Source organism: Centroberyx affinis, unplaced genomic scaffold (assembly GCF_046629955.1).
Source record: "Centroberyx affinis isolate AG114_WGS23_722 - 3 ecotype Tasmania unplaced genomic scaffold, CSIRO-AGI_Caff_v1 ptg009474l_1, whole genome shotgun sequence".
NCBI classification, from domain to species: Eukaryota; Metazoa; Chordata; class Actinopteri; order Beryciformes; family Berycidae; genus Centroberyx; species Centroberyx affinis.
Window position 1 is genome coordinate 135,876 of NW_027284543.1, and position 144,179 is coordinate 280,054.

General features: G+C 42.7%; 5 protein-coding genes and 2 long non-coding RNA genes across 12 annotated transcripts; 4 read left to right on the top strand and 3 right to left on the bottom strand.

Moving 5' to 3' along the window:
* Positions 1–2,992: 2,992 nt before the first annotated feature.
* ago3a (argonaute RISC catalytic component 3a) lies at positions 2,993–41,728 on the bottom strand. Of its 2 annotated transcripts, none has more exons than XM_071514655.1 (19): positions 41,002–41,728; positions 26,389–26,560; positions 24,738–24,858; positions 24,096–24,304; positions 21,272–21,408; positions 18,538–18,672; positions 18,295–18,382; positions 16,810–16,957; positions 16,402–16,521; positions 14,330–14,452; positions 12,942–13,075; positions 11,766–11,950; positions 11,098–11,257; positions 10,688–10,778; positions 10,360–10,554; positions 9,555–9,689; positions 8,787–8,888; positions 8,196–8,395; positions 2,993–7,958 (listed from the first exon to the last, which is right to left on the bottom strand). In XM_071514655.1, the coding sequence occupies exons 1-19, from the start codon at positions 41,018–41,020 to the stop codon at positions 7,850–7,852; spliced, it is 2,583 nt and encodes an 860-aa protein (XP_071370756.1). In that variant the 5' UTR covers positions 41,021–41,728; the 3' UTR covers positions 2,993–7,849. The 2 variants fall into 2 exon arrangements, with proteins under 2 accessions (XP_071370756.1, XP_071370755.1); XM_071514654.1 differs by having other exon boundaries at positions 14,309–14,452.
* A 436-nt stretch (positions 41,729–42,164) lies between these two features.
* ago1 (argonaute RISC component 1) lies at positions 42,165–62,811 on the bottom strand. The gene is made up of 19 exons (XM_071514639.1): positions 62,681–62,811; positions 58,358–58,544; positions 56,011–56,131; positions 55,582–55,763; positions 54,451–54,587; positions 53,905–54,039; positions 53,405–53,492; positions 52,547–52,694; positions 52,119–52,238; positions 51,879–52,001; positions 51,331–51,464; positions 50,707–50,891; positions 50,278–50,437; positions 49,442–49,532; positions 46,446–46,640; positions 46,048–46,182; positions 45,544–45,645; positions 45,125–45,324; positions 42,165–44,949 (listed from the first exon to the last, which is right to left on the bottom strand). The coding sequence occupies exons 1-19, from the start codon at positions 62,703–62,705 to the stop codon at positions 44,841–44,843; spliced, it is 2,577 nt and encodes an 858-aa protein (XP_071370740.1). The 5' UTR covers positions 62,706–62,811; the 3' UTR covers positions 42,165–44,840.
* Positions 62,812–64,390: 1,579 nt separating this feature from the next.
* On the top strand, positions 64,391–69,672 carry dhdds (dehydrodolichyl diphosphate synthase). 3 transcript variants are annotated; one of them, XM_071514645.1, is made up of 9 exons: positions 64,391–64,425; positions 64,819–64,899; positions 65,430–65,546; positions 65,637–65,779; positions 66,754–66,870; positions 66,984–67,085; positions 67,212–67,326; positions 68,442–68,549; positions 68,909–69,672. In XM_071514645.1, exons 2-9 carry the CDS (start codon positions 64,837–64,839, stop codon positions 69,149–69,151), a joined length of 1,008 nt encoding a protein of 335 aa, XP_071370746.1. In that variant the 5' UTR covers positions 64,391–64,425; positions 64,819–64,836; the 3' UTR covers positions 69,152–69,672. The 3 variants fall into 3 exon arrangements, with proteins under 3 accessions (XP_071370746.1, XP_071370747.1, XP_071370748.1); XM_071514646.1 differs by having other exon boundaries at positions 64,392–64,413; XM_071514647.1 differs by lacking the exon at positions 64,391–64,425 and adding an exon at positions 64,451–64,592.
* A 785-nt stretch (positions 69,673–70,457) lies between these two features.
* Positions 70,458–74,753, top strand: LOC139640449 (uncharacterized). The gene is made up of 6 exons (XR_011694917.1): positions 70,458–70,631; positions 72,143–72,169; positions 72,363–72,392; positions 72,944–72,994; positions 73,271–73,327; positions 74,055–74,753. It is a non-coding gene; the product is annotated as an uncharacterized lncRNA (long non-coding RNA).
* Positions 74,754–79,680: 4,927 nt separating this feature from the next.
* Positions 79,681–91,726, top strand: LOC139640446 (uncharacterized). Of its 3 annotated transcripts, none has more exons than XR_011694916.1 (3): positions 79,681–79,757; positions 85,485–85,600; positions 88,221–91,726. It is a non-coding gene; the product is annotated as an uncharacterized lncRNA (long non-coding RNA). The 3 variants fall into 3 exon arrangements; XR_011694914.1 differs by lacking the exon at positions 79,681–79,757 and adding an exon at positions 84,200–84,291; XR_011694915.1 differs by lacking the exon at positions 79,681–79,757 and adding an exon at positions 84,207–84,413.
* A 17,127-nt stretch (positions 91,727–108,853) lies between these two features.
* On the top strand, positions 108,854–113,032 carry LOC139640450 (uncharacterized protein C1orf232). Its single transcript, XM_071514648.1, has 4 exons — positions 108,854–109,205; positions 110,494–110,571; positions 110,663–110,769; positions 111,384–113,032. The coding sequence occupies exons 1-4, from the start codon at positions 109,125–109,127 to the stop codon at positions 111,745–111,747; spliced, it is 630 nt and encodes a 209-aa protein (XP_071370749.1). The 5' UTR covers positions 108,854–109,124; the 3' UTR covers positions 111,748–113,032.
* Positions 113,033–133,049: 20,017 nt separating this feature from the next.
* Positions 133,050–134,461, bottom strand: fam110d (family with sequence similarity 110 member D). Its single transcript, XM_071514653.1, has one exon. It carries the CDS (start codon positions 134,388–134,390, stop codon positions 133,050–133,052), a length of 1,341 nt encoding a protein of 446 aa, XP_071370754.1. The 5' UTR covers positions 134,391–134,461.
* Between the last annotated feature and the right edge of the window lie 9,718 nt (positions 134,462–144,179).

Genomic DNA, 144,179 nt, shown 5'->3' on the forward strand with positions numbered 1-144,179 from the left:
CTCACTCAATGGTATCAGAGCCCAAGATCTTTAGTTTGAATTAAGACTGACATAAAACTGATGCTACATTGCAAACTCATGACAACCTGGACAATCAGCATACATACAACATGGTCACGTTTCGCATCCTTGGCCACTGTCAAATATCAGTCTTCAAAACCACTGTGTACACAAGGGAAAATGGCATCAGGCAGCCTAATCTCTTTTGCAATATTTGGTTCATAGTCATTACTGGAATGCTAATGTACTGAAAGTAGGTTAACATCTGATAGCTATGGGAGTAAACATTAGAGTAAACATTTGTTAAACCAAAAATTGTTTGGCTTAATGGATGGAGGGCCTATTTGCTTTGGAACAGGATCGACAACCCTCAAAAGCTCCATGTCTCTGATCCTCAGATGGGGTGAGGGACAACCAACAGACATAAAGAGAAAGGAACAGCAATTCATCACAACACCTTGGTTCATGATACAGGCACAGGTCTCTGTAATCCAGCACTGTGAGGAACCTTCCGGCTCCTGTCGGGCCTGGGTCCAACAGTATCGGCAAACTCTGTTCTTTTCGTGGTTTGTTGTGGTCTACTTCGGTGCCAGATGGGCAGGGTTTTTCATATAAAGACAATGCAATGATAGCCAGGAAGTTTCTACAATCACAGGAAAGTATATAAAAGTCAAATTCGCATATGCTTCTGTCATTCAGAATTTATGACGATATCTGATGCAGCAAACGCTGCTCATCTGGTACAGGCGGGTTAAAACAAACGCCAAGAACTGTTTCCAATCCGCCATTCGACCCAGGCCCGTTTTTCCTGTTCTTACATCCATAGAAATGGGATAGACGAAACAATTTTCAAAAGCTTACACTTTTTCGTACATCAGAGTTCACTACGTACTGTAGCACTGTTAGTGGTTTAAGTGAGAGACGAGAAGAGATGAGGACGCCTGTTGGGGAATGAGGGGAGATCAAGTAGGTACGCTTGTTTTCTCGGTAGGCTACCCAACACAGGCATCGCAAAGTCACATACAAATTCTGATAATGATGTAAGAACCCACTTAAGGCTGAGGCATGTCTTTTCTTGTGGAATGAGACCTATTCCTGCTGTAAAAAGTTCTGGCACAAGAAAAAAACTTGACAAGAGACAATTTAAGAGGACAGAAGCAATGCCTACACTAAACTTTTTTTTTTTTTTTTACCATAATCCATATATTTCTGCCTCACATCCTTCCTTCCTTCCTTCCTTCCTTCCTTCCCCGCTATTCTCTCTCTACGCTCCTCCCATTCTCTCCCACCTGCCCTTTACTGGCTCGGGGAATTTACATGGCTAATGTACAAACTAGCAGCTTGGGATGAGAAAGTCAGCTTTTTTTTTTTTTTTTTCCGACACTCAAAGTCAGTGTGGTTCAGAAATGGTTCCCTTCGTCAACAGAGATGAGCTGCAACATGTGGGGGTTGGCATTTGGCCTTCTCAGATGGCAAAAGAAGAGTGGAGGGTAAAGAATATGAAGAAAGGGAGGATGAAGAATTGACCCGTTATCTTTGAATACCGACCCAAACCGTCACGTACAGGTGTATTTACCTCCGAACAGGTCAGCTCCCCCTCCTCCGTCTCCTCCACCTCGCACCCCCTCCATATTGTTGTGCTTGCGTGTCTAGGGAGAATAAGGCGTCAACATGGAAGGGGAGGGGCTAAGGCCTCATCCTCCTGGCTCCACCCCCACCATGCTGCAATGTGATGCGGAGACTCCAGCCGCTTAATACGCACTCTCAATAAATACACCATAAAATATTTCGCATATATATTTCATATATATATTTTAAAGAACAACACATTTAAATAGGACAACAAAATAAAGTCGGCTCAAGAACAACTTTTCGAATTTCGGATAAGTGTTAAGACAAAACAAAGAGAATATTTTACAGTTATACTTATTTTGTCTCTAAAATAGTTACCGTATAAGAATATCGCAATCAGGCATTACTCAAGCATTATATGTCATAATAAAAGCAATATTTGCAGTTTTCTCTCATGTAGTATAACATATGCAGCATACCAAGGTAAGTGAGGTGCAGTGTTTTTGAGATCTCTTGTAATAGAAAGATTTCACCCCCCTGGACTGGACAGGTACCCATAGAACTACAGACCACCCCAAGTTTTCAGTCGACACCCTACCGCCCCGAGACAGGGATACCACTGGGCACACATTCCCTCCATTAGGGACAAGACACATGGCAGGGCATTGCACTAGGATGAAAGCATACCACGGGCTGCTTCCTAGGGCTGGGCATCGCAGGAGGATTTTCAATACTGATACCGCTTCTATTCATTCAAAGTCTACACCGGCTGTAAAATGACACGTTTTTCGCTACCTTTCTTTGTTGTAGGAAGGCATATTTCACTGTGCAACAGACTAAATTGTACATGGTATCTGCCTTTTCAAACAGAATTAGATCCTGCTCAGGTGATTTCTTCAGTAAAAATGCCCATCAACAAGAAGAAAACCTTGCAAGAATCTGCTATTATGAAACTTTTTTTTGAAACTTTTGGATGCCTACAAATGTTGATACCAAAAATCGTCACGGTACTGATAGGTATCACTTTTCGACGCCCAGCCCCAGCTGTAACAAAGTGTCAAAGTGGTGGTTTCAGAGGGAAAACAACTACCGTAAGAGCAAGGCTGACTCAACCGAGCCATCAGCGAAGTCACAAGAGCATGAGGCACACTTTTAATGACCGACTGCTTTGTTTGGTTACACTATCCCTTCGGCTCCTCGTTCAGACCGAGGTTTTGATCCTCTCTTGCTCTGCGCAGGAGGAAGGGACTGGAGGGACAGAGACTGAAACCTCTTGGCTATGTGTCCGAGTGAGAGTGGCAGTCTATAAAGTGCTGTGCTATGTTTGTCATTCGTGGGCCGGGCTGCGTCACACCACACCAGTGTCAACTATGCCCCCATCCACCCCCCCACCCCCACCCCCCGACGCACATTCCACTGTACCAACGACACCATTGGTCCAAGACTCTAAATGCACTAGTAAGCGAAAGCTCAACCACAACCATATACTTGGCATATGTTCTATTTCTATGTAGGCTTAATATACAGGAACGCAAGTTTGCATCTCTGTCTCTAAAAAATAAACATGTACTGTGAGTGTGTGTAAAATGCAGCCACTCCTGCATTGCAATGTGTTCTTGAAAAGGAGATTCTATTTCTTTGATTTTACATTTTGTCTTTCATTTTACAGCACCATCAAGAGGAAAGGCACTTTCTGTGGACTTTTTCTCACTCCATTGCTACCTTCCACCGCAAATAGAGAACAACCAAAATCAGGGATATTTATTGATTACTTGAAATGGAATACACCTTTACTTCAGTTTAAAAAGGGAGACATTGACCTTTTTTTAAGTTTATTTGGCTATTTTTCTTCATCAGCCAGTTGTCGCATGGTGGAGAAACGTTTAGATGTTTGTCCTTCAGTTTCCATAAAAAAGCTTGTCAGCATTGTTAGCATTCCTCATTGAGCTTGGAGCTCAGTGTACCTTTTTCCCCTCAATGCAGGGAGCTTACAAAACTAACAAGCACTTTAGTGAAAATGAAGGACACGACTCTTCACTGCAATGTAACAAGTGTCTGCTGAAGAAAAATTGCCAAACTAAAATTCAAAACGTCGTAGCATCCCTTTGTACACTTCAACAGGCCCCAGATGGTCTTGCTCATGTTAGGTCTCTTCTCCACTAGCTAACATTTGCAAAGCAGAACTGATGATGTTTCAGTTGTAAGCTAGGCAAACACATCTGCTATGTAAACATGTGTTCAATTGCCCTCGAGAGTTTAGTTTATACACAACTGCTTTGACATCCATCAGAAACAGCAGATAGTCAGTTATAAATGCATCCCGACTCGCACACACACCATCGACCCTCAGCGGCACTCGGCCCGACTTCTCCGACACACAGCATAACCAGCCACATACACACAAAGCTATCTATCATTAGCCTTGATTCCTACCAGATCACGCACCATGCTTGGATGAACCACAGAATCCACTACATCACACGCGTACTGACCAAACCTCACTTTTGTCCTTCAGTCCTAATCTTTCTTAGACCTCCCAGGGGGATCGGATGGGTTTCTACTGGCCGTGGAATGTAGTCCTCTGGCACAGGGAGTAAACGGTCAGGAGCAAAGGGGAAAGGGAGCGACAATGAGATTATAGGCTTTGTCACACCGCAGATTTACCGGGAGGCCAACTCTTTGTATTTGTGAGCACATGAAGTGGCTCGGGTAAGGAGAGGGGAGGAAAGCAACAGAGGTTGCAAGCCAACGTAATCCCCCCAGGCTTTAACACAAAAGCATGGAGAACTAACCTTGTTACATTATTCTTTGATCAAACATGTCCTTGAAATAGATCAACAACACTTTCAAAAACCACTTGCCCGTTCCTTTTCACTCTCGCTCTCGGTAAGGAGCAGGCATCAGCACCAGTTGAAAAAAAACAAAAAAAACAAAAAACCCAGAGAACATTCAAGAGTAGAAATTCTGCTCAATGTCAAATGACTCCACTTCTATTCTACTGTATGTCGTCACAATAGGCAGGTTCGCAACGAAGCCTTTCAGAATTCAACGGTTTCAAGATTCGCTCCTATAGCACAAACCTCCGACTGTATGAACATCTACGAAAAGGGAGAGAAATAAGCTTTTAACATCTTTCTGCTTTTTTTTTTTTTTCCCAAAATCAAAGCAAGAGGTGGTTTAGTCCACATCCCTATCAATAACAGTATAACAGTCCAGACACACGTCACTAATTTGAATAACCCCACCACTGTACAGAGATACACTATACGTTATACAGTGACACAGGAACAAGTCAACAGTCTATTGCAATAATAAAATTGTTATTATACCTTTTTAACCATTACTTATCGTGATACAATTATTACTAAGATTAATAACTAGACTACATTTTTTAGAACTTTTCTGTTAGCAAAAATAAGTGGTGTGCATTACATAATTTAAAATACAAATACAAATATACTTTCGATCTGGCTTTTTAAAAAGGCTTTCAGACACTAGTGAAAATCATGAAGGCTCAAACCCATTGGCTTCCACACCGGGAGGCTAGCCTAGGAAAGGCAGTCAAATGCAACAGCTTGGGGATGCAGGACGCTACCGTTATATACCTCGCTGTCCACGGGGCGGTCCCTGCCTCGAGAACATTTAGCCATGTACCGTATACAGGTTCTCGTTGCTGACCTTAACCACTGAGCAAAATCCTAAATCCAGAGTTTGCCCCCGCCCCCCCCCAGCACTAACAACACCAGCAGGACCCTCTCATGTACCTCAGTGAGCGAGGTTTACTATATTAGCCTTTATTTTTCTAACCTCCCCACTATACCCATGCAGAAACCCAGAGAGGTTCAGATTCAAATTCAGACAGAATAGCACCACGCCTGTGTTCAGTCCCGACACACGCTTCTTTTAGTGCAGATTATCGTCTCAACACCCCCGGACGAGCTTCAGGTCATTAAGGGCACACAGGAGCTCAGTGGTGACCATACTCCACACAGACTCCCTGCCATTTCATAGTAGCATCAACAAGTCGGCTCTCCTTCTGGTGAAAATGCCAGTCACCCACTTGGCTCCTCGGCTTGGTTCTGAAGTCTCAACCTCACTTTGGGCTGGTTGCACGGACATGGATTAAGCCCAGTCCAGGACTAACAAATTCCTTCCAATGGAAATGTCTACTGAAAGATCTAGTTTACGATGAGGCTTAATCTACGTCCATGAACCTGGCCCTCTAAGTACAAACAGAATGTAGCAGCTGGATCCATGTTTGATGAAGATTAAGCAAAAGACAGCTCAGCCTGCTCTGCTAGAATACTGCTGCTAAGCAAAGCCAACAGCTAAAACTGCTGTATAGGCAAACACAATATATATATGTTCATCTTGGGATGATTTGAATGAGATGTATAGAAAAGTCAGTAGACAGAAGTAACCTCCAATTCCAAGCTCTTGAGAAGAAAGAGAGGCATTAGGTGAAGCTTTCGTGCTTCAAACTATCTCACACTGTCCATTTGTCTGAATATTACTTTTGATCATTTGTCCCCTGTTGAAATGGGATCTCCATAAATTAGTTATGCAACTTCTGACCATTGAACCCTTCACTTCCACCAGGCACTTGAATACTACCCCGTTATGGCCTTTATACTCTACATTGCTGCTGTCAGGTGAAAACCTTTGATCTCCAAAATGGGAAATTCTGAGGAATTAAGAAAACAGCTTCATGTTTAAACTGACGACCAGGAATTTTGAAATTACACAACGGGCTTTGCAAGGGTTTCACATGCCCAAGGGCGATAAAGTATTCTCAACCCACAAAGGCTCATAAAATTCAGTTCAAGTAAAAACATGAAAATCACCAAAACTGGAGTTACAAGATTTTTGCCTGACAACGACAAAACCAAACTGATCCATCTCCTCTCAGAGGACCAATGCATGAAACTTCTCTTTTCCTTCGAGAACACTCATTTTTATCAAATGAGATGTGCTACTGTTCTTTTGAGTTTCCACTGCTAAAGTCCCGAAAAATCCTCTTCCCTTCGTTAAACTGATTATTGCACTACAGGAAACTATCAACATGATCTGTCATTTAACTTAGAATTTACCCTCCATCTCAAACTCAAGAGAGGGGAGTGCAAGATAAAGAAAGCGCTGAGTGGGAATGAAAGCATGGTGAATACTAATATTAAAAACAAAAGCTCGCCAGCTTGAGCAAATTAATAAATACTTGAAAGAATGATTAAAAAGTTAGATTCATAAAATGTTCCACGTGAGATGGAAGTAAAATTACAAGCAAAATCACATAACAGTGTTATACTTTATAAAAACCTATAGATGGCTGTTATTGAGCAATTGATATTATAGTATCAGCCAATATAATCTGTGCCACTGTTTACATATGTCAGTTGACTGCTCAACTGATCTGAAATCATATGATAAGAATACAACCCCTTGTTTTGACTTAAAGGGGGTATTTATACCTTGTAGCCTACAGGTGGCGCTGTGCTCAAAATAACAGGTTGTTCCATACATGTAGTTGTTGGTGGATTGACACACTAGTGAAAAGTGACCACTGGGGAAAACAGATTGGACACAGGAAAAGGGGAAAAAAAGCAGTGGCAACTGGGAGAACCTGTGGTGCGCTGAACAACCTATATACAAAAACAAATCATAATCACTAGTTTACAACCCCAGAATCTGACCCTTTCTTCTCTGCTTCTTGTCTTCGAACATTGGGGGGAGAAAAAACAACAAAATACAGTAAAACTGACAAAATGCAAAAGTGCTGCTGCTCAAACTGACTTGAGGTACTGTAAAGGATGTGATGGCAAAGGGGCAGATTTGCAGATTGCAAACCGCAGGACAGACATTAGGAAGGGGGGGAGGTAAAAACAAACAAACAAGACAAACAACCACTGAACCAGAAGTAAAGGAGTCAGACTGGGAAAGGGGGAGAAGGAGGGGCGATGGATAGGGGGGCCCGATAAGGGTGAAAATAAAATAGTTGGCTGGTTTAATATTGCATAATAGTGCTGAGTTTCTCTCTTGTTTTTAAAGCAGCGTTTGCATCCTCAGTCCAGTGTGGGGGGGCCTCCTCCCCCTCCCTCCTCCCTGCCTTCCTCTGCACAGTGTCAGGTCCGGATTGACTGGGTGTGTGGGTGGGCGGGACTCGCACCTATGAGGACTCCTTGACTGGCAGGCCAGGCGTGCATGGTTGTGTCTGTGTGTTTGTGAGAGGTGTGTTTATGTATGTGTGTTACGGGTGGCAATGGTTGGAGAGGGTTGGTGTAGCTCAGGCGAAGTACATGGTCCTCAGGGTGTCGTGGTGAATCTGAACGGCTTTGGCCAGCGCCTGGGGGTCCCGACCGTTACTCTGACCAGACACATGGCTGCCTTCGGCGCTGCGGGGTGGAGAGGAGAGGATCGGTAATGATGAGATCCTCAAAATAGAGTGGTTGACGAATATTAAAGCCATGCAGATAATGGTTACACACTGCAAGGTAATAAGTGAAAACTACTACCCAAACACTTCCCAATAAACAGAATGTGCCAACAGAGGAACTTTAAACCCAGACTGGAAGAAGAATTAATAATTGTTAGCTGCAGTTAACCTCCCCCTCGCACTCTCCCTTCCTCACCTGTCATGTTCTTTGTCCACCAGATGGTAGCGGGCACGGAAGGCCACCAGGTGGGCGTAGTAGGCTGGCGCAGGGATGGAGACCGAGCGGGTACAGCGCACGTACGTGTGGCACAACTGGTAGGTGAGCAGCTGGAACTCATCAGCAGTGAAGCAGTTGTCATCCCACAGGACGTGGTAGTGGGAGGGCCGGCTGGTGCCCTGGGAGAGGGGAGTTAAATGACACATTTGGTTTCTATGTGTACCTAAAAACCAGAAACTACCGGACTTGGTTCCCAGACACAACTAATCAATTTTTCCCAAAGGAGAATCAATTAATCTTCAATTAACTAAGGGAAAAGGCAAAAAACACTTAAAAAAGAAACAAAACATAAAAACACCAAGCAGGATTTCCGTTTTCTGTGTTCCTTCCTGGCACTTTCTTCATGTCTTTAAGTCAAATTTTGCACTACTTATCAGTAACAATGCGTAGCTCTACAAAAGCACACAGCCTGCAGTCTTCTAGAGGCTTTAAATTAGATTTAAGTGGGGGAGAGTGTATTGTACAACTGCCTAAGTGGCAGCAGGCAGAGTAGACGGCGGATGGTCCAACCTGTATTCCAGCGTGACTGCAGAGGTAAAAGTCGAACTCGTAGGGGTGCGTGATGTCCGTGTCTACGGTCGTACCAGCAGGAATGTTTCCGCTACGTCCAACCTGACATGGAGTGAAGAGGATTCAAAGTTAAGGCCAGTTTTTTTCCCTTCTAATGCGTTTTTTTACCGACTTTTCCACTTTTCACCATCAGAAAAAAAAAAAAAAAAATACCTGGAAGAGAAAATTGAAGCTGCAGGAACAGAGCAGCAGGAACAAAAATCACCCTTTTACCTCAGTCGGGTCACTTAATGACGTCAGGGAGTGAACAAATTGTCGGAAAGCCCCAATAATTCTGTCCGCTTCATAAAAGGAAATAGTTGATGGACAGGTCCAGGCAATGGCGTACCGAGAGCTTCCCAATCAACCAGTTAAAAGCCTAATGCCCTAGAGAGCTACTTTGCCCTCTGTATATAAGTGCCTGCACTGCAAATAAGGTTGTTACTACCCAAGTCTTACTCTGGGGGCCTTGAGTGCCACTCCAGAGCGCTCAGTTTGCATTGGGCCCTAATGCTTTAATCGAATATAATTACAGGGGTTAGGAGGGCGAACAGTCCAATTGACAACAAAGGTAATTAAGGAGGCCCATTTCGAGTACTTAACGTGCTAGAAGGGAGTGTAAAAAAACGAATATGGACTAACACATAACACACTGTTCTGACTTTAATGGGTACTATCGCCGTGTCATACTCTGGAGAGAGAGTGTATGTGTGTGTAGTGGGGACTCACTCTCTCGTTGCGGTCGGCACAGAAGAGGCGTGTATGGTGGCGTTTTTGCACAACAATGTAGGTGATGCCTGGCTGGTATTCCTTCTCCAGGCTGATACAGGCCTCGCGGATGGCCAGCAGCTCATAATACAGCACCTAGGGAAGAGGACAAGAATGTTTTGCTTCAAATATTTATAAAATCTACCCTTGGAGAAAATTCTGGCAATAATATGCCCCATGTCTCTCACAACACTGCAAGTTTTTCCTATCCTTTTTTCCTCTGTATCATGTCCTCGCCATCAAAGTGGTCATATTGTACGGTCTAGGGATGAGTGAATGGATTCTTTACCATGTTTCTCTATGGACCTACCTACTACAAATTCACTTTCAATTAAATTAATGTGGGAATAGGATTTGCATCAATATTCAAATACTGAAAAAACTTGGTATAAGAAGGTTGTCCTACCTTTCCTATTAAAAATATTTGAGAATGAATAATTTATCATTAGCAAATAACTATTTCTTACATTTTGATTTGACTAAATTGAAAGTGAGTTGACCCCAAGCAGGTCAGGAAACCAACTTCCCCCACTGTATGAGCCACAGTGTCAAAAATGTCTTCCTGCCACTTTCAATATTTTACCAACCAGATAGAATTTCTAAAATGGAAAATAACCTGTAGCTGATGGCCAGTTAGTTGCTAAAGTAGCTTGCACAGTAAAAAAAACAAAAAAACAAAAACCCACCAAAACCAGCGTGTTCATTTCGCACACTGACACCAACCCTGATCTAGTTTGTGCAGAGGGAGACAAAATTGAGAGCTGACCTGTCTGAACTGGCCTTCCGACACTCCGTCCCTGTAGAAGATGATCCTGGTGGGCTTGTAGCGGGTTGACTTGTAGAACTGGATGAGCAACTCCCGCACCATGGAGGCCAGGTCTTGGATGACCTCCTGCCTGGGCCTCTGGACCCGCACAGTGGCACAGTACCTGCTGGGGTGGGCGTCCATACTGCCCACCACCTGGAAGAGAGGGAGACGGAGCAGAGTGAGTGGGAGCGGGTGAGAGTGAGGGACAGAGACAGATCACAAGGGGAGAGAGAGTTCATAAATGCATGCGATTGCGGATAAGGTGGAAAATTAAGAAGGAACTCACTGCTGCGATAGAGGGCTTCTTCCCGTCTCCAGCAGGTGGATGAGTGACATCTGCTCCCAGGAAGATAACTGGCTGCTGGAACACTGACGGTCTGCCGGACAGGAGTCAGAACAAACATTATACTGGTTGTTGTGTTACAAGAATTTACAGTGTCTCCTTGCACTGTATGTCGGGTTCTGACATCCTTGTACCATGTGTGTGTCAGTATACATTGTCTCTCTTATCTATATGTGTTGTCTCCGCACCAGTATCATCAAGAAAACTCCTGTATATGTGGTAAATAAAATTATTCTGGAGCGCAATGATAACATTTGTAGAAATATTAATGCCATGAGGACCATTTTAAACCAGTAAAAGCATTCCTAGAACATTGCTAAGCATGAGGAGAGGGACAGTGTGGTTGCACTGACCGTTGGTGAGGCACCAGGATGTTGTTGATGCCTCCAAGCTTGACGTTGATCTTGAGGCAGAGGTTGGAGAGGGTCTGAGGCGACGTCTTCACCACGTTCTTCACCTGGACACACTGGGTGGCCATGCCTAGGAGGGTGTCTCCCACACGCTTCACCTCCGCTATGGGTGGTAAAAATGAGAAAAGAGATCACAGGTGAACATCAAAAAAAGGAAAGAATAATTTCTTAATCTCTTTGTATTTGTTCTCAACACCTGACGGCATGCAAATATTTGGAATCACTGGAAAAGCAGCAAGGAAATCATAATATTGGATGTCACAGGACGCCAAAACTAGTCCTCTACTAGGAGATTCAGTTAAGCAATAGAATAATAATCCACTCATGTACAATATTTCAGCAACATTCAGCAACAACATAATTCTAAGGTTTAGGAGCTACTGTCAAAGGAATTTAAACATAGTACAGTAAAGTATAATAGACAAAAGAGAAATTACACTCCCTTTCGTATGTTTTCCTTATTGAGACATTAGGAAACCTGAGGAGACAATATTGTGTGGCAGACACAGGATCAATCCCAGAATAGCATCAGTGATTGCACAGCTGGGAGTCTTAACCACTAGACCATCTCTGGGCTCTAATATAATATTGTTTTTAAGTAGTTTTCTAACCGTAGACAGGAGTCTTTCCTGGCAGGATGACGATGATGAGCTGCAGTCCAGAGTAGGTGTTCTTCAGGTGTCTGAACATGGGCTCCACGCTGTCGGCTCCCTGGGCGTATTTACAGAAACACGGCTGGCCCTGGATGGGCATCCCAGCATCCTTAGAGATCTTACGCAGCTGGTCTGTGAAACCCCTACACAAAGAGAAAGACAGAGGGAAGGAGAGACGGTGAGGAGGATAGGGGTCTAACTTATGCTGCATTTCATTCAAAGGATGGAAGTCAGAAATTCCCAGCTGGTGGGTCGTAATTAAAACCTCTGTGCCCTCCAGTGGTCCAGCTCGGAAAAAACAGGGAATAAACATGGACAGCGACAACATTTTCTTTGCCCAACAATGTTCCCCATGTAACAGTCAATGTTATGTCAATGATATTTGACAATGTTGGCTAGCTAGTTAGCTAAGAACTTGCAAAAGCAAGTGCAACTTTACATTTCAAATTCATCTGTTTAACAATTTACCACAGTTTGGATTAAGTCAAGGTAATGCAATGCTGAAAATCAGTATATCAACTTAAACATGTTTAAAGTACTGCTGTGTAGTGTTTACGGTGTATGCTGTCATGTTATCTAACGTAATGTCAGATAACTGCATCTTGGAAACCTCAGGGTTGAGAAATCATGCCTGAGTTTCCATTTTGGAATTCTGCCTTGAAGGGCCGTTCCACTGCATTTTTCCTAGTAGCTGTTGAAATTTCCGACTTTTTGACATTTCTGGCAGTCAGCATAAGGCAATGTGCAGTAAGATTATTAGGCTGGCCGTAGATACACCCTGGCCATCCGCAAACTTGTGAGGTATCTCACAAGTGATGCTACTCTTGTCTCAATACTTCTTAGCAAGACAAATTATTAATTCATACCAGTTTACAATTAACGGAGACAAAAATATGTAAATGGTACCTCATGCCAGGCTAACAGAAAAGACAAAATTGATTGTTTACTAACCACCTCAAACTATATGGTTTGGATAGGAATCTACAAGTGTGTACCATGGTATTTTCTTTTTTAACCCCAGTATAGATATACTTGGGCATCACTGGGCATCACTACTGCATCCAGAATAACAACAGAAACCCAGGAAGGACCGTTGATAATACTACAGGACATATAATTAACACAGGGTCTCACTTGAGGATCTCTTCCCGACACTGCCTCTGTGTGGCAAAGCAGGCGATGGCCCACATCTTGATCTCCACCCCTGTGTGGAACTGCTTCCCCCTCATGTCCCAGACCCCGTGGCTGGGCGTGGCTACAGTGCGGTTCTGCAACAACATCGCAATCTCACCACATGTACTCATTATGTGCACAAACACTCACATTCATACTGTTCACACACACAAACTCATGCATGTACAGTCAAAAACACACACGCATGTGCACACACACACACACACACACACACACACACGCACACACACACACGCACACTTCCAGAGAAACCACAGAACCCACTTGCACACATTCTACATCCACATCAAAACATATTAACACTCATTTTTGTACACACACACACACACACACACACACACACACACTGAAATAATGGACACAAATGACTCTACAAACATGCATGCACAAAAAGCCAAATAGGCCTGAGCTGAGAACAGCATGTGAAATGCTGATGAAAACATCAAAACTTAATGGATACACCAACTCTATTCTCACCAGAGAAATATCTTGTCTTTCTATGAGAAGAAACAAATATCATCAAGTGGTTTGGATGTGAACCTAATATTCTATTGCAAAGCTAGTGCAGTGTACGCTTTAAAAAAAATCAGTGTAAAATGCAATTTGGTGTGTGTAGCATGCACAGAGCAGCGTGCTCAATAGTGTCATAATAGTTATCAGTAATGCACACACCCAAATGTACAACAGTAAAGGTGTGTCTGCCTGTTGTTTACCCAGACTAGAAGAGAAAGGAGATGGATAATGTTAATCCACACAGTGGTTCAGTCTCAATAAGTTGCCTCTTTAACCAATTACTTGATTCCACTTCAATCTTCTTGACTTCAGGAAGGGAAATTAACACTAAACAAATGCTGACAAATTTTTTGTCTCTATCTGCTAAATTTGTCTACTCTGGCAACCAATTGTCATTTGGGTATTCCTTTTTATTCTATTATATATATATATTCTATCCTATTTTAATTGGTAAAAGAGTGAAATTGACTGCTGATCTTTGGAAACATTTCAACCTCTGTGGCTGATGGACAAAAAGTTCCCTGCCCTGTTTGCCTCTCAGAAAAAAACACATTAAAAAGGGATAGAGAAATTATTTGTTGTGCCAAATAACGTGGGCACAAGGAATCAAAGGCTGCACTTTCGAGACTCAACCACAGACAATAAAACAAACAAACAGACTGAGACCATCAAGTCCAAACAGAAGCCAGTGAGTTAGTTCCCCTCAGAGAGTGTGGAATAGAGGCCGAGGGGGGGACAGAAGAGAGGCGTGTCAGACAAACAGAGAGAATGGGCGTGATTTAAAGGAAGGGTACCATAAAGTGCTCTGTGCTCACCCTGCCGCCGTACTGCAGCATGGGGGCGGGCAGCACGCGCCCCGTCACGTGGGCCATCTCGTCGCGCACCTTGAACTGGAATTCCTGCACAAAGGGGTCTGCCTCGTAGTTGGCACTGCGCACCTGAAAGGGGGAGAGGAGAGAGAGGGTGAGAAAGAGCGAACATGAGGTGAGGTGAAGGGAGTTGATGGCAGGGTGATGTAGCAGTTAGAGAGGCTGTCCCTGGACCCAAAGGTCACAGGTTTGATCGCAGCAAGAGCTTAAATGTCTATCAACAGCATGGTGTCCTGTTGCAAGACACTGAAATCCTACCTGTTCACCTGCTACATACCTAAAATGTCAAATGTCAAATGTGAGGCTGGGATGAGGGGAAATCTAGGATTGGGGCTTGCTGCCAAAACAACAGGCTATGGGCGGTACAACAGGCTAAGGCAGATACAGTGTTAGCTATTGCAGAAGTCCCTCTTTATGCATTTATCCTCCTAGTAATGCAGACAATTCTTTGTTGAATGTTATACAATAGACTGAAATTAGTATATTGTAACACAGCGCTGGTGACGCTCCAACAACTAGCTACCAGATCGCTGTAGCTTCTGGCAGTAGAAAAGAGAGCAAAACTCTCTCTTTTTCCTCTTAGGGAGTGAGCCAAAGCACAGCAGTAGTTCAGCAAGCATGCAGTAAAAAGGGGGACTCTTATAATACCTCCCTCTCTGCCGTGTGCTTGTGACATCATCCTGAATATGGTTTAGGCTTATGTTTGTTACCCTCATGATACCATGAAATCGCTTATCTTTATGTCTCTACCCTATGCACTAAAAGGAGTTACTTCAGTAAAAATTATCTTTTTTATGCATTTTTGCTTTACTAGGACATCGATAAATTTGAGAGACAGGAGAGATGGAAGGGAAAGTGGATGATGTGCTACAAAGGTCTCGAGTTGCCACCTAAACGCAAAGACGTTGCAAGCACAGGACACACCGTCCAGCTCACTGAGCTGCCACGATGCCCAAGTTTGTTGTGTAGTTCTGACAGACACAGCTTATCTGCTTACTTTGTCCTCTTCCACCTCTCAACCTCTGCTAATCCACCCATAATGCCCTGTCAGTATCAAGCAGTGGTGCATCTAAATGAAAACGCCACCACAGTGATGTCTACCATGATTTCCTGTCAGCAAGACCAGTCATTTTGCTCCTGACTGAAGAGATGGAGAGAGGTGGTTTAATAAGGTAACAACAGCTAAATGAGCGTTGCTAATCTGATGGTGGCCAGAGGCAATGCACGCTCTGTCAGTGTCTCCCCAGACAACACACTGCAGAGACAGTGCAGCAGGTTCATTCACATTAAAGCCATTATGGCTCTGACATTTTGTTGACCCTAGGTAGCCCTGGTCTACAAACACCATCTGCGATGGACAAGCGCGTGGATTCACCTCTACTAACAATATATAATGAACATCTGGAAGAGGTGATTACAAAATAAGCAAAGCCTTCACAACAATTTGATAAGGACGTATCAAGATGAGCAGCACGGCAAGGAAGTGTTGACAATTCAGGCAACTATGGCATTCCATAAAAAGGGAGTGGTGTCCAAGTAGGTGGCTGTGTCCAAGTTTAACATGCTAAAATCAGCATTACCTGCTGCATGATAATAATGCTCCATATATTCAGTATACTGTTATGGACGACCTGACAATTTCATTATAAGAGATTCTTTCCGGGTAAAAGCCCAAACACAATGGCACATCTAGCATCAGTTTTAACCATACTTCTTCCTAGGTTATATTCTCCCAATGACTACTCATTAAAACACAAAATAAGTTGGTCAAGAATGCAGGTAAATAACAGGGTTCACACTCACTTGGACATCAAATTCAAAGACTTTTCAATGACTTTCAAAGTCATGTTTGGTGAAATTCAAAGACCCAAAATTGTTTTTTTTGGGGTTAGACATGACAGTGGTCAAAATTAGACATAATAGAGGCCTTATTTTTTCCTCAAGAAAGCCTACTAATCAGCAGACATTACACAATGCAGTAGTATTCAGAGTGTCCATCAGGTGTCTCCACTACTCACCAGCCTGCTGATCTCCTCCTGTCTGTCAGGTGCAGAGCGAGCCGTGGCTTTGATCATAGTGGAGGTCTGATTATCTGTCAGCTTCTTGATGCACCGTTGACCTGCTACAATGTTACACACCTGCAAGGAAACAGAGGCAAAACCTTGAACAAAGGGCAGAATATGTGTTTTTTAACAATTTTAAACAGTATTTATCCAGGGAAGAATTTTCTAGGCACGCTTGAGCTTTTTCAGGGTTGCTCTGCCTCATATTCATACAGTTTGCACACAGTCATACCTGGGAGCTGCCCAGCACAACATTCACTACAAACTTCACCATACTTGCAAACTGCTTAATTTAAGATAATTTAAGATTCCCCAAAGCAAAGAAGAATAGTGGTGTGTATCCAATAGCTAGTCTTCTCTCACCTCAAGGGGCAGGTAGGTGTGCTTCTGTTCCTGGCCCACCTGTAGACAGGGCAAGTGTGGGTACTTAAGCTGCAGGTTGTACTTCTCCCTGAAGTACTGGGCTACAGTGCGCTCTACGGTCTGACCGTTCTCCAACTGCAGAGGGAACCTGGGGGGAAGAGAGCACACCCATGTCAAAACCTAGACTGCACTACTGAGGACAACTCAATCAGCTTCATTTATTTTATGATACCAACATGTGTAATTAGTGGCACAGCAATGTGTTTTGGCTTGCTACCATATTTCTTCAGGATTTGTGAGAACAGAGCAGGAAAGTGCAAACATATCATTAGGAGGGTAAAGAAGGTTTAGGTTGGATTTCTCCATCTGTACAGTATATATAAAAAAAACACTTAAGGACAAGGTTATCTGAGTTAATCCGATCACACTGAAGCCTCCTATAGATTGTGGAGAACCTGACACACAGCTTTGGGAGATTTCATTGTTCTATTTTTAGTAAGGTATGGCTGGTAGGCAAGTTTTGGTTTCGCTTCCTATGATGGTAAGGGTTGGGGTTTATCAGTAGTTTAATTGAATTCCTAGAGTTTACTAGATTTACATGTTAGGGGAAATCCACTCTAACATAATTTGTATTGTCTCGGACTGCGCAGTCTTTATTTATGCTATTTTTATGACCATCAGCAAGTCTCTCACATAGATCTAAGAAAGCTAAAACTCATTAAGAAAAAAATCCTGTAACTGCTCAGTTGACTGAAGGGGAAACTAACTTGGTGGACAGAATGACATCACCCTGAGGCATGTTATGGGGGTATTGCATTTTCTGATTCATACTTGATGGCACTACAATGAGAAAAAGCACATTTGGAAGTAAAAGTGTAAACAGACATTCTATGAGGTCCAAAAAGTCCGGTCTCCAGTTCACCGTCAGGTGTTGCCATTCGATGACATCATACATGACAGACTTCAATCTGATTTGTAGCTTTGGGAGTAAACTGTTCATGTCCACCAATAGTAATTGACACAATAGCATGCATCAATTACATTTTAAGGTAGATATTCACTTTAAGGTTATGGACTTTTAAACCTCACAACTGCACAACCACTAATGAACATTATTTTAAAAATTGCTTTACCCATAGTATTCTCATGGCATATCAAGCATTTCCTACTAGTGTGGCACATTGCCATGAACATGGATCACCCTCTGTGATGGCTGTGTTGTGATGTAAAAGCCTGCCATGAATAAAAACACAGCATAGCACTCTTATCTAGATGATAAATACAGCAGATGAGCAGCTGCATACAACAGCTACTTCACTAACGGATGACTAATGTTGACCAATTGGTTGTCCGATGAGTCAGCCATTATGTGGTTTGGTGCTGAATCGGTGATCATATCCTCTCCTGGTCCGCATTCCCCTCCCCCAACCCATCCGCTTACTCCACCCAGAGTCTCCTCTTCCCTCGCCCCGGAGACTGACTCACGTTTGATGGCTGGCAGGCCGGCGGGTCACGTTGCAGACGCGGTACTTCCTCCGCATGGTTCCACAGTGCGTCACCTCCACCTTCAGACCTGGTGAATAACAGAAAGCGTTGGGACCTGGGAGTGGCGTAGGTGTGCGTGTGAATGGCTAGATGTGACACACACACACACACAAACACATTTTTATCAGTCTTATATAAACTGTCCTTTTCACACACAGACACAGCGAACACGTGCATTTTCACCTTTGATTTCTTTGGTGAATTTGACCCGGTGCGAGTCTGTGAGGGGGCGAGGCTGCTCGTCTATGTTGTGGATGTCCAGCACTTCACACATGAACTGGATGACTGGCTGGGCCTTGTAGAAGGCCGTGGCAGACACTGCAAGACAGATCCAAGACAAGGGTTAATCAAAAAAATCACATAGAAAAAAAAAAGATAACATGGAACATATGCTGTACTATCACCACAAGTACATTGATGAACAACAATTTGAGATAAAAGATCGTCTGATACCATGATGTGAGCCCATGAACCTACACATTAGCTTATACAGTAACTGGCTGCAGCTATCTGATAGTTATATAGATATTTAAATGAGAGGCTAATATGTTTCATAGCCAATAGCTCAAGCATAGTTCAGAAGGAAAACTCAACAGAGCCTGAAATATTATGCAGTAAAATGGCTTCTGTAGGGTCTGGCATCTTAGTCTTCTGGGTGTCTCGAGGCTTTGGCATTATGCAGGACACAGACTGTTGGGGTGAATTTAAGGGTGACCTCATGCGTTCTGTAACACTTTACATGAACACAGGTTTATAATACATTCATATGACCATATGTTCAAAATGGCAGCTGCCAGAGAACTTTTATTTTGAAATTTTCACTCAATAAAGTGACACACTGTTTTGTTGCCATGTCTCAAATTACATAATACATGAATACCTGATGAAAGTTGACATAAGGATTGTTTGTGAATGTGCGATGTAGCTGTTACGAAGTGCTTCTTCTGGCATTATGAATGTTAAGTGTCACTAATGTGCTTTTGTTTCCATCAAAGAAAAATGTACTGCATGAAGTGCAGTCTGTGTGGACATTTTCTTATTTTCAACAGTGGGCTGTCCCTTCCTGATACCAAACTTTCTCCACAAGGACAAAGACACTGAGGTAGTGAGAAATGAAAATATGACAGAGACTGTAGAGCAAGACAGAGAACATGAGAGAGAAACAGAGATGTAGAGAAAGCCAGAGCAAATAAGACAGAAAGCAATGCAAAATCCAGAGAGATCCAAAAGTGGAAACAGAGACAGAGACAGAGACAAAGAGAGAGCGAGAGCGAGAGAGAGGTGTTGAGATAAGCAACTGTTCAATCAATCTGGTTCAGCCGCTGTGACTTGAGATGCCCCTTTCTGACAGCGTGGGCGACGATAGCACTGCAAGCACACATCCCTGAGTGAGCTGGTGGGAATAATACATGACAAGAGCGCAGGTGACTGCCGTGCACACACACACTCTGACACCTCTGGACTGCCCCGTGTGACATGAGAGCGCTTCACCATCGCTAGGAAGTTACATCACTTCTAATTATTTCCTTCCCACGCTCCGTTTTGTTTTGACTTCTGTTTAGAAGTGTCTATGAGTCATAAATGTAAATGTAAAATTGAGAGGTTTCATTTCTCTGTAATCAAAACTATTCGCTATATATATACACTTTTGGTCTCCTATGAAACCAAGTGTGGGAGGGAGTGTGTGTGTGTGTGTGTGTGTCTGCATGCGCATGCGAATAAATAAATAGTTTGCTTATTGGCACCCAATTGGCGCCCTTTTCATGCTCCCACATTTTCTTTGCTTGAGTACACAATGGCAAACAGAAGAAGAAGAAAAGAATGATTTGCAGATGGTTGGACTTCTTCTAGCCTGCTGTTAGAGGGTGGAAGAGACACTTGAGGGGGCCAATTGATTTCCGAGGCTGAGAGGGCGGGAAAATGAGAGACGGACAGACAGAGATTCAAACACAGAGCCTTCAAACGGTCTGAGCTAAACAAACGCTGTCTCAAGAAAACCCTCAACATAGCTACCCTCCTGACCCCAGCACCACCCACCAGTCTCACTCACTCTCTTTCTCACACACACACACACACTCACACACACATGCTGCCCCGTCTCCACAGCAACCGACTAGTCAGTTCCCATACAGCCAAGAACCCACCTCCCTCCAAGTTCCTCTAACACACACTCACACACACTCTCTCTCTCTCTGTCTCTCTCTCTCTCACACACTCTCACTCACACACACACACACACACATACACACACACACACACACACACACACACACTCCTACCCTCCCTCTCATCAACAGGGACTTGGTCTCGGACAACCTCCTGCAGTGTGCACATGGCAAAACACATTCTCTGCCACCCATTCTCAGACATTTGGACATTTTTCACAAATAATAACACACTGCACTTGAAGAATGCTATTCCAGGTCATCAGAGCGTGCTTCAGACAGTCACCTTGTCCATCTCCAATGGGCAGCACTCTCCTGAGCGAGGCATTAGCAATTCATGCATGCAGGGTTAGATCATGTCTTCAGATATCAAATTTCCTCAAGTACAGCTTATTCTCTAAAAATGTTCTGAAGATACCAACCATTATGGGGGACCTGTGTGTCATTCTATTCTATCTGTTCAATTGTTAAAATCTAATTTCCAACATTTCCTCGGCTGTGAAAGAGGAAACAGAGAAAACAATTTCTGTGTTGCAAATAAAACATTGACAATCTTGTGAATATTTGGTTGTTTGGATATATGGACAACTGTGCTGTATTCACAAACGTAATTATTATTTTTGAGGCAGGCTGAGCAATAAGGCAACTTTGATTGCATTTACATTATTCTAGCTGTGAGAGCAATTTTCCAGCTGTGGGGGGGCCATCGCAGCTAAATGAATGTAAAGCAAACACTGCAATTTGGTTCTCACCGTCAATGTTAAGCATCATCTTCCACATGGCGGGGCGCACAGACTGGTGGAAGCCGAACCACACCTCCCTCCCACCGCCCAGGGGGTGGTCATAGCCCTCTGGAGCCGAGAAGAAGGAACGACCCACTGGAGTGTACCTGGATGGAGAGATGGATGGATGGATGGATTGAGCCAGAATCAAGAGGAAAGAAAAAAAAAACGATGTTGGGGGGTGACAGAATAAAAGAAAAGAGAAAAGAAAAGAGAATACAGGAATGAAAGGGTGATAAAAAAAAATTAGGTGTTGAAAAAGAGTGAAATTAATTAAGCCAGAATGAGAACATGGAGCAGGGGAGGGGGCAGGACTCAGGAGATGACAGGAAATGGGGAATTAGTATTAGTTGACACAACCTGGATTGATAATGTAGGTCAATGGCTGTTTATACAGTGTCACATCGAGCTGCTCTTCAATACAGGCTGAAACTACATCAATGAAATGAGAGGGTGGCGACACCGGCCGCCTGGCCTCATCGACCTCTTATCGCTCTGCACAGGAGCCACATTAATAACGGTACATGGGCTACACGCTTCTCTGTGAATCCCAGACTGACAATCTGTCACGGTGCCAAGGCAATACCGGCCCCAGGCTCCTGCAAACAGAGCCAAATGAAAGGTGTCGATAGGCCCACTTTTTAATAATGGCTTGGAAACCGATTTTCATTAAAGCACCTCTGATATTGTGTTCGACTGTGCTCTTGCCGGGGCTTAGGAAAGTGATATCGAGTGAAGATGGTATGAGGTCAAATATGGAATACTGCGAGATCACACATAAGCCATATTTGATTTCCGTTGGGATCAGAGTGTTGATATTGGTGCCGCTATGACAAAACATATATTTACTCTGAGTATCAGAGGGATCATTGCTCATGGTGTATTTGACTTATCGGCTTCCAACTTTATGTAGTTTGGTGGCTGAAGATGGAGGCGGGGAAGACAGGTGGCCTGTTTCTCCCTGACTGATGGGCAATTGCCTCTAGAATGTGACAGATGATGAAATTTGGGTCAACATGACTACGGAGCTGTTAAAGAAGTATCAAAGATTATTATTCAATTGAAGAATGAAATAAAACTTTAGCCTGTGCATAGGTTTGCAGAGTTATTAGCAGAATTGTTTAATGCTACAATCTGCAATTAATGGGTTGCCCCACTTTTGTGCTTGTTTTGCAACAGTGACGCCTCAAGGTGAGCGTATAAGTACTTCTACTGATGCTCCACCTACAACTAAGAAACAGTGTACAGAAAAGAAACTTGCATGACCGTTCCTGGCACTGGATCAATATTTGTCAAATGGAGAGGACTAAAATAAATCGAAAGGGTTTTCCAGTGAGAGCTAGCTACAGTCTTGTTACACCAGTAAATTAGCTTTTGATGTCATTGCCAACAAGGTTAGCTTTTGCTAAAAACAAACTATTTACATTCTGGGGCATGTACTTTTGTAATTCCCCCTGCAGAGCCTCAAGAGGGTGCACAGAACAAATCACAGATTTAACCAACCAATGTAAAAAACACAAATCACAATGTCTTTTCTAGGGAGTTTCTAGAGTTTTCTCCAGAGTATCACCATTTGGTCGCTTTTTTAAGTCTTTTTCCTAGTAGTGCCACTTAATTGTCACCTTGGTCACAGCGGTGCGACTGAAAAGCCTCTGAAATTTTGAAAAGGGAGGAAAAAAAATTCTAAAGCAATGTTTTGTGTTTTGTAAAGCTATTAAATAATTTAGGTGAATTCTTATAACCTCTGCCATTTTAGAATGGCAGAGGTGTTAGAGCTCACTTCAGAACTGCTGTCACTCTGCCCTCTCATAAAACCCACAGGTCTCAAGTACTTCAGAAACTGATGAATGCACTTTGGCATATTTCAATAGACAACAACGTCTGTACCGTGTGTGCAGCAGTCTCTGAACCAAAATACTGGTGTCACCAGCTAAAAATGTTGGTAAAAAGGTTAGTCTGGAGCCCTGTAGTGGCAGAGGTAGCAGTAATGGTGATAATAGTAGTAGTGATCCAAAGTTGTGAACAGTTAGTAGTGCTTATCTAGATTAAGAATCAGGAGGTCTCAGGTTCCAGGCTTGCCAACAGGGACTAGCTGGATTATATGAATTCCAATTTATTCCCAAAAATGACAGACTGTAGCTGTCATTAAAATGTATGTGAGGGTAGTGGTGCTAATCTAGGGATGTGGCAGAATAACCAAATATCATTGAAGAATCACTGAAGGGTCTTGTGGTCGACTTTCAATTGATCAGTTTGATTTGGAAAAAAAAATGCTCCTTAAAATCACCATCTACATCGGGCAGAATATAACCACAGCACAGGTGCTTTTCTAGTCCCTAGCTCCAAACAGCATGTGCGGCGTTGTGCGTGAGAGCGGCGTGCGCGAGAGCGTCGGTCATAAGGTAGAAACAAACAAACACAAGCGCAGCAGGGTGTTGATTCCAGTCTACAATGCAATCTTAAAATTGATAAAGTAGGCCAAATTAATTTTATGGTGGAAAAAAGTTTATTTTCCTGAAGAAAATTATTCCTTTTGTGTTTGTTTGCTTTTTAATATATTATTATGATTAATGGACCACAAGTTAGGCTGTATGTAGCTATGGCATGTAGCCACTGGCAATAATTTATGACAATTAGCCTCATCTTGCTGGCAAAGGTTTTGTGCTCCATTTCAAAGAGATTCTACTCCCTCGCGGTTCATCATAGCATCTTGCCAAATTGTGCCCCGGCTGAATTAGAAAGAGCACACCAAGAACACTGCACCACGGGCCAATAAGAGACATGAGTGACTCACTTCATGGAGGGCAGGTGTCGCAGCACCACGTCCACGGCGTGTACGGGGTTGGTGCTGATCGGCTTGTCCAGCTCCAGCGGCTCGGGCATGCTGCGGCCGGTCAGCACCTCGTGGAGCATGTGCCAGCTGACCAGAGACACAAACTTGATGGAGACTTTGAAGGGACGGTCCTTCCCTCCCTCGCCCGGCAGAGTGACGTCCAGGTCCACCTGAGGGAGAAGAGAGAGGGGGGAGGATGGGGGTGGCGGAGGCGCATACAGACAGGGTTAGGACACGGCTGTGTGTGGATGAGTGTATTATTTAGCTATGCAAAGATTTCAGGTGGTCGTTGTTAAAGAGTTTGTATGTGTGTTTGTGTCTGAGAATATCTGGGTATCTAGAGTTTGTCTGTGTGTGTGTGTGTGTGTGTGTGTGTGTGTGTGTGTGTGTTTGTGTGTATGGATATGCATGCTGTGTGTGAGTAACAAGTAACAAGTTATACAGCATGTTTGGGTTCAGGTGATGATAGTTTGTTGAGATTGTGTGTGTGTGTGTGTGTGTGTGTGTGTGTGTGTGTGTTTGTGTGTGTGTGTGTATCTGGCATGCTTTGGGTTCAGGTGGTGCTGGGTGGTGTGTGTGTTTCTGTGTATTTTCCTGGCTCACCCCTGCTGGCGCCACAGGCAGTGGGTTGGCTGTGTACAGACTCCTCTTCCCATCATAAACTGGCCTGCGATCCCCAAAGATCGTCACCTTGAAGTGCTGTACCATGGAGTCGACCACCTCCCTGCACAACACACACTTTGTGATTTTCAGTTCTATGCAATGCCTAAAACACGGAAGTATTTCACGATTTACGGAGAATGTTTAAGATGTCTCAAAACAAATGATTAGAGAGACCATCCTGTGATTGAAATGTCACAGATTCAATCCCCACAACACCCAGTGTGTCCATCAACAGCCATGAGACACTGAACCACTACCTGCTCACACACTGACAGTCGATCTGCATGTAAACATCACCTAAATGCCTAAATGTAAATGTAAATAAGTACCAATGAGAAAGAAGTTTTACAAAACAATTCAGTTTAGATTTAGAGCGATAGTTCACATTCTAAAAGGATCATTCTGGTTATTTTCAACCTGGGCCTAATTTTCCTAGTTTTAGCCATTGTGACGAATGGACTGCGTTCAAAATTTTGTCACTTACTTCACTGTAGAGCTTTATGTACCTCTAGTTCTCAGGGAGCGCTGCTCTCCAACACACCCAGAGGACCAACACAATCTTTGTATACACACAATTATACACACAACAGTCATAGCAAACGGCAATGAACCCAATACATTTCCTATATCAGACTATACAGATTCAGTGAAAGCAAGAAGCAACAAAATAAACAGACCTCAGAGTATACAAATTCACACTGTTATTATGACTGTTGTGTATATAGTCTGACACCCACATGCATACTCTTGTATATAATGTATATAAGTTGTTGATCTACATGAATCATTACATTCAAAGATGCATTTTTGTCTTATATGTGATAACCTTCCCTCTCTACCTTTCCCTTTTTCTGCATCAAGATTTGATAATTAGGGTTCCCGCCTTGGAGGAGGAGGAGGATCCGGGGATCAGGTGATTCCTAGAAGGTTATAGGTGTGCATGCACTTGGTCTGTTAGACCTGACGAAGACCCATTCAGATCAAAATGTTGTCCTTTTTTTGGCACAATACATTTTTTAACCTTGGACTGCTGGCATTGGTGGATTCCCTGCTGTGTTTACTGCTTGTGTTGACACACTTCAACAATTTGTGACGCCTGATGAGGTGGTATCAGAGCCTGCTAAAAATTCCCACTTATCATATTTGTAATGAATCACCTCTAGGAGGTTGACGTGAACATTTTTTCCTAGTGGGCAGTTTGTATTTATGGAAAATCTGATATGATGTGAACGTGGCATCAGGACTACTTGCCAACTAGTTCACACTAGTTAAAATTACATATCTAATATAGTATATATCAAGTTTCAGGTCATTGACAGCTGGAATTCAAAGGTCTCATTGCATTTGGTGTTACTGTGTTGAAAAAACGTGTTGTAATTGCTTTTTGGGTTCAACAGTTTGAGATCACATTGGTCCTCTGAGTGTAGATTGGAGAACAGCGCTCTAAAGCTGAAGATGAAGTGCTGAAAATTTGGAACACAATCAATTGTCATGATGGCAAAAACTAGGAAAATAAGGCCCAGGTTAAAAATAAGTGGAGTTGAAATTATCCTTTTAGGCACATCCTACAGGTACAACAGGTCCACCCTACCTGTTGACTCGTCGCGGGCACTTCTCAGGCTTGATGTCTACCTCATAGAGGTAGACATCCATCTTGGGGATCTCCACCTGGAAGCAGTTGGCCAGCAGCTTGATGGGCTTCCCCATGGTGCCATAGCCAGGCCGCCGAGGCACGGAGAACAGGGACTGGGCCCCAACGGCTCCTAGCAGGAAAACAAGGAGGGAGGACAGGGAGGGGGAATGAGAGAAAGTAAGGGGAGGGAGAGGAGACAGACAAAAAGAAAAACTTATTGTAGATCTCATCCATCTTTGTCATTAGGGTTAGAATGTAATGAATGTTCGCTCATAGAGAGTGGCTCATGGTATACCAAAGTGATTCATCACAAGTCTTAGTCTTATTTTTCTTCACCAGGCATTTGTCACATTATGAGGGCATTGTGACTATTTGTCTTGTTGAAGCCAATGGGTATAGGTAGTTACAATTTTTGTTTTTTGGTTTACTTAAATTCCACTACAGAACACCCACCCCACCCCCAACACACACACACATACATAACAGTAAAACCCCAAATGTCAAGGTAACTCCCTTTCTACTGTGGTGGAAACGATAATGATAAACACACATCGCCTGACTTCGACATTTCAATCATTACCGAACACACACACACACACACACACACACACACACCTCCACGGTTCTATGACTGTTATCACTTTAACCTTGATTTCTTTATTCTTCTCAATGCAGGTATTAAGTATATTGTGACACTTCAGTGTGAAATGCACTTTAAACTGTATTTGACCTATTGGAACATCTGAGGAAAGTACAGAGAAGATGTAGATATGTTGAGAGTAATATAACCCAAGGAAAAATACACGGCCATGAGGAAAAACAAACACAGCAATGTAAACACTCCGACATGTGCGTGAGTGGTGCATCAACTTAAAAGCAAACAACTGCACAAACACACACACATGGACTGACACACATAGGCTACATGGCCAAAGACACACACACACACACACACATGTGACAAGCACATGGAAACATATCCAAGATACAGTGACAGTATCTGTAGTATCTGGATCACAAAGTACACGTACTTGGATCGGCTAATAGAGATACTTTAATGTCATAAAATAAAATGCATTTCCGATGTGAGGAAAAATGTCTGCAATGTGGCGCTTCGTTGAGCTCAGTGAAGATGATTCTAAAATTGCAAACTGCCAGCTGTGCCGAGGCGATTCTGTCTTCAAAATAATACTATAAAATCTGTCGCTGTCACTTTTGGACAGTGAGCTAAACAATGTTGTTAAAAATATATGCTGTGAACAGGTCTTTATGGAAAAAATTACCCCCTAAAAGCTTTATTTTCAATGTGGTACTTTGTATTACTGAAAAATGTTGCAAGTTGCAGCACATGTTCATCGTTAAGGGTGTTATTTTTTAAAGTTTTTACCTTAAATCTTTTATAGGGTTAGGTCTAGCTGGCTTGACACCAGTGCGCTAACCCAACTGATGTGAAAATGCTGAAATTTGCTGCGGTGGTTTGTGAAAAAGAACTTTCCGCTCACATTTACATCCTCTAACTTATGTTATGTAGACAAGTTTCTATTTTATTATTATTATTTCATCTTCTTCTTTGAGGATTACATTACATTATTTGATTGAGGACTGTTATACAACAGTCAGTGCATGATTTGATCAAATGAATGAATAAAATTGATGCACTTGGTCCTGCAATTGTTTTTTTTTTACATAACTGTTTTGTAATAGGCCAATACTAGGTGGCATGAATGGCTTTTAACCAAGTAGTAGAACAGAACCTCGTACTGGCCGATCTACTTAAAGCATTCAGTACTTGTATTGGTTCTGAAGAATTGGTATTAGTGCACTTCTAGAGCACACACACACACAGACCACGGGATTTCTTAGACATGAGTCACTTTGATCCAGAGACACAGAGTTCTGTTAACTTCAACTTAATGCGCCGCACTCATTTCAGTGCTATTTCGGGGCTGCTGAGGCTTGCCTTTCACATCACACTTGAGAAAACAAACGGCTTTGCTGACATGCCAATACATTGCTCGGATTCAACTCGAGATACTATCAGGCGTTCTACTATTCTTATGCAACATATATCCCATACCGAAGCTCTGATGCTACTCATCCATTCGCCTGGCCTGCATTGTTTTGTTTATGCCCCCCTACGCTTTCTTTTTCTCATTTTTATTCAACCCTGTGTTTTTCTTTCTCCGTAGCCTTGGGCCTGGTGCTCTCCGGTCTCTACCAAAAACTGCCCCAAATGTGTCATTGATAAATGAGAGTCAGGGCTGAGTGTGATTCATCACCGATTTGACTCACAGGCTCACATGTGTGGGTGATGTTGAGTTTTTAGGGCCCCGGCGAGGGGAAGGCAATAAAAAACTACCCCATAACAAAACAGAAACCTTCTGTCAGGTAACGCCAGACACCATGAGCAACTATGTTTATGGTTGGTCTTCGGAAGTGTGAGCTTTTTTCCATGATCCCTTCTTCCGTTTCTCTTCTGGTGGGCTGATGGGGTTGATGCTGTTTAAGATCGCCTGCTGGGATAAAATGATGAGAGAGAGGATAGTCTGGAATTCTAGCCACGGTTGTCCCCCTCACACACACAGCCATGTGCACACACACTTTTGTAATGGTAATTCCCTTGGGGCCCGCAGTAAGACTTGTGAGTTAAGCCCAACGTCTCACACACACACAGGGACAGAAGATGGACAAATGAAGACCCAATAACATTATGTCTTAATAAGCCGTTATTATATGGGCTACAGACATAGGCTTACCTACTATGGATCACAATCTGTTTTAACTTGGGATGTATTTATATTCGAGACAGATCTCACTCTAAAAGCTGCTGCCTGACACACTGTCAGGAGTGGGTCTTCACTGACAGTCCTGCCGTTTCCTGTGCTGTGGCGGGGCTGGTAAAGCCAGCTAGGGAGGAGTAGGAGGATAGTAGGGAGTGGTGGAATTAGAGAGTGGGCAGGGTTGGTGTTTTCTTGCTTTCATCTTGCCTTTGAGCCAGGCAAGCCTCATACTGTACTGGCTTCCACTCAGCATGAGTCACAGAGCCACCGCAAGTAGAGGAACACACAGCGGAGCATCCTGCTTTTGGATCCAGCAGCGAATGAAGCGCTAACTCGCTGTAGCAACCGCAGGGCCTTACAGCAAGTAAAAACACCAACACAGTAGATTTAAATGTTGGTATTCCACACATGTATACACACACACAAGAACACACACACACACACAGTGGGTTTCAGTTTTAGTATTAAACACACACACACAGAGTGATTTTTAGCTTTGATATTACACAGGCACACTCGCACACACACAGAGAATGAGTTTGTATTTTTTTGGTATTACACAATGACAAAGTTTTGGCATTTTGCACAGGAATACACACGCACACATCCTCCCTGGTGTTCTTCAAAACACAGAAGCACGCGCTCTAGGACGCCAAGCCATTCGGTACAGAAAGTGCCTCTGAAATGCTCTCAGACTCACAAGCACGCAAACTGTTTGATAATGCAACAGGAGCGCGGCGTCATTCCCGCCACGCAGCCACGCACAGCAGAAACTCCAACGCCACGCAGAGAGAAAAGGTAAGTGCGAAATAAAACAGAGACAAAGGGAACGGCGAGAGCAGAGAAGACGGCCGGCGTCATGGCAACTGACGGAGGGAATCACGGCGGTGCTGGTCGCACATCAGTTGAATACAAGACTAAACAGAAGGAGACAATTTAGTTCAAGTGCAAGTCCCAAACTGAACTAACTGACTTGACATTTTAGGCATTTAGCAAACATTTCTATCCTTACATTTATTGTAGGCATTTAGCTTGCTATTTATCAAAAGTGACTTACAAAAGAGTACAACAGTAGAATAAGCTAATAAACCAACCAATAATAAACTTAATGAATGGTGAGTGAGCATATTAAACTACTGAGCTTTAGACTTCAGGGCTTTCATCTATGAATATTTTAATGAAGGAAACAGAACCAAACAAACAGGAAGGGCTAGTAGGATACCAAAGTTAACCAGCTACTTTTACGTCAGTCAAATTGGTTATTAGAATAGAAAATAACCTCCAAAAACGCCTGGTACAGCAGACCCACTTACCAGTCGCAGTCATGACTTGGCTGGTGGTAATCTGCCAACATGCAAACAGGCATCAAAACAAACAAGCTGTGTGGGCCTAAATCAAAACACTGGCCTCATCATCATAATATTTGGCTCGTAGCGCTCTGCTCTGCATTCTTCAGCTTCCTGTCATTACAGCAGACCTCTGGGCATTCTGCCGCTCGCAGACATGTTTTGAGACATTGTGACGTTGGAGTTATTCCCATTTGACATGGTGTGGTTACAGAAAAGCTTATTCATATTTACTCAAGAGATAATGTAGGTCTAAAAACATGTCTTTACATATGCATGAAGTGAAATGTTTGAAAACGTTTATGCATGTTAAAAAAATTGGCTAAAAAGTGAATGGTAGTTTCTCTATGAAGTGCACAAGGACGTCATTTAACATTTAATATCTCAAGTCTACTCTCAACTAAAACCTTATGACATTGCACACACAACTGGCGGCATGCTGTGATGTTGAATATCTGCCAAGCCTGTCACACAGATGTTTTTGCAGCATGTTCAGAGCAGCCACCGTGTCCCTGATAATTCAGCGGCGCGTATCAGACACCTGCCCCCTATCTCTTCTCCTTTGAAACTGTGTCCCTGTCGCCTCCACAACCAGACGTAACAAAAAAGTGCTCGTCCGTGGGAGCAGGAACAAGTCGGTCAGGGAGGGAGGTATGACTGACAAGCCATGGGAGGAGGAGGAGGAGGAGGAGGAGGGGGAGCTGGGAGAGCAGCCTACTTAAGTCTCAGCCTTCCTAGGCCTTAACCTGCTGTGTCCTCAAGTCACCCACTGCGACAGATCATGTAAGGCAAGCTCAGGATCAGCAGACAGGCAAGCATAAAATACTGGGGCTTCTCATGTTAGACTAATTACACCGGAGATCGATCATATCAATCAATAGGCATGTGGTCTAGCTTACAAGGGAAAACTATAGAATCAAAACGTGTAGGCAACGTTTATTGTGTCTGATGACTAAGGCCTTGACTTAAGAACTGTCAAAATGGGCATTCCCAGGCCCGCAGGATGTGTGGGAAGCTGTACAATCCCCAACACACAGAGGCTTACGTGAGTTTACAGGAACATGTATACAAAAGTTCAGCAAATCTAAACATTGTACACCGATCAGCGAGCAGCCGACCAGGGATACCATGACCTCAGATGACATACTAGCCCGCTGTGACAAATAGTGAAAACCCAACCGCAACTCCACGCAGACACATCAAAGGCTTGTTGTCTGTGTCACCGAGTACTGAGAGTGTAAAGGTTCAAGGAAACCTCCCCTTGTTTAGTTTACTCTAAAGCAGTGGTTCTCAAATTGGGGGTTGGGGGTTGTGAGATAATTTTGTGGGGTCGCGTGATGATTATGGGATAGGAAAAAAACATTTCTACTATACAAATGTATTATCATGTGTAATTTTTCAGACTTTTCTCTAATTTCATAATAATAATAATAATTGAATAGTTTTCAGCCTCTATGCCTCCTCTGATAATCAAATGCAATGACCTGAAAAGGGAAAATCATCTTTTAGGTGAACTGTTCACCACTCCGGCATATGAAGCCTGTGATGGGGGTCGGAAGTAGGCAGGCATCACTTAGTTTTAAGGGGTCACAAGCCAGAAAGCTTGAGAACCACTCCTCTAAAGCAGTGTGTGTGTGTGTGTGTGTGTGTTTGTGTGTATGTATGTGTGTGAGCGTGCATGTTCAGATGATTACAGGGAGGACATACTTCTACAAACAGGAGATAAGAGCTTGTCCTCCCTCTCTCTTTCAATTTGTTTCTCACTTCCTGACCCTGTGAACCGAGAGGTTGAGGGACACATATAAGACAGAGGCGGTCAAACTCTTGTTCATGAATAAAATTAATTCCTTGAGGGATTTTCAGTGAAATTGCAACAACTCCATGTGTGGAGTGTGGATGGAAATTGCCACTCAAGCCTTAGCCCTGTTGCATGTTGTTGAAAGAGTGGCTCAAGCGTCCTTGTTATCCTTCATTATGCAACTAACAAATCATTCTATAGCCTAGGTCTAATACTAGCTTATCATTAAATAAGCCGTTTTCGCTGCAGTCATATTTCTGAGCATCCTATTTGTTGATAATACAGCAGCCCATCATTCGCTCTCAATCTCAACCACCACAACATGAGGACCAGCAGCTAAGACATGTCGTTGAAAAACTAGAGTATCCTCTGAGGTACTTTCTCACAATTTAAAAACATACCGTAACCATTTCTTACTATTTTCTATCTGAAAACTGGCCTATGAGGAGCAGAGAAATATGTCAGCAGTAAAACTTGCTAGTTAGCCTAATTAAATTCTCATTACATTTACATATTAGGCATTTAGCTGACGCTCTCTTGTGTAGAATATGCTCAAACTCCTAAATCACCAACATTAGAAGCAACCATTAGTATGGAGGGCAAGGGTCAACGGCCCGGTGCTCATTAACTATGTTGTTATTGGAGCAGAGCTGGTTGTTGTGTGCAATCAATCAGTAGCTCCGCTGAGGAAACATGTCATGGTTGCCCATTGGAGTCCAATTCATTCTGCATTAGCGGTAGTAAAATTTTGCCATGTTTGTATTGTCATTACCAGAAGCAAAAAAACAAAAACAAAATATAGCTGCAAGCGGCAACGGACGGGGTCCAAGCACAATATGGTCATTTGTCCAAAAATTAGAAACTTTACATTACAAGACATTACCCTTAGTTATCACGAGCTTAGTGGTGTGAGGCCACAGTGTTACCCATGGGATTTGAACCCACAATCTTTTGCATTGCAAACCTATGGATTAACCATTAGGCTACTGAGTCCCCTGGGGGACATGGAGGGAGCACAAAAAAAGTAGGGCCAAGTTACAAGACTGTCCAACCTGTATTTCAAGCCTTAGAAAGAGTATTTTAACTGTATCAGTGCGCTAGGTACCAGGGTACGAAAGATTTATCTCACTTGGGCCGACATGTCCTGACAATTTCAGCTCTCTAGGACATACGGCTGATTATTTATGAATTTTTGAAGTTTGAACGTCTATGGAAATTTAGTTATTACGTAATAAGCCACGCCCACTTTAATCAATTGCAACCGAAATTCGTAAGTCGACTTGGACGTGATCCTAGACCATGTGTACAAAGTTTCATAAAAATCCATTCAGTCAATTATGAGATATAAACTTTTTGCTTTTGTGGGAGTACTCAAGCAACACTCCTCAACATGTGTTACAAATTTTAGCTTGATTAGAGGAAAGCAATCAATTATCCAAATAGAAGTTTGAAAGAGCATGGTCCCAAGATGCTCCACACCAAAACGGCCTAGGAGGAGTAGCGAAAAAACACTTTCAGACAAAATTCAAAATGGCGGAAAATCTAGTCAGACGGAAATGGGTGTGGCCTATGCAGATAAATGCGGAATGACCCAAGGAATCCAGTGGAAAAGGAATTTTGATTCTACAACCTACGGATCAGAAGTTATACGCCAAAACCTAAAGTTGCTTGCTATAGCGCCACCATGAGGCCAACTGACGTGGATTTCGTAACCTGAGTAGCGGCTGAGACTTTGGACCTATCTGCCAAGTTTGGTCACTGTAGCTCTTACAGTTTCTGAGATCCAGATACTTTTAGGGCAGAAGAAGAAGAAACGGCGGAATAATAATAATCCTTACAAAAGAAAACTACTCTCTCACATAAGAAAGGAATTATCCTCAATATTAGTGGTGCACAATTACAGTCAAAATAATACTGATTATTTTGCATGATATTGCGATCATGAATGTTAATCATGATAATTATTCTTGATGATTTGACAGAATAATTTTATTTTTTAACATTTGGCGACTTATGTCATTGACTATTTTCAACTACAGCAGACATTTATGAAATGAATGAATATTATGCTAGTATGCAAATATTCCCCAAATATTCATGTTGAAAAGTAAACTGATACGGATACATAAGCCATTAATAGTGTTGCCTTTAAAATATAGGCCAATATTTTGTTGAAACAACTAACAAACACCAATGTGAACTCGTTCTGCTTTTTTTTGCTTTACAACACAACACAGTCACACTGTACACAGTGGGCTGAGAGCCAGAATAACTGGATAGTGAGAAGCTAGGCCGACATCCAGTCCCTGCTAAACCCCCCCCCTCACGTACAAACGTTGAACTTGTTCAGTCTCTCCATGCTGCCAACAAGCGCACACGTCCACACACACGTACTGGCCCACACACACACACACACACATACACACACACACACAATACAGCTGTTGTATGTCTAATCCAGAGAGGCCTGGGTTGTGGGAACAGGGCGAGTGCTCAGTGGCAAGGCACAATGGCGTCAGTCACAGCAGGCAGAGCCCAGACACATACACATACACATACACACACACACACACACACAAACACACACACTGATAGCTGGCTAGCTGGGATTGATGCACGTCACACACAGCCAACCTCCTCCCTCCTGTTCCTCTCATCCACCTCAGAGTGTTCCCTCTGGCACCCATGGGAGCCACTGCCACTCTCTGCCACAGATAAACACCAGCCGGCAGCCACGTACTGAGAGGTTGAGAAGCACCCGGTCAGTCACAACAACATGAGAAAATGTCTAAATACCCCTCAGGACCAACCTGTGGCAGAGAGATGGAGTGTGTGTGTAAGGAAGAGAGAATGAGAGAGAAGTTATGTGCATGAGAGAGAGAGAAATATTTTCAATCAGGAGGGGTGAAGCTGTGGTTGAGACTGTGTAGCGGGGGAGGGGGGGTGTCCACCATAGTAAGACAGAGAGAAGCCAGTGTTGAGTCAGTAGCAGTATGGAGGGACGAACACACACACACACACACACACACACACACACACGCACAGTAAATGTGCTTGCTCTTAAGTTGGCAACAGTATGGAAAGACAGAGCCTGATGGATGGAGATGGACATGGACATGGACACACACACACACACACACACACACACACACAGAATGTGTTAGCCCTGTTAAGCTGGCCAGGGGATTCTGCTGGGGCACGTTAAATAGGCCCCTCTGTCTTAGCAGGCTTGCTGGGCCAACCTGAGTGGAACAAGGGGCGGAGAGTGTTGACTTTATGTTGACTTGGGCCGGTTGATTGGTCAGTCATTGGCCTGACTGGGCCAGCGCCCGACAGAAAGTTTCTGGTCTTATCATTTCTCTGGTAATAAGCCTCTCTGTTCTGCCATAGGCCCACTCATAGAGATAAAACAGTTTCATTTTATTTAATTTTTTTTACTGTTTCATCTCCATGGGCCCACTCTCCTCTCTGTTGTGGTTGTCCTGACCGATCATACTAGACGACACCTCAGAGATACTCACAGAGGTGTGCCACTGCCGCTTCCATGGGCTGAAAATGAAGAATAAATACTGTACTATTTGTACAGTTTGTCTGCAATTTCTGAGTAAGCTGGCTCAAGCTGGCCCTTTTTTAAAAATTTTTTTAAAGAAAGGCATCAAAAGTTATCGCAAAAACACACATTTGAGCCCACAACACCTAGCCTGTATGTTGGCTAGGTGCTGTCCTGTAAGCGGCTAACTGACAACCCCTCATCATGTCTGATTAATGTATTGGCAAGACGGATGAATGGAGAGACTCACTAGCCTCATAATTTTCCACTCTGGTTTGTGTTTTGTTTTTTCCATCCCACTGATTCATTTTACGTTGATTAGCTGCTTAAAATATGTCTAAATAGCCGTCTAGCCTAAAATTAGGCTAAATGGAGTTTTAAAATGAAAGTTCAGTAGAGATCTAAGTACAACTTAGCTTAGATTTCTCTGGTACATATTTTTGATGTTTACAGCTGTTTATGCATTATTTAAATATATAATAATGTATTTACTGCTTGGTCTAAAACTGGGCTATAAATAGCCAAGATCCTGGCTATATGAGAGCTAAAGCATAGAGACAATGTTGAATCATGTTTAGTGCTCAGTGGGAGGTGACTGCTGGTCACATATAGAGAAAAGCCTCTATCAGTTAGTTGAGGGCTTATACATGATTATGATTAAGTGCAACATGGGCCATTTTTGTATATAGGCTACATTTTATAGACATCAGTTAGCCTACTTAAATGTATGAAAGCATAATCATTATTTTCATTTTTGCCTGCTGGGCCAATGAAAATATACTCTATAACTGACCTATTAGCTCAACTAGGCATTTGGAAAAAAACATCCCAACACTGAACCTTGCCTACGACTGCGGTAAGGAGATATGGTGTTTGTGTAGGCCTATTTTTGCGTGTGTGCATGTGTGTGTGTGTGTGTGTGTGTGTCTGTGTAGGGATGGCCTTCAGAGACAGCAGTGCTCAAGGAGGAGAGAAGCAATACAATTAACAATCCTCATCTCAAGGCTATATGGAACAACGAAGAGGGCTTTTTGGGTCTTTTTCCCTGCAATTGATAAACAGGCTCACTTCTGTCTGTCTTCCTGTGTTCAACCCACCCTCCCACCTCCTCACCCCAACACACACACCACACATACACACCACTCCTCCACCCCAAGTCCCTCTCTTCCTGTCTACAACCTCCCCCTGCAATGTGCCCCTGATGGCTCCCCCCAAAAAACAGACCTCAGGAAGGGGAAAAGCAGAAGGAGGAGGTGGAAAAGAAGAGAGAAGCAGCCTGGTCTGGCCTCTAATCTCACTGACACATCACAACCCCCAGCCTTCCTCCTCCTCCTCCTCCGCCTCATACACTCCTCTCTACCCCCCCACTCTCTCCATCCCTCGTGTTTTCCCTCCCTCTGCAGAGCCCACCCACATGAGCTTTGCCATCAGCCCCACACTCCGGCAGCATGTGTCAGCCAACAAACAGAGTTGCCTCTCAATCTACCACACCAACGCTGAGCTGTTTAATTAAGACTGGTTACAGAACAAGAAAAGAGACATTCCACACAAGGCCACAGGGTTACAGATTAGATCTCGAAGTAGAAAACACAATCTCATGGTGTCTGAAACTAAGCTAAAAATCAACCTTTGTGTGAAAAGAATGGAATGGAGAATAGAATACATCAGAAAAGGTTAGAACATAACAGAATCTGTTGGAATAGAACATGTCAAAGCACATTAGAATTGAAAAGAACATGATGGAATAAGCCTACATCAGAAAAGAACATGTTAGATTACATTAGAATAGAATAGAGCAGCATGTTAGAATAGAATAAAGCAGGATAGAATACAATCTATATTGACCCCAAGAGAAAATTTAACACCAACAGAGCGACACCGTTCCCTTACTTGTCCATGATGGAATGAACACTGGCACAACAAAACAAGAAAAAAAACTCAGTGGCGGCAAATTTGAAAAATCAAAGAGGGGCAAACAGGGGGGGTTCCCGCTTTTCTTTGGCAAAATAAAGCCGCGGGCAACTCCCTCTGCCACAATGAGCCCAAACAGCGATGGCAAACTGCACTCTCCATAGAAACCAGCCACAATATGCCAATGGTTGGCCTTATGGGTGGCTGGGGAAAGGGGGGGGGTGGCTATTGTCAATGGGCTGCTTGAATGAACTGAGCATTATAGGGAGAGACTGCAAATCAAGTTCTAAGCCCTCCGTTAAGACCTACCCACTGTCTGCACAAAATCCACACAGAGCCACCCTACCAGAGGAGTGACAGGGAAGTCAAAGTTTCCCACTGAGCCACAGACAGGGAAAGGCTTTGGAGTAACCAAGGAATGGAAGGGGGGGTGGTGACTGTGTGTGAACCAAAAAAAGAGCGGGAAAAACTAGACTGTGAGAAAGGGAGAGACCGAGAGAGAGAGAGAGAGACGGAAAGACTGGCAGAATACAAGAGTAAGACATCCGAGGGATAGGAGAGCAGGAAGCAGGCTAATTTGAGAAATCATCGCAAATACTCCAAAGAAAAGTTGTCCTTCAAACTAGGACCATTCCTGTTGAAGGCTGTGTCGGACTGAAAAACCGACCTCCACCTTCGCTGCCTTTCATAGCAGGCTGAGTCATCTTCTGCCAACTCAAATCCTTCCTACCTGGTTACTAAGTGTAGTGTGACAGGCGGGGAGGGGATGGGGGGGATGTCCCCCATTATACTCCGTCTGCCATGTCTCATCGTCTTCCAGTAAACCTAATCTCTCTGTATTATGTGTGTGAGGTGCCACCACCAGACAGGGTTTCCAATGCAACAGGAAGCACCTACGCTCATTTACAGTCAAGCATCGCATCACAGGTTACCTACCCAAAGGAGAGGAACTCCTCATCTCACATCATCTGCTCTCATATGAACAGCATTATGAGTAAAGGCTGGCCTGATATAAGGCCACTAAACACCACATCAATTTAGCAGTGACTGCCTTCTGTATGGATTTCATGTTCTGCCTATGCTATAGTCAAAAATTGTTATATCTTCGAAAACATTGTTTTTTAAGTCTCCATGTAAGGTTATGGTAATCTATGAGGCCTCCTGTGGAGTTAACAAGGCTAAGTTTATAATAAAGTTTTTAAATGCAAATTCTGACAAGTTCTGGCTTTGCAGCTCAGCCACAAAGTAAAAACCCCCTCAGTATCAAGTGTTGAGCCGTTTGTCAGCACGCGTCTTCATACCACAGAGTTAGCACATCAAAATGGATTTGATTTGCTTAAGGCTTGAAAGCCTCGCACTCATTTTATCCCCAGTGCTAATCTCACCAGAGCCATGGTTTCCATGCCGTGTGCATTGCTGCTCAGACTACCACTGGTATGAAGAGTGGCTGTCGGTTAATAAGCGGGCTGTGCAATCAATTTGCATTTTCTCACGCCACTTCTCTGAGCCGCTGACTGACTGGCTGATAGAGGGCCCCCTTTCAATCATTCACCCAGGCACAGGGCTCACCGGCGGTCCTTTGGCGGTTGGTGATACGCAATTGTGCGCAAACACACACAATATCAAGACCCCACAGAGACTCACATGCACAACCCACACATTATAGTAAAACGTGATTCAAACTGCCTGTATTTACACACTAATGTCTTGCAGAGTGAAACGGTCAGCCACACATAGTCAATGTAGCTCACACACCTGTCCCCCACACAGCCACACACACCCAACTGCCATTAGGTGCTTGGCTATTGGGAAAACACCTCCTGGTCCGTTACAGACACTGGGAACTGTCCCACCTGAGAGAAGCCCAGAGGTTAGTCAGTCAGTCAGTTAGCCAGCAGAGAGGGAACTCCTCTGAGGAGGGGGGGAGTGAATAACTCTGCTGTATCATGTGTCGCTGGCTGATCAGGGATACCTGCTATTCAGTTTATGGTTGCACAAGTGGAAACCATCCGTTACAGCTGAGACAAAGCCAGGCAGCTCAGACTGTTTAACTGCCACTATGACCAGCAAAGAGACAGTTTTAGACCCGGGATTTTTATCACCAGGACTGGACAGGAATTCGCAAGGTTACTTGAGGTCACTGCAGTAGGCAAGCTGTGACACTAACAATGTTTGGCTGCCAATTTTTAAACCCAGGGTGGTCTAGTGGTCGGAGAAACCACTCTGTGACTTAAAGCTCACAGATTTGATCCCTGGCTGCAACAGCCAATTTGCATCTAAAAACAGCCATGTATCCGGTCAGTGTCCGTCAGCAAGACACTGAACCCCAACCTGCTAACTCTTTGTAAGTTGCTCCGGACAATAGCATCAGCTAAATGCCTAAAATGTAGATGTATGTCATATGCTCGTGGCATGGGCATAGCTAAATAAGATACATTTGATACTCCGACTGCAGGTCTGAGTCTGTGGCAGAAGGCTACCTCTAGCCTATATATGTTGAGTTTGGTCACTTCAGTCTGGGGTCAGTGGGTGGCAGTGACCCCCGGGGCCAGGGCCTTGTAAGGACAGAGAATTTACCCCCTCTCACAGGTTCTCAAGTACCCCACCATACTAGGTGAGGGGTGAACACATTCGACATCTCATTGTTCACTATGTGGACTTTTCAATGACTCAAACCATAAAATATTGGCGTGGGATGTGGAGGAGGAGAATATTGGTCTTAACCACAACACCTGGTAGATGGATCCCACACACCTGATGCTGGGATGAGTTAAACGACAGCGAGCCTGAACTGACTCCCAAGTGCCCTATGTTTGACTTGTAAATTAATTATAACGCCCATATATTTGACTTAAAAGTTGAAAGGAGAAACATGACGAGAGTCTCACATGACGGGAGTGAGATTCAATGAAACCGTTTCGGTTGTGACTCACACATGGGCAAAATGACAGCAGCGGGTGAAAAACTCCCTGGTTACGGTTAAACACTGAGCACCTGGTGGCGCTTCACGGCTTTTCTGGTAGCTGTCAAACACACCGGAGTCAGGAGGCATTAACCCCCTCCAGCCCGGATGATAAGGGCTGTGAACTGTATTATAATCCCTGGTATATGCAATTTATGTTGAAACTTGTAGTGTAAAACAACTTGATGGAGATCGCCTATGAACAGACTGACAGAGCCGTTTACCTGTAGTTCCGATTTCCATTCATGAGGTCCCTGCCCGGTTCCCCGGATCACAGTTGTCAAACGCTGGGGACTCTTCCTCCGTTCAGTCCGGTGTCTCCCTCGGCAGCGCAACGCCTCTGCGGCGCTGAGTGGCCGAGCGTCCTGGTCTCTCCTGGCTCCCCTCCCCACGGGCTGTCAAAAGGGGCCCTTTCTCCACTTCGGTCCGTTTGTTTGACCGGCCGGGGGGTCTTTGGTGTCCCCGTGTCTGCACACCGCCGTTCTCACACGGTCAACGTATCCAATCAGATTTCACTGCCACGGCGATAGCCGTTTGCTCAACGACGTTGGCAAACCTGCTAGAAGCTACGTTAGCTCGCTAGCAAGGCTCGGGAAAGTGGATAGAACAAACGAGACGAGCTGTCAAGATATCATAACAGCGGGTTCGTTGGGTTCAGATGAACTCCTTCCGATTTCTGAACCTGAAAAGCGAGAACACAAATTCTCCACAGCACACAGAGAGTCTGTGTAGCTGCGATAATTAGCTAGCTGGCTAGCTCGGCTGTTGGATAGTTGGAATTCTGACAGACGACGGCCACTTTATCGCGTTAAAAACAGCCGTTGACACAGGCCCGTTTCCTGAGCAGCGTATCCCAACGATATCGTCTTCTGTAGTTCGTATCACGGTGCCAAAATAAAGCTGTCAACTCCGGGTTGTATCCTCCGATAAGTGTCAAGATTTTCAGTCTGGTTGACAGATCAACTCTGCGGGGCTTCGGCAAGCCAGCTAAATATGGTGAAGTTGCCTTTCTGACACCGACAGGAAGAGGTGGGCTCTGTGTCACCGTACGTCAGGAGGATCAACTCCGCCTTTAACCAAAGGTAACGCTACGTTTGCGATCATGTGAATAAATTAGTGGATACAAAGCTTTATTTTTGTCATAGTGCATCATGCATCTGAGGCTATGAATCAACAAATTAGAAGGAATAACGTTATGGTTTTCAAATGTGAGGGAGGTCAGGAGTATCTCTCTATGTGTTGGTACTGAAGGATTCATCAGTTACTGAGGGTAAAGTGTTCATCTGAAAAAGAAAATGATTAGTGTTATATGACCAAGTTAATAAAAAACCAACAACAACCAGGAGTAATAAAAAACAATTTTATTTTCTTTAAAAAATAACCCTCCCCAACAGAGTTCCCATACTATTACATACACAGAGCCAAAATAAGTTGCTTCCATGTCCTTTCATTCAAATCTATTGGGAAGTGCTATGACAAGGACTGTTCTTGATCAGTGGCTTCATATTGCTTAGTCAGTGAGGCTGTGTGGAGAGGAGTGGACTCTCCGGTGTCCACATGATGCATTTCCAGGGTGACTGCCATTTCGTCTCCCCTCTTCGCAAGGTGCTTTGTGGCTTCAGTGAGTGAAGAACTGCATCTGGATTCAGTGGTGCTGGGAATTTCCCCAGAATGAAATATTTTAAACACAGAGTGGGGGGTGAAACACTGGCCCCAACTGCGAAAGGCCCGGCAACTGGTGAGCCAAAATACATAACAGGTTAATATATATTTATATATACAAATCACCTTGGACACAATGAAGGATCAGTAAAACGGTGTACAAAGGCATTTTGATTATGCAAGTTCATAAACATGATTTAAAAATCAAACTCATCTGATCTCTATCTTTTGATCCCTTTCAGCTCAAAGGGGCTCTAACCATCAGATAAGATTTGAGGCGCTTAAAGGGCAACTGAGGTGGAAATCTGAGACTGTCCCCACAGTGCCCTCTTGAGGATACACTCTGACACTAGTCACATTAATAATAATAATAATAATAATAATAACACAGAAAAAAAAAGAAAGAAAAAAAAAAGCAGTCTTTAACCATTACACAATCGAGGCAAAACAGGCAGCAGTGAGCTCGAGGCTCCTACCTCTAAGGAAACCAAAATAAGGTGGCTCAGAATATCCAGTCATAAAAAATAGTTACATGCATTTTTTTTTCTTTCATAAAGCCAGAAAGTGACTAGATGTGAAGGCTGGGCATATTAAGTAGTAATAATAACGGTCCACCCTATCCTATGTAGCAAGCCCCTATCTGTGTTGCCCATGCACACAGAGCACCAATGGGGATTGGCTATCACAGGCTTGGGGGACGGGGCAGGGAATGACGCAGGTATGTGATGCTGAAAGTGGGGATAGGGAGCATGGAGAGAGGGCAATTTTGGAAAGAGGGTAAGTGTCCATATGGTTTGGGTTAGGGGGGAAATAAGGGGGCAAGTGCATTTGAAGAAGATGGTCTCTACATGCCAAGAGAGGGACTGAAGGGGAAGAAATGTGAGTGTGCTTATGTTAGCTAGGCTACGCGTAGTGGTGTCTGTAAACGCCTGCATGGAGTAGGAGGGAAGAGATTCGTGTGAAACGGGGAGAGTTGTGGGATGGGGCGTGTGTGGGTATGCAAAGAGGTGTGTGGGTGGACGTCAGCAGAGCGCACTATGTGGCGTCATCTCCATTGATACATGGTGGAATGTGCAGAATGATCAGAGCAAGGTCAGTTGCTGAATGCGAGTTCAGCTTTGCAGCACTTAGTGATCACAGACTTACATTTGCCTGCATTCAAATCTACAAAGGAGAGCTGACCTTGCCTATTGCATTTGTTACTCTTTGTTCAGAAAGCTATGAGAGTGAAAAATTCAAAGTGATTTGTGTGTCAAGCCTCAGGACAGACAAGTCTCCCCATTTTGAAGTAAAATAAACTGAGTAAATAAAAAAAGTGCCTCATAATTCCTAAAAGAGCAATGCATACAGAAATAAAAGATTATCTTCCTGTTTAAGTGCCCCTTTTTCCATTGGTTGGCATCACATTTGGCTGGTTAATAATGCTGGTTTAGGTGCATGGGGTGCAAGTATATTTGATACACTCTATGCAAATGGTCCCTCTATTGTTATGCTAAGTTTGCCTCTATAGGCTAATTCTCTAAGGGACTGGCCAACCGGCACAGAGTGCGGCAGGACTTCACTCCTGTATCTACGATATGCTACACCTGCTCTTTTTCTGTCTCTGCTAATATAAAGACCAGAGGGCTAGCCTCACATTTACTAACAAACTCTTATGTGCAGGACTGGCGGCATCTACATGCTATCTCTAAGTGCTAATGTACCATACCTCAGACTCCTCAAGGCCGTTTTAAAAAATAACATTATTCAAAAACATATTTAAAACAAGAATGTAGTTCATGACAACGTTAAAATGATAAGTGTGTGTTTGTGTGTGTGTGTTTGTGTGTGTCCATTACCGCCCCTCTGGAGGATCCCCATACCAGGGGGCTTGAACACTGGCATCCGGCATTCGGATGGGTAAAGAGGCAGCATCGTGGTGGCAGTCAAAAAGTTCTCAGGATCATTTTTCTTTTTACCGCCTATTTTCCTCCCATCCGTATTGCATACTTACATACATAGGAGTGTGAAGGTAGCGTACAATACAATTACAATAATAATACCCACGTTTTAAAAATTCAACATAAAAAGAGCAATAGTCCTGGTAAAGTAAAAACAACAAAAAGACAATAATAACAATAATAATCATAACCGTTTGTGAGTGCATGAGGCTGTAGAGTCTGCCTGTGTTTTACAGGTGAAGGGCTTTATGTTCTTTTGGGTTTGGGTGGGACTGACTTGGCCTCCCACTCCTGGTCAGGAGTGGCAGATCTGTGGGAAATGTGTAGTGGGCAGTCATAGGGAATAAGGGATGGGGATGAGGTGGTGGTGGTGGTGGTGGGAGGTGGCTTACTGTGGGCTCTCTGCCCACTCAGGTAGGAATGAGGTGGGAGGGAACGATGGTGGTGAGGGTCGGTGTAGCTCAGGCGAAGTACATGGTCCTCAGGGTGTCGTGGTGAATCTGAACGGCTTTGGCCAGCGCCTGGGGGTCCCGACCGTTGCTCTGACCAGACACATGGCTGCCCTCTCCACTACACAGACAGAAGACGCAGGTCACCGACATGTTACACTATTTTCATAACTTATGAGCAGAATAAGGTCACCAATAGCTCTCAAATTGTCAGAAAAAAAAGGTGTTTTTTTTTTTAGGAAATTCTTAGAGATATTGAAAAAATAACTGTTTATGTTTTTCATAACCACACTAACCTGTCATGTTCTTTGTCCACCAGATGGTAGCGGGCGCGGAAGGCCACAAGACGGGCATAGTAGGCTGGCGCAGGGATGGAGACAGAGCGGGTACAACGCACGTAAGTGTGGCACAACTGGTAGGTTAGGATCTGCAACTCATCAGCAGTGAAACGATTGTCGTCCCACAGGACGTAGTAATGAGAGGGTCGGCTGGTACCCTGGAGACAGACAGTAGGCAGAGAAAAGCATAGCAAATGAAAAATAACCCACTTTGATTATGTAAAGCAACCAAATTATATATCCAGGATTTGGAGTCAAAAACAACATTCTACCTAATTACAGTCCATATACAGTAATTCTCAGTGGATTCAGAAACTTCATTGCCCATAGAGAGCAAACATTTTTGCCCAACAACAGTATGCTTCCAGTATTATTACCTGTATGCCAGCATGGCTGCACAGGTAGAAGTCAAACTCAAAGGGATGAGTGATGCTGGTGTCCACTGTGGTCCCTGCAGGAATATTCCCACTCTTCCCAATCTAGCAACAGACAACACAGGCTGGTAATTATTAAATATTTCATCTAAAAATAACAGAAATGTCAGATGAAAAGAGAACAAAATAAAGAAAGCATTGTGTACGAGAGGACAGAAGCTAAACAAAAAAAAAATAGTAAATTATAATGACTTTATGAAAACAGTGGACCACACCACAAAATACCTGAGGGAAATAAAACAGGACTTATGCATGTATAGACAAATATATCAAAACAAGTATTCAACCTATTTAAATGTCTCCCTTTAACTGTCAGACTACAATCATCATTATTTACCATATTTCTTGCAAAAAGCTTAGAAAACACCATGAATTTGTGTTACTGACAGCAATTGCACCAGCACATTCTGACTACCCCACAGTCAAAAAAACACAGAAAAAGCTCACTCTTTCAGACTTGTCAGCACAGAAGAGGCGTGTGTGGTGGCGTTTCTGGACCACGATGTAGGTGATGCCTGGCTGATAGTCTTTCTCCAGCTTGATGCATGCATCTCTGATGGCCAGGAGCTCGTAGTGGAGAATCTACAAAACACAAGACCATCATTCATTAGCCCTAATAAATGTGAATCTAAAAATATTGATTACATAGTTCATGTTCAAGAAAAAAGCTAAAATGCTGTCCTGCAACATCATGTCAGATATTTTTAAACACATTTTGGAGATGCTCCATCATTTGGAGAGATTCATTGGATTCTATGTGAAGCATCATACACAAATGCACTTTTATGTATTCACCAAAACATTAAATCAAAAACATTGACTTCAATTGCCTGGGCGGCACATACCTGCGGCAACTGTCCTTCAGGAACTCCATCTCTGTAGAAGATGATCCTGGTGGGCTTAAAGCGGGTCGACTTGTAGAACTGAATCAGCAGTTCACGCACCATGTAAGACAAATCTTCAATGATCTCCTGCCGGGGCCTCTGGACCCGCACTGTGGCACAATATCTGCTGGGATGGGCATCCATACTGCCTACCACCTGGAAGACAGAGGAGGAAAGGAAGGAGCTCAGTGAGCTGAACACGGCACTGTCAGGGTTAGGGGTTGATTTCCCACTGGGGCAACATATGCTAAAATGTATGCACTTGTGGTACGGTAAGGCGCTTTGGATAAAAGCATCCATCAAATGGCATATGATGAAGAAACAGATAAAGAAATTGATAGTGGACTGTATCAAATCTGTATAGTGGGTTAACATGTGAGTAATAAGATAAGATAGTACTTTATTGTCTGTTTGCACAGAAATTTGTTCTGCATTTCATGCTACAACAATCAGTTAAAAAGCAACATCATCCCACATAGACATCTGAAGTAACAGAAACAGTCCAATGCAATACAACACGATACAATAACCGTCCTTTGTCCCTCTGTCAGCATGCCCATATCCACATTCATGGTCATGCACACAAAGCATATTTCCTTATTGCATGCTCCCAGATAGCACTCATGTACAAGGTCCTTCTCAAATATCACCAGCCTTAGTCCACTGAACAAGTGAGAGAAGGAGGGGTGAGCGGACCATGAAGAAAGTCAATGCTGGTGTGTGTGTGTATGTGTGTGTGTAAGTACTGTCAAAGTGCCCTTGAGACTGAACCCCTAACTGCTCCGGTGGAGCTGCTCTCAGTGCAAGACGGAAGTGGTACTGTACAGCTCCCAGGCATCAGTATGTGAATGTGTGTAACCCTCCCTCACCCTGCTCCTCTCCCCCCCAGACAAATGCTGTAAATAGCAATGTGTTCTTAGAAAAGTTGCCTAGTTGAATAAGGTTTTAAACAAGAGGCAGTTTAGCTGCCTCTTGTTTAATAACCACCATGATATATTAAACATAGCCAGTAATGCTAATGAGCTCATTAATTAGGCTAATAAATTAGCAAATATTTCCATCTCAACGTACTTCACATAACACGTATAGGAGTAGTTTAAAAAAAATCAGTTTCCTTATTAATATGCAGATTTATGCAGCAAGGTGCTCGGAAATGTAATGAGATTATCTATTCTATAGGGGGAATCTGTTGTGTAAGTATGACGTTTCTATCATGTATTGTTCTTGAGTTATTGTTTTCACAAGAATGTATCTACTCACAGACACACAGATGCCACCATGACAACAAAATGCCCCACACACTATGTACCATGGTAGCAGGATATAAAAAAAAGAAGTATAAAAAACAACACAAAACACAGTGCAGAGAAAAATATCATGTGCGACAGATATGGTTAATCTTTCTCCAGTGTTTATATTTGCACATTAGCACCCCCTAGAGGCTGCCATTAGGAAGTGTTGGAAGCTCTCTGTCAACCCTTCTTCTTTTTTGGCCCAAACCATTATAGTACGCACTACAATCATCATTATTCACCATATTTCTCCTCAGTCAGAAAGACGGAGACAGACCCACTCTCCTCTCCCAACTTCGGTCTGTGTGACTCAGTCGTTCGTCATAATTGCTTGGCAACAACACAGCCAACCACAGCCCAGCTGAGGTTGAGGGCAGGCGAGGTTTGCAGTGACGTCATTTCCTTTTTGACCGTGAGTCAGTGCTGAGCCATTTGTTTCCCCTCCATCCCTCACAACCTCCTCCCTTACTACTCTGTTTATTTTGTTCGGCCTCATTTATCGTGAATCCAAGCTTAAAAAAGGCTATATTGACTGCAGACGGTTCCCATAAAATGGTCTTTCTAGGCAAACTCCTGTTGCCTGACCGCATTTGACTGTCTGGTCCTCCATCACTAATGGAAGCGATCAGACAAAGAACCATATACACGTAAGTGTTTTGATCAGCCAAAATACTTCAATCCAAAGTGTGAGTGTCGTACATCACCTGAAAGTACACAATAGCCTACTTATTAAAGCTATAAATATACAGAACACTCAATGTGTTAATGTACACTAAATAAAGAGAGTGGAAAACATCAGTCATCTTAAAATATATATAGATCTTTGTCTAAAAGGCTTTGATTATCTGTGAGGATATGGACGCTGATGTATGACTAGACAACCTATTGGTCAGAAAGACCCGGGTTCAACCTGACCTCTGACCTCCTGGCAAAAAAGAGAATTACTTTACGCAGATCACATTGTTATTATTATCATTATTAAAATCCTCTAAGTGTCTGATGTAGGGCTGGGCTATATATCGATATTATATCGATACCGTGATATGAGACTAGATATCGTCTTAGATTTTGGATATTGTAATATCGTGATATGGCATAAGTGTTGTCTGTTCCTGGTTTTAAAGGCTGCGTTACAGTAAAGTGATGTAATTTTCTGAACTTACCAGACTGTTCTAGCTGTTCTATTATTTGCCTTTACCTACTTAGTCATTATATCCACATTACTGATGATTATTTATCAAAAATCTCATTGTGTAAATATTTTGTGAAAGCACCAATAGTCATCCCTACAATATTGTCGCAATATCGATATCGAGGTATTTGGTTAAAAATATTGTGATATTTGATTTTGTCCATATCGCCCAGCCCTACTTACAACTGAACATTTAGCCCACTTTGTAGAAAATACAGAGATATATATTGTGTATCGCCATTCAGCCTAAAAATACCGAGATATGATTTTTGGTCCATATCGCCCAGCCCTAGTCTGATGATTGATGCAGTTCATTTTTAACAGGTCTTAAGCCTGAGAGGAGGCCCAGAGGTGAAAAGTCTTTGTGAACAGTCTTTTCCCCTGCAACTACTCCCCCTGGCTGCTGCTGTAAATAACAATGTGTTCTTGGTCAACTTGTGTTGTTAAATCCCTGCAGTTTCTCCGAGACTTACAGCAGTAATGGAGGGCTTCTTCCCATCTCCAGCGGGGGGGTGCGTGACGTCTGCTCCCAGGAAGATAACTGGCTGCTGGAACACTGCTGACCTGAGAGAGGGAATCGGGGAAGCGATAAACTTACACTCATTCATTAAGAGAGTACGAGGTTGCTTTTGAGAAGCTATCAAATTATCATGGTTTCGCACAAAGGTGTGGTGACACCGGCTGAAATGCTAAACACCACACCGGCTTATCTATCTTAAACTCCTTGGACAGATGTCCTCTACAGTCAAGGCAGTGCTGCGGTTAATAGAAAACAACTGTGACAGGCAGGACTTTGCTGTGGGCAGAGCAGGTGAATGAGACACCACAGTGCAGCTGGCAAGCTATAGACTGCCAACACATAGCCGTTAACATTAGCTGTTTGACTAACATGCCCACAGATGGGATATTAGGTAGCTGTTAATAAAGCCCTGGTAAACTGAATAGCAGACAAATTATATGAATTCATCCAAAGCAGATCAGATAGAAGTGAGTGCAAGTTATGCTGCCGCCTAACGAATGGCTAAAAAGTATTTACCGTTAACTGCCTTTGTGTCAGATTGAAGCACGTGCATCTTGATTCAGCCAAAATATGTATTTTAATAACTAAAGAACTTTGGATGTGGTAATGCTTCTTTGTGAGTACTTAGCTAGTATTAGATAGACACTTGTTAAGATTTAGATAGCAATACAACTCAACCATTTCAAATATAATGAGTTACTCCAACCAATCTGTTGTCTACTTTCAGGGCAAGGCTGCCACTATATCAGTACTCTGTAAAAAAAAAACGCAGCCCAGGCAGAAGCTGACCGTTGGTGAGGCACCAGGATGTTGTTGATGCCTCCCAGCTTCACATTGATCTTGAGGCAGAGGTTGGAGAGGGTCTGAGGCGACGTCTTCACCACGTTCTTCACCTGGACACACTGGGTGGCCATGCCCAGGAGGGTGTCTCCCACGCGCTTCACCTCCGCTGAGGGGGACAAGTTGGAATTCAGACATCAAGAACACCATGATGCTTACGTCCATCTTAGTCCTGTTCTCTGACTTTTGGTCAAACTTCTGTGTCTTGAGATGGTTTGGTGGTTTAAAGACTACTTTTTTCCTTTCTTCTTTGAGTACTTTTTACTATTTATCTGTGCAGAAAATAAACTCTAACAGATCTCCCATCATAACAAAGTCTACCATGGTTTGTATCTAGGAAAAAACAAACAAAAAAATGAAAAATTTAACATCTCGTACCATACACAGGAGTCTTTCCTGGCAGGATGACAATGATGAGCTGCAGTCCAGAGTAGGTGTTCTTCAGGTGTCTGAACATGGGCTCCACGCTGTCGGCTCCCTGGGCGTATTTACAGAAACACGGCTGGCCCTGGATGGGCATCCCAGCATCCTTAGAGATCTTACGCAGCTGGTCTGTGAAGTTCCTGAGGGGAAACCAGGATTGAGAGCCAGGCAGTTAGGAAAGAAATTCAGCAAATCAAGCTAAGTCACTGTTCACTGTACTGTATGTCTTGCACTGTAGATCCTGTTGTCCTTATACCATGTGTGTAATTATGTACTGTGAGACTATTTTTGATGTCTCTGCCCCAATGTCATTAGGACAGATTCCTACAAATTTATTGTAATTGGCATTCAAGGATTCTGATTCTTCTGTAAGGAATGAATCACTTGCTAGGAGATAGATGCTAGATGCTAGATGCTAAATGCTTGGCTTATGGACGTACATTTTTTTCTCCTGTTCCACATTGAAAAAAAACTATATTAAATGTGGATCTTTTGACTCACCAGTATCCACTTCAAGACACATCCAAAGATAATTACAGGGGAAAAAACCTCCCACTGCTATCACTCATTAGTACTTACTTGAGCACCTCCTCTCGGCACTGTTTCTGTGGGGCAAAGCAGGCAATAGCCCACACTTTGATCTCTATGCCGTTATAAAACTGCTTCCCCCTCATGTCCCACACTCCCTGGTTGGGGGTCGCTATGGCACGGTTCTGTGGAAGAGAAAAAGTCCCAGGGTAAGAAACCGTTTAAGCCAAATCGGGTCAGATCTACAGCAAATTAGATAATTTCCTTACTCTGTGGATGCATGGTTCTTTGGGTGATAAATTAAATAATTTTTTGTGTCACATTTACAGTACACATGCCATCTGTCCTTAACACAATCACACAACATGTTTGATTTTCTCAATAAAAAAAATACACATAACCTAGAAATTCTCTTGTAAAGAATCCAAAAAATGTAAAAAAAATTTTGATACCTTAAAATCAATAGCTACCAAAAATCTGTATGGTACTGATAGGTATAGTTTTTTGACACTCAGCCCTAGGTTAAGTGTCCCTTCTTCCGGACCTCTTAGCATCACGAGTAACAAGTTTTTTTTAGTGATTACTGAGCCTTTTCTTACCCGTCCTCCATACTGCAGGATAGGGGCCGGTAACACCCTCCCTGTCACCTCAGCCATATCATCCTTCACCTTGATCCCAAACTCTTGGATATACGGGTCCAGGTTGAAGTTAGCGTTCTTCATCTGTGGATAGCAAAGGGCAATCATTCATACTTTGCTGTCACCGAGTCTGACGTTCCTATACAGTACCGTTACAGTCAGTTTTGTGGCCTCCATCCACCAGGTGTCTCCACTACTCACCAGCCTGCTGATCTCCTCCTGTCTGTCGGGTGCAGAGCGAGCCGTGGCTTTGATCATGGTGGAGGTCTGATTATCTGTCAGCTTCTTGATGCACCGTTGACCTGCTACAATGTTGCACACCTGGAACGAGTAAATCCCAAGTCATTAGTGTGGAGAAATTCATGTGCATTAATCCTGGATGGTTAATCAAAGCCTTCAGACGAAGAATCATTTGGGTCTTTTAAAAGCCAATGCACTTGGAGTTGGAGTCAGTCCAAATCATTTGGCCTGTAAATTGTTATACATCATCTAATACATGAACACCCTCTACTGTCTTAACTTTTGAATAATGAACTCCATCTAAAGTCTAAGGATAATGAGATTTGAAAACATCACTCCTCTGAAAACTTAAACCACTGAACTTCAGAAGGTAATTTGTCTTTCCTCACCTCCAGCGGCAGGTAGGTGTGCTTCTGCTCCTGGCCCACCTGTAGACATGGTAGGTGGGGGTATTTTAGCTGCAGGTTGTACTTCTGCTTGAAGTACTGGGCCACTGTACATTCTACTGTCTGCCCACTCTCCAGCTGGAGGGGAAACCTGGTAGTGAAGACAAGAAACAGACCAGCTTACTCTCATGAACTGCATGAACACGGAAGTCGCTTTTTTCATTATGAATTGCAAAAGATTTAGAGTGAAAATACCCAGTCATGGTCAGTATTTCTGGACCGAAAGTCTAGAAATATTGACCATCCATGTGGTCAATTATCCATATGGTGGTGTGACGCCTGGATACATGGATTAAGGTTTTCTTGGAAGTGTTTCCTTGTGTGCTTCAAGGGTCTAAGGCTGGTGGTGCTGGGTAGGTTAGGCTGTGTAGAATAGGTAGGCTTGCTATGTCTTGCTATAATTTGCTCTTGTGTGTCTTGTGCTTGGCTCTGCTTCCTTTTGTTTGTCTTACAACATTCTGTTCTACGATTGATTGTTTTTCAGTTAGATCTAGTTAGGCTCATTCTCTGTAAAGTCCCCTTTGAGACGTGCTTGTGATAAAGGGCTATATAAATAAATGAACTTGAACTTGATAAGCTGCATCTGGAAAAAACACTGATGCCCAAGATGCACACTGATTGAAGGAGAATCTTTGTTACTTTATAAGAAGAATCTCTTTCACAAACTAGTTCATATCCATGTAGACTATTCATATCCATATAGCAATTGTGGGCATATCCATATAGATAGGGGGTATAGGGGATATTTCTAGTTCATAGTGGTCATACATGTGGCCAGCTGCTGACCACAGTTACACCTACGTCTGGTGGCTGGCAGGACGTCGGGTGACATTGCATACGCGATACTTCCTCTTCATCTGGCCACAGTGGGTCACCTCCACCTTCAGGCCTGGTAACACAGGACAGCAGGACATGCACGCATTAACACACAAACACATGCAGGACGATAGAGATGGTAATTTTAACTGGAGTAATCAAAGAGCTCCCCAATTGTTATCTATACCAGAATGTGGAAATATATACATGTAGAAATTTAAACTGACATTTTGATGTTCAAATAAGCTAGCACTACATTCACAAATTTAAAAGAAAATGTCCCCGACAAGAAATGGTGAGGTAACTTATGTACAAGGTTTGGAGAGACTCCTGAAATGCATTTGCTTGGTGGAAAATTAGCAAGGAGCATGTGAAATATATAGCGTGATGCGTTTAGACAGGGGCCCGGAGGTGTTAAGGACCTTTTAGAGGTGGAGGGGCATCATGGTGTTTGGAAAGTAGTTTCACACTGTCCAGTAGCCCACCTTTGATCTCCTTGGTGAAGCGGACCCTCTGTGAGTCAGTCAGAGTCTTGGGCTGCTCATCGATGTTGCGAATGTCCAGCACCTCACACATGAACTCAATTACAGGCTGGGCTTTGTAGAAGGCCGTGGCGGACACTAGAGGGGGATAGAAAGCAGCAATGAGTCGGTGGAGAGAAGAGAGAGATAACTAAACAAAGGTTTAGTTTTTTTTTTTTAAGTTGTACTTGCATGGATTGTCCCGAACTTTTATTGACATTTTCATCTACATTTAAAGGCGTTTAACGGACACTCTTATCCTGAGCCAACAGCACAAGCAGCCAATAGTAATGAGTGCACTGGCCTACATTTTGCTGTAATTATTGTCAATCATAAGTGATTGTTCAAATCCTCTTTGGTCCCAGAGTAGATTTTAGTTTTCTACATGAGAGGATATTCTGTGGCACTGCTTCTGCCTAGTTATACAATGTCATAAAAACACATTGAGATCATTGAACAACGAGATCAGTGACTTCATTCACTCTGGTGAGCTCGTCTCCAGTGACTCACCATCAATGTTAAGCATCATCTTCCACATGGCGGGGCGCACAGACTGGTGGAAGCCAAACCACACTTCCCTCCCCCCACCCAGTGGGTGGTAGTATCCTTCAGGTGGGGAGAAGAATGAACGGCCCACTGGAGTGTACCTAATTGGGATGTGGGAGGGTGGGTGTTTAGAAATGATGAGTGTACAGAATGACTCGACTCAAGTCACAGCATGACCTCAGCATGATTTCATGTGCAGTAAAGTTGTTGTCTCATCTGGGAGATTAAAAAAATCTAATCAAATCAAATGGTAATTGTGCTCAAGTATCACTGTATCAGCAAAGAAAGGGATACATCTTCATCATGTTAAAACAAAGCGCCATCATGTTAAAACAAAGCTCCTATTAGCTTGTAAGAATTCCTGCTATGGCTCTTGACAGATTGCAGATGTTTGCAGTTTATGGATTTACATAATAAGCCAAGTATTATTAAAAAAGGATACTCATCACTGCTGCTGAGTGAAAACCTTGTATCTCTAAAATGTCAACTTCATAGGAACTCTTAGAGGACCAAGTAACTATTCAATTCAAGAAAAAACATGAAAAAAAAACTCTGAAATTGGAGTTTTATATCTGTAAATAGCGCTCTATGTTCCAGAAAAGCCTTCTTTAGAAACAGCCAAAAACTGGGAAACCGTTTCTCAATAGTCTATGGACTTCTTATTGACCATTTTCAGGTCAAGTCCTCAAGCCAGTTATCGTTATTCCCCCGCTCAGCATTGTTCAGTGGACACTTTCACACAGGTCTCAGCTAACAAGCATCTTTTGTTTAGTGACTCTGACCCCTGGAGCTACTAAAGTCTGATGCAGGTGAATGGAACGACCCCGTTAACCTTGCTAGCCTGATACATGGTTATAATGTTGTCAACAAAAAATGAGCTTGGCAAAAACAAGTTTTCCAATCTGCTCCTGAGAAGTACATCTGTTGCTATGCATAGGCTACAGTATATCTCTCTGTAATTGTTGATTATCTTACTCAACAGATAAATTGAGAGAGGGGGGATGCTGCTTGTATGTACTCATTATGTGTATTTACATGGGGTGTGTGTGTGTGTGAGGGGGGAAGGAGGGGGGGTGCGTGTGGTACAAAGTGTACCTCATAGAGGCTAGGTGGCGCATGGCCACGTCCAGGGCTTGGACAGAGTCCAGGGGGACCTGCAGCCGGCCGCTGACCAGAGTCTCCTGGAGGAGGCGCCATGACACCTTGGCCAGCCAACGGATGGACACCTTGAAGATTCGGTCCTTACCCTCACCGGGGATAGTCACCTCAAAATCCACCTGGAGGGAAGGAGGACAGAAAGGAGGGAGAGAGACGAGGAAACAGAGAGGGGAGGTTAAGGACAACACAGTGGGACATGCTTTAATGGAGGTGCAAACAAACATAATATAACTGAAGAAAGATAGACTATGACTAAGGACTTGCATGCAGTATAAGATAAGATGAACTTTACTGATCCCTAAGGGGAAATTGGGTGGTAATGGTATGGTTATATTGGTACAACGCAAAGCCACCGCGAACATCTACCTTCTCACTCCCGATAGGAAGCGCTAGCACTGTGTAGATGTTCTTCTTGCCGTCATACACTGGCTTCCTGTCGCCGAAGAGCTGCGGCTTGAAGTGCTGCACCATGTATTCCACCACCTCCCTGCGGGAAGCGACACACACGAACACAACATATCATTAATACGTGCCGCCAATTACGCTGTGTTGGAGACAACAACAGATGCCGTTCTGCCAATTAAACCCATCACCCTATCGGGATGCTTTATTGGGACTGGGGGAGGGGGGTTTGAAGGTGATAGGATATTGATCAAGCAGGATGCAGCTGGTAGAAGCAATATCTCATGGTCGCGGGGGGGAGTGGCAAGGACAAAAGGAGTGGGAGTGCAGGGGGGCCCACCTTTCAATGGACGGTGCCTTGGCCTTCATATAAGTGTGGGGGATGAGGAGCCATTTTGAAAGGGAGAGGTCACCAGGCTTGACCCTTGCATGCCTTCTTGGACCCTTTGTCTAAAACCCTAAAACCAAACGGCTACCTCCCAGGAATAAATTTCAGCTCAAAGACCCTCACTCAATGTTGAAAAAACGTGTCCTTCCCTGGTGCTAGTAGATGCAATTTATGGGGTATTTTTTTTTTTAGAATTTAAGTTTTTTTCTGGACACACAACTCCCATTATTTACGAATTGGAGATTACAGATTCCCTGTTTTTTGTTTTTCTGTTCGCATCCCTGCTCATTAGGAGGAGAACAAAGCTCAAGGACTCTCCCAGATTGTTCTCTAGAAACCTTGTCTTTCTGCAGAGGAAAACTCCAAGGAGTTGAATGAAGGCTCATTTGTTCAATCAAGAACAGAGTGCTATATGAGGACACAAGTTCTAGGTCAGGGTTTTCTTAGTAGACAGAAATAAAACATGTTGAGTTAAATTAGTCATCAGGTAGCAACAACAGATCAATACTGGACCATTGAAGCAGCACAAGCCTTTAAAAATCTGCCAGAAATAATGGCCACACCAAAGACAGATTCTGCCTATTGACTCAGCAAACTTTACACCCTATCTTTCACCAGCTGAAATGTTTTTCAAAAGCTCCATTAACACCAGTGAGCAAATTGGGTGTTTTAATATTTGAGAGGTCCTACTGAAGGGAAATGTTAATAATAATGTAAACAGATAAAGTGTGGCTTACAATTCATGCTAGGCTACATCCGGAGGTAGTGGACCACAGCAAGATACTGCCTCTTCACACTAAATTACCACTTTTTGGGGGGAAATTGGGGCAATTAACTGATATTAAACACAGGCAGTGAATTTGATGCACCATACTTGTTTTTCATAAACTGTCAGATGCCTATTTCTGCTCCTTTGAGTCATGCTGCATCATATCACAAGGTTGACTTGAAAAGCCACTTCTGTTCATTCTATCCAATAATACCCTTCGTATCCTCACTCAATGAATTCCTAATTGTATTAGCAAATCAGTGACTGCATCTACATTTGGGCTGAGACAGTCAAGCCCATTTCGACTTTGCCTGCATTTGATGTATCAGACAGTGTAAGGTTCAAACATCAAATACAAGGGCTTCTTCAATCAAACTCTGCAGGGTAAGCAACAGCCGAGGTTAAGGGGTCAATCAAGTTAGATTCACTTTTGACTCCACCATCTGTCCAGACCAATCATCACTCAAGCACGGCTACTGCTGGCAGAGAGAGGCCTACCTACTACCCAATATGATCTGAAGCTCGTGTAGCCTTGGTGTTTAAGTTGTAGATATGGAAATACTTAACTTCCAGCTCTTAACTCTTGACACTTGCATGCAGCTTTTGCCATCTGATTACACAAGGATGCATTAGATGACAGGTGTTGAAGGACAAAAACTGGACTTTTCTCGCATTGCTATCGGATCTTCCAGGCCTGATTTGGGGTTGGTCAGGCTTGGTAGGATTTTGGAAGAGGTGCTGCCTTAAATATAAAGCATAGTAAAGAGGAAAATGTGAGACACTCTCAAGCTAAAATATATGTTTATTAGCTCAACATGGTCTGATGGAGGTCGCAAAACCAAGATGTCATTTTTTTTTTTAATTAAAATTATTTTTGTTTTTGAATGCGAGATTGACTAGGCTTTGATTATAATCAAAATTCTACATAGTCAAAATGCAGTCTGGCCACAATGTGCAAAGAGATGGGAAGAAGTAGTGGGGAAAACGAATATGGACACAGATTTAACCAAAGCCACAAGAAACACATAACATTCATTTTGAGGCCAAGTGTCCATATTCAGCAATTTTTGTCTTCTCGTTACAGATCTTTGTGATCAGATCTCAAGGGGAAAAACTTCAGCAGGTGTAACCAGGCTCTTCACATGTTACATCACCTGTTGACTCGTCGGGGGCATTTGTCAGGCTTGATGTCCACCTCGTAGTGGTAGACATCCATCTTTGGGATCTCCACCTCGAAGTAGTTGGCCAGCAGCTTGATGGGCTTGCCCACGGTGCCCATGCCCGGCCGGCGGGGGGCCTGGAACACCTGCTGCAGGGGTGGGGGGAAGGCCCCCATGGGCACTGGACAGCCAGCGGGTGGAGATAGTGGGTAGGAACATGGGCATGGGGAGTGGATGGGCACAACAGTGAGGAAATGATGTAGGAGTACATGTGGGTGGGATGTAGAGGCGGTGCAGGAGGGGAGTGGTTAGGTGCAAGTGTAGACATTTAGACAGCAGCAGAGAGAGCAGAAAAAAAAGGCAGTGTGGGCAGAGGAAAGGCAGGGGCAAAGCAGGAAAGGCAGAGGCAAAGCAGGCACCCAAGGGATAACAAGAACGGTTAAATTAAGCGTGGGAGGTGGCAGAGAGAGCAGAGGAAGTGGTTGCGAAGAGCAGAGGACAGGGCAAAGAGGGCGAGAAGTGCAGGCATGAGCCGGGAAGGAAACGTAGGCAGAGGCCAAGAGGGCATGATGGGTGGACAGAAGAACGAGTGGCAGGAACAGGAAGACAGGAAGGGTGAGAGGGAAGAGAGGAAAGGGAGAGGAGCAGTGAGAAGGGAGCAGTTGAGCAGCAAAATGAACACCGGGGGGGGGGGGGGGCAGTGAAGAGGGGAGAAGTACGTCATAGAAGGGTAAGACATGGGGGTGAGAGGATGACAGAGGAGGACATTGACAAGGCATAAAAAAGGGGAGGACGAACAAAGAGATTAGGAGGACCGGGGAGTGAACAGAGGAGAGGGACGATTCAATGTGAATCAATGGCAGGGGGAGGAAAAAGAATATATTAGAGAAATGCTTATTTACATAGCACAGACACAGAAGAATACAAACTTCATTTAACGCTCTTCAGAAAGTGGTCAACGATTTCAACCGCCCTTACATTTAATTGTTTCATCAAAGACATTGTGTAGAATAATCTGGACAATTACACTCTAGGTAGGTTGGCCTAAATCAGTCGTGATTTTTCAAGTTTTTTTGGACATATAACCACTCATTCATAAAAGGAACTTTGGTTTCTGGTGCTCCTGATCACATCCCTGCTGCATAGGTTGCCCTAACATAAAGGCATAGAGTAGTAGTACAACCAAATCCTAGGCCGATCAGGGGAGACTGCATTAGCAAATATATTGTGTGTTCGAGATCCTTTTTCAGAAATCCTGTGTTCAACATGCTCTTGGTACATTAGTGTCCCACAGGTTTAGGTTAGCCTTGGTTTGTACAGCTTAGGCCTAGAAGGGCGGGATTTCACAGGCAGAAAGACTTCCATTTGAAAACACAATTAGCCCCTAGCATGCACTTCCATTTAACTGATGGGTGACTAGCTATCACAGTTTCCAGACCAGCGTCATGTGTAAAAAAGAAAAAAAAAAGTCTGAGGCAGTCAGGAGGTCTAGGAGGCGTCCCGGACTGGGCGCTAAATGTGAGACTAGCCGTGACTCCTGCCTGAGAGGGGCCCAGTGTCTTAACCTCTGGGTCCCCAGAGAACAGCCCCCTCCACCACAACAAAGACCCCAGCTGCCCTGCTCCTCCGTCTCACACTCACACACATGGCTGTGCGGGAGAGGGAGTGCCCTTGCTACAGCGAACACACACTCATGCACACAAACACAGGGGGGCCCCCCTCTACATTCCCAGCCTCACCATGGAGACACCACGGCAACACAGCATTGTCATGGAGATCAGGGAACCTGTGTGTGTGCTTGTGTGTGTGTATGTGTGGAGCTGTTGGAGAAGATGGGGGGGCTGCCACCGTGGTCGTGCTAAAGGGACCTTGGCCTTTTTGGTCCTTTGGTGATCGTTTTCCCACATTGGGCCAGGGCTCCTGTCATCAGTGTATCCCAAAGTGGAAGATCCCTGCTTTCAAGAGCTGCTATGGAAATCCTGGGGTCAAACACACCACTCAGTCATATGTGCACTAAGCCTCCAGAAACCGCCAAACTGACAGGAAGAATAACATTACCCAGAAAATATACAGAGAGTTGCTCTGCTTAGTGTGTGTGTGTGTGTGTGTATGTGTGTGTCTATGTGTGGAGCTAAGGACTCGTACACAACAACACATTTGACAGACACGGTAAACACAGACACTAGGCATGTGTTGACGACACGTACAAACAGTATGTGCATGTACTGTATGTGTGTTTATGAGTGTGTGTGTGAGCGTGTGACGCGTACACACACACACTCATGCACAGTCACACGCACATACAATAACACACACTTCGCCCTCGTGCCAGTGAAGGCAGATGGTGAGAAGTGGAGCCAGGGCTCTCACATATCCCCAGACAATAGCAGTCTTTCCCTGTCGGTGGGACTTAAACCAGCGGGAGCCCAGTCGAATCAACTCTCTGCTTTACTGCTGCATCCCTGCATCACAACATGGACTCACTCACTAGCTACTGTCTTTACAATGACGTAACTAGCAATAATCCCAAGTCACATGCCTTTGAGGGGGGAATGACTACTTTAAAGTTATATTTGAGAGGACATGTACATTTTTAGTACACTTTCCTGTATAGCAGTTGAATGAATGGTGGTTTCAGGGACCTTTACTGAGCTTTACTGTTTAACTTTCATTCTGAAAACCTTTTCTGGCAATAGTACTTATACTACAGTTTCAAAAGGAGTACTAGACACAGGGTCAAATTATTACATTCTGTGTCCTAGATGTGGCTTTTAAGTATTTTTACCTGTTTACAATTATGAACATTGAGAGCTAGACTAAAAGATCCCGAATTTGGTGGTGATAGCGGATCCCCAAGATAGCTAACGATGGAGGATGATTGCTGCTGAACAATGAAAATGTTCGATCAATCAAAGTGAAATAACTCTTTAAACTCTCAGAAAGTGGAACAGTAGTGGCTGTTTACAGCAGGTTTCCATCCCACATCAGGGGATCACAACAGGCCAAGTGCATGAATGAGAAGAAATAGCCAATTATGCACCAATTGTTTTGGCCAAACTACTTGGCTCTCTGAATAATTGGCTGTTGACCATGAGCTAAACATGGCAATCAGCTCAATCTTGGAAAATAGCACGTTGAATCATCACACTTCAAACACAAAAGCACAGACTTTGAGATGAGGGGCCCCTGGGGCCCTTCCCCCATCCTAAAAAATAAAAACAAGCCTATTCATTGAGGAGATCTAGGTTCAGCATCCTGAATGACAGCTAATTTTAATCAAAGGCTTACTTATGCAAAAAAAAAAAAATCTTGAAGGTATGCAACTAGTTAACAGGTTCTACAACCACTTCACAGAATTACCTTTTAAAAATAAATGACTGAAACATTAAAACTCTAAACCCTTAGCCTGCCCTAGCCTGGTTCAAAACAGGTTCAAGGGTGTATTATGTATGCAAGGGTTCAAGATTTTCCATAATATGTGGACTTCAGACCTGGGCATAAAGTCAAACACGATCTAGCCGCTGTTTTTAATGGGCTGCCTCCACACCTCAGTGTCATCTAAGGAAACTGCCTAATAAAGACCATCATATCGCTGCGCAGTAGCGGCAGATATGAAACTGAAGCATGTTGAGCTACATGTTACATACACATGCCATGCATTGCACACGTGTCTCAGTCTTTCTGAATCCAACAACCAAGTTCTGCAAAACCCCAGCAGCACAGATGTGGTGATTTCACAGTTGAGGATTATTTTTTGGTTCGATGCAAATAAATAATTCATCCATCACTGCAGATGTTAGGCCTGTGCTTATGTCCCACATGTGTGCATGTAAGATATCCGTGTTTAACAGAGTCCAGACTACCTTAGGACTCGGAACAACCATAAGCTAACAGTGAAGGGGAGGCAGCTCAGTGGGGGTCTGCTGTTAGGGGTGTGCGGGCTGCAGCCAGCTGCTGCTGGGCTGCTGCTGGAAGGCGGGCTTCACCTCGTCCCTCCTCACCGAGATTCCCACGACCCCCCTGCCCCCGCCCCTGGCTGAGGACATTGTCAGTGCACCAAAAGACCCGTCTATCGCTATAAATCTGGATAAATAATTTCGTTTTTTACAAAGTGCTGTAGAGGGCAAGTGAACCCCCATATATCTATCTCTCTCCCCAACGTTGCAATGCCACCAGCCCAAATACACCTCCCTGATGCCAAGGCCAGGCCACGGTGCCCCGATTTTGAACTGCAGTCAATATCTGCAGCAATTATTCAGGTAGCCGGATTTACTGGCATATTAAACCCCCTAAACGAGCAAATAAAGGTGGACCTACCAGCGCCAGACGGTCCCGGCTCCATCCCATTCACTTAGCCGCGCGGGTACAAGCTAGCTAGTCCGGGGTGCTGTGGCCAAAACGCCGGCCCCTTCAGGCTGGAAGCGTCTCAGACTTCCAGCCCCCTCCTCTCGGCGTGTAGTCTTCTCCCTCCTCGGTGTACCCCCGCCCCCTGCCCCTGCGAGAACCCCCCAGACCCGCAGAGGAGTTCAGGCTAACGGCGATAGCTGCCAGTTGCCTGCCTGCCTGCCTGTCTGCCTGCTGACCCAGGAGCTGGTAGCAGCAGAGCTGGAGGACGGTACTTCTATTGCGATTCAGTTTTTTATTTCGTCGGGCGGAGTGATCTCCCCCGGGGCCCGGATTCAGCCGATTGTCCGAGGCGTTGTGATTTCTCGTCGGTCTGTTGTGCTCCTGCTCTCCGTTCAAGCAGGATTCTCCAGCGGAACAAAAAAGGCCAGCCCCTCACCCCCCAAAATCCGAAGCTTCTTCTTTGCCATTAAAACAAGCATGTGAACTGTTGTTGAACTTGCTGTCGCCCCCCAGAGGCGGAATGGTGGAACTGCACGGTAGATTTGCAAATGTCGGGCAGGTGTCAGTTTTCTCATTCATGAAATTAGCGGAGGGTAAACCCGTCTAAATTCATTTTACCCACCTTCTTATTTGTATATAGAATATATATGTAATATCGAATAATATAGAATATAGTTTAGTCACATTTTAAAGCTTTATAATGTAATTTATGGTATACATAGTAGCAGTGGTGGAAAGTAACTAAGTAGGATTTACTCAAGTACTGTACTTAAGTACAATTTTGAGGTACTTGTACTTTACTTGAGTATTTCCATTTTATGCTACTTTGTACTTATACTCCACTAGAGGGAAATATTGTACTTTTTACTCCATTACATTTATTTCACAGCAGCTAGTTACTAGTTACTTTTCAGATCAATATTTTATATTTAAAACATTTGATCATCTTTATAAAATAACTATAAAATAGCATTGTTATAGATTAGACTACCTAAACGTATAGCTAAATTGTTAAGATTAGCTTCACGTTGACAACTTTAAAATGCTGCTTACATGTGCATGTATGTCAATAAATCAGTATTAATATTCCAATCATTTATGAAAAATATAACTCTCTAAATGGGGACAGTTTGCATAATGAGTACGTTTACTTATACTTATGTACTTTTACATAAGTAAGATTTTGAATGCAGGACTTTTACTTGTAATGGAGTATCGTTACATTGTTGTATTGCTACTTTTACTTAAGTAAAAGATCTCAGTACTTCTTCCACCACTGGTAAGTAGTATCAAACTGATGCGTGGCGTAAGAGGATAGGGTCTTTAAAGAGAAAAAAAAGTTTAAAGTTGAGTTAATGCTTATCTCAAAATTGATTTTTGTGTGGTGGTTTGCCTTATGATAACCGGCTGGGAGTCATTGTTTACACACCTATTTATTTCCCAATAGATCACTGATAATATGCAGAGTTTTCAGATAGCAAAGCAACGAACCCGCCGAGCGTCATGTCGCTGTCCTGGCAAAAGAAAACACACAGAATGCACACAAAACAAAACAAATGCACATGCTTTTTTTATGTTTAATGCAAAAATAGACGTTTAGTCCATCCTCATACTGCAAACATCTGCTCGACTGACACAGGAAGTAGTCACCGTTCGGCTACGTCACTTACTCCAATGCGGAAGAGGACGTCATCGTAAAAGCTGTGAGTTGGAAGGTTTGTGAAATGTGATAAAATAATAGCGACATTGTGTACAAATTACCGTGCAGTTCAATAATTTGAATGAATGACGCACTTGTCGTTGTGTATAGGTGTTTGCCTGGCGATGTAGGACTGGGTTTGCGCTTTTTTAGCTCCATAGCAGTGAGTGTATTGCATATATGGTAAGCCTGCTACGGAGAAATCCACATGACTGCATGATACCAGTCAAAATCCAGTATTTTTGAAGATGATGTGTGAATGGACTATTCGTATGATTTTTCGCTTCGTTTTTGCAGATTGGTTGACGTCACCTAGTCGCGTTTCTGTTACAGTACAGTTCGGTTTGTGAGGTTTGAGATTTGAAAAATGTCTTAAAATCCTATTCATCATTTTTTTTTTTTTTTTCAGATCGCTTAAAGCTTGAAGATGTCGTGGATAAGGGAAGGCGAATTAAACCTCATTGAGAAGCTCTCCGCCAACATCCTGAAGGTAAGCCTAATATCATGCACCTCTCTGTTATGTAAAGTAGTAACGTTATACTCTGCCAGTCTAAAAAGTCTGGACACCTGACTGAATGCAATATGTTTTTCATTATCCTAAAGCCATTTTGATCTAAAGGCTTATGCTTAAATGCTTGAAATTAGTTTCTTAGACAAATATAAATAGTGGAGTTGATGCCTATGTATGAATTTCTTTCCAAAGCCTTTGGCTTTCCATCAAGGCAAAGGGCGGCTACTTTAAAGAATCTATAATATAAGATAGTTTTGATTTGTTTAACACTTTTTTGGTCACTGCATAATTCCATTTGTGTTATTACACAGACTCTGAGGTCTAATCTTATTATTCTAAAATGTGGAAACGGGTAAAAATAAAGAAAAATGCATGTGTCCAAACTTTTGACTGGTAGTGTATATTAACTAAAGCAAGCAGGTAACACTGTATTATTGCATAGCAGGATTGCTGCTTATTACTCAGTCAGTATGCCCCATTACTGCCTTGACTGGCACTGTGTCTCACAGGCAGGTCCGATGCCGAAGCATGTGGCCTTCATTATGGACGGAAACCGGCGCTTCGCCCGCAAGAGGAACGTGGAGCGACAGGAAGGACACATGCAGGGCTTCAACAAGCTGGCAGAGGTGAGGCTGTCTTTTTCAAAAGCAGACCATGAAGGCTATTAGGCCAAAATGGGTTCATGTGACTAATATATTTGTGAACCTCCCCACCAGACGCTACGCTGGTGCCTGCACCTGAACATCCAGGAGGTTACAGTTTACGCTTTCAGCATTGAGAACTTCAAGCGGGCCAAAGATGAGGTGGATGGGCTACTGGAGCTGGCCAAGCAGAAATTTCTCAGGCTGCTAGGCGAACGGTGAGTATCGGGTTGAGGGTTCTTTAAGAGATTTAAAGAAGCTGTTTTCCTTGCCGTTTGCATGTGGATGCAAGTCACATTCTCAACATCCTCTGTGATTCACAGCTTCCTTAAAATAAAGTGGAGAGGAACCAGACATTCCTGTAAAACACAAGAGAGTTTAGGAACAGTGTTATTATGCCTATGGGGCCGGCGTTTTAGTGCTATAACCTGCACTAGAACCAAAACCAAAATAATCCTGAAGCCCCCTGCCATGAAACCTTACATTGTCTGTGATGTGGAGTAGAGAAAGCAGAACGTGCCTTCAGTGCTTTAGTGTTTAAAAAGTGTTTAGTTTAAAAATTCTTTGTAAAAACAGCATTGAGCTTCAGTTGGGTTTTCAGCAGGGTTAGGAAGCACTTTTCCCAAGCATCCGTTTAGTGCTGCCAGCTAAGGTGTTTTGGTCTTTTAAGGCACGTATAGCCCTTTGAGACATGCTTGTGATAAAGGGCTATATAAATAAACATGACTAGACTTGACTGGTGTAGGCGTGCTTGCTCCATATTACCATTATTGACCTCCAAAACGATGTCATGCTAACCACTGCATTGATTTAGTAAGATGTGGACTGAAGCCAGAGTGGCCAAGAGGAAGAGAAGCTGATTTACAGCCAAAAGGCTGCTGGTCCAATCCTTGGCAACAAGAGGATGGTTTCTTTGAGTTGTGAGAGGTGACTGGAGGGTGTTTGGTGTTTACTACAGTGTCCACCATCACTGACAAAGTGCCTTCAAGCAAGGCACTGTACCCCAAACCGCTGCAGGGGCGCTGCACTCCGACCACTCTGAGACAATTCCTGTGTGTAGGCAGCTTTGTGTGTATTTAGGACACAAAGCTTTGGACATGTTTCAGCTGCCTTGTGTGAATTGTCAGTAATCTTCTCGTTCTCCCTGTTCTTCTTCGTGTTGTTCTTGTCTTTCTCCTCCTCCTCCTCCTAGGGACAATCTGGAGAAGCACGGCGTCTGTATCCGGGTGCTGGGGGACTTGACTATGCTGCCGCTGGACCTTCAGCAGCTCATCGCCAAAGCTGTGGTGACGACCAGGGCTCACAAGAAGTATGCAACCTTCACCACCATATAACATGTTACCCATGTGACAAATGTACGCAATACACATAACATCTACAAATACAAATGAGTAAAGATTCTGTTCTATTCTCGTACTGCAGATGTTTCCTGAATGTGTGCTTCGCCTACACCTCAAGACATGAAATCACCAATGCAGTCCGGGAAATGGCTTGGGGAGTGGAGCAGGGCCTGATCAAATCAAGGTGAAGATCAGATCGAGTTTACCCCTTCAGTATCCCAGTAACATATACATAATATGACATATCGTATAAAAGAAAATGTTAGGCGCCGTTGCTCTAACTGTCAGCTTGTGTTTGTGTGGCGCTCAGTGACGTGTCGGAGGCGCTGCTGAGTGAGTGTCTGTACAGCAATAACTCTCCCAACCCTGACCTGCTCATCCGCACCTCTGGAGAGGTGCGCCTCAGCGACTTCCTCCTCTGGCAGGTGAGGATGGGACTGACTTCATTTTAATTTCCTAGGAAAATTAACAGCGAGCAGATATGAGATTTTAGAGGTTTTTTTTTTCAGGATTTCAGGCCTTCTGGACTCTCAACTCCTGTTAATTTCTAATGAAAGTTTGCTATTTTCTCTCTATTTTTCCTGCTTTTGTGTGTTCCTGATCACATCCCTAAATGAGGATAAAGAGCGTTTAACATCAGGTCTGTAATGTAGCATTGCTTTAAATGTCAGTGTTAAAGTTAATACCCCCAGTTCAGTGATCTCACTAATAATTTGAAAACGATCAAATAAGCTTTGCAGATTCGAATTTGCGAGCTTGGTTGAGTGGCTGGTTTTCATTGCAAATTAGGAGTAAGAACTCATTCCTTTGAAACAGGCACTGTAGCTGTAACCATAGCAACTGCACTAGTATACACCTCAATATACACCTCAGTGAACTTGCTCAAGCTATTCATCACAAAACATTATTTTAAACAAGGTTTTCAGTCAACAGTCAATTGAAACAGAATCAGCTGCCATACCGAACTCCTCCTGCTGCAAGCCTGAACTTCACTTTGATTTGAACTGACTAATGGAGATAATTATCATCATGTAATTTTCAAGTAATTTTATCATTAGCACTTGGAAATTTCAATAGATTTCAATTTATTTTCAATGGATTTCAATGATGAGGTCACAGAAATGGGCCTTTAAATGTTCGGAGCAACCCAGAAGCTCACTGGGCTTGACTCACACCACTGGATGTCAGGCTCACATCTCAATCTGAAAATGAAAACTAAAACAACATGAAATAAACATGGAATTAAACACTTGGAAATTTCTTGCATCACATATACATGATATTGGACCCTAAACTGGTCTTGGGAAAGGCAGGGAGGCAAGGGGTTTTTCTTAGTTGCTGTTATTTCTGTAACAAAGCTACAGTACAGAACAGTGGTAAGAGAAAATACAGAGCACAGCCAGAATACAAGGTCTATGACATATTAACCGGATGGGCCGCATTATATATGATCTGAGCACTGGGAGTGTCAAATTCTGAAACATTTTACCGCTAATCCTCTGAGACGTGTATTGATTTAATTTTATCTTCCGTCCTGCAGACCTCCCACTCATGTCTAGTGTTCCAGTCCGTCCTGTGGCCCGAGTATTCATTCTGGAACCTGTGTGAAGCCATTCTCCAGTATCAATTCAATTACAGATCCATTCAGGTAAGGCTGTATTTGCATTGTTGAGACACCATTTGTTTGCAAATCTGCACTGGAAGAGAATATTATCTACCAATGCAGATTCCCATATTTGCAACAACAAACAAATATCTTTTAAAAAGAACAAGGTAAATATCTTGGCAATAGTACTTAATGAAACAGTCATGTAGCCTACTGTCTGCCTTGCACTGTCTGTTGTCCATGTAACATGTTGAGTCAGTATGTGCTGTGAAACTTGAAGATGTCAACATCCATCTGCTCCAGTGTCACCAACACCATTTACTGCACCTTTTTTGTACTTGGTGAGTAAAGTGATCCTGACTTGTGTATCTGATCTGCATTTGATCTGTGTGGCGTTTCAGAAAGCCAGAGATCTCCATCGAGAGGATCAGGCCCTGCAGCAGCTAGAGGCGGACCGCACCTGTGTAGCAGAGCTCCTGCAGCATCATGGGAACGGAAAGCCCGCCGACGCCCAGAGAAGACAGGAGACGCTGCTGCACTACACAGCCCGCCGCGAGGAGCGAGTTCAGGACTTCCTAGACGCACTTAAGCACAAGAGAGACTCTTTCATCACTGACTTGTCCAGCCAAGCCGTCCTGGCCTAGGGAGGCTCCAGAGAACAGACCCCATGTTGAAGTGGGGACAACCCCTCTGCTTTCCTCTTCCGAGAAGGGCTTCTGTGGAAAAGGGAAGAGCGAACAGGAACTGGAAACAGTTTCTTTTTGTATTACTGATTTATACAAAGACGAGAGGGTAATTTTACCCCTATGGGGCTGTAGTATAATGGGGATATTTATGTTTGTTGATAAAAAAAAAAGTCTAATAAAAGGAAATGTCTGGTCAAGATGTAGCTTAATAATTAATAAGTTGTGTAAATTTTGTGTCAAATGCATGCCATTGATTGGAAGATCAAGTTCTGTGAGCCAAGGGCCCCGTCTTTTGGATGTTTTCCAAAGCATTTAGCCGGAGAAATATAAACCAGTATTTTGCATTCTTGTTGTGGCCCAAAGAAAGCAATCTCAGTGTCATTTGTTGAGTTTAATGTTGATGACATAAAAAACTATATCTTGACCAGCTTTCTTAGTCAGAATAAAGTTGTGATTAGCTGTATGTCAATGTTATTAAAAGATGTATGATTCACTTCTTTGTACTTTTGCCACGTGTCAAAGTTATTTCCATTTTTTTATGGCTGTCGTCAGTTATGGCAGTTCTCACCACCATCTGGCCAAATGGAGTTATTTGCATACTAACTTGTGCTGCAGCAAAATATTACTTTGCAACGTGTCATGCCTCTAGCGCATAACATCTCATGGGAAGCCAAATTAGGAAAACAGGATTCAGTCATCAAAAAAAGTCAGGAATATGGTTGAATATGTTGATCTACTAGTTGTATCTTTTATTGAGTGCAAATAAAGCAAATTTGCAATACTGACTAGTAACAATTAGATTAGTAACATGTAGTGATGTAGTGGCACATAAAAAAGTGGGTAAATTATGACCTCCTGTCATTGATCATTATATACAAAAGCCAATATGAACAAAGTTAATTGAAACTTTATCACCTTATCTTCATACAACAAACATCTGTTTGATACTATGAATTTACAAGGATTAGTGAGTCTAAAAAGCTGGACAAAATGAGTTTAGGTGGGGTTACCCTCCACAGCAGTCCTGTTTACAACTAAGTGAACAAACGTAACTGAAAGTAAAAACAACTAAACTACCGGGCGCCTATTTTGAATTACTTGAACAACCCTGGGAATAAATGCGACTGCGCCGCCTTGCGACACCGATCAGTATTTTCCATTTTCACGGGACTGCCTCTTTAACAATGGGTGGCGCCTGCAAGCATGTGACACATTTGCATCCAATGACAGACTTCGAAATACAAAACTGGTTCAAACCGGTTTCGTTCTTATATTTCAGTGTATAAACTATTAAACATTCGGTTGTATTATACATTCGCCATTTTACGCACCAAACCTATACTGGTCCTCTATAACCTCTCGGGGAAAACGCGTATTTACGGTCACATTTTTCTACATTTTCTACCCACCTCCTACCATCAAGATGCCCAAAAGAAAGGTAAGGATGTTTATTTCGAGTAAATGTATATTTTTTTTGTGTTGTAACGACTGAGGTTAACGTGAGGTTGAATTTGATATGATTTCTGCATCAGAAGAACGTCATCATCGTTACCTACTGGCATGGCGGCCAAACAGTGGAGACCTATTTTGTCATGTTTTCATGCATCTTCCCATGCATTGACAAGTAAAAAAGTGGATAAAATAGTAAACGTGCCGTTGTAACAAGAGAGATGCGACCGATTTATATCGCGAATTTAATTTCAAGCCAAACTGCAACCATTTCAGATCGCTGTTTGCGCCGTGCAAAAAAAAAAATATTGGCGCTATCTGGGGTTTCTCTTTGACAGCGCCTTTTGGGCTGTCGACCGCAGGAGAAATACCGCTTGGTTCAGTGCAACAACATTATTTTTCGGAACAGGTTTTTTTATTATTTTTTAACAAGGCGAAACGATACGGCCTGAGGATTAGGGTGTGTACTTCTGTCATGTAGGAGTCAAGATAAGTTCAAGCTCAACCTCTGAAGTTGTGGAGGGAGATGGGGGAGGGGAAGAGGGAAATGTTTTTGTTTTATGTTGGTATTCCCGCTTTCGACTATCAAGTTATTCACGCGTGTAGTTTTAAAATAGTTTACATTTATTTATTTTTTTTCCCCGCCAGGTTTTAGTCACCCGAGGCAATTCCCTAAAGCACCTTGCCGTGTATCAATCAAAGCAAAACTGGAAACGCCATAACAGGGCGAAATGCTTCATAGGGTTGTAATAACAACGTTTAATAAGCTATCTTTTATTAGGATCACATGATTCTGCAGCAGCTAAAACAAACGTCGTTTACATTCAATATTTTACCCATTTAAGATTTATAAAATAGTCTTTGTGTGTAAAAAGAAAAATATATATATATATATTATTTATTTAAAAATAAAAATAGTTTATTTGTGAAATCTCGACTTTCTTGTAATTGTGATTCGTCCAGCAACCTCTGCAGGTTTGTGCCTGGTTGCATACACAGCCTATTGTGTGGAGGTACAGATTAGAAACCTGGTAATCTTATCATCTTCTTAACAGCTGTCTGTCGGCGCGCGCACTGATACAAAACAAATAAAGTGTCAGCGCGCCAAGGCGGTGTCATGGTGACAGGACAGCCCAGATTTGAATTCAAATATGAGCGGGAAGTTGCAAGCAGGAGTGCCGCTTTTTTCTGTCTTTCTGTAATTGTAACCCTTGCTATAGCATAAATATTAATAACCTCTTCCCACTGAACGACAAAAAGCCTTTTATTTCTCCTTATTTATGTCCCTCCACTTTGCTCATACATCATGGGATCACATGAATATTGTCAGTGCCCTCTCCTTTGTTTTTGTTTGCTTGTAATGTGGATGCTGTAGGAATTTAAAATCATTGTACTGTTGGACTCATTGTGTGTTGCTCTGGATGCATGCTGCTATAAATTTTCAAGATGTAATTTAACTTTTTTTTTTTTTTTTTTCCCTGTTCTGTGTATTTTTAACAGGCTCCTGCTCTTGAAGAACCTGTCAAGGTTTGTATCCATGTTTGTGAAAATCATATTTTGTTAGGATCATTTGTTGAAAAAATCAAGCAGATTGGTCTGATTATCTGCAATTATAAATAATATTAATGAATATAAATAAACACTATATTGTCTATAAACGGAGTCTATTAGATTTAATGCTTTTAGTGAAGTCCCTCTCTTCCTTCTCCTCTCTCCATAGGCAAGCAGAACCTCCCCGCGGCTGGCAGGGGTAAGCTCCATTAGAAACAAATAGATTTCCTTAAACTTAATAAGAATTTCAGCTTTGTGACTTTTGTTACTACTCCAGCACTTACACTGTGTTTTCTTCCTCTGAGCAATAACATAAACCAGTTGTAATATGCAGCAACGGCCACTAGGTCACGCTTATATTTGTACACACATTTTGGCAACACTCATCACTGGAGTCATGTTTCATTCTACAATGCTAACTGTTAAATCATCAAAATATCGTTACCCGCATTTCCTTGTCTGTGAAAAGCAGAAGTAACAAAGAAAACATTATTTCTGGTTTTGTGACTTCAATGGAAAGCAGATTGAGGGATTATTTTTCAGTAAGAGACAGTCACAAAGCCTCTGATAAACCATTGAATGTCTCCAGCTATGAGGAGTGTCTCCATTTAATATTTATATTTTTCAAAGTAACCCATGCTCATCAAGCTATTGCCTAGACTTCAACTGACAGATGTATGTTGTCACTTAAGATGAAATGCTGAAAATTATTTTTGTTTTAAAATTACTTTTTTTGTTGTTCTCTTGCAGAAACCTCCAGCTCCAAAGCCGGTACCCAAGACCAAAAAAGCTGCACCAAAAGTATGGAACAGATTGATGTCACCAGTTAATTGTAACAGCATGCCTCTGTATTATGTGTCACATGTGAAACTGATTCTTGAGCTTTATCAATTCTTGGAAGGGAAATCAGGTTTGCCCTAGTTCCAGGGCAAAATGGGGAAAAGCCTGTGAGAAACAATTTAGATGTTTTGCTACAGTTAATTCAGCGTTTTTCTGAAGCATGTGACAAAATGAGTAATAGCTTGAAGGCTGGAGAGCTGTAATGTGTCAGTAATCATGTCTCATGTTATCTTGTAGAAGGCAGCCAAAGGAAAGAAGGCCAATACAGCTGAAAATGGGGAAACCAAGGCTGAGGTTTGTTTCCCTTTGAAAAGATGCTCCCACTACAAATCTTTCACAAATATCATGTCGCTCTTTTTTTTAATCACTTGTGTGCAGAAGAAAAGCATAAATCATTGGATAATAGGCTACATCAATATCCATATATATATGAACAGGCAGTTTAGAAAATCTCCACTTTTATTTAAAAAATTGAAATCACAGGATTTCCATGGGACTTGAAAGTTCTTGGAAGTTTGTGGATTTGAGGAACAAGGCCTTAAACGTTTTTGAAAATGAGTGCATACTTTTTTTTATTTCATTTTTTGTTTTATATTAAAGTATAGCACCCAAATTTATCATTCCTCTTCATCCTAGGATTCACAGGAAAACCCTGTGATGGAGATTTGTGTTGATACAACAGCAGATTTAAAATGACGAGATCATGAATAATAAATGAGGCCTCTATGACATAATTCTCAATGATTATAATTCATAATTCTGATCAACGTCATGTCTTACCCAAAAAATGCTGGTTTTGAGCCCTTGAATTTCACCAAACAAGACCGTAAAAAGTCATTTAAGTCACATATTTTAATAAAAGTTAAAAAAAAAAAAAAAGGAATCAACATAAGGAATCAAATGCAACAGAAAAAATCCAGGCATCGCACTAAAAGTCGTGTTGGAAGTGTAACAAGCCTTGCGAGTAACATAACACACTGCTTTCTCTTTATGTTTTTTTTAATTTATTTTCTTTACCTAGGCGCCAAAGGTTGAGGCCACTGGAGACGCCAAATGAATAACGGTTGAAGATGTGCTCATTCTGTGTACTTGGTGATTGTACAGTTTTAAATAAGTATTTTTTACCAAGTTTTATATTACAAATGTCATTTATAGTTTTGTTTTGGGCTTGCACTTGATGTAACGAAGCTGTTCCAAGGGGGTTTCTCACATTCATATCCATTTTTATGCCATTTTGAAACGAATACCGTCCATATCCCGTAAACGTAGCATTTTTATCTAGTCTAATCCTGTTTTTTAACTGCTGAATAATACGGATATTTTCCTACGTTTTGGATTTTAAATCTGATTTTAAAACCCAAACATTATAAGGCAGCTAAAGTATGTTATTAAAAAAAAAAAAAGTATAGGGAGAATATGATCTTTGGTTTTTTCTCCTAATATTTTAATGTATAACTAATAATGAATTGCTTACCAAATGTTTTGAAACACTGTATATTGACATGAGATCTAGTCAATGAAAACACCACAGAAAAACATTCTGTAAGGAGAACTTGTATTAGGTCAACAGTTAAATACATCCCAATAACATGTATGATGTGAACTTTGTCATCTGATGAAACGTTCTGTTCATTAAATTATGTTCTGTAACAGTGAAAGGAAGCTTTTCTGACCGAATTAAATGTTCTAAATGTTCTTGAATAAAATGTTCCAAAATGTTTATTAGTGGTATTTGTAAATCCGTATATCTTTGTATATGTAGTTTTTATACAAAGATGTGATAGTGAGGTGTTCAGAACGAGTGTATTGCTGTTGTCAGATGGAAAACCATCTCCAACACGTCAACTTTTAAGGAAACAGGAATACATTACCTGGCATTGTTTTATATTGATAACTATTCCCATTTCCCCACAGCGATCATTAAAGTTTATCTTATGATGCTTAATTATACAATAGGTTTTTAAAGGGACTCATAACCCATCGCGTCATTAAATTCACAATCCATTAAAGTATATGTAAGCAGTGAAGTAAATAAATGAAAATTCAAATTGGAGTAGTAAGATTTCCCCTGACAATACTGACAGCAATATTCAGCAGGTTCTGTAGAGAGAAAATTACCCCCAAAACATTAGGACAAGGACCCCAGAATGGATAAACATTGTTATGGATTTCCTCAGTTGAAATGCTGCTATCATACAATTTGACTTCACACAAATTCAACCACATAACTAATCTAGTGGCAGCTGGCAAACAAACTTGAGGACACCTTGAGCCCCTCTGATCCTTCTGCTCATAGACATGTTTGGGATTAATTCCCTGTACAATCTGTAGATTATGTACTGGACACAGCGTCTGTCAAGATGAAGTATCTATCACTCCGTCTCGAGGAGAAATTCTCATTATCAAGGGGGGAAGAAACGAATAACATTTGTAATTGTTGTAATTTTTTTGTGTGCTTTTTTGAGTATTTTTTTAAAGGCAGTAATTTTACTTAGTATGTTTTTTCCTGAAATATTGTACTGAACACGTTAGATCACATCCATTACAAAATAGGCTACAAATTGTGTAGGCTCTCTATCAGCATCAGAAACTGGACACTGGTAACTTGTTCAATTGTGGAGTCATTCACAGTGAATGGTCAGTCTGTAAAGTTTTGCACTTTATTGTGTAATTTCTTTTTTTTTTTTCCAATTAGAAGAACCTAGTTTGAACTCTGTCCTCTCATCCTTTTAGAATTGCATGGAAAATATCACATCTAACAAAGTTCTCTTTTCTAAAATGTAACTCAATTTTGTTTGTGAAGTTAATGGTTTTATTTTATTTTATTGAATACTGTACAAAAAGCTGTGGCTGGCTCCAAAAATTGAATACAATGTGGTCATGAAAAATTGAAAAGGAGTCATGGAGAAGTCATGGGAAAAGGTGTAGAAACCCTGTGTGAATACATGATTTTATATGCTTGCAGCCTATGTAGATGCTGTGTGTTGAAATGAAATGACGAAATATGGGTGCATTTTCTCCTATTGGTCCAGATCAGGAATGGTCATCCACATGTCATGGAGGGCCAGGAGTCTGCAGCTTTTCATTCCAACCAAACACTACAGCAGCTGATTTCACTGATTATCACTTTCAACCAGAGAGGAAGAAGTAATCAATGAAACCCTGTATTCACCTGAGGTTTCTCCCATTCCTTAATAAGGTTTTCTTGGGAGTTCTTCCTTGTCTGCACTGGCTCTAAGGTTGGTGGTGCTGGTTAGGCTAGACTAAGTTGGTTAGTTGGGGATTATTATGGTTTTTCAACATCCTGGACTCTGATCACCATCCATTACGTTGTTCATTTGTTCTCCTGCCATCAGGACGGTGATTCAGGCCTCAATTGAAGTGCAACAGAACCAACAACTCTTATTAAGTAATGCCTACCATGCAGCCCTTTGCACATGTTTTTTATGACTATGTATTTGTATGTTGTCTGTATGTATCTATTTATGTATGTTGTCTTAAAGTTTTATGTGTGTTTGTCCTCAAACCAATTTTCCCTTTGGGGACAATAAATGCATTGAATTGAATGCTGTTTTTGTGCTTTGTTTTGTTTTGTTTTCCTTGTGTTTTATTTCATTTGCATGCTGTAGCCTATTACATACTTTTTTGTGACTGATTGTTGATTAGTTAGATCTAGGTTGGCTCATTCTGTGTAAAGTCCTTTCAGACATGCTTACTTGACTTGATGGTAACCCTTTAAATTACAGGCCATTAATTATGCAATAATGACCGGAAATAGCTAATATCCAAGTAAAATAGATGTAATAACTAGTTATAGCATTATGACTGGTAATATATAAGTAAAACAATTATACCGGTAATTATATTAGACAAGTGGCATGACCACAAACTTCTGAAAACTTAGAAAGGTGCTGGAGACGAAGGACAAACTGGTTGAAAAAGGACAAAACTCACTGTCTACACTGATTCATCTTCCACAGAGGGGAGAGACAGTCATTACAGAAAGTGACCACACCTGTGCAGAAACAATGTTTTCATTTGCTTACAAACGTAGCCAACTCCACACTAACTGTACACAAATAACAACAGAAACCCAGAACAGGCCAAGCCTGGTAAAAAGCAGCTTGATTTACTTGTATATTACTACCAGCCATTCTAATGCTAAATAAAGAGTTATTACATTTATTTTACTTGGAAATTAGTTGTTTCCAGTCATTACTATATAGTTAATGGCCTGTAATTTAAAAGGTTACCGACTTGACTTGACTGAAGTGGTTGAAGTGAAAACCTGCAGACTCTTGGGCCTCTGTGGCACATGGATGTTTTTACACCGCACCACCAGCAGAGGGCAGTGTCAGATCACAACAGACGAGTCAAACTGACGAGCACGGACTTGACAGAGATGATTTAGTACTTTCCCCCATCCAGCAGGTGTCCCAGTCTCCACTGGTTTCCACAGCGTGTGAAACTCGGTCAAAAATGACGCGGATTGTTTTGATGTGTAGAAAATCATTACCCAGAATGGATGTGTGGTTATATGACTTATATTGTTGGTTTATGTTTAACAGTGCTCTCCAGGCTCTCCACAGCGTCCTGTAGCTCCAAGGACGATGCAGCAGCAAAGGTGGGCTCCCAATGTGGGTCAAAGTTGACAGGGGAGACCCTCCCAACCCCCCTAAGCATCCCATCCCCCACCTCACCAGGGTAGCCTCCCCCACACCTCCACACTAAACACACTAAGAACACCCAAGCACTCACAAAGCAGAGACCAGACCTCCTTGTAGGAGATGATAATATCCCTGTCATTTTAAAATAGGGATTTATAGTGTGTGGTATTATTTTTTTTTTTATCTCCTGAGGGATCACTATAATATTCTTGTAGGACCTTGTAGTTCTACTGTGATAGTTATATGATGCAGTAATATAGTGGAGGACAATAAGGAACAATATGTGTCAGTAGCCTACATGAAGGGACAAGAGGGGGCATCAATAAGAAGGTGAAAGGTCATAGATTTTGGGTTGGCCTGTGTTGGGTGACCATATGGACAGGTTGCTCCTTTGGGATCTTAGAAAATGGTGTTTGTCATACATTAAATCACCTTTTCCTTACAAAAAAGAGCAACATAATAAAGCTGTAAGCTGTTAGGGTTTTGGGTGAGAAATCAGGATCACTGGTCATCTGCAAACCTAGAGAAGAGTAAACTAAATGGAAATAACTAAAACAAACAAGCCCTGTAGATGAATCCAGCACCATTCTACTTGTCAGACAAACGCCTCCTCCACCCACCCCCCTTTCCCCTGCATCTGATCATAAATCAGCCTCTGCAGAGCCGGCCGGGGTGAACGGGTTTAAACACATTCCTCAGCTGGGGGAGAAAGGACGGTGTCCCCAAGACAAAAGCTGCACTTACCCTCATGTACCCTAAAGTCATTTGAGGGTAACCATAAGCGTAATGCCACATGTGGCAGTAGGAGGGGGGGGGGAGCTGATACCGAGTCAGCATTTTTTTTTGGGGGGGGGGGGGTGCAAGCAAAATCAGAGGCAGGAAAGTGGGGGTGATGCTTAGAAATAGGTGGTGTTGACACAAGGAGTGTGAAAGAGAGAGAGACAAATTCCAGTTGTTTGGAGGCCTTTGTGTAGATTAAATCCTCTATCAGTACCAAATGCACTGTAGCCTCACAACACAGTTGGTCAATAAATGTCATTTGACAACTGCAGGGACAAATACCCAAGATTACATTACCACATTAAATCGATTTTAAGCTCAAGTTATCCAACACCATGAAGACATTAACTGGTGAATAGGGGAGACAAGTGAACAAAATGTGGTTAGGGGTAGCAATACTGAATAAAACATGTGTTTGCACATGTAAATAACATTAATTCAAATTTTGGCTGCTTGAATTTTCTTAATCTTCTGCTGTTGACAACATAGAGTGCTGTATATCTGCAAGTATAGCCAAAATACAATTATCCAGATCCAGTAGCACTCCAAACTAGATTAAAATGCCTTTAGTTTATTTGGGTATTCATTATGAAAACCCCATGGCATTCAACTTCATCATTCTTCACCCTGATGAAAGCCATGGGGCTGAAACACATTGGGCACAATTGTCATAATGAATAGCCAAATAGAATAAAGGCTTTTTTAACCTATTTTGGAGAATGTCTTTGATCTCTTTCTTCCTCGAGACTATGGACTCCTTTTTTCCCATACAGCACTCAAAAATACTATCTTTAACATCAGAAACTAAGAAGCTTTCCAACCCATGTTTTCCAAACGGTTTGCCCACTTAAAATATATTCCAAACGACTGTCATCTTCATATACAAATCCATTTTTTGTCCATTTTGCCTATATATCTCTAAGCTTTCTTGCAGCATGGGTAGTCTCTCCATGCCCTGGTAAACATGGCTACTTCATGTGACATGTGACAAAACTGACACACACAGAAAGGAGACAAAATGTTCCAGCTGATAGAAACATACAAGACCACACGGACGAGCTCATTTTCCCTCACATAGGGGTCCATGTGTTTCTCATGCTCAGTCCCTGCCTTGTGTGTGCTCCGTGCCTCGGAGTGCCCCACCCCCTCCATAGTAAATGTATAGGCCGGCCCGGCTTCCTATATAGACTTTTACTACGCGAACACCGTGCGCTTTCCCTCATCACAGGCTCGAGTCCGTCCGCTAACAACTCCAAACCCAGCCCAGCTACACCCAGGTAAGCAGAAAAAAAACTACAGCTGCTACTACTACTAGTTTTGCAGAAAAAAAAGAAGTAACAAGTGAAAGGAAGAAGAACAAATCACAAGTTTGCGCTCGTTTGAGAAAGTGTCCTTTTGTCTCAGGATGGAGGCGGGCGTGATTATGGGAACAGTGCATGGTGGCTTCCTAACATTTTTCTCTCTTTATTTCTTTTTTAAAACTAGAATCAAGCAGATTTTGCGCTTTCACAAAACTTGAAGTCAACATTTTGTCGAGTAACCTGTCACTTCTTGAAACTGTTAGAGAAGCAGTTTCTATTCATTCATCTGGTAGGCTATTGATTGGTGGTTGAGGAATTCAATCATTGCAATCATTTTAGGAGTGCAAAGGTAGAAATATAAACTTTTGAAAGTGTTGCAAGTAGCCGTTTCTTGTCCACAATTGGCTGTTGGCTCATTATTTTCTCTTAAATGACAGTGTTTAACTGACAGTGCAAGCCAAACTAAAGCTGCATGTAAAATTAATGTCATTAAGTGATTAATCATAGTCATTGTTTGCTGAGTTTATCCAAATTGAGCAGTACAGGAATGAGTTTATCTCTTTTACAGTCTATGGTTTGTCTTGGCATATCATGCACTTGACTGGGACCAGATTGAAACTATAATGATTTTACTGGAGATACTTTGACTTTACACTTCTTGAACAGAAGTGATCAGTGTTTAGAAATTACCCAGATGGCAGCAGAGGCGTTCTCCATTAACTACAGATTGCCAGTGCGGCTTTTCAGTCAGTTGGTAGAGTTGAAAGAAGAATACCATGATTAAAACAATGGTCAAGTTTTTATTTCTCATTTAAACTATTTCATAATCTGTTTAGTTGGGATTTTCTTCCTGTGTCAACTGCATGGGTGAAGTAAGAAAAAAACATCTTCTAAGGGTTGTCCCTGTTAAAAATGTTGGAACTTGACATGTTTTTCTGTATCTTAAGTTGCATTACTGTTGTATATTATGTAATTCTACAGTATATGACCTATTAGTGCTTTTTCTAGCGTCTGTGTAACTGTGCATATGTGGTGAAGTCATCTGTACATCTTGTACCCAACATAGACCTGGTGAGGAAACACAACAAAGCGCGTACCATTGCCTTTGGGATATTTTCATAGTAGTACAGTTCGCTTTTGTCTTACAGTAGGCTACACTCTAATCTAATATAGATTGATATGGATCTAGATGTTTGTCTACTTTTAAAGAAACATGACAGGGTTCAAATGGCATTGAAAGCCAATAAGCTTTAATTTCTTGCTCTTGTGCCCATGCCATTTGGTCCATTGTAGTCATCTGGTTGTCACTGGTTGCATTTTCAGAGTCGCACTTGTGTGTCACACTTTTCTTCTTTGATTAGAGTTTCTCTGACATGTCAGCTCAGCAGGCGGCTATTATCAGTAGGATGTCAAGAGTTCATTTTGGTGCTAATGGGCACGCTTCTGGCCCAGCCATGTTAATTCACATGGTTTAATAATTCAGATAATGGCCCAAATTAAACTTTTTTCTTTGTGTCGTTGAGTCAGCCATGTTAACTTCTTCACCTTCATCTACGGCTTAAAATGGAGGCCATCTCTCCTATTTCAGTGTCATGTACACCTTGAGTACAGGCGCCGCGAATGGAAAATATCATTCTATATAGTCTGCAACACTCAAACGCCACACCCCTTCAACTGCTTGACCCCTTAATACATACATTTCTCGGGAAAACTCACTGGAATGTGGTATTTTGGATGGTCAGTGTGACCTAAAGCCTTCTAGGTGATCACCTGCTTTTTTTGTGACTTGTGACCATTAATACTTAATTGTAAACCTATGGGAATGGACAGATCACTGCTCCATAGTCGCCAGTCACAGCAAACTGCTCCCCTACATCTAAACACAGCACGTACAGTACATCCTGCTCGCATGATGAAGCCATGGCAACAGTCGTGTGTACATGCTATAGTCATGTGTGAGGAGGAGCAGAGTCTTGAGGATGCCCAGGCTGGGGCAGGATTGCACAACTCAACAGTCAATCGAGTCGCTGGTGATGTAATCCGGAGCTGCTATCAGACAAATGACTCCGAAAGGAGATTTTTACCCCGGCTGTAACTCTGCCACAGCAGCTGCTGATGCCTCTGTCTTTCACACTGCCATTGTCCACTATTGAGTGTTCGCTCACAGGGGAGCCCCTAATCTGCGTGGATGGATTTGGGGGGGGGGGGCGGTGGCAGTAGAAAGTGAGGAGGCGGGGCAAAAATAGGAAGAGAGGAGTGCCGATGGGATTTCATTGGCTGTTAGCATCGGGACACTGTGTACCCAATATATTTTAACGAGCCCGATGCAGAAGTGAGTCTAATGCTGATTGACATCCTGTGTTTTTTTTTTACCATCTCTGTGGGAGAGATGCAGTGAATTTATTCCGGCCAAACCCCCTGTGTCTGTTTTCACTGGCATTCCGTTCGGCCTCTCCTGATGTCAAAGCGAGGCTTAGTGAGGCATTTCCCTGGCTTTACACGATACAGTTTTCTCTCCGAATCAGAACTTGAAAAGGGCAGACAGAATTCCTGTGTCCTGAGAGAACTGTGTGCTCTCGGGGACGAACTGTATTGGGGAAATCGAGAGCTGGTATGACGCATTTAGTCGATTTACTCCCACATGAAAATCAAAACCCTGGGATAAGACCTCCAGATTCTCCAGAAAGAAAACGTCAGTCCTTGACACTGAGCACAGATCATCATCATCATGGCCCACATCAATTCCATTCATTGTGCATGTACACAGCTGGTATTTTGAAATGTGGCCACAATTGACACACAAATGGGAAACACCCTGTTGCCTCAGGTAAACCTGAATAGTTTACAGGTGATTCACCTGGGCCCAGGCTCAAGCATGCAGGCAATCAGAATTTTGCATGTATTTGCTCTTACAACTCCTACAAAGGCAGTGACTCAACGACTACTGAATCAGCTGCCATGAAGGATTTGCTACATTAAGAAATGTCCCTCTGCCCTGCTGCCAGGAAGAGATTTGAATTGACTAAAGAAGGTGATTTTTGAATAACAGCTAAGCTCATGTTGTATCTTTGGCATGATATGCTACAAGCGTTTGAGACCACATGAGCAAGTAGAAATTCTGTAGACTGATCATCATATTGGCCTGACCAGCCGCTTTTCAACATGGAACAATTTGTTAGCTATACCCCGTTCATGAAAGCTTCTACTTTTGCTGATCTAAACACGCAGTGTCAAGTAGGTCTTTCCCAGGAATAATCCTCAGGCGCACAGGTTGAAGTGTTATGTTTTCAGCAAAAGTAAAGTAAATGGATGAAGAACTTGGTATCAGTGATAGCCACCAAGGCTGTATAGGAAAAAGAAAAGAGCGGTATCTACAGAAACTCAAACTACAACAGAAAATCCAAGGAAAATGACACAGCACACTGACCATTTACATATCACCAAAGATGTTGCCTCCATGCCTGCTGTAGACCGGCTGGGAATCATAATAAAGTTTTGATTTAATCTCCTGTCAGTGGTGTTTTTAAAAGACTTCAATGAGTTTACCTTGCTTTAAGGTTGTTTGACATGACAGAGATTAAAGAAGCCCTGGATAATGGGTTGTTGGTGTGGTTTTGGATGCATGGTAACTTAAGTTTAACTCTTTGAGCCCTTTGAATTCCTTGTAGTGTTTGGTCAAGGTGTGCCTCATACCTGCTGATGTGTGGCTTCACAGCAGACTTTGTTGTGGTTGATCCTGTACTTCTGTTAAAACTACTGTAAAAAAACAACTCCCAAAATAATTTTGGCCCAATACATGCCATGCTAATCAAAACTCTGAAAACTTCAATTGCATGAAGTAAATCCATGCAGAAAAACTGCAGCTATTTGTGTAGTGAAATGGAAAAGGATTATATAACACCAAAACAAGCCATCGAAGCGATGAAACCCAAAACACACAACTGAAACACTAATTGCTGATGAGAGACAAGCTCATTGTCCCAAGCTGCTGTAGAGGAGGTTTGCGTGGTTCAGAATGGACAATCCTCATGTCTGTGACATTTAATTTCTGCTACTGTTTGAGATTAAAGAGACATGCCAGGGCAGTTATGTAATCCAACACTTTGACATACATGTTCCCTTAAGCATGCGCAGTTGAGCTTATTGACCCGTATTTTCCCTCTTATTCTTCTTTACCTTGTGTTGGCTTGATGAGCAAATTATATTCGACAGTTCGCAAAGGGTTTTTGGTGTTGTGGAAGGAGGTGGTAGGGGCGTATTTGAGAGAGCAACCGACTGAGAGAGTAATGCATTTCGACAGCGGTGTCTATGTGTATTTGAGAGTGGGTGTGTGTGTTGGCCAAGCCTGCAAATCTGGTTGGGCGAGAGTAGGGCTGTATAAAAGGGCGGAGCGCAGCGCAGAAGCTCTCAGTAGTTCACGTTCATCACTCTGTTGGGCATCTGTCAGGGTTTTTGGCTTGGTTGGGAAGTAGAGGGTCCTGCTGTTTTACCATCAGAGGGCCTTTGGAAGGTGAGGATCCTCAAGCTGTTGCTTTTCACATACAAAACCGACTTTTTACACTGGAGCAACTTTAAAACTTGGATTACATTTTTCACTCTTTCACCTGAACAAAAGGGTCTAATTCCAACCAGGTTGGCAGATTAATCCTTCACATATGTCTTACCTTCCTCCACACTCCTCTCCCCACCATTCCCTGAATTTTGATCACAGATGCAATGTTTTCAGTGGTCAAATCCCCTCTTGGGAGCTTGCATCTTGTAATAGCAGAGCCTCTTCCTCCCCCATCTAGTCTTGATTGGATGCCTTTTGAGATGAGCCGATAGCTTGCCTTTGCCCCATCCTTGCACCAGTCAGAGTATTTAAACAATTTGTACAGTTAAGTGTTAAATGTTGGTTTCTGCCTGTTGGGCACTTTTGTTCTTAATTCATGGTTGGATGGTTAACGGTCCGTCTGGAGTTTTACATTGGCAATATTTCTCATTAAATGTTCAAAACTCTGAGCTTGGGATAATCTTGTGATTGAATGAAATTGTCATTTTCTGCACTGTGTTGTTTCATGACGCAGCATGAATAGAGGCACTGTTGCTCTTGTCCAGATCCAGTTCAGATATGATAATTTAATAAACCGGGTTATTCCGGGGCGTCAGGAGAGAAACTGTGCCAAGGAGGTCAGGTTTCAAAATGACTCCAGATGTGAAAGTTCTGATTCAGGCACTTATATGGACCGGTCCGTCTGCAAGGCGAGCACATTGGACTTAACTGGTTTTGTTCGTGCCGTGGCTTCAGGCTAGAGGTGTTCCCTTCCTCATGCAGGGATCAGATGGTTTGAGTTTATTTGCAAGCACACGGCAGCGCTTTCCTCCTCTTTCTGACAAGTCTGTCTCTTGTGTCCATCTCGAAGAACAGTTTTGAAAGTTTTTACGGGCAACGGCAAAGTTGGTTGTGTCTGGTGCTTCAGTTATTAGATTTGGCTGCTTCAGTTATTAAATTTGGCTAACGCTTGGCTTTGTCTCTCCCTCAAGACAGGACTTGAATACAAGTACTATTACAGTTTTTCAGGGTTTTTGGACGTGTCTTTCCTGAACCATAGTGTTGTTTTCTAGCTTATTTATCGTTTCAATCCTGACCACATCTTTTGATTAGTTTTCTATTTTGATTGCTAGAGAAATGCTGAATTAATTCTCCCCCCTTCCTCTCTGCAGGTCTTGAGAGCTGCACCACCAGCAGTTCCCTCTGCTTCAACCCACCACAGACCACATCAGCAGACATGATCATCAGACTGGGCAGACTGACACCTGGATACTTCCGTCTCCTCCAGGTATGAACAGCTCGCCCATTGTTTACCATTCAGCGGAAACTCTGAATGAACGCTGAACTTATCAAATGGTCTTAATTTCCATTTCAGTGGCTTCAGAGTTGCCTAGATAATGGATGAGACATAAATATTTAACGTAATTGTTTCTGGTGGTGAAAATGACTGACAGATGGTTTATATTGGCACATTTTGTGTATCTCTCACAGCCCACTGAGCCTCTTGTGGAAGTAGATAGATTTCCCTTTTAACATACACTACTCTTTACTGAATAAATGCTTCAGTCACAATATGGGCATGACCAATTTTGAATGAAGGCAGGGTGGGAAATGAACTTTCTGATACATGAGCCACTGGTAGATTCCTATATTCTGCCAGCCATTTTAAAAAAAAAAAAAAAAAAAAAAAAAAAGTCAATGTTGAAGACGAAATATGATTACAAAAAACATAAGCTGCACATATTACAGGCTATAGTTATTGTATTTATTCATGTTGACAATAATGAAACACTTAAAGCAGATAATATTGACAATATGAGAAAAAGTAGCTGCTTAAATTTTAAACTACCGAGTTCAAGAGAGCACAGAGAGCAGAATTGAACGGCTTTAAATATAATTTAAAACCTTGCCTTGCTCGTCATGTCGCCATGTTCTCATTGAAGTGGTGATTGCTTCTTTTCCTCTGGCCCCGATGTCTCCTCCTTCGCTTGCTGCAATGTTACATACTTACATACTCTTATCTGTGTCTGTTGGCCTCTTAACTCCAACAAAATGTCCCCTCATTCTGCTTCTAGTTTTGACAGTCTTATCTGGCCTCATGGTAGACGAGGGGATGAGGCGGCCATATTTAATGTTTTCCTTGAGAACAAAATTTTTTGAAACTACGGTGCTAATGGGTCTTCTAACTAGTGTTTTATTTTGTTTTGTTTGAATAAACTTTACTCACTCGCCACAGTAGCTGGCGGCCGTAACAAACTTACCAGCCACTGCTCAAAATCAGCAGCGTTTCGTGGGTGTTATTTTCCCACCCTGGTTAGGAATGCCAGATCTGATGCATCACTTTTGAGACGGTTATGATTCATCTGACTTGGAATGTCAAAGAGAAGAAGAGCATTAAAGCCCCATGGGGTGGAAGACTGGAGTGATTTGAGATGAGTTTGTCTTAGGTTAACATTATCTGAGCTTATGAAATGGGTCGAATTTTATAAGGTTTAAGGACAACTAGATTACTTATCAAGTTTTTCTTACTAGTTGTGAAAAGGACATATAACATTTACAAAATCAAGACCATTTTTTGTGTTAAATTTGCAGAGTTGCAATCTGTTCTATAGTTTTAATCATAATCTGTTCTATAATCTATGGGATCAGAACTATTGGATTTACACACGTTGCATTGCACTTGTGTAATACCACATCCCTGATTAGGCTTTGACTGGCATCTCTGATCAGTTATTGTAAAAATGAGACTGATCCATAAATTCTACTAAAATTCTCTTTTTCTGTAGCCTGCAAACTGTATTTTCTCTACCAACCTGTCTGTCAGTGTTGTCTCCGTTCTGCGCTTAGTTAGGCATTTACACTAGTTCTTATCTGAGCTGCTGTCAGCCATGGGGCCCTACTGTTCTGTGACCCACAATCCGCTTTCATCACCAAACCAGTGATATAATTAGGGTTGACACTAATCATGATATAATTTCCTCTTCAATTTCTTTTGTTCCTACTTCTGCCATCATAATCCTTTGTGTCATTAGTGACCCGCCATATGCCGTGTCCACATTGTGCTAAGTTTTTGTCCAGATATTCTTACTAATTTGAAAACAAAGGCTGTCCCCTCGTATAGCTTTCCCTTGACTCAAAAGCTTAACAGACCATAGAAAAGTGACTGGGTGTTGCGTAAGATTTAACACGTTGGCGGGACAATGCTTTGTTAATTTTGAATGTCTGCAGTGGAGATTACAGAGTTCTTTGTATGTTTGGGTAATAAATGGTTAATTTTCAGTTGATAAGTTTTAGTTGCATGTAGGCAAAGACAAGATCTTACAGCAGGTAAAGCTGTTTGGCTTGAATTAACCAGGACTCTGCTTTAGCTCTTGCTTTCAAAATAGGGGGGAAAACATTTTGGAGAGAGGGCAGCTGTTTCAGATGCCTGAGCATAAAATGGCGACATTCCTATCTCACTGGTCGGGGCCCAGAGGGATCATGGAGGGCAAAGGAGGGGGCTAAGAGTGTTTTAGAGACCACAGAGGCTATCTGCTCTGTGCAGGCAGGCAGGCAGGCATCATACCTGCCCTTTGATACCGGTTGCATGTGAGGAGTTTGGCTCCTTCCTCTCTATCTTGTACAAAGAACATTGTGCTCCCTTTTGCTTCTCCTCTAAATGTTTAATCGCTGTTCTCACCACAAGCTGGGGCACATGGCAGAGGTCTGCGGTTAAGTTCAGTTGCAGAAGTTGGGTTTTAAACAACTATTTCAGGAAGAAGAAGCATCCTGGCACGAAACGCTTACAATGTTTGATTTGTTGTACGTTTGGGCTATCAGGCTTTAGCATCTTGGTTGACAAGACAGGCTCATTGTTTCCACTGTTTCATGACCTCTAACCTTTGTCCTGTTTGCTCTTATCTCCACAGAGACAAGTAGCCGGTGAGGTGCAGACCCAGCCGCAAGACCGTGCGGTCAACCAGATAGCCATGATGCTGGCCATCATGGGCCTGAGCCTGTCCTACTACAGTGCCAAACAGATGACGGAGAAAGTCCAGGCCCGGCCAGGACCCTGAAGACACTTCCACCTTTCCAATCAGCTTTGAACTCTTTGAGGAAATGGATGAGCCGACGAGAAGTGAAGGAGGCGGAGCGAGGGAGCGGGAGCGGGAGGCATGGCGATGTCATCCAGACCGGCACTTTTCTCACCTCACAGTCATAGTCACACTCGGTCACTGAATTTCATGGGATCCCTCACTCACCATGCACAGAGAGTTCAGGGCTGCTGCTAGGGTTATCTACTTATATTTTCTATTGTTGTCGGGACCTTGAGGAGGGTCATGGTGTCATGATCGGACTGGTTTTATGGACTGGTTTGGGTGGGTGATCGAAACCAGCTGACTGTTCACGCTGGGACTGAGCTTTAGTCGTTGCCAAGGTACATGCTTGCAAGATGCCATCACTACTGTTCTGAGCTGTAAAAACAAAGGGAAAAGAACTCAGATTTCTTCTAAAGTAACTGTGAATTTTGCCAATGCTCAAAGCATGTCTATGTAGGGGTAAATGATATGAACAGTAATGCCTTGTGAAAGGGAAGGCTCTGTGCATTTGAGATGTACCTGGTAACGAAGTGAAGGCAGGCCCAGAACGTGGTCGAATGGGGGAGAAAGGTGAACTCGCCCCTTTAGGGTTTTTTTGTAATATCTTGTTTTTTTCTTTTGTTTTTTGTTTTTTTTTTCAGTGGGAAAACCCTGCAGAGCCTTGTGAACAGATATGGAGCCGTATTCGCAGACTAGGTCAATATTCATACATGTGAAATGTCAGTCACAATATTTGCACAATACTGGAGAAACATGTTTTTTTTTAGTACATTGTTCAAATAGATCTGCAAAGGGACTTAGTACTAATCACTACCTTTTTATGGTTTTCTTTTTCTTTGCTTTCACACCGTTTTACATTAATCGATGAAGTCTTGTTGATAAGATGTGTGGCTTCCCTGACAGGAGCCCTGGTTAAGAACCCTATCTGCAGTATCTACTACATGTTAATGCAAACATTTAACTTTATTGAACATTGCATGGGTGTGCAGATTTTTAATCTAAGCAAAATTCATGAAACTGTCTCGTTTTTAATGATAAATGAATGTATTACTTTGTTTTTTGTAATGATTTAATAAAGCTGTGAATATTTTGAATGAGATGAAGTACATCTATAATTTAGTAATAACTTTAATGGAGTCTCGGAAACTAATGTAAACAACTCAGTTTTAGTACATATTGATACATCCATGACTCAGTTTCTCTGCAAAGTGACGCTATCACTATCAGTCCAGTTTGATCGCGCCTCTGTTGGCAGTGGAAGCTGATGCGGCAGAGCGACTTCCTGTATCGGAGGATCTGCGGTGTCCACAGGAGCGTGTCGTCTGTGCACGACAGGAAGTGGTCAGGGTGCTGCACAGCCTCTGTCTTCCTGGAACTGGGGCATTGATTTGCCTCTGCCCTCACATGCCCAAATTTAGAGTGAACTGGCAAAAATCAAATAGGGTCTGAATGCTTTTGTTCAGATGTCAAGATGGGTCGCTCATGCAAGAAAGCATTAAGGCTAAGTGGTTCTGCCTGATGGCACTAGTCTGGTTTAGAATGAAGTCTAAGTCCAGGTGTGAGGAGGGCAGTGCTGGAAAAATCCAGTTTAAGTACGTGAAGTTTCAGTCAGACCTGGGATATCTTGAAGCCCCTCCTGTTTTTGTTCCTAGTTATCTTCTGTAGCTAGGCGGACTACAGAGTCTATATGGGCATGGGGGACAGTATAGGAACACAGAATGTGTGTTCAAAGGTTGGTTGGTTGGGAGGAAGGCTGACCACTGCTGATAGGACCAACCAGTTTTGATAAAGAAGCAGTTTTCAGGTCATTGCTGTTCCAGATGAAAGAGCACTGACAACTCTTCCAAGGAACTAAGTTTTATGGTCAATGTCTCTTTGCACAGTCGTGTGAACAGATCCACATAGGTTTAATTCATCCCATTTGCCCAATTCTATATTTTAGAAAGATGATGATGGAATGAGATGTTGAGGTCCAAAAATCTGGAGGATATGAGGATGCTTGAACAGAAGGATTGTTTGTAAGTGACGTCTGAGGATGTTGACTAATAGACCGTATGGGTAGTTTTGAAATGTTTCATGTTGTATGTGAGGAGCTTGTTTTCCCATGGCACCCAAGATATTTTCAGCACTTTAAAGATTCATACATTTAGATTTTCTTGTGTCTTCTTGACCTCCGGCAGAACTTGACATGTTGGTCAGACAAAACTGACCACATGATATTCCAGCCCAGAGGTTGATCATCAAGAGATCGTACTAGAATTGCTTAATTCAGAAGGCAGAGTGGAGCATGTTTTCCTGCATGTGTTCCCTTGCTCTAGTCAGGGCGTGGAGTGAGGAAAGTGCGCATGCTTGCTCCCTGGCAGATGTGATGTCCTGTGACAGGCGGAGACCTCGTTGGGCGCCACGTGCCCCTCGGCCCGAGCTCCGCCCCGTCCCCTCCCCCCCCCCTCGCCGCTCCGCCTCGCACATCACTGGGCAAAAATATCACTTTGGCGTCTCGGTGATGCTAGCCTAGGACACGACCCTAAACGAGGCGCGCCCATTGGCCAACCGGTGATGCGTCACCGAAATCGGCCCAGTTCTGAGCCACAGAGACAAAAGGATGGGGATCAGGTCGGCGGTGGGGAATGTGGATAGGAGGGTGAATTTTGGGAGGTGGGGGGAGGCTCCACTGCCTTCATATTTTTCCATTTATCCATTAAAAAGAAGGGGGGGAAGGGTTGCACTTCAGAGAGAGGTGGCCTAAACAGTCAAATCCAAAAGTTTTAAGGATGAGATGGCTTTGTAGATGGTCGTTAAGCCCTGATTTGCCTCTTGCAAAAGTGATTATACAGGAATGGATGGAATTTAAAGGTGCAGGAATATGCAGGTGTGAAAGAGAAAGATGTAAACGGCACCATGAAGATTATGAGTAAAGCTCATTCGCGGAAGACTGTCATCTTTAATTATCCAAAATCACTGAGTTCACAATATGCCCCAACTTGTGTGTACATAAGTCTTTGTACTGTATGACTGGGTGATTTTGTTGCTCTTCTTGTGATAGTATGTTATGTATGACCTCATTTTAGGCAGCATGAACAATAAAGGAGAAAGGTTGTTTTGGGTGACACTTGAGGTTTATTAGACCCCCCTTAAGGGGGTCTAATGCCCCTTTCAGCTTATGCCTTCTTCTCTGTTAGCCTGGCCTCTGTGGCATCTGTCAGAAAGCACATGCACCTTATTTCTCCAGTAAATCTCAGTAAACGCTAGCATGGCCTCATAAGGTGGGTCAGCCGATGTTTCCTCTCATCTGTGAAGAGATTTTGTTGTTTTGTTGTTGCTTCATGTGTATAATAAAAGCCTTTAAACCAAAGTCTTTGCCATGTGATCATTGCTCATGAACCATTGTCTCTTAATAAGCATACTGCTGAAAATGAAGTATAGTTACAATAAAAACCACATTAGTTAATTTGAATCATTACCACCAAGTACAGTAAATGTACATCAATATGTCTTAGTAGCATTGGTGCAGACATACTGACAACTCACAGAGTATCGCAGTACATAATGACACACATGGTACATGGACAACAGGATACTGCAAGACCATCATTAAACACACACATGAATAATGTAAACCTCTGCTGTCTCAGAAGTCGTCCCCAGCTTTATAAAGCACACAGAATGCCGCAGCGCTCCAGATCCATCCCCAGTTTAAAGTGCACAGACGGCGGTCACATCCGGTCACATCAGTACAGTCAAGCTGAAGAGACGGCGGGGTACATGTGCCGGGCCGGTGCGTGTGCTGGGCGGAGGTTAACTCTGGGTGAGTCTGTGCCCTGGGAGCCTCGTGTTGTGACCGGTGTCCGACGGGAACACAGCGTACCCCGCTGTGCCAGCACTGTCAGCACCATCTATCTTTTACACTGCAAAAAATCTCCATCTTAACAAGTCATTTAGTCAATTACTGAGTCCTAAAATTGTAATTTTCTTAAAACAAGTGAAAAAATATGTCAATGGGGTGAGATAATGTCACTTGTTTCCAATGCAAATCAACTTGTTCCAAGAATTTTGTAGAAAAAAGAAGTCATTTTCTTGATAGTAGTGCAGTGAGAAAACTCCTGAAACAAATGAAACTGCATTGGAAACAAGTGGAGTTATCTCATCCCACTGGGAGAATTTTTCTCTTGCTTTAAGAAAAATAAGATTTGAAAATTGAATATGAGAATAAATGGCTTGTTAAGACGGATGTTTTTTTGATGTGTACTGCTGTTAGATCAAAGCCTTGAATCTTCAAACAGTAAATTTTTCAGGAATTAAGAGGAAAGGTTTTTCCAATCGACGATCATGAAATGTTGATGCAGATTCATCGGCCATGGGGTCATGAAACTTGCTCTACCTATAAAATGGCAAGTAAAGAGTCCACGTAAAATCATGACAGTCACTGAAGTTGGAGTTAATAGGTTTGCCATAACAGTAGGGCCATGTACATCTCTGCCCTTTAGCCTGCCAGGCCAATGATGTAGGGCGCCATGTTCTGCCTCCTAATCTCACTCTGAGTGTTTTTTCTATCTCCCTATGGCTCCCTTTTCATTAGGATTTACTGAAAAGCGGCTTATCTGTGGACTCAAAGGTTGCTTGTTTCTCTATTTATGGGCTCGAAAGCTTTTTTTCCCCATGGGGTTTATGATCATTTTGCTTTATTGTAGTTGCTAGCTGATGACATCTTAGCACAAACAGAAAGGGGAAAGTCTACTCAGTTATAGAAATCCTATAAAGATGTTTTTGGTGTTGAACCAAAGGAACGTCCAGTTTGACAACCTGGCAGAATGATATCTTGCTCAGGGCAAATTCCCTTAGTTATCAAGACAGAAGCACAGCAGAGAGACACAGCAGTGTTTCAGACAGCAGGGCTAAAACTAATGATTTTGTCTTTGTTATCTTTATGATATACTACAGCAATGTCCCTCATCACAAGCCATTTAGTCTCACGTTTAGTCTTAATGTTTTGTTTTTTTTCAAAGCAAGTGAAAAATTCTTACAATGAAGTTTTATTTATTTCAGGAATTTTCTAAAACTTACACCACTAGCAGATTACACCACTAGCAAGAAAATCACACTTGATTCAAGAAAATTCTCAAAACAAGTTGATTGGCATTGATGACCAGTAAAATTATCTGACCCCATTGGCAGATTGATTTAACTTTTTTGTTTTAAGACGCAAAAGTAGATCAAATTATTTTGATGTACTTATTTTAGATAGATTTAGATATTTTTTGCTGTCTAGTGTCGGCCAGCCCTATGCCAGTTTTATATTTTCAACAGATGCAAACTACTGAAAAAGAAAAATCATGACATGAACTTAGCCTGAACATGGAGCGGAGTGTTTTTTCTCTTACAACCATTCCTGCAGTGTCACATTAGCCTTTGTTTAGCCTTCCCATACCAGAACTATAGTGTCAAATCCTCAGCTGCCTCAGACATTTCATGACTGTGGCAGAATCCTGATATGAGAGAAAACACAAGGGGGGGAAACGTTGGCAGAACCTGTTGCTAAACCCAAATGGGAATTAGGAAGAGGCAGTGACATGGCAAACCACAACAATCTGGCACTGTATCCACGATAGTATCTGTTCTCCTGCCAAAATAAGAGTGTGATGTAACTATCAAGGCTCATTTCAAATGGCAAAGCTGATGCAACTATCCTAAAAAAAAAAGCATAATACATAGAACATTTGACTGAATAAAATAAATATTTATGTTTCAGTCAAGTAATTTTCTTACAATAAATTACTTCTTGCATTAAAGTTGCTGATTGAGTGAGATAATTTAATTTGTTTCCAATTTACCTTAATCAAATGATATTATCTTGAAATATTTGCCTTATTCTAAAGCACTGGCACTTATTTCAAGAGAATTCCTCAAACGAGTGGAGATGCATTGGGAAAAGTGGAACTATTTCACTGCACTGGCAGATTATTCTACTTGTTTGACGAAAAGTGAGATTTTAAGACTGAATACAAGATTCAAAAACTTCTCAAAATACTTTCCAGTGTTTTCTCCCTGCTTCCTTTCAGACCATTCCTTTTGCTAATCAAAATCCACAGCCTCAGAATGTTGTTTTGACACCCTGCATGGTCTTAATGGACACGGTTTTTGCTGAACCGCTGTATGGGAGGAGCGACACTGAGCCACAGCTGGCGCCAGGATTTTGATTTAGACTTGGCATTTTCTCTCAGCTGGAGATCACACTTTGACTCTCTTGCCTCAGTTCTTTGTGTAATCAAAATCCACAGAAAGCAAATGTTTGTTAGGCACGCTGTGTGGATTTAATAGACACATTTTGTTTTTTTACTGGAGAAGGAGAGAGGAGCTCGAGCTTTAGTTGACTGACTCCCTGCCCAGATTGGTGGTGAATGCTGATTGTCAGAATACCAGAGGCTATGGAAACCAGAGCCAGATATAGACAGTGGTTTGGGAATTATAGACTCTTCAAAAGTCTCACTGTTCACTAAGATGAACTAAGATGCCACTGAACAGTCTCATCATTGAGGCTCTCTGAGTTATTCTAGTCATGAGAGAATTTCAGGATACTTCTGAAAGAGTTTTGGTTTACAAAGCGGTTACATACAAGCCTTTTTTTCCCCCACAGATCTCTAGCCAGAAAGCGGCACCTCTGTCAACAACGTTTGACAGGTTTTTGTGACAACATTTAATGAGTTTAGGTGTACAAACAGTGCGGGGGAGGTTTGGAGAATGTCACAACCCCAGGCAGTTTATCCACGTTAATATCCTGTAGAGTTTTCTCTTTTCTGTTCTGTCTCTCTCCCTTCCTGTGCTTTCCCTTACTCCCTGACCTTACTCTTTCATATTTCACATTATATCTCCAGTGTTCGCTCGCTACTTCATGTCTCTCTCCACAGTGGTGCAGCGCTCTGACTGAGCTTGATTAGGAGATAGTAAAAGTTTGTCATTCTCAGAGAAGGAGTGGCTTGGCTGGAACAGATCACCTGTCACTGGTACATGTCATTGTAATGCCTTGACATATTGGGCTCCAAGGTTATGCCCTTGGGCTGCGTGGCCTACTTTTCTGTAGTAAACAGGATCTTACACAAGTGGTGACATGACTTAGTTGCACCTCTCCTGATTTGCATAAAGTATTTCTATTTGGTTCGGTTTGTTTCAGCATCAGTTAGGCTATATCTACTGATCGATACCTTTCTGCAAGGATTTTCTCATGAGGGTTTGGGGTCAATTCAGTTTCAATTCATAATGTAAATTGCAATCCACATGATACCGATAAAGTGTTCATTTTCAGTTTTTTATAGAATGGAGCAAACTTTTTACTTTATTTTGAGGAAAATAGATTTTTGAAATTGATTAAACTGAAAGTGACTTGGAGCAGTTCTGTTTCTCAGGGTTCAGGAAGTAAAGTAGATCAGGACTAGCTCTTCACTCTTTTTTCTAGCACACATAGTTTGAAAGATGTGACACCTGTTTTGGGATCAGCTCTATCATTGGTTAATATGCTTGAGGGCTACTGCAAGTTGCCATATTTGCTCATTAATCAAAGCAAATTCTTTATTAGATGGCTTATTCTGGCATCTAATAAAGTGATTAATTGGTTGCCTCACGTGGCATTTGGACTGACACTGGGATACAAGTTTTTTCATATCTGATTTCATGTCTGTTTTTCTTGGAATTGCTGTTCACACACGTTATCATGTGTGACCCACATCTGATTTGTGTGTTTAGACACATGCAGGTGGCTGAGACAGATAAGTTCCACATACGAATGTAGCACAAATCAGATTTGAAAAAATCTGATATCATGCGATTTTTTGCTGTTTACACTTAAGCAATAAATCAGATACGTGTCAGATACGTAAATAAATTAGATTTGCAAAAGAAACCTGTATCATAAGCATCCAAACAACATGCAAGAAGAGGCATAACAGCAAGACTTCTTTATCCAGGGAAGGTTTGGTTTTCCCTCGGTCGAATGCTTCACAGCCACACAACAGCATGCATTCACAGTGAGGTTGTTGTGCACAACCACAGTCTTCTATTATTGGCCACAGAGATATTATTGTCTTGCTCAAGGGCTTCTCAACAGCAGTTACTGAGGAAAGGAAGAGCAACTCATACTCATTCTGATCTCCCTGTAGACTGAATAACTGATTTCCTAATAGTCAGATGGACTGACATTGCTGGGCTTCTAAGTGCTGACTCGGGGAAACAATGATTAAGAGTCTGCCAGGAATGCATGGTCTGTTGCTGTATGTGTGTTTCTGGGTGTGCATGTAGGCCTGCATACAGTTGCATCTATGAGTGTAAGAGTGTGTATTTACAGTACAAAAACAATATGCTACTTGGCTTTTATTAAACAAATTTCTTGCTTGCTTCTGCACATGTTGCTTGTGTACAAATTATCCCATCTCTGTGTTCCCTGCTATCCTGGTCCGAACCCCAATTCCGATTCTGTCAGTGCCGAATTTAAACTCATCTACCACCTGATAAAGTTCCACTGACACCAGTAGCTTTTCAACACCCAAGACTGCCATAAAGAGAATGGAGAGTTGATTGATAGCTATTACTCCGTAATCCGCTCATCTCAGCCCTCCATCCCCCCTGACTCGTTCCATCTAATCTTCCCCCTGGCAGCCCCCTCTGTGCTGGACCGATTTGAACCAGGCCAGCGCTGGTTAATTCTGGAGTGCACATGTGAAGACAGGTGTGGATGGACATCTGAGAGACACGGGTCTTGCAAGAGAAGCCGCTAAGGCATGTGGGGTTTCGTAGAGATGCTGGTCATAAAATCTGGGACCGCATCCAGTTGGAACACCTTGGACGGTCTTCCAAAATTTACAGCCCCTGCATGCTCGTAAACTTTGTTGTTGACCTGGACGGCTCTTCATTGGTCAAAGGAGGTGTCAGTTAATTGAGATCTTTCGGTCCATGCTCCAGGATTGGCTGGGATGGAAAGAGGCGGTTCTATGTGTTCCATCCTGGCAACAATAGTTGAAGATATAAAGCCGGACGGGAGGTTGTGATTGGCTGTCACTGATGTCATTTGGTTCTGTTGCATCTGTCGTGTAAAATACACATTGTCTTTGCTCTGTCACATACACACACATATGATACACACGTGTTAACATACACATGCACAAGTACATACACATTTAATTACTTGACACTTATGCTCACCTATCCATACGCACACATGCATGTAGTTAAACTAAGCGATCTCTTTCCATGATGTTCTCTGTCTCCGTGTTGTGTTGGCAGTGAGGTTTTCTCAGTGGGGTTTTCTCATGGTTGCTCTGGGGGTTTTAGAAGCTCACCAGCGAGCGAGAGGCAACAACATCGGCTCTGTGCTGAGGATACAGCAGTGAAAAGAGGAGTGGGCATAATTTCACTCCTCTGTGTGCCTGTGTGTGCACGTATGTGTTTGTCATTGTGCTGTGTTATGATAGTGTAAGATACTGTATCAACTGCACATTTTCATTGGTAAAATGAAATGACCTTGTTTGTGTGTGTTGTGACTTGTATGTACAGGAGGCTCACACATACCAGTGAGACCCTTTCAGAGAGGGTCAATCATTTGCCCTGTTACCTCACGTCACTGCTGACACAAGGGTCAAAGCTAAAGCCACTCATAGCACAGTGGTCAATGCAGGTTCTGTGCATGTCTGCATGTGTGTGTGGGGGAACATATGAAAAGTTTGATTCCAAAAAGAGATATCCGCCAACAGAAAAATGTGACACATACCCCTGCAAAATGATTGCTGGCATGAAAGCAAAACACATTGTTGATTATTATTGTGTTAAGTTATTAGTTAACCCTAAGACCTTTGCTCACGAAATAGTGGCATTGTGGATTATATGGCCAGTTGTCTTTTTGAATGCAACCTTTCATATGTGCTTGTGTTTTTGCATACTTTAGTGTGCTTTTCTGGATTTTATATAATTGTATGTAGCCTATGTCAATTTTGTGCATAAACATATTTGTACATCGGCATGTATGTGTTTGAGACTCGTGTGTGAGTATTGTGTGTGCGTCTGCATGTCTGTTTGCTTCTTGTTCAGGGACTTTACAGTTAAATTGTGCTGAGGGAAACGGCAGGCCCGCTGTGGGGAAACTGCCTCCGACCCTGCACTAAAAACAGCTTGTAACCACTCCTCAGCCGGTTTGAACAGGTTATCCTGAAAAAAAAAACCCTCACACAGGCACACAGACACACATGCAACCACACACACATACAATTGAAGGCAGGGGGTTGGGATATGAAGGGACGCCAGCATCCCAGACCTTGAACAGAACTCCTCAGTGTCCTGAGGCTGTTTCATAACTGTATAGGCAACAGTACACACTGGTGCACACACATGCAAACACACATAAGCGCACAAATACACACATAAACACGGAAACATTAGTATAAGAAACAAGTCTCTTGGATTCTCTGACAAGCTTGCAGATCAGTTCATATTTCTCCCTGGAAACATGTGTGACGCCTGATACTTTCTACCAAAATAACCCACCTGTAACATGTGGGGGAGACGCCAGAATTTGCCAACCCAGATGCCAGAACTCCCTTATGACACCAAGACTATCCTGGCACACTGATTCTGACACCATACTGATCTTTTGACTTATATTACAACTTGCACAATGTTCCTGGATAGCAGAACAGGCCTCTTTTGTTACTCAGGATGATAATTGAGAGCTTTTCCATACTAGATATGAACACACAAAGCCTTATGTGGACAGGACAAACTGGTCCTGTTGATAATGAAGCGTACTAGTGGAGCATTGTTTCACCCAAATGCTCTAAATTTCATACTACAGTTTCACTGAGAGGTAAAAAAAAAGACTTCAACAGAGCTTGTAGTTCTTGTCGCTGGTTTGTGAAGTGTCTGAGCAATGCAGCATCATGGAGATCGGGCGTTAAGTGGTGAGCCGCTGCATACCTTATGATTATGGTAACTACCTTGGACTGGAGTGTCTTCCCTCTTATGTCAACGGGTTCACATATCTGGATAGGTATGCGTCCCACACACGCTCACACACACACACGCGCACACACACACACACACACACACACACACACCTTGAGTCAAGGTGACAGAGGTGGATGTTGTGGGCCCTCTATAGAATGTTCTGACCTCAGCACTAACATCAGACCTGTGTATATTTACATCACCCTCTGGCCCAGTATACTCTTACAGAGCGAGGACACAGTCAGTTTAGCTCATGAGTGCATGAGTGCAGTATGGTTTAAATTGGGGGTTGGAAAAAAGTTGAAAGGTGTATTCTGTTTTCCCCAAACTTTGACCATGCATTTGTTACACCATAACGACAGCACATGTATCTACTCAAAGTACAGTCATTATTAGCGTTACCCCAACCCTTTATTTAACTTTTTACTATCTCAATTAATGCCATAGTCTTAAATACATCCTGACATGTTTTAATAAATACCTAAATTCTGGACACTTTGTTTTTAAAAAATAATTTTTCTCAGAGGGGGACTGCAATTTGAATGGTACAGTTGTCCAGCTGTCACCTAAGTCATCTGTCTTTGACCCTGGCCTCTCCGGCTGAGCATTGATCACTAGTCTCAGGCTTCTATTGTTTACTGGCTCAGGTTAACCTTTCAGTATGGCTTATTTTGGAAGACTGATTCATGGATGAGGAGAATTTTGCTTGTGTGTACATTTGTACGTGTGCGTGTGTGTGTGTGCGTGCGTGTGTGTGTGTGTGTGTGTGTGTGTTTAAAGACAACACAAGGGTGAGGACTTCAAGAACCCTGTGAACCTGTGGCTCCAACCACAGGCTCAGTGTTGGTGGTAGATAGATAGGTAGTTGTTATGGTGCTGGTGAACATTTAGCATGGCGATGACAAAGCAATAGCCTGCAGAGGGAATAACTTGGGACACTTGACTTCTGCACACTGAAAAGTCAGAGAAGCTATAGGGACTGACTCCATTGGAGAGCACAGGTATATGTGTGTCGTGTGTATGTATGTGTGTGTGTGTGTGTGCGTGTGTGTGTTTGTGTGTGTACACCCGTGTGAACATGTGTGCATGTGCTTACGCATGTGCATGTGTGCCTGCATGTGTATTTGCATGTGTTTGTGTGCTTGTGTCCTCCATATATATACATGCACGTTTATAAGCATACTGTAACATAATATATACAGTATCTATGTGTGTGTGTGTGTTCCGTAAACAACTTTGTGCACATACCTCTGTTCTTCTCATGTTTTACGAGGCTGTGTGGACTGGCGGGTGAGGCACAGTTGCTGCCAATGGTTCCAACCGTTGTGTAACAAACTATAAAATGCCCATTCACTGCTCATCTTGCCTTCCAAAACAGGCTTGCATTGTTGCTATATTTCCGTCATCATCTTGGCTTCAGACCCTGGCTTACATAAGATCTGTCAAGGTTAATATGCACTGTGTCTTATTGTATTTTTTTTTTTTGTTGTTGTTTTTTTGCCAAAGCACACGTGGGTACATGCATGCACATTCCTGCTTACACACAACTATGTGTCCACGTAAATGTCCGCTATCCATGAACCTTGACTTGTAGTTCTCAACTGATCATGATAGGATGAAATTTTTGTCCATGCATATGTGTATTATTCCAATTTATGGTGACAAATGTCATCATCTCTCTATTATTGTATATTCATGTGTCATCCATTTTGCACTTTTTGTTTTTAAAAAGGGGAAAGGCAATATTTCTCAAAAAGACAATGTACTTGTTAACAGGTGGATTCTCTAACTGTCCACCTTTGAAATACACTTTGTGAAAAAATGTTTGCTGTTTGTTTTTTTCACAAGTCTATTCAAGAGCCCATTGCCTGAGGTGCTGGTGTGTCTCTTGATCTCCATAGATGAAAAATTCCAGGATGGGATCCTTGTCTTAACGGGGAATACTACTCATTTTAAGAATTCATATATGCTTTTCTTACTGTCTATCTGACAATCCAACCAGTATTTGTGGATGGCTTCTTACTCACGAAGCTAGAAACCCGAAGAACCAAAACTCCAATCTGTCATATTGTTGTACAGTTGGGAGCCGGGTAATTGACAATCTTTACAATGGGTATCTTTACGTGCACACATTACTTCACTTACTGTGAATAACCAGATGAAGGTAATAGTTCAATCAACAACAGGATTTCCCCTAATAATCTGGGTTTACATGGATTCATTAGCCATGTGAGTTTACTCAGAAAAGGTTGTGACTCAATGAGATCCAGCCAATGGCCATTTTGATATCAGTTGAAAAATGTTGGAATAGTGTGTCAATTTGTTTTGGTTGGCCTATTCTTTGTTGATGGCGCTGATTACATGGCCAGATAAATCAAAAGATTGAACAGAAATCTAGGAGTGTTAACCAGGGCATGTTTACGCAGATTATGACCTTACTGTGATTAAGATAATCCGACTAAAGGTCTGGACAGTTGTTATAGTCAGAGTATTGCCTCAATCAGTTCAGATTATTAGTGTTAATGAATATGAGGCAGACTTTGGGGACCCATAGAATATTTATCCCAGTGACTTTCATATTATAGAAACCAGCTCCAACACAGGAATTACACTTGCACCAGAAAATCTCGCTGTACTGTGCCAGGCACCTTTTCTATATTTTTCAATTCATTCTCTTGATTGTAGATTAGGATGAGGAACAATCTGTGAGAAACAGTTATGAATGTTCACTAACATTATCTGAACTCTCCAATCGGATACAAGTAACAGGTCAAAACTGAAATTCAGTGGTATTCCCCTTTGATTAATATTGAAGTATTGAAGTATTGAAGTATTTTATAGAATATTAAACTACAACCCCTCATTAGGACTGATCTGAAGTTGTCCATGACCAACTTGTGCATCACATCAATCTACTATACAGTATATATGTCTACTAGATATATCATCACCCAAAGGACACCAGTAATGCAATACTCCTGCTATATGGCCTACTAACCTGCATACTATTATTTCCCTGCTTCATCGAATTACTCAGTCCATTCTTGGCGATCCTCAGGGTAAAAGATCAGAACTATTTCCAGTCACTGGTTATGGTTATGGTTGTGGTAATCTTAGTTTATCTGATGGTTAAACTATACATGCAACTCCATGCACAGGGAAGATATCAGATGTTACAGCCACAGTCATTAAAATTTGAGGATGAAAACATAGGAAGCTCAATAACTTTTCTGACACTTTTCTGACATTTCCGCTGCGGTCCTGCAAAGCGGAAACTGGAAGTCGGATGTTTTTTAACCTGAAAATTCAAGCTTTCATGACAGGAGACGCGGTGGAGTAAGTAGGGCAGAGTGCAGGGTTCACGTCACGCCCCTTACCCCACGCAATGCACGGCCCATACTGTGCTTGAGGCCCAGACAGCTTTCATTCTCCGGGGGGCTGCTCTCTCTTTACATACGGCTCTATTTCGGTGGGGGAACATTCTGTCCAGACAGCATTTACACATGCATCAGCCTCATAAACCCTGGGGCCACACATACAGGTCACATGGTGGAATGTCGCTCTCCAATCCAAGTCGCCACAGGAGGTGAACAACAGGCTTTCCATCGGATGGGTATCATGTCGACACCAATGAATATGAGTAGGGGGGGTGGGGAGCGGGTGACAAGATAGACGGGGAGGTAGAGGGAGTTGAGGGGAAGAAGGACGAGCACAGATGCTTGATGCCATCTGCAAAGATCCTCCACATTAATTTACCACATGACTATGATGGTATATGAAAGTGGATCTTTATTATGGCTGTAGATTGAGGCTGCACTGACCTCTGGGTGTTTACGAAGTTCTGGTGGCACATGAACACGTGGATAATAACGTGGATAATAGGGCATTCAGTGTGAGTCGAGTCATGATTGTGATTGGCAGCCAGGAGACGATTTAGTTTACAGAAATCAGAGTTTCCATGTAGGTTTCGACATTTCATGTGGACGGGTGCTTGGAAATTTCTGCTTATGTGTGCCTGTCAGAATATAGGTCATTTATTTCCAATTGTGCACTGAGCTGCTGAAAGGAGAGACCGATATGAAGCCCAGCTCACTGATAACAATCAGCGGCTATCATCTATGTGTTTGTAGTAATTTCATGTGATAATCTCATGCTTTATCCCAAGGCATGCCTTTGGTTATATTTTTGGCCGCCTGGTCTAGTCTAGATTTAGTGGTCAGCAGAATCTGGTCAGTAAAGCCCACTGTCCGACACCTCCAGTCCCTCTCTGTTGCTGCGTGGTTGGAAAGTCTGCTTCTACAAAAGAGGCTGAATTGGTTTCACTATGCTTCAGCCTTCTTGCACCGGCAACTTGTTCACAGGATCAGCTTGAACTTGACCAAAACATTATTTGCATCTGTGAGGGAATGATCTTGTTCCTGCATGGCTGGGGAATCCAAATGCAGATGTGCCGAATTAATCCCAGATCCAACCATGCACAGCTATTAATATGTTCAAATGAATCTGCAGCATTCAAAACAAGCCAGCCAAGTCATGTGCTCCAAACCTCAACAATATGGTGTTTTAACTTTCAAAAGATCAAATGCATTTTGAGAGATAATGCAAAAGGGAGCGGCAAGCTGAGGGACAGAGGGTTCAGCGGTTTGTCGATCTGTCAGATGACTTTGGACAGACGAACACGTTCACACTGTGGCACGTGTGGATGTGGATGTGGAGGAAGAGCAGGACGGAGTCTTGGGGATGAGTGGTACACTGTGTTCAGGACATTTTGTTCCACAACTCACAGGCACGGTGTGCAGGAGCATGGGATTATTTTGTTGGCGCCCCCTGGTGGTCATAAAAAAATAAGGGTTGGGTAATAATGTAATATAGAACATGGATACATGTCATACACATATATGCACCTTAAACATACACTTTAAGGGTCAATCAATGGGGGGGTTTGAAGGTTGATACTGACATTCAGTATCTTAAAATCTGACAATTTTTATGGCCAAAAAAATCCAAGTATTCAATGTAATATTCCAAGTATTCCCCAAGATTTTTATTGTTGGCGGGATGGAAAAGCCCCTGACACTGCATTTAGACCATGGCACAATAAAAGTCTCCATTGAAACCCACAGTAATGACATTTTTGGGGGGTTAGTGGCTCACCACTCAGTGGTGGAGTAAAATCTGGGATATGAATGATGGAAAATAAATAATTAATTTATATAACATTATTGAACAGCCAAATGAAAATAATGTGCAAGATAAAATCTAATTTCATTGCAGAGAGGAATCTCCATCATATCGGAGGTGGACAACATTGACTGGCTGATATCTGATGTTTAATAAAATCCTAATATCACCCCAATATATTGGCAATTGGCCTAACCCTAATCCACATACACTTTGCATACATACATGTACATACAAGCACATACATAGACAGACACAAATGGATACAGACACCCACAGACCTGCAAATCATAAATATGTAGCATCTCTCATTTGGTTCATATCAGTGGTGATGAGAGTTCATGTTCATCTTGTTCATCTCCAAATCAAAAGACAATTTCTCCTCCAGGGCACAAGAAAGTCTAACAAAAAATGCACATGCAAGCATACATGGAAACATGTAAATACAAAGTAATGAACTCAGACTTAGACACAGGACACAAGACTGCCTTGACAGGGCAGTTTGTGCCCAAATCTCGAAAACTAAATTATAGCTTTTACTATACATAACAACACAGCTGGTTTGTTTTATTTGTTAATTTATTCAATTGTAGAACATTTAATGTTTTATGATGACTATTGTCCTTTATATCTTATTTTATGTCGCTTAGCACATCTTTCTCTTTTTATGTATTGATACTGAAATGCACTAACAAGCACCCCTAATGTTTATTCATAATGTTAATTTTGTATAATGTTTGTGATTGCTGATGATTGAATGTGCTGTTTATGCCTTACCCCAGGAAGTTGCCTGATGGGAAAAATAATGTTATGTGAATTTGAATTTGTTTTGCTTAAGGTACTACTACACATTCACAGAGCCGTAGGTGGGGATCTTTGATCAGGGGGAATGATATATACTTATAATGATATAATAATGATATAATGATAATACTTTAATCAGTCAGATAATAATCAGATAATATTTATCAGTGTTTGTTTTGATATGCTAGAAGTATATCCCAGGAAAGTCCATTTAGTGTACTGTGACAACTTACCTGACCCTCATTTTGGTAAATGCTAACAACTATATATAATGACTCTTTGTCATGCTATTTGTGTTTATTATTGTCAAGAATGATCAGTCATCTAATCACAATTTACATGACTACAACCATTACAACCATAAAGCATATTTGCAAGCTTCCACTCTATGCAACCTAAATCACATACGCAATATTGCATCATCCGAGGCTTCGAGGTATGTTTATTGTTGCTGCAATTGGTTTGTTCTTAAGTTGTAGTAATTATTCTCTCAAGACTCAAGACACTTCTGACTGAAGCCCAAAGTTTCCCACAGTACTTTATGCCAGCATCAACAGGTTTCATTCCCTACATGATAAATAAATCATAATTCTAATCATTATGTCCATTTAAAATAATAGAAATCAATGCATCATCAAGATGTCCAAAACATTATAAAGGACTCTTGAGTCACCTTGTGGTGAATAAAGGCAATGACAAGCTCATTTTTGTTTCTTTTCATTTTTACTTTTCATTTGAATAAAATGGTCACATGGTTAGTGAGCAAATACAAGTGACATTGAAAATTAGCAATTAATGTGTTTGGATCGAGATAAAGATAAGATGTATGGTGGTTATGTGATTATTACGGTGCAGTATGGTTACAGTGCAGCGTACTGCTGTTTCTATCACATCCAGATCATTAAAATGGAGCAAATGCAGAAGTTATATAAATGAGCACAATGAGCCTAATTACTGGCTTGAATGCATTGTTTGCTGGGAAAATCTGAGCAGGGACAGTGAATGACTTATGCTGTCCCCTACCTCAGAAACTACCGAAGTGTCATTGGGCAAAACACTTCCCCCACAATTGTTCCTCTTACACTGTGCAGCTCCCTGCTGTGTAACTGTACAGTATGAATCTGAAGCAAAGTGGTGCTGAAAAAGAGCATGACTGGTAAAAGCCTTCTTTGTGTAAATAAATGTAAAAAACGAAATCATGATGCAAATTGCGAATGACTTTGAGAAAAAGGGTTCAATGCACCTGAATATTTGTTTCTTGCTTCTATGTAGTTGTCCCAGTCCCTGAATTATGCAGCACGGCCTTTAATGTAGTCAGAAACTTAACACCACCTCTATTGCTATGGCAAGACAGACACACTGCTTTGGTAGGATGGATTTAAAAATGTTGATACAGATGTTCAAAATATCGTACATGTATGAAAATGATGCTAATTATAGCGTATATATAGGGTCCAGACAGGGTTTGTTCATAGAACGCTTATTTTAGGATAATTTCTGATATGAATGTCCATGTTTCATCCATACAGTCTGGAGGTAAAGCTTCGGCCAGCAGAGGAAACTGTGACCTCTAGTGAGAGGCGAGATCATTCTATGTGCATACTCAGTCCTAAACAAATATATAGAAAGTTAACTACACAGTGTATGGGTCTCATATTGCATCGCTCCACCTAATATGAACTATTCACAGATCTTTTTTTTATGCAAAGGTATGTAATTAAAAGTATGGCTGACATGTCTCCTTATTTGCACTCAAACTCCATGCTTGTGCGTTTCTTATTTAGAAACAGAATTTCAAGAGTACAATGCAATTTCCCATTTTTAAACACATTTTAATTATGCTTTTCAATAATTTTTGTGCTTATTCAAACTGATATCTGGATCATTAAAGAGGCCATGCTGCCTCCATAACAATCCAGCGGTAAGACTTGCCAAGGGGATGTGCGAATCCTGGGCAACTGGTAAATATTTGGGGTGTGTCTTTTCCTGTCTGAAACGTGAGCTTCACCTGCCATCACCAAACTGGCTCCTCTTCAAATAACTAACATCCATCAGTGTGTGTGTGTGTATGGAAGTCTCTCCCATAGCAGGACGTTCATTATTCATGTTGATCTTATGGATCTTCCCGCCCTTACAGCTTCATTACTGACAAACTCTGTATGGTAATCAAAACCAGAAACACGAGAGCTATAGGGAAGATCAGATTTCTGTGGGGTATAATCAAGATTGTCATCAAGGCTACACTGGATAGTTTTACATGTATGGTATGTGCACAAATACTATGTTACTATGTTTGTAACTCAGGAAAAATATGGAAAACATGTAATACTTTTCGCCGTGTCATAATTATTTCAGCATTAAAAGGGATAACTGAGACTTGTAGTTATCTTGTTTTTCTTTTCTTTTTGAGCTATAAAACGTTAAAACTGCTCAGTACCAAAGAGAAATACAGTATATTTCACGTCATAGTCAGTTGCATTGTTGTGGGCGGCTAGTGAAACCCAATCAGTCATCAAAGCTTTATACGTCTGTCTCTATCTACATGACACTTGCCAGCTCTCTCAGGTTGCCAAGCGACCAGTCACAGAAAACCAGCATACCTTGTTGTGTACCTAAATCTGATTGGTGTATGACTGATATCCCGAAGCAACCAATGGGAGGACTTGAAGGAAGTGGCCAGGTAAACAATAGAGGGTAAGTGGGTTGGGTAAGTGGGTTGGGTAGTGAGATGTTAGGAAGATAAAAAAAAAGAGATATTAAAGTTTTTGTGAAGTAGGACATTTGTGGGGGCTTAGGGGTGATCAATGCATCCCTCCTTCCTCCTTAGGTAATTTTTTGTTTAAAAAATATTATAGTTTCTAGACTAGGAGCTTTAAAGGTGCATTGGGAACAGTTGAGCCAACTCTGAGGGAGATTACTGAATTGTAAGGAGTGCTCTATTTTGTTAAAAACAGTATCACATCATAAATAGTGAGATAAATTAACACAAGTTAGCAGGAACACTACTCTCTATGCACCGAACATGAGGCACTGAGCTGTCGTCCCCTTGAAATGATCCAAACAGGGTTTCCATCCTAAAAGGCATCTATCAACATGACAATAGTGTGTGTGTGTGTGTGTGTGTGTGTGTGTGTGTGTGTGTGTGTGTGTGTGTGTGTGTGTGTGCGTGCGTTCACGTGCACTAGGGTTACAGGAGCCTGTCTACCAGCGCTGGTTGACAATGGACCTCTGGCTCTGGAAAAGAGACTCTCTGAAATATGCATGAGGAAATCCACACCTGTTTCCAGGTAACCAATGCAGGGATTCTGAACCGTGACGCTGAGTGTGCGTGCGTGTGGGTGTGTGGGTGTGTGTGTGTGTGTGTGTTTCTGTACGTGTGTGTGTGTTTATGCGTGCGTGCCTGTGTGTGTGTGTGTGTGTACACGTGCGTGGGTGCATGCACTCACAGCAGCTTCCTCTCTTTACCTGTTCAGACACTCTCTGTGGACGAAAGCAACTGTCATCCCCCGCGCCTGACAAGACAGACATAATCTGACCAGGAAAAAACACTATGAAACAACACGGGCCCGGCTGCTGAATAAAGTTCCTCGCGGTTCCTTTCCTTCTAAGAGGCACTGAGGACCTTACGCATGGACAAAGGGGAAAGTCGGCCCAACTGAGACGAGCTGCAGCTGGACGTGGGGACTTGGCGGAGGGTGGACCACAGAGGCATCGAGAGGTTCTTCGCAGGTCTTGCCCTGAGTATTGAGCTTCTCTAGTCGCGCAAGTATGAATCCTATGTGGAAAGTGTATAAGAGCAAAGTGCTGAAGACCCTTAACCCCGAACATGAGGAGGACACTGCTGAAGAGGTACAGAATTCGACGCTTTCATCCTTTCTTGCTCTGTTTTCTTTCCTCTTATTGATTCTTATGCTTTGAATGAATTGTCAGAGGGTTGATGGCGTTGGTGGCATTGATGGCAGAAAGTAGCCAATGTTTGTTTTGCTGATCATTTCTTATTCATCATGGGATTTAATGAGCTTGAGTTTCAGACTAGTTTGTGCTCTCTCTGAGAAATAGGTACTTAGGGCAGAAGTTAGGCCCGCACACTGGTTCCTCATTTGTATTGTGGTAATTTTGACAAACTGAATCATGGACAGATATAACTGTAAACATCGCCATAAAGCCCTACTGTTGTTTCCCATGTCAAAATGGAATCTCAGAAACATATCTATCTAGTGGCAGATCTATTCACAGCATCAAGTGACGCACCAACCGTTACGCTTCTCGCACTGGAACTACATGAAAGCAATTGTACAAGTCATGTTCAGTGTTTTTATGGGAAACTGCCTCATGGCGATTTAGGCATTCGTCTGGTGACATCTGTAGTCTGTCCAGGGTTTGGTACCAGCGAAACAGACAGTGTTGAGTTGACCCAGATCTCTGGAGAGCTGGGGAACCTGATCCTGCACGGGAGCTGAACAAACGGATTAGTTGGCATTCCACTGACTGACAGGGATGAGACAGATAGCCAAGGCCTCGGGGCGCGCTCAGATGAGCCAACCAGCAGCTTCAAACTGTGGTCTCGCAATGCCAGGGCCTGTGTGGGGATGACAGGGAATGTGAGTTTGGAGAGGGAGTTTCCATTCAGACAGATGTGTAGAGTTGTCATCGCTGTTATTTGAGGCAAATACGCTACATGCATACTGCGACCTTAAATTTGATACACACAAGGGTGACACCATGACCTTTCCTCATGATTGGTTTCTGTCATATCATAAGTCATGTGGAAATGTTGTGAGTTTGATTCACCGGGAGTATTCACCACCTTTGGCATAAACCAGGACAAATGTAGAAAAATTATTAGGAAAATAAAAGAAAAGGTTTCAGGAAATGTTTGAAGTTGCCAGTAAATCAGCCTCTAGCAATCTATTCTATCCTCCTGTTCATCATTTATTTATATACACTATTAAGTCTTCTCCAATGTAATCTACAGGTTAACACGGACTACTGTAGTATCCACTAGATGCACTAGATGGCGACCAATGCATACAAATCTTCAATAAAGTCATGATAAGTTCAGACAATACATTGTACATGCATACATACAATGACGTGTGCATACGTAAATGCGTTCAGTTTTGTTCTGCTGTTGCAGGTCCATGAGGTGGAGAATGATGTGAGCCCAGTGCAGGAGGATGAGGGGCACAACGCTGTTTCCCAGTTGGCTAAGCGAGTATGTGAATGCTGACTGATGTATTCAATTTTATATATAGTTGAGCCCAAATTGCCTTTGACCCTGTGTGTGTGGCTGGTTGTGTGTCCAGGTGCAGGGGGCCGGGGCGAGAGGCTGGAACAGGATGTCAGCTCTCTTCAACAAAGATGACGAGCACCAGCTTCTAGAGGAGACCGAGAGCCCGCCGGTGGCTGACCAGTGAGTGGAACTTGTGCCCTTTTGGTGACATCTGTCCATTTTTGCACTTCCCACAGTCTATGGGCTTTGTGTAAGTGGAAATAGGATTGGTCAGTGGTCAGACTTAAACCTCAGTGGCCAAAGAACCTCAATTGTTTGGCGCAGCAAGTTAGCTGGCAACTTCAATGGCAAAGAAGTAACTTAATTTGGTCAAAATATAAATAAACAATATGAATGGCAAAGACTATTCATGACTTCAAGTTCGTATGGGTAGAGTACTTTTTTTTCCTCCCTTCAGTTAGTAAAAAGAGCACTAGACTTCATAATATTAACTACCTTCTCTCTTACCTCTTGCCCTTTTCACTGGATTTCAGTCTAACGTTACTTAAACAGAAAATAAAATGTGGTTCTTGGGTCCAGCTATTGGGTTTTAATTCAACCAATCAGATTATTTTTGCCTCTGCAAAAGCTCCAATTTGTTTTTCAATGAGTGAACCAGTTGATTGAGCTTAAATAGATCAGCAACCTTATAGGCAAATAGCAATAATGTGTTCAAGGGTCAAAGCCAAAGCATCCACTTGTCATTGGTTAATTGATTCTCCAATCTACCCCCCTCCTTTCTTCTGTATCCCCAGTCCACTTGCAGTAAAACCTGAGGAGCCTCCACGACCCACTAGGCGCACAGGATTCTGGGATAGCTTTGCAACCAACTGGGCCGCCAAGAAGCAGGCGGAGGCGGCAGCTGCTGCCGCTGCGAGCGAGGCGGCGGCAGGGCAGAGCGAGGAGGGGGTGAATGAAGCCGGGGGGGAGGAGAGGCAGGATGGGGAGAATACAGAGGGAGCGGAGAGCGACGGAGGAGGAGGAGGAGGAAGCAGCAACAACAGCTTCTCCAAATACGTCACGTTGGGAGGAGGGAGTGAGGAGGCATCCTTCAAGTGGAACTTTGTCACCAGCAAGCTAGCAGAGCTGAAGACCAAGAGCATGACAAAGACCAACTAGCTGACTATGACAAAGAAATCTGGGAAACATATATGTAGCTGGTGGGGTTGGAGGTGGTTAGATGAAGCAGTGTAGCGGAAGTTTAGGAGGAGGGTGTACTGTTCCCAGGAAGAGGGTATTTTTCTGTAATCGTACCATCCAATATACAAATGAAGCCATTGGAGAAGTCCCTTTTACTGCATGTTTTGCTGAACGACTGTTGCACTCTCATCCCCCATAAGTATTGCTTAAGTAAATTTACTCTCTTTTCAGCTACACTACAAGGAATATTAATTAGTTGTTGTTCTACACTTTGAAGAAAAGTGCAGTTGCAATGCAGGACAGATGCAGGAAGGGGACTTCTAAAATTGCTTCTACTGTAAGGGAATTCGGCTGATTGATGGGTATACTCTATTATACCTAGGAAAAGAGGTGGGTGTGCTATGGATGTATGTGTATACCTACCACTACACTACTGGTGTTGGGGTTGCATTGTTCCAGGATGCCCACAGAGCTCATGGTTGTCTCTTTCCCAGCTTGAGAGGCAGTATATATATATACAAGTGACTTAGGTATCAGTCTGGTAGAGTGTCCATATGTGTAGATAAGTACAACAGAACAGTTAATTTAACTTGAGGCAAACCAGACTGGCATATAGGCCACATAGTAGAGTCCTCTTAACTTTCAACCCTGTTCTTTGGGGTTGTGCAGTGTTATTACCAGCCCAGTGTGCTTCTTAAACCCCGTCAAAGGGCCTACACACCTGTCAGCAAACTGGATCTAATCTGTAGTCTAACACAAACTAGATTAAGAGATTAAAGACAGTGATAGCTGGATTAGTTGAGGATTATCTCACTTAACCTGCACTGCTCAGAGAGCGAGGGATTTCAGTGAAGAGATTTGGCGATGCTACATAACTATTACATAATATAAACATTTACAAAATATTTTTGCTTTCCTCACAAATCCGGAATAAGAAAGGATATAAGGATATGAAATGTGTAAAATGTGAATGTGTGTGGTTGGTGGCACAGTATCAGGACCTAAATGTTAAAGTTACTGTGTTGCTGGTGGTGCATTGAGGTGATGACTTAGCTGACTTGAATTTTCTGATTGTGTCTGAGACTGAAATGTGCAAAGTTTTCAACATTCCCAATTTTGTGACTTGAAAAAAATGTGACTTAATTTGTTATCATTTTTTCTCTGTTGTTTTTTTCTTACTTGCTGAATGTTTCTTTCTGTTGTGTTGCCTTCTGGTATGCTGTAATAAAAACTGTTGCACTGAAAATTCAGACAAGGAATAGTAGCTCATTCAAACACAGACATATCAATGGAGTTTTGTTCATACAGTGAGTGTAAGATCAGTTGTTCAGCAAAATATAAAAAAAATCTGAAATGTTTCTGTTATCTAACCCATTCTTAGACTGGTAGGAAAATGTGAATGTTTTCATCCAAGACACAGAATAATGCAAAACAGCTTTATGCACCTTACAAATGTAAGTTCTACATGCATGCTGCTGCACTGTCTCTCCAATCCAAGAGGATTTTTTTGTAAAATCCGCAGTACTAATGCAGGATAGGTAGGAAGGACTTCTATAATGACTAACTACTGTATATGAAATATATATATTTTTTGCAACTCTATCCTATTATCACTTTTAGAATAGACTTTTTTGTCTACTTGTGTTTTTTTTTTACACAAGTTGAAATGGGGCATAAGTAGGTATGAATTCCAGTATATTAAAAGATATAATCTTCTCCCATTGGCTCAGTGAAGCTTTTGTATCATAAACCAAGATTCACAGATAAGACCACCTACATCTATATTTGAAGATTTACTTGTTTTTATATAAAATTCTAAGTACATATGTGGCAAGACACACCATGAATATTTACAACTCTTTGTGGTTAAAAAAAACCACTGACTGGTTGCAGACTATTGAGTAAATCAAATAATATCTCCAACTAATAGTCCAGTATTAGAGAAAATTAATATTCTTAGGCTGACCATAACTCAGCATGTACATGTGCCTACTGTAACTGTTGGGCTGAGCTGTGTGAATTTATCCGCCCTTCCCTAAAAACAAACTGACGGAGGCCATTTCCACACCCACCTGGAGGCAAACCCAGCAGGTCAAGCAAAGGACAGCAGAGCTGTGAGTTCTGCAAAAGTAAAGGAGGTCAGAGAGACTCACGGTGGACGTGCTCGGTTTACTAACTGAGCCTGCTGCTGCTGCTGCTGCTGCTGCTGCTGCTGCTGAGCATCCTGGTGGCTCACAGTTTCTCTGCAGCGGCACAAGAATCAATGACAGACACAACAATATACAGAACTACCAGGGTGCTGAAACATTTTTGGGGAAAAAAGGTAAGGATTAGCACCATGATGAATCAGGGGAACCAGTTTACTTGTCCTTAAAATAGCCCATTAGGGTGACTGCTGGATGAACAGGATGAATATTTAGTGTGTTTCAATAAAAAATTCATTCCAAAAAGCTCTATATATCCATTTTGCATACATTCTCATTTTAGAATGCTATGCTTCTTGTTAATCAGTCAATATTTCAAAATTAGAGTTTTTTTTTGTTGGCAAAGGTCTTAAGATGCTTCATAACTTTAATAGTAATTAATAATATTTTTTTAGTTTTACTTTCATGCCAACAATCATTTTTGTAAACAGAGATCTTATTTTGGAATAAAATGTGTCAAGAAAATATGGATCACATGATAGACTTTTGCAAAAAAAAAAAAAAAAAGACAAAAGAAAAATCTAAATTTATCAATAAAGAATAATCAAATACAAAAGAGTATGATAAAATCACCCATGCACCAACATGCATTTATACTGTATGAAGTTTCTGACTCCTCCAGCCTGCAGGGGGCACCCTCAACCTAGATGTCAGCACTCTTGACTGTCAAACTTTATCTCCTTTATCTCTCTATCCTGTTGCAGCGCTCTCTCCTTTATCACACACACACACACAACACTCACTCCTGCAGTAAAATCTGGCGATTTGATCCGAAACAGAAGCTGGTCATATTTCCTATCAATAACTTCCTCCCACATGGAAAGGTGTGATGTCATTTATAGCACCTCACCCTTCCTCTCTGATCCACCTTTTCCTTCTCCTCTTTTATTTCCTCTCTCCCTATTCTTTGGCCATTCAGCTCTTTTTGCCCGATGATCTACACCCATTTCCTCTCAGCCTGCTCCATGTTTCCTCAGATACAATGCTGTTTCCTTTTCATTTTAGGGGCCTTTGTTGTAGTTTCAACTAGAATTCAACGTACCATCCACTTAAGAGTGTAAAATGAATTGAGTGGATGCACTGAAACTCTGGTGTGTATCTGCTTGTGTAGTTTATCAACCTCCATTAGTCCCATGTCTTTCCTGTGTCAGTCAAATTTCAAGCTGTCATCACTGATCCTATGACAGTCCGTCAGTCTCGGTTGTTCTGTCCTGCAGACTCCTGCCACAGTTGTCAGCCTCAGTTTGAATCAAAACAGACCATGACCCCCTCCCCTCTACCACCACCACCACCACCACACACACACACACACACACACACACACACACACACACACACACTACACAGAGACATGCTCAGCTTTTTGGACACATTTATGTAACTCACCCAGCTCCATAAAGGAACCATAAAACCAGCCCCGGAGGAACATTTATTTTACAAAAGCTGAGTTTTTTGGGGACATGATCATAAAAATGGCTTGTTTGGGTGAAAGCGGATGAATGCTGCTGACTGGTTGATGCTAGCGTGCAGCGCTGAGGCACATACTGCGGTTTGATGACACCAAGTGAGCGATGCTCAGTGGAAATGGGGTTTGTAGAACATGAAATAATCAAAAACTACACAGTGATGGTTGGCAGCTTGTGCAGGGGGAGGCTGTAGTGAATCTGCATTGAGACACAAGTGGGCTGATGGGAAGTCTCTCATGTCTCAGAGTTTGCGAGACTGTTTAATTTTAAATGTGTGCCAGTGAGTCCAAGGTGAAGATCTGCTCGTTACCGCAAGTGGAAGAAGACATTTCCATTTCCAGGTTGGACGATAAGTGTGAGAAGGAAAGAAAAAAATAAGTGAAAGTACCTTGATAAAGCCAGCAGCTCCCACACACGAGTGGACACACACACAGAGGAGTAAAAACAACAAAACTGAATACACCAATAGCTACAGTGCCAGCATGGAGATTGATCAAAAAAGAAAAGAGAAAGAAATAACCAATGAAAGAAATAACCCTAAAGCTAAAAACAAAATGAATGAACGAACGAACGAACGAACGAACGAACGAACGAACGAAAGAAAGAAAGAAAGAAAGAAAGAAAGAAAGAAAGAAAGAAGAAGCATAATTGGAAATGTGTCAGCGATATAGCAAGCCAAAACACTTCCAGACAGATCCCAGTGTTTAGGTTTGAGTAAAGGACACTGAAGCTTATCTCCCTGCTAAATGAAACACACACATGGCCTTGGTGCACAGACTGTTGAAATGTGTAACTGTAACATAGGTAGCCTTTTAATGTAGGTGAGTGGCGACCCCCCCCCAACCCCCCCCCCCCCCCCCCCGCTCTTTCTTCAGTAACCTGATCCTGTCTCTCTGTCATTCACCATATGTCTCATCCATGTCTCCCATGTTGCCTCTCTGCTCCCTGAGATGCTGCATGTCTCCTCTCTGTCTACTGCAGGTGTGTCTCCCCCCCCTCGCTACAGTCTGAGCCGCCATTCAGACACAGTACTTTCTTTTTCTACAGATGAACAATGATGACTAAACGCCCTCACACCTTGCTCTGGGCTCTATTCCACACTCTGAAATTAACTCAGCAGCCCACAGAGTTGGGTGAGCCAGCATTAATTGTTGCACTTGGCCCACAATGCTTTTTCTTCTCTCTCCTGGATCATCTGTGAAGGGAGACGGTTGGAGAAGATAACAAGTTAATTCTGTTTATATCCAAGATGGTCTTTTGTGGTTAGATTATGTCTGTAATTATAATGATGTATGGCAATGATACACAGCAATTACAGCAACCACTTAATGATAAAAAAAAGTGTAATGGCTCTGATTTGTGCATTCATATCATTGTCTAACTAAGCTCTTGGGCTAACTTTAGACAGACTCAAATAAAAAGGGAACAGAAATAGGGTTGTAATACTATACATAGACACTTTCTCAATCCCCCAAGGGAAATCTGGCTATCCACAACTCATTTCTTTGTCAATGGTCTGTGCGCTGAAAAAGAAACAGCGCATGAGGTCAGTAGGATAGTTTGTCTAGGACCATTTTAGACACGTTGTGCAGTATGATTACTTTGGGTCAAACTACTGTGTGATTATGTTGTAAGTTGAGGCATCAGGCATCCTGTCCCCTTATGGCTCCTCTTGGCCTGCACAAGTCATAAATTAACACAGCCCAAAGTCAGCAGACTCTGCCGGATTTGGGCAAGTTAGTCTTCGAGATTACAACTACGTCTCAAGATTGTTTAACCTTATGAAATAGCACTAGTCACTCAAAAAAACGGCCATAAAATCGTTGCCCCTCGCGACTCCGGCTTGTTTTGTCTGTAAACTCTGACATCAGAAGTTAGGTGGAGAAAAGGCCTACAGGTGAACACATGATGATTATATGATGCAGGGGCCATAAAAGCAAAAAAAAAGTAAAGGTGATATTTGACTTCCAACCTCACACACACAGACATTTCTTTCATGAAAGGCCCTTGCAGACAGACATGTCTGGTAGCACTCAGGTATGACAAAGCTGAGGTGGGCGTCTCAACAGGCGCGGTGACTCACACACTCCAGCAGCGGTCCCATCTGGAAACCGACCTGCGAGAGCAAAGCCGTACACAAAACACACACGCAGACACACACACACACACACACACACACACACACACAGTCGTCACTCTTCTGTACTACTTAGCCTACCGCCGCCACACCTGCCTGAGGATGTGGAAACTAGTCTGAAGAAAGCACACACACATACAAACACACACACACACACAGACACATGCATACAACCCCCCCTGCCCCTCCCCTTACTGCTCACAAACACACACACATACAAACACATGTGCACACGTACAATCTTCTGACGGCACTAAGGAGAACAGATGTGAGGCTCAGATGTTATTGACCTCTTCACGGGGGTTTCCCCTCATCCAGTCCTGGGACCAGGAGAGAAAAGAGAAAATCCTTCTGCCCTACGAGGGAGAATAAACATTCAGAAGTTCACATGAGGCCAGTGGATTGTGTCTTCATCTGGCAACTAATAGTCTGTTTTATTATTCAGCCATGCTCGATTTATTTAGAGGTGCTATGTGTAGCATTTTGAAGCATCAATATGTCATTGTCAAATTAACTGTGTTGCCTTGGTATAATTACTGCAAACAAATGAGACCACAGTCGAGAAAACAAGTAGCTTCTATCTCGCACCAGTGGTTTTGTTATGCTATATTTCTCAAAATTAAGACCACATTTCCCATAAACCCCTTTGCTTCCTGTCACAAAGATGATGGTGCCTTTTTTTTTTAACCCTTCCCCCTCTGCGTGCATTTGTTTTCTTTTTACTGAAGAGGATAAACATGCAATTGTGAGGAAACTCTGAAAGCTTTAGCTCTATTTGCACTGAAAGAACAGCAGCCCACATCTTGTTTTGTGCCATAAAGCAATATCCCTTTGTGCTGTAAAGCAGTACAACAGATTTAGCACAAAATTCGACCCAGTGGCACACAATGTAAAATGCAGTGTGGAGGCAGTTAGAGGCTGCTGTAATTATACTGATTTCTCAAAATGAATGTGGTCATGAGTTATTGATGTCAAAATGCTACATGTAGCAGCTTTAATGTCAAAAACACAGAGAGCAGATAACAGATTCATATTGGACAAATAATTCATGCAGGTTCTTGGACTGGACGTTTCAGAGTTATAGCCATTTCTTGCACTGTTGTCATGTTTAGACAATGGAAAGAAAGAAGAAAGAAGTTGAGAGATTAGCTGCAACTTTGCACCAGACAACATTCTGATAGTCTTATCAGTGGAAAGCAGGAGATCCCCAAAATAAATATGAAGCCAAAGCACTCATAATCTCCCATGTTTGCAGTTTGTCTGCAGAGATAAGAGGAAGGCGACTTGATTTTCCAAGTACGTCTGACTCTGTGCTGGGTTATTATGACCTCTGTCTTGATTTGAGGATGTCTGTGCCACATATCCTTGTTAATCTAGGTCATATCACACATTATCAAGTGATAATGTGTGGATCCCAGTGAGAAAATATTGAAACGTTTAATTCCAAAAACCTGATTCTTCGAAAATGGAAAAAAATGTCACCTGATGCTCATTGCTTAAGAGTTAAAAACAGATGATTTCTTCCTCTGAGATGTCACTATTTTGAAAGGAAAGGGTTTGAAATAGCCATTTACTTCAAAAACGTGGATGCCTCATTAAAATTTTTAAATTTTTAAATTAAAATCAGTCTTCATTTGGATACACTGCAATGCCATCATGTAAAAAGGGCAAAAGAAGAGCCTATACCACAAAATATTAATACAATCTGGGTCTCAACCGCTCTTGAAAAGTTAAAGAAGTGATGATTTTTTAAGTGGCGTGGCAGTGCAGAAGCACTCTGAGAGGTTTTGAGACGTTTTAGAGGAGGAAAGGGAAGGAGGGAGGGAGGGAAGGAGGTGAATTATTTAAAGACAGACCATCCTCTGTCCCCCACCTCATCCAGTGCTGAGGGGGGTTCTCACAGGAGCTGCTGGCCGACTTTTCATCCCTGTAATCTGCAGGCTCAATCTCAGCCCTCTGTAATCTCCTGGCTCTTTAGGAATGGATTTGGGACCCCCACCCCTCCCTAGAAAAGAAAACCCACCCCCTGCACTATCTCCCCCCTCTATTTCCCAGAAGAGGGGTAATCTCTCCATTAAGGCCCGAAAACACAAATACACGCAGGCACATACACACACACACTGCCCCCACTCCTCTGCCACCCACTGCCACTTCCCCATCCTCTACCTCCATCTCTCTCTTTCTCTCGCTCTTCTTTCCAGTTTTTCCACAGGGGTGAAATCTGATCCCCCATCTCCAAATCTAGGTCTGACTCTGTCCGCTGCAAATAGATTGATTTGTCTACGGTCATTGATGCTCTCTAACAAGGGTTTAGGGCTTAAGGGATTGTCGCATGACCATAAGTCAATACATTTTCAGTCGATATGCACACATTTTCTCATGAGGCCTGGTTTACACATACATATTTGTATTAGTTGGGTGTATTGATTATTTCTATTTGTTGGGGGCCACCTATGAAGAGATACTGAAGTTGAGCAAGTAGGACATGAGCATTGGTATTTCCATACATGACAGAAAATATAGTTGAGCAGCTGCGATGTTTGTGACTCTGAAATTATAGATTGTGGAGCTATTTTAAAGGGAACAATATGCCAGAAGGTTATAGTTCTACATCAATCATGCTGCTTTTCAAACTCGAATTACAGCCTCTGTCATGTTGTCAGGTTGTTGTTAGACAGATAAAGTGATTACTCATGCAATAAAAGTGCTGGCATGAGTTATGTCTTTGCATTGTGTATTTTGGTGTTGTGGTTGCTGGAATGCTAATCGATTCTTTAGCCTTCCACCAAGTCCGTGTCAGGCTTCGGGTTACTGTTGCTACAGCTGTTTAGGGTTGTTGTTCTTTGCTTTGCTCCCGACCTGCAGCTACAACCCCTAAGCCTGGACACACACACACAGACACACACACATATGCATGCACACACACATTCGGAGCCCACTGTGGGAACCACTAGACTCCAGCATGGCACTGTCCTTTTTGCAGATGCATTTTTGTATCTGCAAAAAGAAAATTTTTCAGGAATTACATCAAAAACTGTTTCTTTTCTCTCTGATTGCCCATGTATTTTTAGATCTGAACAAAATGCTTTCAGCAGATTTCAAAGGCACAAGGCCCACATGCAACTCACTCCACACCTCAGTGACCAGGTAAATTTTTAATTCGAGTAAGAGAAAAGAAAAAAAAACACCAAATCACCATTACGCGGGTTTTTTTCCACAACGGCAGCGATAGCCTTCACACACCACAGACCGATCATGCATCCATGCGTGCAGCCTACTGCTCAGCATATCCAGCCTGTGGGAACCAGTGGCCCGTGATGAAACTAGCCAAGTAGGAAATATCACATCGATGCACAGCTGGAGACGACAATGTCCATGTTTCACATCATGTATGATCAGCGTAGGTATGAAGAGTGGACACGGGATGGGTGAGGAGACAGGGGGGGGAGCAGACATCTATTCACAACTATACAAGCCCATAGTCTCGTCTTACAGCCTTCTCTTCCTCCCCCTCCCTCTCCACTTCTGCAGGAGCCATGCCGACCCCCATCCAGCCTGTCATCAAGATGTCATTAAAGCCCCCTCCGTCTCTCTGTCAGCCGGCCATTCTTTTTTGCTTTTCCCCCTAACAGAAATTCCTACGCTCCTTCGCGTGTTGCCTATCCTCGTCTTCCTCCTCCTCCTCCCCTCTCCATCTCTATTTCTGACATGGGAATCCGGGGTGTCGCGTCAGGGGTGTAGAGGTGGGTGGGGGAGACGGGGTGGGGGGGTGGGGGGGGGTGGGGGGGGGGGTTGGCACTGGCACTTGATAAGGAGTTGATGGAGGCTGTCAGGAGGTAGAGCTATTGTGGGACAGGGCTGCTGTGGGGAGCTGGAGGAGCTGCAGCAGGCGGACGGCCGGCAACCTTGGCCTTATTAAACATGAAACAGAGTTAAATGAAGTGTGGCTTAAAACGAGTGCTAAAAATGTTCTTTGACTTCAGGTTACATTGTACGATCATTTCAAAGAGTATGATAAAAATAAATTGAAATTATATCTATCTAGCTAGCATTCATACTATGACAATAGAATAACAGAACGATTGATAGAATGATTTCTGGATGATGTATAATGAAGGATTGTTAATGATAAAAATGAGCTCTAACTTTTCATATATCTCAGAAAATTGGAGCAAAAATGAATGTAACCCTTTGTTTTTTCATAACTCACAACTTTGGCTTGGATCATCTTGTATTTGGTTGTTCATGAATGGGACCTATGGATCTGTATGTGTGTGTGTGTGTGTGTGTGTGTGTGTACAAAAGGCTTGAAAAAGACAGTTATCTTCGAATGTGGAAAACTGTTTTCAATCTAATCTATTTTGGGTTTTTTTTTTTTTACAAATACACAATTATGTCTTCACTTAAATATACATTTTGGTATCCCCACATTGCTACATACCTCATACTCCTGCTGGCTTGGGTTAGGGTTAGGGTCAAATCATACCAGCAACTTGTTTCCTGTATCTCTGATATTCTCTCTCTGCTCTACTACTATTTCACTAAAGAAAAATATTCCTTTAAAAAATAATCTGAATTTTGATATGTCTAGTTAGATGCACAGGGTGGAGAAATCTCTTGGAGAATCAAAGGAGATTAATCCTAATACTTTAATTCAGCACTTCTAGAGACTAGTGGGGCTTGTTTTTTGAAGAGACTTAATTGTTTCTTTCAAGAACTTTACACCTGTGTGACGGACTAATTGACCAATTACACACCTGGATCAGTCTCTCTTCCCTGAGGCAGTTTAGAGGGTGAAACCAGGAGACGTTATTGTCGCAGGGCATGACCCAGTCCAGGAACACATATTCACTCTACTGTTAATGAGCAACTCTCCCTCAAGAATGTTTGCTGTTATTTCCAAGTTAATGACTAAAAACATTTTTTTCACCCAAACAAACAAAAAGAGCTGGGAGCACAGCGTATTCAGAAATAGACCTACTGTATGTGGCTGCGGAGCTCGCTTCATCCTCTTAGTTTTTCTGCTTAATAGTGAATAACCAATTGCGAAAACTGGATTGAAACTGTATCCTTACATAATTCAAATTATGTGCGGTATGTACGGTATGAAGCCACATTCCTCATTGGACTTTGCACAGTAATTCAGGATATTGAGTCATGAGAGCTTATGCTGATGACCTGAAGAATGTAATTAGAGGGAACATCAGACATTAGACTGTATTTATATATTACATAATTATATATTAGACTTAACTGGTCTAGCAGGCGGTTCACATGCATCTTGTTGACAAATTATTGGTTTGCATGGTTTCTTATGACTATTTATCAATTGTGACATCATCTTCTCTCTGTGTCTGGAGAAATATAGCTTTTCTCAATGTTACATTTATTTTGGATCAATGATATCTGAATTCTTTCTCCTAATTCCCGCCTTAGGAGCAATAAAGAGATGCACATCAGAATATACATCTGCATTCATTGTAAGAAGGGCTCAAGACAAAATAAGAAAAAACATGATATCTCACTTAGGTTTATCCTTACTGACCCATTAGAGACTGAATGCATATTAAGATACGTGAGAAACAGTGAAAAAGCTAAGAAGCATGAGATACCAGAGAGAGACAATCCAAGGCTTGTTTCTCAGGAGCAGGATGTCAGAAGTATGAGAAAATGGTCAAAAGCTCACACTGATTTTTAAATGAAACTCATCTATGTCTTGGAGAAGTAAATGAGAGGAGGAGGAGATCTTATTTAGGATATAGCTTTCCTCTGGCTGCTTGTGATTGACAGCCGTACTCATGTATGATGGAATTAGATCCCACAGAGGACGGTATGTCAGGTGGGGATCCTCTGTGGTTTTTGAGGACCGCCATCGGTCGAATCCTCCGGGGAGGTCCTGCCCGGCGTGGCGCCGTGGTGATGGGCCTTCCCTCGCCCTGCCAACCAGACCGGGGTTAAATCCGGAACGGCTAAACCCCAGAACCGTGGGCGCAACGCGGGCGAGGTCAAACGCTCTGGTCTGCTTTGATGGTGGTGGAGGTTGGAGAGAGCAGCAGACGCCTGACAGACCCTGCTGGGAGGAGGGATCGACTGCTGCTGATCACTTAGGCTGTTCCCATGGGGCACACACACACACACGTGGAGACATAGCGAACTGATGTGCATCTGGAACACACACACACACACACAGAAGCATATAATACATCTTTCCAAGGTCACAATTAATTCTCACACATGCCCTGTGTAATCTGTTTACTGTATTTTCCTTCTGTTCGTCCCCCACACCCCACCCCCCCACCCTTCTCCCCTCCACAGCGTCCCAGCCAGGCTCCTGCTCCGTGGGAATAAGTGTTCACTCGCACCCTGCAGATAAACAGTTGGCAATTAACAGTGGGAGAGACAGAGACGTAAAGAGCAGACGGTGGTTTACTCTCCGATCCTCCTGCCTCGTCTCTTCCCTGGGTCTGCTGTAGCTTTATAATCAGGTGCTGGAGCTGCATGGCTTCCTTCTCTCTCCTACAGCCTGAAGGTTACGGTCTTAAGCCTGGGCTCAGTCCCTCTATAGCTGTGGTTTAAAAAATAAAACTCTCCCCAGCATCGCGAAAAAGGTTTTCACTTTGGCTTGGGGCAGAAGTTCTAGTTAATAAAACTAACTATAGAACAATACAAAAATAAGCAGCGATGGAAATGTATTTGTTGAATAAGTAATAATACATCTGTAAAAATATCTTTCCCTCGCCTCGCAGGAATGTCATACGTCACTGTGACTTTCATCATTGTTCCTGCCATGTATAAAGCGCCCATCACATTTGTCTGGCTGTTATTTCATGCAGTTAATTACTGCCGAGCACATTTCTCTCTTTTCATCTTTGGACAGCATGAACTATGGCCAGCATTACCTGACATGAAACAACAATAACAACTCATTAGTTCAATATTAATCAGTTCTTGAAAGAACCTTTCCATTTTCGGGTGGATGTGTTTTTTGGTGTTGATCTGATGTTTATTTGCTTCAACCCAGCTGTTTGAAACTCACGTATTTTGCATTTTATTTTTTGCATTTCAAAAGCTTGCTTTAAATTCATGCAGTTGGATGAAAACATAGTGCAACAATGTTCTATTTGTGTACTTTAGCTTGCACTCACTTCAGCCCTTTTTTTCAGTATATACCTTATTGGGAGGTGTGTTAAAGAAGCTGCCTAGTAGTTGAAAGGTTGCTGGATTGATCCTCACTATCAACAGCACCAAAAAACTAAAGAGGACTAACAAGCCTCCATGCTGACCTGAAGGCAGCTACATGGCTTGAGGGCTTTACCGTCACTGAAGACTTGTGTGAGGAGGAGGAGGGGCTGAGGGAGACTATTTGAAGTTGCGGATGATTCATCTTTTTAAATGTACATTTTCCCAAACAAATTTAACTGCCTGCGGAACACATCAAAGCTCCAATCTAGAAAGGAAAGGGCCCAGTCATTGGCTGTAGCCGTGCCATATTGTGAACATATGGTCGGAGGAGACGGTTTTGCCCTGTTTGGTGAAAACATCAAGAACTGAAAGCGAAAGAGAGTAAACGAAAACCATAGGGGTGCAATAAAGCGACCAATAAGGAGACTGCGTCGTGGAGGCTGGGTTGTGAACCGGGTGCCCTTGTGGGAGTCAAATATCGGAGCCGGAGAAGTGTAGATGAATGTTTTTACGGATACAGATGAGGAGTGAGAGCCAGCTGTCGACCTGATGTTTTCCCGTTCCCACATGACTGGGAATAGATCAGAGCATATGATTAGGCTGCACTCTTCCTACCCAAAGGCCTGCAAGGCTCACACAGTGAAGAGCACACTGCACACTGTTATTTTTTGCGAAAAGAACAGGGAAGAGACAGAGATTTGGATGTGAAATGGATTATGATGTGAATAATTTTTCATGTTAATTCTTTGATGAATGTAGATGACACACACCTCACTAATTTTTAGAACAGTGACATGTTAGAGACAGATTTCAGGGTGGCAGGTTGGCCTAGTGGTTAGAGAGTCTGCTCTGTAACAGAAGGGTCACAGGTTTGAAACCCAAATGGCCAATTTGCCTATCAACAACCATATGTTCTGTTGTCAAGCAGTTTAGCAAGACTCTTTTCTTAACTCTTATTGTAAGTCACTTTGGATAAATGTTTAACATGTGGATGCGCCTTATATATTAAAGTTAATTCTTTGCTATGGAATAAATAATGACATGGGATAAAAGTTATTTTCTATTTGTGTTGTGTAGAATCAAGAAAGATGTATAGCTTGACAGTAATCTTTTCAGACATGCTCTGAGACTAACCGTGCATTCACACTGTGAGCAACTTGGTTGATGGTGTTGCTTTATTCTGACAGATTGTGAGAGGCTCTGTTTGCATCTATGTTGTGGTCTCACAGCTATAAAGTTTTGAACAGTCAAAGCATGTATTTTTCACTGCTCTGGTATTGCTTTTGTTCCATGTTCCATGATTGATGAGTTAACAGGCTAGGTTAGCAGGCTAGCAAGCGCTAATTGGGAATTACTACTGAAAATAAACAGAAAAAAACCCCTCAATAACATTACTTCAGAGCTTACCATCAACTGAAAATAAACAGAAAAAAACTCAATAACATTACTTCAGAGTTTACCATCGACCCAAGCGATGGATGCAACTATTATCCATTCATCGTTTTTCAGATGTTTACTCCTGCAGTCTCTCAAATAAAAGTTGTAGAGAACTGGAATGGCTTTGAATGGCTGTAATTAAATTCTCATCATTTTGCATTTGCCAGGCAGAACTATTGTTTATGAAACGGAATCACAACAGTAGGGGAAACAAAAATTGGCTGTTGGCAACCGATGACTGCGAAAAGTTCAGCTGTGGCCAACTGTTCAGCTAACAAGCTTGTTGACCGTTCACACATTGGCTGAGTTTCCCTGGTCGCTCAGCTCTATTGGAAATTAATAGACTTACGGTGACTTGTTGATTGTGTTGCTCTCAGTGTGAACGCAGGGTTCAAGTACCATACACAGTCTTGTAACCTTGGACTCCCAGTAACCAGGATGTTGCTCATTGCTGTTGTCCGGGGAAAACCTTGTAACTCAGATCTAGGTGATTTTTGGGTTTTACCTTAAATTGAAGGATTCTCTGCTCCTCTATTGTCTGAGAAAATCCTTTGACACTTGGGCTTTTGAAACTCTTTCAAAATCCTTAGGATAAACTGGAAAATGCATGGTGCTCAAGCTGAAAACAAGGCCGTTTTTCATAGTTCCTGTAAAGTTGACATTTTGGAGATACAAGGTTTTCACCCCACAGTAACGTCATGCGGGTTAGTTCCACAGTCACAGATTACTGTACATCTCCCCTGACTTCTCTCCCTTTTCCTTCTTCAAAACAGAATAAACTCTTCACTAGCAAACCATTGTTAAATAGTATTTATAAATACTTTTCATAGTTTCTTTAGCGTACCAAGGTGCCAGAAGGATTTGCTATGTAGGAAACTATTTGAAAGTCAACTTAGTATATTTCTGTGATTCTCCAAGCAGGTTAAAACAAACACCAAGGATTATTTGCAGCTCCTGTTTGACCCGGTCTGCTGAACTCTCGACCACACAGCCTGCAGCCCAGCTAACCAAAACACTGGGCTTGTCACAACCAAGAGCATTACTTTCTCTCCTTGCTCTCTCCTGTCAAGACAAATGTCAGTTGGTAATTGTGTTAGTGTGCCATGTTGGCAGTCCATAAGCTGTTGATGGGGGTATTACATTTTAATAAGGCGGTACTCAACCAGTAATCTCAACCACATTTCTTCTGCCATATCAGTTACAGCGCAAACACCTCTGCAACAACATGGAATTAGTCAATATCTAGTTGTACTTATGTGATGTGTTTGATGATGGCGTAAACGGTTTGAAGAGTGATTTGCCACTTTGACTCTTGAGACTCGGCAGCTGTCTCTAATGACATTAGCAGATTTTCACAGCTGACTTGAGTGAGTGGGCATTGCAGAGACAGACATCTTGTTAAAGGAGCCACTTCTTAAGAAATGATACTCCAGTAAATAAGCCACTGCTCTGTCATTGGCATTGTTTACATTCACAGTGAATTCAGTTCTTAAGTATCCTGGTTTTGGGTTAAGCTCATACTTGAGAGAAAGCCGGTTAAAATGCTCTGATATTAAATGGATTATTAAATGGGTTACTGTGGCAAGAAAACATCTTACTCCGTTCACTTTTGGTTTTCACTGTCAGCACAGACTCACACGGGGTTATGGGTACATTTTGATCCATACTTTTGCTGAAAAGTATTACTGCCTGTCAGTCAGTGTCAAGAGGATTGCACTGTTTACTAGTGGGATCATCTTTACTTTCCCATGTATTAGAAGTAGCTTACTATTGTCCAGTCACAGAGGGAGGGGGTAGCTGGCTACACCTTTTCATACCTTTTTGCAGCACTGTTCTGTCTGGGCGGGACACTACAGGTGAAAGGAATACTGTTCATTGGTTTATGGCAACAGGGACTCTTTCACAGGGTAGCAAAGGTTCATGTAAACAGTTTAACTTGGATAAGACCTTAACTGGAGTATTGCCAATAGCTGGATTACTCCCTGCATGTAAACGTAGCCAATGGCCATTCAAGTTTCAGTTTCGGTTCAGCCCAAATGCGGTCAGCCCCTGCCCTTGCTCTACAATGGGGGTCAACTGACCTTGCTGCACAATGAAAAGAAAACACATAAAAGTCTTGTCTACCCTTCCTGTAAGTTTCAATTGTAGCTGCACCAGATCCCCCTCCAGCTATCCTCCCGTTGTTCCGTTGTAGTCTTTTCCTGACGTCAGCCGGTCGTTTGAAGAAGGGTCTGCGGCTCTCGCTCAGGTTTCCCACAGGGCCGAGGCACAGCCCATCTCCCGCCGACCCCCCTGGGAGGCAGAGGTCACGCATGAGAGAGGGGAGTGAAAAGGGCCGGTCCCCTGATTTATGGCCTGACGCAGCTATAGGATCCCCTGTGCTCTGGGATGGTTTTTGTTACGGAGGTGGAGGGAACGCGAAAGCAGATTCCCCCAACACCTCCCGCCAACTTTGGTCTAAAGTTTCAGCCATCTACGAGGAGAAGCCTGGAGTTAAGAATGGAGGGACGGTAGCTGATAGGTGAAAGGGTTACTGGGGTTTGGTAGTTGCTATGTAGGGTATTAGGACAAGGAGCAAGTACTGTGCACAGTGAGTGTATATTTGACTGTTGTTCTGGAAGACTGCAATCCCAGATGTAACCCAGCTGTTGGGTTGTGGAGCACCATTACATAACTGATTCAAGTCTATTAAATTGCTGCTGCGTTGGACCATTCCAGTCATACCAAATAGAGCTGGATATCTTATTTTTAGTCTGTCAGAAGACGTGTCAGGTTTGAGACAATGTTTTCCTGTATCAAATCAAACCGTGAGGTCAGGTGCTGTTGACCTTTCCGGCTCCTGGCTCGAGACCTGGTCCTGCACCTATCTTCAGTTACAGCCCACCCTTGGTGCTGCAAACAAAATCCGCCTTGCTAGCTTTCTGATGTTTCAAGCAGATTCCTTATGAAAGTGTGCCTTGGCAGCAGCTGCTAATTGGTTACAATGCGGTATTCCCGTCCTGGTGTGTGTATGTGTGTTTGTATTTGTGTGTGTGTGTGTGTGTGTGTCCACCCTCTCTCTCCCTGAGTCATGAACCCAGCTTCTCTCAGGCGTAGACATCCGCAGTCTGCTGAAGCTGCTGGCCCAGAAGAACTAGGCCAGATTTGACACACTTCACAACCCATGCTAACCCTGACACACATTGCTTTTCAGAGCACAGGGCAAAAATCCCAACTACAAACACTGTTTCAGGCCACTCGCATACAAAATGACGGTATCCTAGCTGAGTCGTTATCAAATAGTGGCATCGGAGGGGTTTCAACCCAAGAGAGACTCATGTTCTACCTGCCTGCAAAATGCGAGGTTAACAATGTCTTTTTGTGACCGAGGCCACAAGCATTCAAGACCAGAATGAGTTTTAATTTCCAGGCAAAAGGAAATCTGATTTCTTTCCGTTGATTCCTACTCTAGAAATAGGTCAATTATGCTTGTGTGTCAGTGAATGCCTAAACACAGCTCTTATATTCATAAAATTAAGAGTAGTAAATCTGGAATCCACACCCGTTTTTCTGTATTATAAACAGTTTAATTTCTTCTTTTTTTGGCTTTTTAAGTGTCTAATAAAAGCCTGTTTATAAATGTTTTGAAATGTGGAGGTTCCAAAGATCAGGGTTTTCTAATCCTGTGTGTAAAGCCAAAATTTGGACAGAATTCGGGTGCTTGAACAGGATGCTGGTGGGTAAATGCGTGAAGCAGGAGGTCTGCAGACCCCCTGTAGTTTTATGTCAGGAAAAACCCAAATCAGCAGCATCAAAGCCCAGAATGGAGGATCCCTGCCAGTTTATCACCAACTTTCCAGCTGACCAGGTATTTTTTTGGAAGCACATTCAAGTCTTTAACAGGTACGGTAACCCGTTTTTTCTGAAAATGTTGCTTGCTCAGCACCAAACCAACCAAAAGGATCCCTATAAGCCCTACCATAAGATTCAAATTGTCCTGTACCAACTGTTGTCTGTTTATCCCCAAGCAGACTGAGGAAGAAAGGGTCCCAAACCCAAAACGTGACCATATGTTTAAACCTTGTCCTACGAACCCAAAACAGGATGTCACAGCAGGCCCTCCGGTCAGAGCTAACTGACACACACACACAGACAGGAGGGCTATTGTTTTGTTCCACATTGGGAAAGACAGAGGGAGGGAAGGGGAAATGTGGTAAGGGAGAGAGAAATTGGACGTGTGTGTGTGTATGTGTGTGTGTGTGTGTGTGTGTGTATGTTGCTGTTTGAGGCTTACAGATTGCAGGGCTAAAGAAAGAGCCAAATAGCGAAATTGTGTTCAGTGTCTGCAGTAACAGGAGGTCAGGCCATGTGGCGGAGACTATGCTTTTTGTATCCTTAAATATCCTCAAACCATGTCGAGCCTCCATAGGATTTGAATCCATTTTGTGTGCGTGTGCATGTGTGAATCGGTGCGTGTAGAAACAGATGCTGACTCAGGGCTGAAAAGGAGAGGAAAATAGAGGCAGATAGAGGAGTCGAACCACGTAGACACAGCATCATGCCACACAGAGCCCTCCTTGTTGTCTGTAAACACAACCTGTTGCGACTCACTCAAGAGCATACTATGCAGGGAATGCTAAAAGGATTAGCGCTTAGCCACTTGAGATAATGTGAAAAATGAGACGTGATGTGGTGGAGGGAGGCAACAGAGAGTCAAGGGCGAGACAGCATCACAACAGTGACTCACTCAGCCATTACACTCTGAGCAGATTAGAAAACAACCCAGTCACAGCTCATGTACTCTGCATGCTTTTGTACAGGCTGCTTCTTTCCAGTTAATCTTTGATAATTGTACAACTAATTAATTACCACAATTAAATATTTAGAATTAATGTAATAACTAACTAACTTAGTAAATATTTACTGTGTAATATTTAGATTTTTCATTGAATTCTGGAAGTTAGAATCAGTTTTTCAGCCATTCTGAGTTCATAAAAACTTTTTTCTGTCTCATGGCTATGTGTGCTGTGATTGGCGTACATACAAACACTGTATTGCAAAAACTGCATCATCCAACAACACAAAAAAAAACAGCAGAGAGATGACTTTCCCACAAATATTTCTTTATTTCTTTTTATTTGCTGTGTACATCATAGACAAACCTCTTTGGAATAAAAACTAAATCTCTCATATATAGAAAATAAAACATAGAGATTCAGAATTTATGGAGCCACTTTTGTAAACATGCAACCAAACAGTTTTTCAGGGGGAAGATTTAAAAAAAAAAAAAAAATCCAGGTTGAAGGGGTTCAAGAGAGTTTGGGTGGCATGCTGATGATACATACAGGAAAAAAAACATACCAAGGCGGCAAGAAATTGTGTTAATTTATCACATGTACAAATATCAGGTGCCCTTGGGTCCAATAGTACTTAACCCGATACTCCTCTCACTCTATCCTCCACATGCCACGGCAGGCACGCAGTTCATATTTCAGTGGCATCCTCCGGGCCAAGCAATGGAAATTACCTTTCATGGAGATAAAGGAGGAATCACTCAAGGATTGATGAAGTGAGGTAGGATCTGTGGTTATCAGAGAGAGAAGGGCGGCTTCGACCTCCCTATCCTCCCCCCCTCGCTTCGATGGGAGAGACCCAGATGATCACTGGTAACAGAGGGGCTGATTGAACCGGCTGGAGAGGTCGGACTTTTGTAAACTGCCAGGTTGTAGAAGTGAAATCCTAAATCATTTGGGAGTAGGAGTCTGAAAACTTATGGTCCCTTACACTTATATTTTATGGTTTATAACATTTTTCAGTGGCATGAATTCACCATTAATTAAAAAAAATATTTTGTGAGATTTAAATGCCCATTGTGTGGATATTTGCGTGCAAAAGTCCAGTTTTGCTCTCAAAGAAGTGACCAGTAGTGGCCTGCACTTCCCTGTCTCATTTTTGCAACACTGTAGCTTATACAGCTGTGAGCACTAAACAGGCATGAAGCATTAGCTGTGACAATCAATATGAACGTGTCACAACTGATTATTGGTCAGTGTATACTGTGTGAGAATTAGCCCTCTTTAAGGGGGTGAATTTGAGATGAGTGGATCAAAATTACTGGCCAGGCATGGCTCCTCGCCTTCCACTATCCAGGTACTCCTTAGAGTATAGCTCAGTGTTCTAGGTTATATGAGATGAGTCTCTGTAAAGAGTCAAAGCTGCATCTCTCTGTCTCTTTCATTTCCTCTCTCTTTCTGTCCAGTTCAGTGCATTAACAGCCCCACAGGGGTGCCTCGCATGTTTGTTCCAACGCCTGCGTTTAAGGAGTAAAAAAAAAGCAACACACAAACTAAACTGGGACAGTTCCGAATGAGGTACTCATGGTTCACTTCACACTCACACAACAGTTCTCCAGTTTAGAAAAAAAAAAGCTTAGTGGTTTTCCATTGTAAATTATTCATTTGGGAAGAGTGTTGGGTTCTGTCTGGTGTCAAGGACACTAAACATGGTGTCCACTGTGCTATGACAAACATACACTTTTACATTTATGTGCCTTGTGGGGGGAGGGTGGATCAGAGGGGGTGATTTCAGACCAGGTCTGAATCCAGTTCAGTCAATAACTGGATAGGAGCTATAAATGGAGAGGGCAGCAATTTCCACTCCACACACACACACACATGCACTGACACCATAACGTTTTGCCGGGGTAAATGGTTCCAATCAGCAATAAGGTGTTGCTATACCCACACAACATTTCCATAGAATCTATAAATACAACATATCAATTTGGCAGGCGATAACAAGTAGCAGTAAAATATACAGTCTTTGTCCTGCCTCCACTGAAGAAACAGTCTCTTTGGGGTAGAGGAGAGCGAGGGACTAAACAGTTGACTCTTTGGGCCCCTCGCGGGCCGCGTTCTTACAACCGTAAAGCCACTTGATGACGCGAGCATTTCTCTCGATGATCGACACACCAGAGGGAAGCTGCTCAGCCAGTTCCTCCTGAAACAGCCCGTCTCCTGAGTGGCGGGAGAACTCACTGGGCTCCGATCCCCCGCAGCCTCCCCCGCCCACACTGCGGAGCGCCAATGAGAGCGTGTCTATGGAGCTGGCCCCAGACAGGAAGTTGTCCCGACCCAGCCGCTCGATCAAGTCCATGTCCAGCCCGCAGAAGTCAAAGAAACGCTCCTGCTCCGACAACGCCACCGAGCAGCGGAGACGCAGGTCTGACTTGGAGCGCTGCAACTGCCTTCTGGGTGGCGGTGGCGGTGATGCTCGCTTCCAGGGGTCGTTCTCATCATCTTGGTTACGTGAGTGGTTGCCATTGGTGACACCGTTGCTGACTCCATCACTGATGCTATTTGTAAATCCATTCTTAGTCCGTTCAAGTGGGCAGCTAAACCCGGGGCTGGGGATAGAGCCTGGTGTGCGTTCATGGTCGGTTTTACTGGACCTCCTGCTCCCTGGTCCACCATCTGTGGTGTCTTTGTCATTGGTCCAAGACATACGGGAGTCTCCGTCCCGAGATGGAGCTTTCTCTTCACTGATCACCATCTTCTGTGTTCCCCCCTCACCTCCGCCACTCTTCTCTCTCATGGAGCCCTGGAAGAGGCGGCGGACAAAACTGTAGCCCTTCACCTCCATGTTATTGTTCTCTCCCACTGCTGCACCACTGGGACTCTTGCACTCTTTCTTCTGCCGATAGATGACCAGGGAGTCTGGCCGCAGCATGCGTTTGCCTGTGCTCCTCCTGAGTACGGGGGCACTGTGCGGTGCTACCAAGGGCACAATCCCAGGGGTCCTGGGGCTGGGAGGCAGGTTGCTCCTGTTATTTGCCTCAACGTCCACAGAGGTCCGTCGGTTCTCCTTTCTGGAGTCATCGTTTTCATTCTCATCTCGTGAGGTGAAAGAGCCAGAGAGTGTGGAGAATGGGGTGTTGGACGACTGGCGTGGGGGGAGACGAGGGGTTAGTGTACTGGGTATGGCGAGAGGTCGCCTGGGCTGTGGTGGTGGGGTGGCACAGGGAACCAGTACAGGTTCCTGCTTGGTGTTGATGACCTGCTGGCTCTTAACATATTTGGCTTTGTCCGCCTCGAGCCTCTCCACAGCACTGATTGAGCGGCCGTGGCTCCCACCGTCTATCTGTCTACGCAGGTAGTCTGGACCCTTGTTCAGGAGCCTCAGAGGGGAGGGGGATCCAATTGGCGTCAGTGGCTTCATGCTGCTTCGCCAAACTGGGAAAAGACATCAAATAACTGCAGCCCCCAAATGGCTGACAGTTTTTATAGTGAAAGGTGTCCCACAGGGAGCTGGCGTTGGTCCTTTTCAAAACAAGTGAGAGCGTTTGACAAAGTCTTTAGCTATAGAAAACTGTGGCAGCTTTCATTCCCATTCTCACAGCTCTTGAATCTTCCTTGAAGGGTAATAGATAGGTAGCAATTCCAGAGACCACAGAGGCCAAGTTTGTTGTGAAGTTTTCTATAGATAGCTTATAGTCTCTTTGTTGGGCAGTGTTAGAGCCCAGACAAATTGATATCTCTATCCAGTATTTACACAGGCATTTGGATAGGCGGGCAGGGCACAGGGAAATCCTTTTTCCGTCGGCCAAGAGCACTCCCAAATGAGACGCTCCCTGCCCACAGCGCAGCAGAAATAGCAGGCAGAGTTCACTTTGAAAGGGTTACTTTTTCCTCCCCCACTTTTTCTTCTCTCTTTCTGTCCCCCAACAACACCCTTTTCTGTTGATCTTTTCAGCGACGGCTGCCCAGGGAAATGAGATATGATGGCTCCAAATATTTGCTTTGTGCAGGCTGACTGAGGGACGCTGGGTCAAGACTCTTATTGTTTGTCGCCCGTCGTGGTTGAGGTGACCTGAGGGTGGCCGGCACCAAGGTACTTGGTTCGTTGATGGACAGATGGGCAGATGGAGATCTTGTCCTTGTCCTCACCTCACCTGCACTCAGGACCCCTGGGAGAGAGAGAGAGAAAGAGTGGTTTTAGTTGGGACTGCTATTCACCAGGGTAAGGAGCAGAGACCAGATGGCAGAAAGGACAGTGGTCCCTTAAGCTCAGCTCAGATCATGCTTATTTAAAGCTGGAGGGAGTCCCATGTCTAGAGCTGGGCAGAGAGCAGTGCTCCCACGAAGCAGAGAGCTGACTTTAATGAGAATTTAGTAACCCCCTGATTTGTCCATGTTAAATCAAAGATGTACACCAGATTTAGGCATGTAGATGACACTCCTATCCAAAGCAACACACAATGAGTAAACAGGTAAGGGTTCAATGTTTGTTGCAGGATACATTAACTGTTACAGGGACTGAACCTTTTCAGTAATGGGACAGTCTCTCAATAACCACTTTTTGGTATTGAACCCTATATTCAAAGGTATTTCATAAGTGTGAACACACATCAGATACAGGAATTCACATACACACCTATAAGGCGTTTCCTATGCATGCATTGCTGTGACAGAAAAGCGGCATTTGAGTTTTAAAAGGTTTACACATACTGTACTTGCATCTGCATTCCTATGCAGATGCACTGAATACTGACTGAGGCTCAAACTGAGGCTGTTAATATACCTAAATACCTGCTTAAGTAAACCGATACACTTCTAAAGTAATAACTCTTTCATAGTCACAGTTAAACAGCTTGCTGTTCAAATTAACAAGCCCCAACAAAAGTTAAATGACACTTTAAACCAAATTAAGTGCATGACGCTGTCAAATGGCTAGCCAACATTTCTTACTGATGTTGTGACTTGTATAGAGAGAGAGAGAGAGGTTGAACATATTTTTAGGTTCTCATAACACTACGTGGGATTTGGGAGGGAGGAGGGAGAGAAGGGGGGAGAGGAGGATGCACGTGCCTATAACGGGATAGGCTCTACCCAAGGAGGTGCAGGCAGAGTATTTATAGCTGTAAAAGCATCCCAACGCAGTTATCATGTGTCTATGTGTATGTGCATGCATGTGTATTAGTGCATGGGGCATGTGTGTATTTGTATATCTGCTCTAGTTTGCTTATGAGTGCTCCTATGTTTGTGCCTGTGCCCATATGCGTATACGTGTATATGTGTGTCAGCACGAGGCAATAAAAGGTTTTCCTGTAAATGAAAGACGGTCGTATGCACAGTTGGTTTGCAGATTATTAGGCCTTTTTTCATGTTCCTTTTGTGTAGAAAAAAGAGGAGGTTGTGAGAGGCTGCCACGTGCAAACCGGGTGGACAAAGAACACATCTTTAAAACTTGAAGCTGTTATAAATACCTAGAGGCACAGGTGGTGCCTGTTTTTCATCTGCCTCCCTTCAAAATGTATTAAGAGTCCGTCTGGAGAGAAACATGCTCCATGCTGTGCTAGACAGCTGAGGAGTACTATATTGTTGTTCTGATGGTTCCCTCAGGCTCACTTCAAAATATATCAAATGCTATTTTAGCCTTTCCTTCATATGAGGGAAAACAATGAACGACCTCCTTTGGCAGGAAAAGGATCTATGTCTCATCTTTTAGGATGAACCGTGTGACACCATTAACAGTGGCAGCTACAATACACAAGCAAACACTTAACCTAGCCTACTCTAAACTATTTTTAAAGCATCCTTGTTTTATTAGATAGTAAACAGTAGAGAGTGGCAGGATGACATGTGACAAAGGTCAAGCCATATTTGAACCCATGAGAACATGAGTACATGGAATGCACTTTAGCCCATTGGCACCCCAACCAAGCCTAAACTTTAAATAAGCAGTCTTGTAATATTGGCTTTCTCACTATAAATATTGAGTTGTGTACCACTGACTAAAAGTACAACACCTAAGACAAGGTTGAGCAGTGTATATTAAGCACCATCCCAAGCATGAATAACTGCTGGATTAAAGAAGAGCGAATTACCCGCAATAGCTGTTTTTCCATCTATTTTTATGGAGATTTTGGTAAAGTCAGTGGTAAAGTTTTTTGTCAATAAAGAAAGTATGCAATGAATAGTAATGGAAACACATTTGTTGAATAGATAATGGCATAATACAACAACTCAAAAGTGGCTTTGTATTTTCTGAAAGACTGTAAAGTATCTCTTAGCCCAACATTAGCTAACATGAAAAAAACAATAACAATTTGCCCAATATCAATTCTTGAAATACTCATTGTTCTGGTGGAGAGTAAAATTTGCTCTGCAGTTGTATAGAAACGTAATGACACTTTAGAGGGTCACCTAACTTATTTAACATGACTCTCTACCTCTTTCAACCTCCACACCTCTCTCATACAATACCCTCAAATGGCCTACCACTATAAATTCACTAAGGAGAGGGGAGCAATAGCCTACTACATCTACATTTTCCAGATGTCAGGCAGCCACGGCCGGGAAAGGCAGCCATTGTTTAGGTAGAGTTCCGGGAAAAAAATGTCTCACAACAGGTGTGGATCTAGGGGGAGAAAAGGGCCTGGACTGGGCAGAAAAACAAGGAAAATGGGTAGAAAAATGAAGCGGAACTGAGGATAGGGGTTATGGTGTGTGGCTGGGGTTGAGGTAACCGGTGTAGTATTTATTAGACACCTCTCTTCCGGAACAATCTGTTCCCCATCTGAGTTTAAACTTCAAAGTGGCAGGCTAATGCTATTGAAGCGTTAAGGGGGATTAGCACCATACTAGCCTAAACAAAGTCATTAATCCTGATATGGGCTTTCCATTGGGGGGAGGGAAAGGGTGACTTCACTTTTATCTTAAATGCATATTAAAGAATACAAGGGAAAATACCTATGGAGGCAGCAATTGTTAATCCCCACTGATCCCACTGATAATCACAACCTTGAAATCCACAACAATATAGCGATAAATCCTCAACATGCTAGCAATCTGTTTCCGGAACACATCAGGTTGTCCTTTGCTCTATACTCTTTCCTTTTTATCATTTTATCGCTCTACTCTTAATGTCCGTGTGTGCTCATTGAATCTGACATTAAGGGTTTGAAGGAAACCAGCCAGTCGCCACTTTCAGAGGTTATCTCTTGCTCCGAGCGCTATCTCAGACATCACATGGATAAATGTGAGTCACAATGCTAGCTGTCGGTTGTTTGCGGGACACTATTTATGTCTTAACGGGAAACTGTGCTAAATAAAGACAACCGGCGGTCTGAGCGGACGTGTGTTCAGAATTCTTCTGGACGCAAATGAGGATTAAATTGATAAAACCAGAGAGAGTAGGAATATCAGGAAGGCGATACAGCAGGTTTTCATGAGTCATATCCACAATGAAACGGTCAAGTTTGACACCGAGGTTGGTCACACACACACAGACACACACACTCACTCACACACACAGTGGGTAAGCGTGTGACTCAACCTGTATTTGCACGAGAACAATAGCCACCATTAGGTCCATTGACCATAATGAGTCAAATTAGTACCCAGCACCTTCTACTGTGATCCTCGGGCTTTTGAAAAGCGTGAGACGGCTGCAGAAGCTCTCTCCTGTTACACGGCCTCCTTCGTCTCTCACAGTGGGTAGTTATTAACCTCTAAACCCTTCCCATCCTCTCTCATCTCTCTATGCTATAGTGAGCACTTCTTTCTCTCCCCTCCCTCTTTCTACCTAACCTTGTCTCTTTCATTCCCCTGCACTCTCTCACCGTCCGTCCCACCCTTCATTTCTCTTCATGTTGTATATACCATGGGCCTCACTACCCTCTTGTTTTCCCTCCCTCTTCCTTTATACATCATGAGTATCTCTGCCCTCTCTCTCTCTCTCTCTCTCTCTCTCTCCCTTGCTGTATCTCTCTCCTTCTTTCTCTCCACCTTTATACTCCCTCTCCCTGCATCTGCCGGCACTCTTCAAAAGCTTGCGTCTAGTTTGGGACAACACACATTGGTGTTATGTTTTCAACACAACATTAATGTTAATGACAACAGATGTTGTTGCAACAAATATTGACATATGTTGTTATTAAAGTAATAATCTGCAACATTTTCATAGAAACAAATGTCTTGTTTTGCTACTCTCTAGCGTCGACTGATATAACACAATAGCGATTCATCCTATTCGGTCCTTCCTGGGAAAAATCCTCTGCCAAAGTGATGTGAAGTGTTTTACATTTCTGGCAGCAGCAACAGCAGTTTGTTTGGAATAAATAGAGGGAAAACTGGGTAGTTAGCATGAGCAGTGATAGCCACTAAGGCTGAACAGACAAAGAAAAGAGCGCTACCTACAGAAACTCAAACTTCAACAACGGAAAATCGAAGGAAAAAGACGTCACAGTACTAATTGCGAAGTGATTTCTGGGAAGAGCAGTGCAAAAACACCACAGCCATGACCGCTTGGCACCGAAGATTGCACCCATATCAAAAAAATACTTTCAATGTTGCATTGAAAGGCAAGTACAGACACAGATGTTTTGAAAATAACATCCTTTTAAAGTGTGTGACCCCTGTCTCCCACCCCCCGTCTCTCTCTTCTTCAATACCCCCATCGCCTGTCTGCCCTCTCTCTCCCTCCCCTCCTCCCTGTGAAGCGGATGGCCGAGCCTGCAGGGGAGGCTTAACTAGGCGCCCCCATGCAGCCAAAGAGGAACCAGATGTTTTCTGTCATGCTGCATCAAGATGCTCGGACGGCCCTGACAGAGACCTGTCATGTAAAGGAACCCTGCGTTTCAATTTTCCGTTTAATCAACAGCATTATTTGGGCTACTTGGCTTTTGATCCCATGAGAAGTCATGGTTAAGTTTTGTTATTGATTATAAGGTCACACACACATATTTGACTTCACACTAAATGGCAAAAGCATGGAGATCTGTTTATTTTCCTGATGTGAAAGCAGTGCCCCAGAAAGAAGCTAAACAAAATTTTTAAAAAATCCAGGAAGTGCTTGTTTGCTTCGAGAGAACCCACAGACGAATAGTTTGATCTAAGCTTGTTGGGCGTAGCCAAAGGAAAGCCAGCTGGCCTCATATCGAAAGGTTAAAGGAAGTTCTACCGTGAAATATGTATTCGGTGAGGTAAACACAAGATAAGAGGTTAATAAATTCACAAGGACCACCTTTGAGGCTCTTAAGAATGTATTCAACACGCTTACCTGCCTAATTAATCTTTGGACTGATGAGGGACATCTGCTGCCAACAGGGAACCAACTGGCCATCTTTCCTCTCTTTCTCCGCCTCCTTCCATTTCTCGATTTCTTTATACTAACATCTGGCACCTCCATTAAGGTTGACACGGACTAACGATCATCACTACTGGACTCGAATTGTCTAAATGTTCAAACTTTAACCACAGCTCATTCAGACGTCCTCGTGTCAACTCGAAGCATCTGCACACCCATCAATTCTCTACAGTCAATGTGTGAATATAAAGCCTGTGGCCGCTAATGGGTCAGAATTAATGACTTCGACCCATTCGGTCATTAACCAACACTACAGAAACAGACCTCAAGCAAGTCTGTTATGGGGCCGGGCAAAGAATAGGAGGTCCTCCTCTGGGTCTGAGGATAAGTCATTAGTCAGGGAGGGAAAAGGACAAACAACAACAACGTGACAATAAAACATAAGAGAGATGGAGCCACAGGACAACCAGGCTAAAGACAAAGCCAGGCGAGCAATTGTAAATCCTATCACTATTGTGAGGCCTTGAGTGCCATTAGCCATTTGATCTACGGTTAGAGGCTACCTAGGGTTTTCTCCACATTCATGTAGGGCGGCAGTAGGCCACATGGGAAGACTTAAGGGACCCCCAACCTGAATAGACCCCCTCCCGAACCATAAAATAGACGAGATGGCCTCTTAACTCACTGCTGGCGCTCTTTTGTCATTCAAAGCTAATCATTCTAGGACAGCTGAGCGCCGGAGCCTCGTCCCAAAAGAAGCAGTGCCTGCGCAGACATCAAGATGACAGCGATAAGATACGAACTGCTCAGGAGCACGTCTGCTGTATGTGCAAGAACATGTCAATATTAGCTAATACCGCTGAAGGTCAAGAGTGAAAACTCTGTAAAAGGTAGCAAGCATGTTCTGCTCACAATAATTAAAAACCTTTAGTCTAGCGTGTAGCTGTATCTCACTTAGCTGTATCCAGCTAAGTTGAGCTAATAATTAAAATAATGATCATGATGACAACTCAATGAATGCTTAAAACGTGAGATAGGCAACCTGTAACGGCCATTGTAAGCCAGCTCTTTATCAACGCTTTAACGCCCATGCAATACAAACACAGATAATGTCTGTTGAGATAAGATGTTCGCCATTATTCCTGCTTTTATCAACAGAGCAGGAAAGTTCCCTTTTCTTCTCAACTCTGGGCCCAGTGCTGTTAAAGCTGATAACTACAGAGCGCTGGCCTATATAAGTTTATGACTCACTGTTTACTTTTTGTGCCTCACACTTTAAAGCATGATAAAAAAGAACCAAGCACAAGCTTCGCCTACTGCCTCTATTTTGCACACCCTGTAAAACACAACCCACACGGCTCTCTTCAATGGGCTTGAAGTTTTATTTTTGTGAAAATTACTTTTCAAATTTTATGTTGTTGTTCGAAATAATACTGAACAGTCTCTGCCTTCACTGAAGCCAAGTCCTCCAGTTGAAGGACAGTCTCCCTGCTCACTACGCCACCCTGCTGCCTCTGAATTTTAACGCCATCCAATTAAATTACTCTAATGGATTATTCCAGAAGTGTAGCGCTGTCTGGAGATACAAACTGTAAATCTCTGGACTCCAGAGTCGAGGGTAAATTCACTTGCACAAGCTGTCATGGGTAGAAGCTGCGGGTCTCGCTGCTCTAGGAGGAGCAGCAGCAGGTCTGGTGATTGAGGCTCATTATTGATGATTCGGTGCACCTGTGTTTTGGCCTATTTAATACCTCTCTCTGCTGTCTTCCAGTGCTTGGTCTTGAGTTTTGCTTGATGGAAGATACAGTCCACATTCCTGAGCCTCTAATCTTTGTTTGAGCACTAGTTTTGTCATCTTGTTTTTTCTGTTAACAGTTTTTGCCCAGCTTGTGCCTGGTGGTTTTTGTTGTTGTTGCATGTTGTTTTTTTGAGTTTGTCCTCAGTAAAAATGTTTTGCTTCCACTCTCTGCCTCTGTGTGCTTCTGCTTTTGGGTCCTTGCTATTGGCTACTGTTACAAAAGCAGGAACTGGGTTTTCTTCAAATTTGTCAAAAGGTGGAGAACATTTGACATAAAAAGGGATCTTGCATCCAATCTTCATATATTATTGACAATCATGTGAATAACAGTTTCATCTTGCATATTGAGATAAGCGACTTTAAAGTGACCCCCAACCCTGATGGACTCCAGCACCAGGTGCATTGTGCCAGTCCAGGTAATAATCCACACTGTACTAGAGAGACACCTGACCCGGCCTGCCGGTACACCGGCCAGTGCTGGAATGTTAAGCCCGCGCTGTGAGACCTCGCTGCCGATGAGTGAACTAATGAAGGGTGAGCTCATGCAACTTGCAAGGAGATGACGCATAATGGGAGCCTCTTATAAGAACCATACAGAAAAATGTATTGTTGAAGCCTCACACACACACCGTCTAGTTGGCAAACACGCAGGGAATGCAGCTATGGATCCAGGAAGAAACTCTACTGGTGGGAGATAAGAGAAGTTGTTCTGTATGTGTGTGTGTGTGTGTGTGTGTGTGTGTGTGTGTGTGCAGTGGGTGGGAGGGGACAGTGTCTGGAGGTTATTTTGATAGTGTGTGTGTTTGGAGGAGGGGAAGTGTGTGTTTGAAAGAGAAAGCGAGAGAAAAACGATGTGCTGTGTGACTTTGTATACCAAGCATCCCAGCTCTGGGCGAAGTGAAGCAGGCATCCCAGTTCTGGACAGCATTGTTTTGTAAATTATGACCACCGCTGTTCCTCCCTCCACATGCCAGCCTGGCTTATGTGACCAGCAGTACGGACCGCAGCGACCTACTGTGCGTGCAACCGAGCTCTGGACTGGGAATGCACTGTGCAACTCAGGGTAACACAGATCCCCCCCCAAATACCCTGTCCTGGGGTTGTTTATACAGTACAGTACACAGGCATAAATCTGGGCACATCCCTCAATCTCCCAGAGTCTTAAATTATGAAGGCCTGTTCTCACACTGTGAACCCTCATTAAGCTCTCAGCTGGTGTGAATGCTCTAAAAGAGCGCTCTGTCTGGCCAGCCGCCAGATGTTTTATTTCACCAAGTCGGCACATTTTTCACTCTGCGAAGCATATGTCTGCTTCGACAACGTGATAAAAGACAGTTCGATGGATAGTGGCTGTTAGTTTTACAAAGGGCAAATAAAACGTCAAAACATGGAAAATTGTTTAAAGTTATGCTGTTTAACTTTGCACCTGTATACCTGCATTTAGCTGATTGACAGAGGCCTACAAAAACACAGCAATAAAAAGTAAGCTATACCACAATGAATGGAAGAGAGAAGTATATCTTTTTTAAAAGGAGAGCGGGCAATCCACTCACTTTAGCATTCTTTTCTATATTGAGAAAGACAGTAGGAACACTGAGACACAGGAGAGGAGATTGGAGCAGGCTTCAATCCTCGGCCAGCAGGGCACATGTGGCTCCAGACACCAAGATCTTCACCACTATTATTCAACACAGAACTGCCAAAAAGACCAAAAAAACGGAAAGCAAAGCTGAGCAACATCTGCGTAATCCCAACCTCTTTTCACACAATCAACAAGCCAAGGTGCCAGAAAGACATTCAAACAACATTTGCTGAATTGTTCTAACCTCACGCTGACGATGTTACATCACCCAAGTGTTGCAGAAGCCATAAACGGTTAGCACTGACTCATGAGGACTTGAGGACGGGGTTGTTTGGGGGTTGGTTAGGGCTTAAAGCTGCTCCAGCTGTGCTGTGTCCCCAAACACTGGGTCATCTGTGACTGCAGCGCCAGGCCCCGTCCACCCCCCCACTGTGTTAGAGCGCACTCACCACCACTTTCATTGTACCACCATTGATTTGCTGTCTGTGCAACTGAGCTGCAAATGAACCATGCCCTGAATTTGGCCAGGTCCATAATG

What these genes read in the sequence shown, in the direction of transcription:
- ago3a (XM_071514654.1), bottom strand. An exon ending in ATTCACCAAAGAAATCAAAG is followed by an intron (nt 18,383 to 18,537) that starts GTGAAAATGCAC and finishes GTTATTCACCAG; the next exon opens with GTCTGAAGGTGGAGGTGACG. An exon ending in TGTCGGGAAGAGATCCTCAA is followed by an intron (nt 11,951 to 12,941) that starts GTGAGACCCTGT and finishes CTCTTTGTGTAG; the next exon opens with GGGTTTCACAGACCAGCTGC.
- ago1 (XM_071514639.1), bottom strand. Translation starts at nt 62,705, where the DNA reads ATGGAGCCGGGACCGTCTGGCGCTG. An exon ending in ACACCTACCTGCCGCTGGAG is followed by an intron (nt 52,239 to 52,546) that starts GTGAGGAAAGAC and finishes TACTCGTTCCAG; the next exon opens with GTGTGCAACATTGTAGCAGG. An exon ending in TCCTGCAGTATGGAGGACGG is followed by an intron (nt 51,465 to 51,878) that starts GTAAGAAAAGGC and finishes TCTCTTCCACAG; the next exon opens with AACCGTGCCATAGCGACCCC.
- dhdds (XM_071514645.1), top strand. Translation starts at nt 64,837, where the DNA reads ATGTCGTGGATAAGGGAAGGCGAATTAAACCTCATTGAGAAGCTCTCC. An exon ending in GCTTCAACAAGCTGGCAGAG is followed by an intron (nt 65,547 to 65,636) that starts GTGAGGCTGTCT and finishes CCTCCCCACCAG; the next exon opens with ACGCTACGCTGGTGCCTGCA. An exon ending in TCAATTACAGATCCATTCAG is followed by an intron (nt 68,550 to 68,908) that starts GTAAGGCTGTAT and finishes GTGGCGTTTCAG; the next exon opens with AAAGCCAGAGATCTCCATCG.
- LOC139640450 (XM_071514648.1), top strand. Translation starts at nt 109,125, where the DNA reads ATGAATCCTATGTGGAAAGTGTATAAGAGCAAAGTGCTGAAGACCCTT. An exon ending in AGGAGGACACTGCTGAAGAG is followed by an intron (nt 109,206 to 110,493) that starts GTACAGAATTCG and finishes CTGCTGTTGCAG; the next exon opens with GTCCATGAGGTGGAGAATGA. An exon ending in AGCCCGCCGGTGGCTGACCA is followed by an intron (nt 110,770 to 111,383) that starts GTGAGTGGAACT and finishes CTGTATCCCCAG; the next exon opens with TCCACTTGCAGTAAAACCTG.
- fam110d (XM_071514653.1), bottom strand. Translation starts at nt 134,390, where the DNA reads ATGAAGCCACTGACGCCAATTGGATCCCCCTCCCCTCTGAGGCTCCTG.